The sequence below is a fragment of the Oncorhynchus kisutch genome, linkage group LG30 (assembly GCF_002021735.2).
Source record: "Oncorhynchus kisutch isolate 150728-3 linkage group LG30, Okis_V2, whole genome shotgun sequence".
Lineage (NCBI taxonomy): Eukaryota > Metazoa > Chordata > Actinopteri > Salmoniformes > Salmonidae > Oncorhynchus > Oncorhynchus kisutch.
In genome coordinates this window covers 19,015,532-19,138,669 of record NC_034203.2, presented here as the reverse complement: position 1 = coordinate 19,138,669, position 123,138 = coordinate 19,015,532, and the positions used below count along the sequence as shown (strand labels likewise).

The following is a 123,138-nucleotide window of genomic DNA, read 5'->3' as shown; positions in this document are numbered from 1 at the left end:
GCTTCTGTGTGTTTGTGTGTCTATGAGCTGAGGGTGTGGTGTTGGCAGGGGCCTGTGTGTGTCGGGAATGGTGTGGCTTTTAGGGCGCGGTTGTGTCTGTGTGTGAGTATGAGTGTGTATGACTTGCATACACTGTGTCAGACAATGACATAAGGGTGTGGCAGCCATTTGCAAACAGTACTAAACTCATAGCCCTTAGGCACCTTTTTTCACTTATCAGGAATCTACTCATCGCTGATGGATGTGTCTATTGCTGTTTGTCTGGCCACACGTCTGATACCAAGGGTGTGGCTATAGAACAATGAAAGATACATTCAATGATTCTGTACAGTATTTCAATCATGGGTAACTTATTTCCAAGGAGGCAAAATAAAAATATCAGGTCGAATGAACAGGTGACTAAAAAAGTTGCCTTGTAAATTGAACAAATATGATTAAATACTGTATACAGTATGATGTGAAATTAGTTTTGAATTTGTCTTTCAGTTCTTTCACCTGTAACTGACTCGTTCCTTTTTGTCGTGTTATTAGGCGTAATTGTTTTACAGAGTTTCCCCCAACCAAAGCCAAACAATACTGTCCATATGCTCAGACACAAAGTGGGTGAATCATTCTCATTGTGGATTGGTAAATAAACTGCCAACCATTTGAGGAGAAGGGAAAGGCTATTATTACTTCAGGGAATGTTGTCTCTCCAAAGTGCTGTTGCTCAGGAACATATTCAGGTTTCCAAATAAAACAGATTATAGACATTGGATTGAACAGTTCCCACCTCTCTGTTATAAAATAGATTTTCTGACCTCAATGGGACTTCCTGGATTTAAAAAAAACAATCAAGTTGAGCCATTTATTGAAAATCATTAAACACATTATTGAAGAAAAGTACAGGTTCAACTGTTGGTTTGTAGTAGGTGCCTCATGTTAGATTTAAGCAAAAAGGCCCAAGGGGGTGTGGTATATTGGCCATATACCACAAACTCCAGAGGTGCCGTATTGCTATTATCTACAGGTAATCAACTTAAATAAAACAGTAAACAAGTATTTTTGTGTCATATCTGTGGTATATTGCCTGATATACACATGGCTGAAATGCTCTATCAGCATCCAGGACCCAAGCAACCCGGTTTATAATGAGATATATAGCAGCTTCTACAGGTTCTTTCTCAGGATGTTCTCGGTTGTAATCATCAGCAGAACAATACCAAACACTTCATAATAATTGGCGACAATTACCTATGTCAAATATGTTGGTTTGAGATGATTAGTAATTATGCTTTGCTGAAAAGGTGAAGATACACAAAAGCATTATAAGCGTTGATTCACATTCTGACATTGTCTTACAGAGTGTCTACTGAATTGTAAAGCGGATGTAAAAATGGATTTACAAACCCTGAGTGAGTGACTGTGTCTGTTTCATGCTGCATCAAACAACGCTCCCCTTTATTCACGTCCTGACAATTTCCACAATAGCGACACAGAGCCAGCCATTTCCTGTGAGAGAGTGAGCCCAGCCAGTGTGTTGGCTCTGAATCACAAGTGAGTAACCTTCCAGCTGAGAGACTGTGCCCGACGTGTCACAGCCTGCCACAGGGGAGGTGTTAAAAGAAGCTCACCTGGGTGTCTTGGGCAGAAGCATCAGGTGTAGCCGGCCTGATAAGCCCATTAGTTGATTCTACTTACATGAGACTATTGATGTACTTAATTCCTATTAGATTTTCTGCGAGCATGAAGAGCAGCAGTTGGATATTTCTGTGTGGACTTTCTCTTTGTACCTGGTTGTCTGTCCAAGGAACCTACAGCTATGGAGGATGTGAGTGTTTACTACCTTTTTATCTTTCCTCTCTGCTGGCTTTGAATAATGTAATATTGAATTGTAAAAATAAAATAAAAACTTAAATAGGTTGTTGCTTTTGAGTTGGGGACATGCATTTAGAATTATTTGACTTCTTTCAGACTCAGACGATAGGAGGTACCCTACAAAACACTATTGTAGCTAATTGGCCTACCTGCAGCATTTGTTGTATTCCTATATACCTGTATTTGTATATTCTGCCTCTGTAACTATAGCAGTAGATATCAAAATGGCACATTTCCTCTAATGATATTTAATACAGGTAAGCATTTAGGAGAAAGGGGTTTGTGTTTATAAGAAACATGATAATACTACAGAGCCTCTATAGTCTATGAAGGTCTCAGAGTAGATCTTTATGTGAAAGTGGATATGTTTATTTGTGGTACTCTCGGCGAAGAGAGTAAATCATCAACACTTTCTGGTGTTACTTACTCTGTGGTGAGGTGATAAGGTGGGGCAGATATAGGTATTACGTCCTGGTATTAAGTCCTGGAGCTGAGTGTTGTTAACCCTCTGGGCAACCATATCGACCTGGAGGCACTGAATCACTGCATTGCTGATGACTCTGTCCCTAAAGGCATCCTATTCCCTATGTTGTGCACTACTATGGGCCCTGCCCAATAGTAGTGCACTAAATAGGAATAGGGTGCCATTTGGGATGCAGGCAATGACTCATGTGGTAATGGGTAAAGTCTGTCTCCTCTTAGGGCATGACGACTTTAGGTTCTGAGCTCTTTCTATATTACCCAATAGACAAAAACAGCTACATGCAGCAGCCTGTCATTACCACAGGAACTCCTCAAAGTTATCATTTAGTGTGTGAAATGAGAACTTGATATCCTCAGGATAGCTTATGCTCGGGAACATGGTTGTCAAATATTTGTGGCAGTATGGGTTTGCTATGATGATAAAAACCATTACCGTATCAAACAAACAGACATTTGCTTGATTGCAAACATGGTGTTGGCCACAGTGGGAGTAATCTCTCATTTCTCATCACTTGGGAATAAGGTTTTATGAGATCTGGGTCTCTGACAGTAGTTTACATCACTGTGAGAAAAGACTGAGGCTGTGCTACTGCCAACCCCTCCTTAGATTGTATAAAGATGGTGGCCTACATAATAATACAATTCCCCATTTTATGTGACTGTCAAAGTGCAATAGCTTACTCTTCACGGTGTTCAAGAGACTTTATGAGGGGGGAAACTGCTTATCCCACAGGCTGATAAATATTCTCAAATCATTGTTTTTATGATTCTATACACAGTGCTCACAAATGTCTGAACAATGTGTATGTCACCCCTGTAGCAGACATCTGTAAATGCAATGGAAAGTCACGTTATTGCCTGCCTGACTCTGGGGGCCTCCATTGTGTGGACTGCCAAGACAACACTGAGGGAAGGCATTGTGAGAGGTGCAAGGAGGGGTTCCACCACCAGAGGGCAGGAAGCAGGTGTCTGCCGTGTAACTGCAGCCGTATAGGTGAGTGAACAGAACAGGAGGGAACATGGAATGATAACAATACCTGGGCCCATGTTCAAAAGTGTCTGCTGATCTAGGAACAGTTTCGCCTTTTCGATCATAATGAGTAAGATTACATGGAACAGATCCTAGTTCGGCACTCCTACTCTGAGACTCGGCACCTGATGTTTTGTGTCTATGTGGTTTCTTCCAGGTTCTGTAGGATCACACTGTGACAGTAGAGGACATTGCAGCTGTAGAGTGGGAGCACAAGGGGATAAATGTGACCGATGCCCCAATGGAACACCTATCAGCTCAAATGGCTGTGCTAACAGGTAACATACATTTTACATTTCCTTACATTGTACTGTTTGTTAAGTACAAGAATGGAATTATAGGGGCATAAAATGAAAGGACTGAGAGGACTACTGCTATATTGCCTTGCCTTTCATTATTGAATTTTAGAATAAAGATGGACTAATTATTGACTAATTCAAATGTGTGTTCATGTTTTTCTTATGCAGTGGTCAGCTCACTGACAACTCAGTGACCGCTCAATCTCTACCTTGCTTTTGCTATGGACACTCGACCCAGTGCTCCCCAGCAAAGGGCTACTCAGTCCACACAATCACCTCAACATTCGACAATGGTAAGTTAACACCCATACTCTTGATCAGAACATAAAATAAACACCTGAAATATATTTAATTTTAAGTTATTTAAATGTGTGTGAATCTTCTGTTTTTCAGGGCCTGAGGGTTGGCGAGCGGCCACAGCTCATGGTGTGACCCCATCCCAAGTCCACTTCCGCTGGTCCCCCACTCACAAAGACGTTGAGGTCATCTCCAAAGACATCATGCCTGCTTACCTCTATGCCCCTGGTGAGTGCTGCTTTTCCTGCTCCCTGCTTTCAGCTCTTAGTCCTGACTTCTGTACCCTCTTATTTTTGGAGAAACTTTACTTTTCGTTTATATACAAAAGTATGTGGACACCCCTTCAAATTAGTGGATTCGGCTATTTCAGCCACACCTGTTGCTGATAGGTGTATAGACTTCTGTACCCTCTTATTTTTGGAGAAACTTTACCTTTCGTTTATATACAAAAGTATGTGGACACCCCTTCAAATTAGTGGATTCGGCTATTTCAGCCACACCTGTTGCTGATAGGTGTATAGACTTCTGTACCCTCTTATTTTTGGAGAAACTTTACCTTTTGTTTATATACAAAAGTATGTGGACACCCCTTCAAATTAGTGGATTCGGCTATTTCAGCCACACCTGTTGCTGATAGGTGTATAGACTTCTGTACCCTCTTTTTTTGGAGAAACTTTACCTTTCGTTTATATACAAAAGTTTGTGGACACCCATTCAAATGAGTGGATTCGGCTATTTCAGCCACACCTGTTGCTGATAGGTGTATAGAATCGAGCACACAGCCATTTAATCTCCATAGACAAACATTGGCAGTAGAATGACATTACTGAAAGAGCTCAGTGACTTTCAACATGGCACTGTCATAGGATGCCACCCTTCCAACAAGTCAATTAGGCAAATTTCTGCCATGCTAGAGCCACACTAAGGAACTATAAGTGCTGATATTGTGAATTGGAAAAGTCTAGGCGCAACAACATCTCAGCTGCGTAGTGGTAGAACACAAGCTCACAAATAGGAACCGCCATGCGCTGAAGCCAGTAGCGCGTAAAAATCTTCTGTCCTCGGTTGCAACACTACCTGCCGAGTTCTGAACTGCCTCTGGAAGCAAAGTGCCTCTGGAAGCAATGTCAGCACAAGAACTGTTCGTCAGGTTGCTTAATGAAATAGGTTTCCATGGCCGAGCAGCCTCGCTCAAGCCTAAGATCACCATGCGCAATGCCAAGCGTCGGCTGGAGTGGTGCTCGCCACCATTGGACACTGGAGCAGTGGAAATGTGTTCTCTGGAGTGATGAATCCCGCTTCATCATCTGACAGTCCGACGGACAAATCTGGGTTTGGCGTATGCCAGGAGAACGCTACCTGCCCCAATGCATAGTGCCAAATGTAAAGTTTGGTGGATGAGGAATAATAGTCTCGGGCTGTTTTTCATGGTTTGGGCTAGGCCCCTTAGTTCCAGTGAAGGGAAATCTTAACACTACAGCATCCAATTCCATTTTAGACGTTTCTGTGCTTCCAACTTTGTGGCAACAATTTGATGAAGGCCCATTCGTGTTTCAGCATGACAATGCCCCCGTGCACAGAGCGAGGTCCATACAGAAATGGTTTGTCGAGATCGGTGTTGAAGAACTTGTCTGGCCTGCACAGAGTCCTCAACCCCATCAAACACCTTTGGGATGAATTGGAACGCCGACTGCAAACCAGACCTAATCGCCCAACATCAGTGCCCAACCTCACTTATGCTCTTGTGGCTGAATGAAAGCAAGTCCCCACAGCAATGTTCCAACATCTAGTGGAAAGCCTTCCCAGAAGAGTGGAGGCTGTTATAACAGCTAAGGGGGGACCAACTCCATATTAATGATTTTTAAATGAGATGTTTTGGTCATGTAGTGTATATGTTACATCACATGCTTCCACAATAATAACCCCCTAGAGTCGATGTCTGCGCCCCCACGGAAATCAAATTAGCATAATACAAAAATCCCCATAAGAATCTGTCAATTTAAGCTAGAGATATATATTTTTTGCATTGCATGCGTCTCAATTCAACGCATCCACCAATGTCGTACTTCTGCATCTGCGGTGAAAGATGACAGAGCTAGAGCTATGTTTGTCAGACCATGAGACATCCCAAAAATGTGTCTGCTCACAAATCATCTGTAACGTTAGAACGGTTCAGCCTACAAACTATTATGACCCCTGTATAGAAAGATGAGACTCCCATGAACACGATGGTGTTCTCAGTTTTGCTAAAAAAAAAAACACAAGCATCTTGGGACTCGTGTGAAGTCGGTACAGCCGATCTGCCAATTTCTGTCTGAAAACCTACACACTAATATGACCCCTCTGTGGAAAGGTATGATTCTCACAACTACGTACATGTTGGTTGATTTGCTCTCGGAAGCCCACAGGCCTCACAAGACTCATCTGAAGTTCCCCTAGTACCAGTTTGAAACCTTTATGGAAGCATATATAGAGACTGTTTAGTGGAAACAAATAGAGGGTTAAATACAAATGTTTCCTGATCTTTCTTATATCTCTCAGTAATTGGACAGACACTTCAGAATAAACTTCGAAAGTGGACTTGGGGGGTACAATCTCTTCCATGTTCCATGTAGTGAATCTGTCATTCAATGCGTATGTATGTGCTAATAGCAGTATGTATTAGCATGTATGTGCTAATAGCAGTAAAGCCAAATAACATGTTTAATCAGATACATTTTTTATATATATTTAAGACAAGGGGTCTTAAAATTCTAAATCAAATAGCTAAATAGTCCCCCTCCAGCTTAGACAGGGCATGGACTGTAATGGGTTTTAAGTCCCCATTCATCAATTATTATGTTTCTAAAATTATCTGGATCTTGTTCTATTTTGTGATGGCTAGACTCTTACCTGGGCAACCAGGAGCTGAGCTACGGTCAGAACATATCCTTCTCCCTGAGGCTGGACCGTGGGGTTCGCCACCCGTCCACGGCTGATGTGGTGCTGGAGGGATCTGGGCTGAGAGTGGCAGCTTCCCTGGGAGACCTGAGGACCATCGTCCCCTGTGGACAGAAGATCACCTACACATTCAGGTGGGAATCAGGCAGAGCATTGCAGTAGACAGATGAATAGTTCCTTCAGAATGTATTCACCATCCCTTCACTTTTTTTCACATGTTGTTGTGTTACAAAGTGGGATTTAAAAATGGATTGAATTATCATTTGTTTTGCCCAACGATCTAATCGAAATACTCTGTAGTATCAACGTTTTTATTTAATTAATTTTTTTTTGAATTCATGGAAAATTAAACACTAATATATCTTGATTAGATAAGTATTCAAGCCCCTGAGTCAATACCATCACCTTTGGCAGCGATTACAGCTGTGAGTCTGGGAAAGTCTCTAAGAGATTTAACACCTGAACTGTACAATATTTGCACATTATTCTTTTAAAAAATTGTCAAGCTCTGTCAAGTTGGTTGTTGATCATTGCTAGACAGCCATTTTCAAGTCTTGCCATAGATTTATGTCAAAACGGTAACTACGCCACTCAGGAACATTCAATGTCATCTTGGCAAGCAACTCCAGTGTATATTTGGTCTTGTGTTTTAGGTTATTGTCCTACTGAAAGGTGAATTTGTCTCCCAGTGTCTGAACCAGGCTTTCCTCTAGGATTTTGCCTGTACTTAGCTCTTTTCTGTTTATTTTTATCAAACAAAAACTCTCTATCCCTTGCCGATGACAAGCATACCCAATACATGATACAGCCACCACCATTCTTGAAAATATGAAGAGTGGTACTCCGTGATATGTTGTGTTGGATTTGCCCCAAATATAACGCTTTATTTTCAGGACAAAAAAGTTACTTTCTTTGCCACATTTTTTGCAGTATTACTTTAGCACCTTATTGCAAACAGGACGCAGGTTTTGGAATATTTTAATTTTGTACAGGCTTCCTTCTTTTCACTCTGTCAATTTGATTAGTATTGTGGAGTAACTACAATGTTGTTAATCCATCCTCAGTTTTCTCCTATCACAGCTATTAAACTGTAACTCTTTTAAAAATCACCATTGGCCTCATGGTGAAATCACTGAGCGGCTTCCTTCCTCTCCGGCAACTGATTTAGGAAGGGCACCTGTATCTGCTTAGTGACTGTGTGCATTGATACACCATCCAAAGTGTAAAGTTAATAACTGCATCATGCTCAAAGGTATATTCAATGTCTGCTTTTTTTGTTTTATCCAACTAGGTGCCCTTCTTTGCAAACCATAGGAAAAACTCAGTTGTCTTTGTGGTTGAATCTGTGCTTGAAGTTCAATGCTTGACTTACGGACGTCACAGTTAATTGTGTGTGTGGGATACAGAGATGAGGTAGTCATTTAAAAAGAATGTTAAACACTACAGTATTAACGCACACAAGCCGAGTCCATGCATCTCATTATGTGACCTGTTAAGCATATTCTTACTCCTGCACTTATTTAGGCCATAACAAAAGTGTTGAATACTTATTGACTGAAGACATTTCAGGTCTTCATTCAAATAAATAAAAATTATAAACATAAATTTTTTTTAAAAAATCCACTTTAACATTAGGGGCTTATGTGTAGATCAGTGACACTCAAAATGTAACTGAACAAAATGTGAAACAACACACAGCTGTGGTGTTGTGTACAACACACAGCTATGGAGGTACCAAGTGTACCGACTGATAGGAAGCAGTCCATCTCAGGGCAGATACAAACATAATTTGATCTGCAGGAGATAAGAATGCAGGCGTGAATAGTGAGATGGATGCCAAAGATAACAATTGAGAAACACATTATAGACCATTTCACATTGTGAATGTGGAGTGTGAAGGGGTCAATGTTTTTCTCACACTGATTGAATGTAAAAGCTTGATAACAGCTAGTAAGCCAGAGGGTCATCTGCTTGTCTGATCCAAATGGATTACAATTAAGGGGAAATGGCTGGTTGCCAAGCAGCTCATCTCTAATTGGTCAAATCCAATCCTGTCTCACAACAAACTGCCCCATCGTGACCATAATAGTAGCCTAATACAGTAACACCACTGGTTTTTGCTTCCATTAAAATACATGTTTCCATATTTATTCTCATATTCATGATAAGCAAAATATACAGTGTAACGATGAATAATTACAATAGCTACAATGTAATTACAGCAATAACCACAGTAGTAAGGACATGGTGGTGTAAACATTGCATGCTGTGTCTTTCATTCTCAGACTGGATGAGCAACGGAGCAGTAAATGGAGGCCCCTCCTGTCATCTTTCCAGTTTCAAACACTCCTCCAGAATCTGACTGCCATCAAAATCCGTGGGACATTTGGGGAAAATGGTAAGTGTTTATTTTTGTATGACTCAGACTATGAGATTGGTTACTGTTTTGCATAAACAGATCCTTAGAGTCATTCCTTGGTCGTAAATAAGTGCTTTGGAACAGTTTTATATCGAGTTTATTTCAGTATTTGTATTTTTATTATGTAATCTTTCTAAATCAATTGTCAAAAATGACACTGGTACACATCCTCAACACATTGCCTTCTCTTCATCTCTTGTCAATCCCTCAATTAAGCTCAATTCCTTATTGTCCTTTGTAGGGCGCGGTTACCTTGACAATGTACGTATGGAGTCTGCACGTCAGGGGGCCGGTACCCCTGCTGCCTGGGTCCAGAACTGTAACTGCCCAGTGGGATACGAGGGACAGTTCTGTGAGAGGTGTGCGTCAGGGTATAAGAGAAGTTCTCCGAACAAAGGTCCATACAGCTCCTGTGAGCCCTGCAGCTGTAGAGGAGGAAGCTGTGACTCTGAAACAGGTTGGTGACGTTTTAACTTTGTCCAAGTGTTACTGTATGTTTGTGTTCATATATTTTGTATTGTCGCTATTAATGATGAGATTTGGTTGATTTTCATCAGGACAAACCTCCTTTTGCAATATGCCATTCCCTGGATAGAAGTTCAAATCAATGCTTGAAATACAATGTTCATATAAAATGAAAATAATGTAATGCAGGACAAATCATGTCTTGTTGAAAGTGTGTGTGTGTGTGTCTGATTTTGTGTTGTGCCATTCCACAGGCGATTGCTACTCTGCAGATGAGACCCCTGGTCGCCAGACCTGCCAGCTGGGGTATTATAATGACCCTGCCCAGCCACGGTCCTGTCTGAAATGTCCCTGTCCCAATGGAGCTGCCTGCTTTGTGAGCCCAGGAACCGTGAAGGTCAAGTGTGACCTCTGTCCACCTGGCACCACTGGTGAGTCACTGTCACAAATCGTCAAAGTAATGCACTATATAGGGAATTAGGATGCCATTTGGGACACAGTCACAGACCATGGCTGTTAGATGGGATAGAGTACTAGGGCATTTATCATTCAATATCAGCTATTTGCATATTTGATATTTCATATTGTACCTCTTCCTCACTCTCAATAGGCTCACTTTGCGACACCTGCCAGGATGGTTTCTATGGCAATCCCTTGGGGGAAAATGGCGTCCAGAGGCCTTGTCGGCGCTGCGAGTGCAACGGTGTCAGTAGCTGTGACCCGCAGACAGGGGAGTGCCTGAAATGTCTGAATCATACCACTGGCTTCTTCTGTGAGAGCTGTCTGGATGGATATCACCACAGCATGCCATCAGAGGCATGCAAACGTACGGACAGCACTTTGTTTGCTCCCCATATCCAGCTCGTTCACACGTAGACACGAGGCACATAGCTCCTCCTTTAGATTCTAACAGTCAAATATTGTCTGTAATTTTATATACATTTTAACAACTGTTTTTCCTTTTGCGTTCTAGCTTGTGGCTGCAATTCCCAGGGTTCTCTGTACAACAAATGCGGTGACCAGGGCCAGTGTTCATGCAGAGAAGGCTTTGAGGGTCTGAAGTGCCAGCATTCTGCGTGTCCCTCCTGCTTCAACCCTGTCAAGACCAAGGTAAAAATCCACTTGGATGATTTGATCAATGTCTTCTTTTTCCATTCAGGTCCAACATGTCATTGTGCTCTCTCCAATTATTAAATGGCAGCACAGTATGCATCCCAAATGGCACTCTATTCCCTATATACAGACCTTGATCAAAAGTAGTACACTAGGCTATACTGTATAGGGAATAGGATTCCTTTTGAGATGCGGACACAATAACTGGACCAGAAATAAGGCTACTGGCTGTGGTATTTGTTCTGGCTTCACTGTGCTCACCTTGTCGCTGATTCAACATCCTTAAAGCTTAGTGGGAAAGAACGAAAGAATAGCTGTACAAGGATTTTGTTACGAGAGGAAGAGGTTTAGAGTGTCTTCATACAAGTTGTGATCTGGCATTAGTATTTTTGCAAGAACATTTCTTCATCAGGTCCTCTCAGTAAATATACTGCCTCTACCTGGGAGGGGAAAGTACTTGACAGGTAAATGAAATATTTGTGTGGGGTGTGTTCTCTGGCATTGCCTACGCATCCTGTGAACTAAGATGAATGGCACCCAATTCCATATATTGTATAGTGCACTAATGTCCACCAGAACCCAAGGGTCCTGGTCAAAAGTAGTGCACTAAATAGGGAACAGGGTGACATTTGGGGTGCTCCCTCCCCTCAGGCTGTAGTGTGGGAGGAGGAATTGAAAGGAGAACTAGTTGAAGTATTGAAACACAACCGTTAACCTATGAAGTTATTTCTCTTTCATAATGAATACCTTTGAGGGTTTGAATCTACTGCTCCATCTCACACTTTGCCTCCAATGACATATTCTGAATGTACTATGTAGGCCTACAGTAAAGTAAGGTTTTTGTTAACCTTTAATTCATCTCGCCAATCTAGACCAAACTATTGTGTGAGTGCTGGCCTCCAGCCAGCTATCTTTTCATCTATCACCAGAGAATAACCTTTCATAAGCTCTATTTAAGCTTTCCTATCGCATTGGGTCATGTGTCACAGGTGGAGGGGTACACTCGTAAACTGCGGGAGATAGAAACTCTGTTTACGGGTACGGAGAGTGGCAGTCTCCCAGTGAACGATGCCCAGATGGAGAGAGCCATCAGAGCAGCAGAGGACATAGTCACAGACCTGCAGAGAAATGCACAGACACTCTCTGGTAAGTCTTTTATAATAGTTATACATCCTTGATACTTAAAGGATCAGAGGATCAGTCATTTTCTAATTAGTCAACATATGTCAATACCATTCGGGATGGTTACCAGGCTTCTGAAACATGGTGAAGCACCGTCCATGCACTGTGTCTCTGTCACACCCGAATGCATCTCACATTCAGTTTGTGAAGCTTTCGGTTTATATGTGAAGTGCAAAGATTTCCTGTTGGTGACTTGTCTTGTTTTGTTCTATTGAATAGAATCAGAGAAAGACTTACAGGCCCGGCTCTCAGACATCAGTACAACCCAGCTGAGTGAAGGCAGAGACATCCAGGCGATCTCCAACACCATCAACAACATAAAGCTGCAGGACCAGAGGTACCAACGACAGGTCTCTGATATCCAGACACTCATTCATGATGTGCGGCGCAAACTAGAAGAGGCCAGACTCAACATCAAACAAGCTGTGAGTTATATAGTAGTACAGTGGTATTCTACTTTTTTATCACTGATGTCATCAAATGAGGAGAGAGGAAGGAGATATGAATATGTCAATGAATGCATGTTAGGGATCTGTTTCATTCGTGTTTACCTTCCACCCCGATGTTAGGAATTCCCTTTAAGTGATGCAGAAGTGGACACAGACAGCCTCTCTACTCTGGTTCAGAGAGCAACAGGCCTGGCTGATAAGTGAGTACTGCACCCCTCCATGTCCCATTCATACAGACTGGAAAATCCCATGCCGTGCTAAGGATGGCTCTATGTTGTAACTGTTTATTAGACATCAGAGCAAAGCGGCGACAGTTGAGAAGACAGCAAACAGTGCTCTTGCAGAGTCAGAGAAGTCCCTGGCACTCATGAGAACTGTCATGACAGGGGAAAACAAGATCAGAGAGCTTATCGGTGACCTCAAAACCAAGTAAGAAACTCATGTCAATCTCCTGTGAAAATACAGTAGACGATATGTCGTCTAAGACCAGCCATGTAATGTTCTGCATAATAACATCATCGATGAACTGTTGTTGTTATATTGATATTAGTTATATTTGGTTTTCCTCTGGTCAGGTATGATAAGAACTCAGCCCAGGTGAAGGCCATGGAGAGCCTGGCCACTCGCCTAAGCAGCTCTGCCCAAGATGAGAGCAGGATGGTGGCTGACACCCTGGAGCAGATAGCCTCCCTGGAGCTGAACATCCCTGGTCCTCTCAAGGTATTGAGCAGAACAGGCCTCTCAGCAGGCTCTTTTCTCTGGTCTCTATTTAGTGACTGCTCTCAGGTCAAGTCTTCCAAGATATCTTAAAAATCATAATAGGCAAATATTGATAGATATACAGTGTCTCCATCCTGGAAATGAGGGAGAGAAGGATTCCCCCACAATGCTTGTGTCCTAGAGAGCTGAAAAAAGCATTCAATTTCAACACCGTTCACTATGAACATTATGAAATCATTGTGTCTAACCATTGGCAACTGAACCTGTCTCATGGCATGTTTGTAAAGCTTGATAATTTACATGTAAACATAACAAAGCAATTAACAATCGAGGACATGAGTCAGCAAAAAATGCAAAGAGGGGGAGGAGATCTAATTAAAACCTGACTGGTGAGGAATCTAGTGCGTATGTAATTACACTTGCACAACGCGCTGAGTCTGAATGAGCTCCTGTTTTCTGGCAAAAGGACATTGACAGTGTGGCGGCTAAATTGGATGGCCTGAGTGAACAGGTGGAGGAAAACCTCACAGAGTACCAGGCGCTACAAGAGGAGACCCAAGAGGACAAGGCTGCAGTAGAGGACCTCCTGGCCCTGGGGAAGGCAGCTCAACAGGTACACTTGAGGCCTTTCACTATTCACTCATCAGCTTTCAGAAAACGTTCTGTGTAGGATTGGTAGTATATCATATCTCATATTCCAACTTCAAAGGTTTCTGAGAAATACTTCCCTGCGACGTGTGAAATTCACTGATAGATTATCCAACTGAAGTATTTCAATAGTGTATAATTAGCTAATGACTTCACTAACCCTTATAAATGGTAATAACTGGCACGATGTTGATTGTTGGTATTTCTCTCGTACAGGAATATTACCAGCTCCTTACTAGAGCGAATGCAGCGAAGGCTGACACAGAACTGGCCCTGAAGGCCATCACAGACAACATTGATGGGGTAGATGAAGCACTGGAGATGCTCAGAGGTATAACTTTCACATTTCAATAGGTCTTATTCCAACTACAGCACAGTAGAAATATGAATAAACTACCAGCATATTATATGACAAGGCCGGCCCACATATTAGAAAGGCACAGACACACAGTAACTGTAATTATATCTGAGCTATATATTTCTCAGTTGAATCAATAATGACGTTCAACAGCACTACATGCAGTTACAGCAGGTGTAAGTTAATCAATAACATTTTATTGTGTGTCCTTTGCACCGAATAAAGCGATTCTCTCATCTAAAAAGCACATATTTATTGCGTAGTATCTAGAACATAGCAAATATATTTAAAACTGTATAACAAAAAAATATATCTCGATACTGATACACTACAGATAAACCTGCCAGAAAAGACTGATGGTTATGTCTAAATCTCTTGTATCCTACAGGGTTTGACGGCCAGATCAGCAAGAACAAGGCTTTGGCAGACGAGGCCATAAAGAGACTCCCTGGCATAAATGCCACCATTCAGCAAGCTGTTGGCAACAACTCAGAGACCTTATTCATCATAGGCAGTGTGTCTGATGACTACAATGATGCACTGGGCACATTCAGCAGGCTGGAAGCTGTGGTCTCTCGACTGGAGGTACCCTAACTACCAGACTCTTTCCTTTCAATGGGAATATCCAACTGGGGTTCATATGCTAATCCACAGCTTGTGCATTTAGCTCAAGTCTCTAGAAGGAAAATGTCTGTTGGGAAAATAATGAGGTTAATGTTTCGAGTCACTTATGCACATGAGCCCATTCAATTCCAGACATGACCTATTCACAACCAAAATACTCGCATGGAAACTTCAAAATGAGCTCATTTGACTGTTTCTTGTTGTCCACAGGGAATGTCCGGCTCTTTACCAGTAGCTCCCGCTGATCTACTGAAGGACGCCACCAAGCTGAAAGGGGACGTGCAGGACCTGAAGACCCAGGCGGTAGCCACTGTTTCCAAAGTGGCGGCGGAGAGGGCCAATGCTGAGGGACAGAGAGACAAAGCTGCAGAGGTCCGTTTTAGTGTGATGCCCTCAGATATGATATGTTATACCTTAACAAACCTGTGTCAATATAACGGATTCATGTGAAACACTCCAGTACACAACTCCAGCACACACAAATGGTTCTTAAAATAAATACATTTTTCCAAATGAAAGGTCTGTAATATTTATAATGCTTTGCAATGTTCTTTCCCTCAGGCTTTAATGGGAGGAACGGGTGCCTACGTCAACGCCAAGCACACTAGAGATGCAGTGGGAGAAACACTCCTGGTCATCAATAACCTCCTGAGCATGATCGGTAAATTCCCCCAACAACTACAATCAGCAAACTCAAACAAAACCACTTGTGTTTTGTCTAATTTCACTCACCGTCCTATCTTCATATTAATGTCATAAAAACACATATTTATGACATTATGATTTAAACTGGTGCTGACCATTGGTCTTCTCCTCTCATCTCCACCCTTCCCCCTCTTCTCCTTTCCTAACAGGTAAGCCAGGCAGTGTGGACGAGGAGAGGCTCGGTGAGTTGGAGCAGTCCATCTCCAGTGCTCGTGACCAGGTCAACCAGCAGCTCCGGCCTCGGCTTCAGGACCTGGAGGAGAAGGAGGCCGGCCAGAGGGCCAGGTTGTCTGGCCTCAACCTAGATATTGATATGATCCTGGATGACATCAGGAACCTGGAGGACATCCACGCCAACATCCCTAAGGGCTGCTTCAACACCCCACCAATTGAGAAACCTTAATCACCCCTATTCAAAGATCTAAAGATCCGTCCCAAATGGCACCCTATTTCCTATATAGTGCTTAAGGGCCCAAAGGGCTCTGGTCAAAAGGTAGTGCACTATATAGGGAGAAGGGCTCCATTTGGGATGCCTAATTGTTTGGAAAATAACTCTGAATGTGTTATGGTATTACGTGTTTTTACGTGTGAGAAAAATGTGTGTTAAACTAAATGTATTTATAACTGTCTGCAAAAAAATGTTTTCTGTGAAGTTTCAGACTCAAGAGAAGCAATATTTTCAGTGATCTAGGAAGTGTTGAAAACAATGTATTTTCTGTTGTATTCTGTCAAATAAACTGCAATATTTATTCATTTCTTAACAATACAAACCTGGTGCCACTTAATGCAACACAAACAAATTGAATGAATGTTTATTAACATGAATGTGTTCTTCTTTTGCTCTTCAACTGAGGGACTTACTAACAATGTAAGCAACTACAAAATATATATTGTTACACACTTGGTTTATTAAGGAGGTATTAATAAACTCAGAGTAGATGTTATATTGTGTCAGTCCACAGTTGAAGACGAGAAAATACAAATAATTTCTAACCCAGCACATATTACATAGGATTCCCCCAAAAATCATTTTCAGGACTCCTATCCAAATAAATCAATGGACAGAATAAAATCAAACATCTCTATCTATAAGTCATCTAAACCCACTCAGCTCGAATTAAAGCCGCAGGTTCTATGAAACCTTCTCTGAGACTATAGTATAGTAAAATCGGTCCATATTAACTTGGACCACTACAATGCTTATTTTTCATATCAGATTTCCCACCACATCTAGTTTATCTAAACCAGTCTTTGAAGAACACAAAGTAACTGATGTTGTGTATGTAAGGCGTACCCTGCTGAGATGTTTGATAGAAAGACTCAAGGGATGCATGAATAAAGACCATCGACTTGAAGGGATATTGGGACCCAGTTCAGTTTGTACATGAAGTATTACATTTGGAGCACACATAAAGAAGCAGTGTTGTGAGTCTGGAGCATCTTACACAGTGTACTACTGATAGTATGTTTTGTAATCATCTATGAAACTAGCAGATAGATTAGTCTATAAAATAACATTACTTGCATCCTTTCTATAGCCTCCTGCTGTTTGTACTGGACTCTAAGTTCATTCTCAAATCAACCAGTCCTTCTGATCTCCATTCCACCCCTCAGATGTCCACAGACTAGCCCGTCTTTCCCGGCACACTACCATTTGACTATTTCCTTTTGCAATACATCCTTCTATTTTACTGTGATGTCTTACTAAGAGTCTTGAACCTCTCTATTTGTACCATTTCTACCACGATGGCCCTCAAATTAAATACTTCAGCTAAGCATATAATCATATTTCCCATTGATTGATTGTGGTCTATCAGATCTCCGAACAGTACTGTTTGTAGGTCCATCTGAACACAGACATTATGACTCAGCAACCACTCCTGGACCTGACTCCAAAAGCGAGCCAGCGAAGCACAGCGCAAAAATAAATGATCTATTGATTCTATTTCTTGGTTGCAGTCTGCACAAGGCTGACTGTTCAATGCCCCTTATAGTGAACATTATTTTTGTGCCAAGAATTGTATATAATAGTTTAAATGGAAAAGAACACATTGTGTCAAGTGTTGTTTTATATATCAGTTCATAAACCCGATGCCGTGATATTGAAACATCAACAATCTGTTCCCAACTATCTTGAATTCTATGCGGTATAGTTGTCAAACCTCTCAAGCTTAAATAAAACGGATATACATTTTACGATTTACACTAGTCATTTTAAGCCATGCATGGTTTTTGATTGGCGGCAAACAAACTAATGTATCATTTTCTCTTATGAGTAATTGCTCCATCCATTTTTTATGTGTGAGCTGCAATTTGGTTATACTTTTATATTGCGCCCACATCTCCATAGACCTTTGTTAATTGCTTGTGTGACAACATTTGACTGTCCTTATTTACAATGTCATTCATAAACACGATACCTTCCTTGTACATTCTCTCAAAAACAATGTTCCTTTCCTCTATCAGTACATTGGAGTTTAGCCATATTATTTTCTGTAATATTTGTTACGCCTCTTCTGGAGGAGGAAATTGGAATTGTAACCAATTCTGTATGGCTTTAAACAGGGTTCCATTTACAAGCATTTCGCTACACTCGCATTAACATCTGCTAACCATGTGTATGTGACCAATAACATTTGATTTGATTGTCAAATTGTTTGTTTTAATGGCAAAGAGCCCGCTTTTGAACATTGGATGTGCCTCTCTTAGTAGCCTACTCAAAAACCATTTTGGATATAGATATAATTTTGATATAATGGAGTCTTTAAGTGAGAGGTTTAATGCCTTAATATTAAATAATTTTAACCCTCCAACTCATGTTTGTTTTATAAATATGCCCGTTTTAATGTTTTCTGGCCATTCCAGATCCAATTAAATATGACTTTCGACACGACTTGAAAATTGTCTATTGATAGTCTTGCGTCATGTCAGACTTCTATGTTCTCCACAAGGCTGGAGAACGAGATTACTACATGGACAACTAGCACTTGTATGTCTATTTCTTTAAAATCATGAACCAGGAGATCCCCGGAAATAGTGGAATGCATTTTACTTCTGCTTCATCGGCTATTAAAATGGAATAACCTAATAATCTTCGCCAAATGGACACACATAAAGCTACTGTAAATACGTATGCAAGATGCTTTGGTCACAATTAAAGACACTTATTAAACCAAAATGTGCAAATCTATTTACCCTTCCTTGCAGTAAGACTGTCTAAAGCAATGGTTACATACAATGCTCATTAAAATACCCTGTCAAAAGCGTCTTGGCCCTGACCATGAGGAGTTTCAGTAAGAAACTACTGATCAAAGGCCACGTCCTTTGCAGTACAACATTAGAACACATTTATTTCAGATTGATGTTATTATGACAGAGTGTTATGTGCAAGGAGAGTGAGAGACTTGCATATGTGAACTCATCCCCAGGGCACATATGTGAACTCATCCCCAGGGCACATATGTGAACTCATCCCCAGGGCACATGAAATGCACTTCTATACTTTGTGCTGTTGTTTTTTCCTCTATATGTAAAAGAATCTAGCTACACAGTAAGAAACAGGTTCATTGCATTTGTTTTTTGGAGGCGTGGTCATGTTCTCGGTGGCAAGCAGAAGAAACGTGTAAAAATCCTTTGCACACAAAAATAAATGAACGTTCAAATCATTCTCTTATGTGCAAACAGATGTACATCTTGCATCAATGCCCACTGAAAACCAAACATTTAGGCATTGATGCGCAGTCGCAGGTACATTAATACAGATACTGTACATAAAGTAGACTTGGAGTGAACAGAAAATGAAGTGAGAGGTGGGTACCCACTATATGTTTGTTTTTCTGCAAACACTTTCACAACATCTATCTACAAAGTGAGTAAGTACTCATGCCAAAACAGAAACATTCTAAGCATGCAGTCTAAAAACATACAGATTTTAAATCAACAGCAAAGGCCCAAATTCAATAGGTTACCATCTCTGCACCCTCTCTTAATGACACCAAGGTAGCATCCCAAATTACACCCTATTCCCTATAAAGTGCACTATTGTTGACCGGGTCAAATGTAGTGCGCAATAAGGAAAGTTATGCTATTTGGGACATGTCCCAAAAACTCCATCCCCCCTCTCTATCCCGCCCGGCCGGCGCAGCCTACACAAAGTCAGTTGTGAAGGTGGTCCACACATACACACAGCTCTCAGGCACCTCGCTGTACATCCACAGGTCAGATGAGTCACCATGATACAGTAAGAAGGGATATGGATATCTTTAAATGGAAAAGCAGTAGCTCAAGAGGAGTATACGTTTCACATGAAAGACAGACAGGGACAATATGCCAGCAGGCCAAAGCAGTAATTCCTATCCAGAAGCATTGATGTAGAGCTGACTCTGCAGGATGTAGTCGATGACTGGCTGGTTCAGGTAGTCCACTACATGGCCGTCACCATGCTGCAGGGCCAGTCTGAGGGAAGGGAACAGCCATAGAATTACAATGATTCTAATGTTCTAAGGGAACAGCTTAGTTCATCTTCTAGGGGTGGATTCTTGGACACAGACTAAGCCTAGTCCTGGACTAAAAAGCAAGCTTAATGGAGAAAGCTTTTTAGTCTAGGACTAGGCTGAATCTGTGTTTGGGAAACTGCCCCCTAATATTTAGCTAATGTTGTGGTTACACCCAAGAGACACTGAACAGCAACCAAAGTGGTACATTAAGAGACATCCATATTTGTGAAAAATAACCAAACTTTTCGAGAGTCCACAGTGAAGAATAGACAATAATAATAAAGAACAGTCCATAATTATTTCTTAAATATTCCTAATGGAGGCCCAAAGGATGGTAGATAAATTATAATTAAGCGATAAGGCTCGAGGAGGTGTGGTATATCGCCAATAAACCACAGCTGAGGGCTGTTCTTAAACGCAACGCAACACGGAGTGCCTGGATATACAGTAGCCCTTAGCTGTGGTATATTGGCCATATACCACAAACCCCCAAGGTACCTTATTGCTATTATAAACTGGTTACCAATGTAATTAGAGCAGTAAAATACATGTTTTCTCATGCCCTTGGTCAGCCAATCAGCATTCAGAGCTCGAACCACCCAGCTTATAATTCACACTAACCTGCTCTTGGTTGAACTGACAATGGACATAGGGTGGTTGGCATCATCTTTTACGACAGTGATGTTATCCTGGAAATTACAAAGAGAGCATCTTTTACACATTATACAATTAATACATTGACATTTCTAATTATCTATGGTACAGAGTTGATTATATGTTAAGACATTAACATAATAAGCTTCTTACAGATTACATTATCAAGCTTATTGGTTTCCTACTTTTCACCAAGCTCATGACTCATACGCTCACAATGTAGTTATTACCTTGTACTTGCGCAGCACAGAGGAATGGTTCATTATCCTTTCTGTATCAACTCCGTCCCGAGGCACAACAACAATCCCAAAGTCTCCCACAATCACCTCCATCTGCAAACCATTTGTATGACACATTGCAGTATTTCCTTGCAATGCTAATGAAACGGGTGACTGTAATAGTTTTGGTAAAGTATCTTGGATGCAGCATTATGCTCATTAGGGTATTACATCATTTGCATTCATGCCTCTAAGTGGACACTGGATAGATTCAAATGTCGTCCTTATTTAAAACTATTCGTCTTGCAGTGTCTCCTTTGACCTCTACAGGTCTGCCTATGTCTGCTTTAATATAACTTTAGGGCATGCCAATAGGCAAGAATGTATTCTATGTAAAGTATGAACATAATTCTTCCGTGAATGACAGTCTCACAAACAGACCTAAGAAGATGGGGAAGAGAAAGAACGAGGGGCTTACATCACTGTCTTTCCATAGGCCAGGGATGCAGAATGACTCCAGAAGATCACTGCCACATAGGAGCAAGATGCGCAACTCTGGACAATAGAGAGGAAGACAGAAATTAGACACCCAACAAACAAAGAGTTGGATAAGATAACTTCCTGTTCAATGATTTGATAATGAAGAAAGTTCTTATGGGTTGTTGAGTGAAAATTGAATGACATAAGCAAAAGCTTTTGTATTCTGACGATATACAATATTACCTATACAATATTACCTATACAATATTACCTATACAATATTACCTAATGCAACAGTATGCAATATTGGTAATACATCAATCTTATGGAGACATACAAAAGAGTGTTAACTCACCAATTTCCTCATATCGCATTGCAGTACCAAGGTTGGCATTTTCATCTTTTGACATAAAATTTAAAAGATACAAGAAAATGTTATAATTTAATTCATCAATCATTGTGAACTCACATTGTGTTTACTTGATAGCTACCTAAACAAATAGCTAGCTAGAACAAAGTGTTAAGATAAATTCATTGAAAACAAAAGTTGTCCAGTAGGCATCTACAGAGGGAGCTAAGAAATGTATGTTTTTCAGGAAGTTGCTTGTGTAGCCTACTTACCTACAAAGGTGAAACGGTCCATGTGTGGGCGAACACAGCAAATTTTACCCAAGCTCTCACTCATCTTCCCCCACAGCTTAACTGTTTAGGTATATGGAAGAAAACATCCAACATTTTCTAGCAGCAAATTACATCCATTGAAAAATATTTACAGACCAGACAATTCCTCTTTTCCATCAATCATACATTTTCAAGATATTAGACCTAGATTCTCATCCTAATCGAAATGGCATAAATGTTATCTCAAATACGTTTGTGTATGTACACCATCACTCACTGGCAGTGGGCTTGTTGTTCACTGTGTTGTGGTTCTGATAGATGGCAGTCTGAGTCTTATTCTGTGGTTGGCCGATCACTGGAGTTGTGGACGGTGTGTTCACATTGGATAGAATACACCCTGTGACTCTCTGTGGACAGGAAAACACCAGAATTTACATTTTCAGTCCCAAAGAATTGCATTTGAGCCAGCTTAGGTCAGCAGCACAAACAGATTGACTACATTCTGACGGAAGAATTGGATTTGTCACATACTACCAACATGATTGAAAAGTGTCATGTACAAACTGGTAGGTTTGTAGCAAAAAGATACACATCAAAGAAACATGACGCGTATGTGTATACATTATGTTCAATTGGGGGAAGATTAGTGTCACAATATTGATGCCTACAAACAAAGCTCTCTCTCTCGCTCACTCTCGCTCTCTCTCTCTACCTCCTCTTTATTCCCTCTCCTCTTCTCTCTCTCCCTCCCTTCTTTCAACCCTCCACCACCCCCCCCCCCTCTCTCCCTCTCTCTCCCCCACCTTTTCTCTCCCTCCTCTTCATCTCTCTTCTCTCCCCCTCCATTCTTCTCGTTCTCTTTCTCTCCCTCCCTCTATCGCTCTATCTCTCTATTCACCAACCCTCTCCATCGCTCCATCCCTCCCTCTATTTGCCTTCCTCTGTCTCTCGCTCTGTTTATCCCCTCTCTCTCTCTCTCTCTCTCTCTCTCCCTTCTCTCTTTCTCTCTCTCTCTCTCTCTCTCTCTCTCTCGTCTCTTTCCCTATCCCACGACTCTCCCCCCTCTCTCTCTCCCCCTCTCTATCTCTCACCTCTTTCCCTATCCCTCAACTCTCTCTCTCTTTCTCCCTTCTCTCTCTCTCTCTCTCTCTCTCTCTCTCTCTCTCTCTCTCTCTCACTCTCACTCTCTCTCTCCCCCGACTCGCTTTCTCCTCTCTCTCTCTCTTTCTCTCACCCCTCTCTCTCTATTCTTTAATCCCCTCTCCATCTCCCCCTTCTCTCTCTTCCTCCCTCCTACTCTTTCTCTCTATTTGCCTCCTTATCTCTCTCTACCTCTTCTTTATCCCACCTCCTTAACTTCTCTCTCCATCCCCCTTCTTTCATCCCCCTCTCTCTCTCTTTCTCTCTTCTCTCTCCCACCTCCACCTCTCGCTCCTCTCTCCCACCTCCACAGACTAGATATTGACACATAGATATTGAAACGTAAGTCAATACATTGCATTCAAGGCAAAGAAGTTGGTGATAAATTAGAAATGTGTAATTTGGTGAAAGACAGGCAGACTGACAGACAGACTTATACACTCACAGGCAGATAGACCCTCTGGTACTGCAAGACCATTGTGTCCAATGAAGGTCAAAAAAGTTGTTCTGCCCCTGAGCAAGGCAGTTAACCCACTGTTCCCCGGGTGCCGAAGATGTGGATGTCGGTTAAGGCAGCCCCCAGCACCTCTCTGATTCAGAGGGGTTGGGTTAAATGCGGAAGACACATTTCAGTTGAATACATTCAGCTGGACTGACTAGGTATCCCCTTTCCCCTTTCCCCAATTTAGTAACTTCCTATAATAGCAGGACCCTGAAATTCAATATACGGCCTCCTGGGGTCACTTGCGCCAGTTTAAATGCCCCAGTTTCAAGCTTTGACATTAAGAACTGACTGTTTTAAAGAGGACGGAATGCAGTATTTTTGTGTAACTACCGGGTGAGTATAAAGGACCATCTTGAGGATGAATTAAGCCACTCCCGTTGCCATAGGACGCTGAACCTCATCACGAGGCATCCCTGTAAGGTCGCGATCGGTTGTCTGCAAGGATGGTTAGCTAGCTCAATCACAGTCCACGGGGGCATCATGGTTATGTAATGGCTGAACGTAATGTTTTTCTATGGAAAAAAGCTGTGTTCTCTGTGGGGCGAAGCTTTCACTGTGAAGAGTTCATTTCACATGGTCAGGTGTAGGCTTGTGTTCATCAGGAGTGTCTGCTGAACTATCCCATATGTGAATTGTGTTTCTAGCCTCAATCATTCTAACAATGTCAATCAAAAGCACTTTAACTCTAGGAATTGTACACATTTGTGACCGGGCGACTGTTATGACCCGGCATATGAAATTTGAAGTAAATCGGCACAAACTTATTTTGACCTCCATTGGACACAATGTTCTTGCAATACTAGAGGAGCTCTGTCTGTCTGTCTGTCTGTGAGTGTGTCTGTCTTTCACCAAATTACACATTTTAAATTTAGCACCAACTTTCTTGCTATATAGAGGGGGGATTATAGAATAGAGATAGATAGAGTTGAAAGGAAAGCGAGAGAGAGAATGAGGGAGAATGAGAGAGATAGAAGACAAAAAGAGAGAGAGGGAGGGAAGGGGAGTGGATGGAGGGGGGAAATAAGGGGGAGGGGTGAGAAGAAAAGGAAAGGGGATAAAGATGAGGCAGAGGGAGGCAAAGAAAGGGAGGGAGGGAAACCAACAGACATGAAAGCAATTGACTTATGTGTCAACTACTTGCTTCCAATCTTATTGAAAGCAATGTATTCCCTTAGGCATCAAGACCCTGACGCTTATCTCGAGGCTTCAATATTGTGACACTAATCTTCCCCCCCATTGAATGCAATGTATTCACTTAGGCATCGTGTATATGATGCTTATCCCAAGGCATCAATACCATGACACTAATTTTCCCCCCATTAAATGCAATGTATTCACTTAGGCATCATTTATCTGATGTTTAACTCTAGGCATCAATATTGTGACACTAATTCCCCCAGTGAATGCAATGTATTCACATAAACCAGATTTACGCTTTTCTGCTGATACCAGGCTTATACTACAGTAGATGTTCGAAAATAACATAATATTTAGTTGCCTTTTAAACAATCCCAGCATACAGTAAAGGTACAGGTCATTTATAAAAGCAGTTCAAATTGCTCTTAGTCCTTATACATACTTTCACTACGCATGTCAACTAGCCAGTGGGCCGCGCATTAATTCAACATCTATGAATAAATTCCATACACAGTAGCTAAATCTGATGCATTTAGTGTAGGCTACCTTGAACTCTATTCTCTCTGAACTACCACATATTTTATCAAATTGCTCTAGATATTGTCCTTCAGTGCCAAATGTACAGCTCATGCAATACAGTGTGGTCTGAGTAACCGTAGCCAGTCATTATTCCATGGCCTGGCTTACCTTCATGAGGTCACGATGATGCTCCAGCACGCTGCACGTAGTCTGCCATGTGTCCTGGTAGCACTCCCAGGGATCCACTCTGCAGGAAAATGACACATAATAGATGAACAGCTGTGTACTCCTGGGCCTGTATTCATAAAGTGTCTCAGAGAAGAAGTCCTGATCTAGGATCAGGTCCCCCTGTCCATGCATCATACTCTAAAAGGCAAACTGATCCTAGATCAGCACTTCTACTCACGCTTTATGAATACGGGCACTGATCTCTATCCTTCTCATTAGCAGGATAATAGGACTGATGATATTGCACATCTGCTAAATACCTCACACACTGTGTTTTGTTAATGACATTGCCAGAAACACATCCTGTCTCAAGGGGCTAATAGAGGCCATTCAAGATACTTACTGCCAATCAAGATTCACTTGGACTGCATCCCAAATGGCACCCTATTCCCTAGTACACAACTTTTGTCTAGGGCCCATAGGGTTCTGGTCAAAAGTAGTGCACAATGTAGGGAATAGGGTGCCATTTGGACGCATTCTTGTTGTTCTGATCGGATATATCCACTGACTCACCTGATCCAGTCAGAGGACTGGACTGCCAGTTGACACATGGTGAGACGATGTCTGCTGGGGACCAGACCCTGTGAACACACAGGGGATCGATAAGCTGCTGACATTGTGTTCGTTGTGTGTATCCCAAATCGCACCCTATTCCCTATATAGTGCAATATTTTGGGAATAAGGTGCCATTTGTGATGCAGGCATTGTGTTCATTCTCTCTATTGTGTGCCTCTGCATGGTAATCAACTGGTTTTACATGTTTTATCTATGAGGAACATATATTTGTGTAAAATGGCTGAAGATGACATTCTATAGCTGATGTCAATCATTTGTGCAACCACAACAATGATAACATACTAATCCAATCCTCATTCGTGCTAGAGACACAATGATGAAAAAAATGTGCAGAAGATTCATGATCTGACTGAAACAGCATTTCTCTTACATTTATTATTCATGTTTTCTGTTTCTTATAGAGAGAGAAACTGGGACAAGCTTTTAATTTATTCCAGAAATGGCTAGGGAGAATAGATGACGATAGAATTAGAGGTGGCTTATATAATCTGAATGCAGCAACAACACCTACACAGGAGGACCACCCAAAGCAATCACTCATTCATAAAAATAACCCCAGTTAATTTTCTCTAAATTCCACTCCTGTCACTCATATCAGATAATTGGTTGAGGTGGTTGTTTGTTAGCTAATCAAACAAATCCACTTCGTAGATACCAAACAAAGCAGTCTGTGAATATACTGTAAGAAGTTCGTACCGGTTTGCCATAGGAGTCATGTACAGGAGAGATGATGCCCCCAATCACAATGAACTTCCCTGTTTTGTGCAGGTATTCTTTGGCTTTCTCTGTGAAGCAGATGCAGTACATACTTGTCAACATACTTATTATAGTTCATAGTGTGCACAACATTACAGTTTTAATCAGCTAACCTATGTCTTATTGTCTGCCATCAGCTAAATGTTTCCATTTCTGTCATGAGAAGTTTGGTCACTGAATTTCTGCTTATAATAAACAGTCTATAACAGTGTTGTCATTCATTCATTCATTCATAAATTGTTTTCCATAGGGTACTATTGTGAATGAACCTGATGTGTTGCTGAATATTTTGCTTAGTTACAGTACAAAAAGAAATTAACCCTGACTCGCCAGTGGATCTGTGCAAATGACAATTTTTACAGTTAATCTCCAGGGAAACAGATCAAGGAATTCCAGACGCCTTTTTCAGCCTTTTGGAAGTTGATTGATGAGGACTTTTTGTTTCGACCACAGAGTAAGCATTCATCTATTCATTATATTGTTGTTGTGGAGTTACTGCCTGCATGCCACCAATAGAGAAACTCATTGTTTCAGCCCTCTTCAAGCCTGTATGTGAATGTGGAAACCTACTGGAGCCTACGTGTTGCAAGTCATCAGCTCAGTTCAAAGTGTGTGATGTACAGTGCCTGTGTAAATTGACCAGAGCCATTATAGATGTAGAGTCATAAACATCAATATGATTAGAAAATGCATTATTTATTAAGGAAGAGAGGGTAAACTCTTAGAAAAGAAGGTGCTATTTAGAAAAGGGTAATTTGGCTGTCCCCATAGGAGAACCCTTTGAAGAACCCTTTTTGGATCCAGGAAGAAACATTGTGGTTCCCTTTACACAGAGGGTTCTACATGAAAGCCAAAAGGGTTCTACCTGGAACCCAAAATGGTTCTGCTATGGGGACAGCCAAAGAACCCTTTAGGAACCCTTTTTTTGTGTATGAGATAGAAAGTTAAGATCATGGGAACACTAGTGTATGATTTGAGGAGAGTGTTAATGAGAAAATTAAAAAATAGAATAGTTTGGGGTTGTCCATCAAAGCGGATGGTGTGGGGCAAATAATGAACGAAAGGAATGAGTTCCAAATGGCACCCTATATAGTGCATTACTTTTGAAAGTACATTCTTAGAAAAAACGATTCCAGGTAGAACCTTTTTTTGGTTGCAGGTAGAATCATTTTGGGGTCCATGTAGACCACTCCGTGAAAAGGTTTCTACATGGAACCCAAAAGTGTTCTACCTGGAAACAACAAGGGTAATTCAAAGGGTTCTCTTATGGGGACAGCCGAAGAACCCTTTTAGATTCTAGATAGAAAAAAAGGTGCTAAGAGTGTAGTGCACTATATATGGAATAGGGTGCCATTTGGAACATAGGCAAGGGTTCTACTAGTGAAGATATGCAACTTTGAATGAGGTATTAATGAGCTACATGCCCCCACCATTACCGTCTCAAGAGAAGAATCGCAATCCAATGACTTACAACATAGATGAAACTGAATCAATATCGAAAATGTATGATCATCTGACACCATCCACAAGTTTTTATATTCTGTAGTCTTAGTCCATGATACATGCATTTGTCTGCTTCTTCACTTTCTGTTGTTTCATGTAATCCCTTTATGAGTCAGAAGGGCTCACTGGGGGAGTTTTCATTCCACTCATGTGCAGCTAGAGTACTTTCTTTTTTTCTATAACAGCCACTGCAAGGCATGCAGAGAGGTGGTTTGGAAAATAGGTCATGGAAAAATGGATGCTTTTTCCCTCTGCCTCATGATATTCCAGGTTCACTCACTACTGCTGCAGCATAATCATTTCACTCACTCTATTCTAATGACTATCTCTTAGGATTTAGTCATTTTCAGGGTACTAGCCTATGGTGCACCCTCGTATTCCTGATTTTGGATGGCAGTAATTTTAACTAACTTTTATATAAATTGTTTGCCTCCGTTAGAAGTGCATTCATGTTTTATAGCATATTGACATTACTATATATTGATGGGCAAGATAGCTTATGTGTATTATAAAATAGAATACTTTACTAGTTCTACTGTGATTGTTTTCATCAATATACTGATGCATTTGGCTGACTGTTATAATGTGATCTCCCTAATTGTAGCATTGTGCCATTACTGAATTGTGTGTAGAATCAGTAATGTTTCAGGTAACAAGAAAACCATGATATTTTCCTACGTGATAAGCCATGATGAAATAGTCCACAGTTATTTAATTGATTAAATGTCCGTTGAAAACTGACAACAGTTAAGGCAAAGACAACAATGGCTTGCCTTCATTAACTATTCAAATTGTATGTCAGCAGTAAAATAACATTAAAAAGAAGGGATGTACAAGACAACAATAAAGTCAAAAAGGAGAAAATATTTAGTCATGAGATATAGATTTGCCTGTGTTTTCTTGCCATTTTGCTGCATTTCCATTAATTTGTGAATACCTGTTGTGTTTTAGCTCATTATTTCACATTTTTTGTATGCTATTGTGATTTGAGATACAATTTCTCATTCATTATGAGTGACGCAGTATCTGCTAGCAGGCAACCAACGCTCAAACATGCTGAATAGGCCCCTTGTGTCCAGTGGCTCAACATCCGTATACATGCTACATTTAAATCTCAAACTAGCCTAGCCTGCTCTTTCAAGTCCATTTGCTGTCGGTTTCAGGGCTGGTCGGCCTATGCAGCATATACCTACGTAGGGCTACACTGAAATGATACATACTGTGCGCTCAATATAGCTGTATAGGATAATATAAACCTGTAGATTTAATGGTTCTGTTGTTAATTAATGTCATTCATACGTGGTGTTCAGAAACAGAGAGTGAAATAAATACCCCCCAACTGAAATTACAATGATTACACCATTAACTTAATTCTGACATAATCACATTTCCAGCACTGAGGCCGTAGCCCATTTCAGCACCTCCCTCATGGACAGCGAATACCAATAAAAGTCTATGGCAAAACACCAACCCAACAACACCACCCAATTCTGACATTATAATGCTGATATATAGGTTAATTTCCATGCTAACCTTCTGTAGACTGCTAAACGCCTTGTCATTTTTAAACATATCTCCTACCCACAACATCTGGAGAACAAAACATATCTTTAAAATATACAGAAGAGCGCGTAGGTAATGCTTACCAAACATATGAATGTGTCCTTTAGTGATGGGGTTAAAACTTCCACATGACAGCAATATAACGTGCGTTTTAGTGTTCTCCGTCATGATATGACTAGATATTCGTTTTTTTCTGCAACTAACGATTTGTTCTCCTTTGTTTTGCTATTAGCGACCGCAGAGAGAGAGGCAAGGTTCATTGGGATGCGGCAGTATCCCAGTCTCCTCGCAGGATACAGAGCGTCACTGCCCTCTATATTAAAGGCACAGGATCAAAGGCACTCACAGTACAGGAAATACAATTTAAACAATAGATAGGCCACATACGTTGGCTTTTATTATACACTTCGTGCGGCAAATAAATCAGAATGAAAAATATATACAAATATTGGTAATAAAACTTTTAAAGTATTTACAAGAAAAACCAGACAAGATTACCAGCACTTTCTGGCCTGAGCTCTTCCAAATGTATCACTGTTTCTATTGTCATCTACACGTCTAGATGAAGGAGATGTGTCACCGCCTACTGAATGTGCTGAACTAAAATTCTCTTCGCTTTTGTCAGAATATTTGTATTACTAATTGAGTTATGTTAATGGTGGTTATATACTGAAATCATACTTTTTTGATCTCATAGTCGCAGTTTAGCCTCCCTGTGTGTGAGCGTAGGCTACCGTTTTCTCTGTAAAGAGGTCTGGTCTTGGGCGCCCTGGTGGTGTGCTTGGCTCATAACAGCAGTGTAGCTGGTTCAAACCCAATTCTGGCTATTCCGAATTCTATTTGCCCCTTAATTGCTACACTAGTGGCGAAGGTGGGGGATAATCCCGCTGCCTTTGTTGGAAGTAGCCCTGTTTGTATTGGCGTTGGATTGTGCAGTATTGCAAACCCCCTGTTGTAAACGAGCATAGCTATATTTGCTAAGAGGTCTGGATCTTTAATGCAGTGATACATAAAAAAATGGGCTCAGCTTGTGGAATGGAACTGTACATTGTCTGGGTGATTCCATTCTAGTAGCAAATTAATTTGAATAATTGTTCTTAACCTGACCAAAGCAATGAGGTCAGACTGTATATACTATTATAAACTGGGTGGTTTGAGCCCTGAATGCTGATTGGCTGACAGCCGTGGTATATCAGAATGTATACCAGGAGTATGACTAAACATGTATTTTTACTGCTCTAAAGACGTTGGTAACCAGTTTATAGTAGCTATAAGGCACCTCGGGGGTTTGTGGTATATGGCGAACGGCTGTATCCAGGAACTCCGCATTGCTTGATGTGTAAGAACAGCCCTTAGCCGTGGTATATTCGCCATCTACCACGCCCCTTCGGACCTCGTTGCTTAATTGAAGATCAGAGTGTGTGGATGAGAAAGTGAGACATCCCACTCGCTTGTGTTCTCTGGTTCAAATAGAGACAATGAACTAAGCAGATCAGACACAGCTGCCACCACGTAAGCAGACCCAAACTATGATAACTTTTTCTATGGTAAAACGCGTGAGTGGGACATTTTAATTGATCCTCTATCTTTGCTATGGCACCCTCTATCTTCGTGTGTACACAGGGCCGGTGGCTCTGCTAGTGACGAACAATATGGCGCCGGGAGTAGCTCTTGCTTCTGGACCAATCGTTGTCTAAAGTCCCTTATCGGGCAGGATGAACCTATGCGGCCAATATTTAAGGTGAATGTGAAATTGGTTATTTATTAATTAATTAAATGGTGTTGTTTCTTACCTACCGGGTCAAATCGTATTTGTGCTATCTCCGTAATTTTGCATGCTAGCTTAGTTAGCTAGCAACGCACAACAAGAAGCCAAGCATGTTCGAAAAGTGTGACTGAGTAGGGCCAGTTATTTAGCTAGGTATCTAACTGTAGATATAGCTATGGCTGTTTGTTACCGCTGGCCACTGTATACAGTTAACGTTAGTTAGCTTGGATGGCTAGCTAACTTTAAATTACAAGCTAAACTAGTTTGATACGTTAACAGGTTTGCGAACCATAATAACCACCGTGGGCATTTTCCTAGCGAAATAAAAAGCTAACGTTTGTCATGTGTCGTGAACAAAATGAATACGTAGATAATTAATTTACTGGTTAACTACGTAACTAGCTAGTTCTTGATCGCGTTAACTAACTCGCCTAATAATGTCAAACTGGTTTAACCATAACATTGCATTACACAGCGCCCCTGCCCTTTTTGGTAGATAGCATTAGCTAGTTAGCCTACCGTGCTGGCCATGTCTTTTCTAGTTTGGTTTATAATGTAGGTCTGACTGAGTCCGGATATCTACCATTAGCTAAATTGGATAACAAACAGATTCTGAGGTTTCGACCATTCGCGATTTTTGGAACCAAGCTACTGTTTCCATCAAGCCACTGCAGTGAACCTCTCTGTCCACATTAACGTTACTTGCTAACAATATTCAAAACATGTCTAGCTAAATGGGCCTTATCATTTGTGTTTTACAAAACGCTAGGTGACGTTAGCTACCTTCCCATCTGAGTGTTATTGGATTAACCATACAGATGATTTAAATCAAAGAAGTAAAGGCAGCAAGCCAAATATGCCCCTTCTCTAGTTCATGGTATAGCTAACGTAGCCACAATCGTTGGCTGTCGCAAGATGACATTTGGTAAACATACATTCCAGTTAGGCCTGTTTGAGCGCGAGCTTGCTAGATTGACACTTCACTGTGCATGTCTAACGAAATGAAACTAATAATTTTCTGTTTTAATGAACATATGCAGCTACTTTATTTCCGAGGGAAATAGAGAATATTTGGTTGCTCATATTGGGATGTCATAACAAATCGTGCTTTGGCAAGCAAACCAACAGAAACACTGCACCTGCTACACTGGTAGCGCGAGCCCTGTCTATTATTTTTTTCGTAGTCCAATCAATGAGCTACATGGTGGAAGACATCAGGCTAACAACGACAGTAACGTCAATATATGGCCAATTTGGATTATTTTACGAAATACCAATTTATCATTTGAAAGCTTAGCAATCAATAAAGCTGTGTTTGAGTCTATTGGCACAATGGAATTCGCAATAGTGAGAGGTAGGCTATTGCATAAATTGTCCTTTTATGTTTCCGAGCAAATAGTGCTGTTACCATTTGCACTCAGTGGCTAAAAACTACAGCAAAACTCTTTCCAAGCATGTCAAAAGAATACAATCTCCTGTTGCATGTTTTGATTACATTGAGCAGTCAGTGGCAGCGGACACACTTTAATCCCCTTTAGTTTTGAATTGTTATTTCATATGGTGTATGCTATGCATAAAGGTAGGGTGTGGGTCTGTATTGATTGACTTAGCTTCTTCTGTTTGTTTATACCCAAGCAGGCAGGCAGAGGCCCTGAAGGCTGACATGACAGGTATGTTTCACACCTCACCTTTGTGGTTCCTTCTTTGTTTTAACCCACAACCCCTTATTACTAGACACTATGCATTGTGGACGATCTTGTTTTTGCTGATATTATGGTCTCTTATTAATTTTGATCTTGAAAGATTTTCCTTTTCTTTTTAATGTTTTGGAAGTTGATAATCCCCAGACCTGGGACAGACACTGCATATTCCTTTATCATATAAAAAAAGATGTGTCCATATATATTTTACCAGGTAAGTTGACTAAGAACATTCTCATTTACAGCAATGACCCAGGGAATAGTTCAAGGGGATGAAAGAGCCAATTGAACCTGGGGATGATTAGATGGCCATGTTGGTTTGAGGGCCAGATTGGGAATTTAGCCAGGACACGGGTTAACACTCCTACTCTTACGATAAGTGCCATGTGATCTTTAATGACCACAGAGTCAGGACACCTGTTTAATGTCCCATCCGAAAGACTGCACCATACACAGGGCAATGTCCCCAATTACTGCCCTGGGGCATTGGTATATTTTATTTTAAATCAGAGGAGAGTGCCTCCTCCAACACCACTTCCAGCCTTCTTTTCCTAGACCATGTTGCTTTGTGCATAATAGATAAGTTAACCAGTATATTGGTGTTGAGATCAATGCTGTAGAGGCAGCAGTGGACTTAGGAGATGAGAAAAAAGCCCTTGCCTTATTTGTCTAGGAAAAGTGAGGAGCTGGGAAACACCAACTTATTTAGGTCTATAATCAATAGCCTAACTGTTAAATGTGCCTGGCTTTCATAAGTCATCCATATATATCTACAGAAATAAGACAGATCATGCTTCTGTTGTCTTTTAAGAGTTGCTTTTTTAGTAGCCTACTTATTCCGTGAGCACCAAGCCTCACGCAACTACAGGTGGGATAAACAATTTCATAAATTTGCCTGTTTTTAGTCTTTGCTATGCTGTATTATTTAGTGTTTACACCAAACCCTCCTTTTTCTTGATACCCTCATTGTTTATAATAATAAACAAGTAATGTCATAATCATTAATAGGCTTAGTATAGCAGCCTTGTATAACCACCATCAAGGTTATAGGCTATAGGCCTAAGAGCGCGGCCTGTTTAGTCTTAATACCGTAACTTACTTAGGCCTATATCTTCATAGTTATGTAGGTTACTGTATCAATCATTTGTTCATGTCATCACACAGCATATGAGTCATTCATGATTTGAAATGCAACTAAGCATTTTAGTTTTAAAATAAAATGACAAAGGCACACTTGAATAATTAGTATAAACAATAAATAAACCGTTCCATTTCGGAAATTGCATTCACAAATGCATGTGACTGCTTTTAGTCTTTGTTGTAATAAAGGCTTAAAAAATGTCTCTGTCAAACGGACAAAAATGATATTGTAGTCTAACAGCACCGGTTTGGCACACATAATATGCATGCAGCGTTTGCTCCTTACCTTTCTTGATCTCCAGTATTTTCCACAATTTGTCAAATTTATGCCACACATCAGACTTCGCCTTTACCTCCTAAGCAACCAGTAATCGTTCCCCCGTTTTGAGTTTATTTGTTACGTCCTCTGCATACATTTTGCTTTCATGTGTGTTCGGAGTTTGTTATAACCTATTTATTGATGTGATTATGATATGCTATAGGTCAGGCCCTATTGGTGACGTGCATGCGATGTGTCATGTAAAGAGTGCAAGGGTTGAGGGAATAGGGAATGTCATTCCTTAACAAATTAGGGATTTCGGTAACAGATGGCTTTAATTATGTTCCATCATTAGCAACACGGACAGTGCAAGAAAAACTGTTGATGTTCTGTGATGTCACTGCAGCAGGGAGGAGAGTGAGAACGGGTGCTAGACACAGTCACTCGTTGTAATTTTTTTTTTTAGAAGGTGCAGTAAAACAGGCACAATCAATCAATCAATTGGAACTCATCTGATGGCATCGGCGTTTACCCCAGCCGTCACCGGTTTCATTAATATGTGCAAGAAGTCATCCCCACACTGACCGTACATACATAAGCCAACATCCGCACTGAGCTAAAGGCTACAGCTGCCACTTTCAAGGATCGTGCCACTAACCCGGACAGGTATAAGAAATCCCGCTATGTCCCCTCAAACAGGCAAAGTATCAATATAGGACTAAGATCGAATCCTTCTACACCAACCCTGGCACTCGTCAAATGTGGCAGGGCTTGCAAACTATCATGGGGAAAAATCATGGGAGCCGCTAGCTGCCCAGTGACGCGGCTCTGCCAGACGAGCTAAATGCCTTCTATGCAGGCTTCGAGGCAAGCAACACTACACCATGCCTGAGCGCACCAGCTGTTACGGACGAGTGGGATCACGCTCTTCGTAGCTGACGTGAGAAAGACCGTTTTTAAACAGGTTAACATTCACAAGGCTGCAGGGCCAGAAGGATTACCAGGACACATACTTGGAGAATGCGCTGACCAGCTGGCAAATGTCTTCATGGACATTTTAAACCTCTTCCTGACCCAGTCTGTAATACCTGTTTCAAGCTGATCACCATACTGCCTGTGCCCAAGAATGTTCAGGCAACCTGTCTAATTGACTATTGTCCCATAGCACTCACCTTCTGAAACATTCAGAATATTTTCATTTATATATTAACCTACCTAAAGGTTTCTGGCAAGGAACACAAGCATGTTCACCTTTTCTGGCTTTAATAGACTGCGGAGTGGGGTAACAATATTGCCTACTGTAGGCCTATTGAAGACACGTTCACACGGAACACTTTTTGCACAAATGCAGAGGTATTTGACGGTAAAGTTGGCCAAGAGTGGAATGCAACCCTCATTCCCTCTCCACCATGCCAGTGGGTCATCGTCTCCTGATTTACATGTGTTTACATACAATGTGAGCTCTGCTTTGGCAGGCTGTTGCACACCGAGTGTGACTGTTTGCTTTGCTCTCCCAAGAAGACTGCAGTGATGTCTTCTATGGTGAACATGCACACTCGATCTCAGTTGAAATTGTCCAAAATCACCATTGAAAGAGTCTCGTATCACACTGTAGGCCTACAATGTTTGGTTCCAATCGGTACCAGATATCACCATATGATAGGTTTATATTTATTTCCGCACAAGAAAATACAATATTGTTAAGATTTCCATTGTACTCTAGTGATTACTCTTTTCAGATTGTTTACTGCATTGGTAACACTCCAGCCCCGGATGCAAAAAGGAAAAGTCTCTGGTATTAAGTTTAATTCAATCAGAGAAAAGCTGTGAAATTGGGAGTTGAAAATGGAGAAGAGGGTCAGAAAAGTAATGTTTGGTGAAGTGGTAAAAGAGGATGATAGCAGTGCCGGTTATGTGTGATGGTTGTGGGGCGCTATACAAATTCGACAGTCACAAAACAGGGACTTCAAATAGATATATGGCACGTCAAGGGAACTCTTGCCTACTGTTCAGATGGTTAATTGGAAACTGAAGGTTTAACTCCTGCAGAATTAAGCATTTATTTCAGTAAAGTTATAAATCATACTGTATGTAGGCACAATTTTGACTTGTGTAGAAATATGGTTTCTTTCAGCATCTTGAGAGAATGCAAATGCAATTAGATACTGTCTTTATCAGCATCAAAAGCTGCTTTTTGCAATCAGATGAAATATGCAGCCAAACTGAAATCTTATCAGAAACATGTCTCATTTTCACTGCTTTCTATTTCTTTACAAAGGGTCAAACAAATTTTGCACAGAATTGTAATTTTTTGTTATTGCATTTTATCCCCGGTCCCTAAATGTCTTTGCTCCGCGAAGAAGCAGAGATGATGGAGAGAACTTTACAGCTGTTAACTGCATTAATTCTATTGATTTGAGTTTCTAGTTAGCAAGGGTTTATATAGTTTTCGAAATCTTGAGCAACATATGACCGAAGAGAAGCTGCATGTATCTAATTATAGACAAGTTGACTAACAGCTTACCAAAATGTCAGAAATTATAAGCAGAAATATACTGTATCTAAATTAGGAAAAAATAAAACTGCACCTATGGTCAAAATCGTTTTGCTGTTTCTGACTGTAGCCTACAGTGTATTTTCTACATTAGCAGGTTAGGCTCTAGTGCAGGCCTCAGGTACAGGATGGCAACAACAACTGCCCGAGTTACACCAGGAACGCACAATCCCTCCATCAGTGCTCACTGTCCACAATAGGCTGGACTGAGGGCTTGTTGTAAGGGAGGTCCTCACCAGACATCACCGTCAGCAACATCGCCTATGGGCACAAACCCACCGTTGTTGGACCAGACAGGGATTGATGTGGTGGGTCCGTCATGGTCTGGGGCGGTGTGACACAGCATCATTGGCCTGACCTTGTTGTCATTGCAGGCAATCTCAATGCTGTGCGCCACAGGGAAGACATCCTCCTCCCTCATGTGGTACTCTTCCTGCAGGCTCATCCTGACATGACCCTCCAGCATGACAATGCCACCAGCCATACTGCTCTTTCTGTGTGTGATTTCCTGCAAGACAGGAATGTCAGTGATCTGCCATGGCCAGCGAAGGGCCCGGATCTCAATCCCATTGAGCATGTCTGGGACCTGTTGGATCAGAGGGTGAGGGCTAGGGCCAATCCCCCCCCCCCCCCCCCCTCCCCCAGAAATGTCCAGGAACTTGCAGGTGCCTTGGAAGAATGGGGTAACATCTCACAGCCAGAACTGGCAAATCTGGTGCAGTCCATGAGGAGGAGATGCACTGCAGTACTTAATGCAGCTGGTGGCCACACCAGATACTGACTGACTTTTGATTTTGACCCCCCCCCCCCTTTTGTTCAGGGACACATTATTCCATTTCTGTTTGTCACATGTCTGTGGAACTTGTTCAGTTTGTCTCAGTTGTTGAATCTTATGTTAATAGAAATATTTACACATGTTAAGTTTGCTGAAAATAAACGCAGTTGACTGTGAGGACGTTTATTTTTTTGCTGAATTTAGTTTGTCGGGGTAGCTTTTTAGTTAACTATCTGCATTGACCCTTTTTGTGCTAACTTTTTTTTAAATCATCACATGCGCTGCTACTGTTTACTGTCTGTCATGTTATTCCTATTTATGTGTACATACTGTCTACCTCAATTACTTCGTACCCCTGCACATATTCTTGTTACTGGTATCCCTTTTATATAGCCATAGCCACAATTCTGTATACTTCTGGCCCTGTGTTAACAACCCTCCAGACGAGCTTCAATGTCATACAACTCTCTTTCCGTGGCCTCCAATTGCTCTTAAATACAAGTAAATCTAAATGCATGCTCTTCAACCGATCGCTACCTGCCCGGCCAACGTCACTACTCTGGACGGTTCTGACTTGTGGACAACTACAAATACCTAGGTGTCTGGTTAGACTGTAAACTCTCCTTCCAGACTCATATCAAACATCTTCAATCCAAAGTTACATTTAGAATTGGCTTCCTATTTCGCAACAAAGCATCCTTCACTCATGCTGCCAAACATACCCTTGTAAAACTCACCATCCTACCGATCCTCGACTTCGGCGATGTCATTTACAAAATAGCCTCCAATACCCTACTCAATAAATTGGATGCAGTCTATCACAGTGCCATCCGTTTTGTCACCAAAGCCCCATACACTACCCACCATTGTGACCTGTACGCTCTCGTTGCCTGGCCCTCGCTTCATACTCATCACCAAACCCACTGGCTCCAGGTCATCTACAAGACCCTGCTAGGTAAAGTCCCCCCTTACCTCAGCTTGCTGGTCACCATAGCAGCACCCACCTGTAGCACGCGCTCCAGCAGGTATATCTCTCTGGTCACCCCCAAAACCATTTCTTCCTTTGGCCGCCTCCCCTTCCAGTTCTCTGCTGCCAGTGACTGGAACGAACTACAAAAATCTCTGAAACTGGAACCGCTTATCTCCCTCACTAGCTTTAAGCACCAGCTGTCAGAGCAGCTCACAGATTACTGCACCTGTACATGTCTGGGCTAAATTATAGATCGGCTAACTACCTCTTTCCCAACTGTATTTATTTTATTTATTTATTTTGCTCCTTTGCACCCCATTTTTATTTCTACTTTGCACATTCTTGCACTGCAAATCAACCATTCCAGTGTTTTACTTGCTATATTGTATTTGCTTTACCACCATGGCCTTTTTTGCCTTTACATCCCTTATCTCACCTCACTTGCTCTTGACTGAATGTTTGTTTTACTCCATGTGTTGATGTATGTGTCGAACTGCTTTGATTTATCTTGGCCAGGTCGCAATTGTAAATGAGAACTTGTTCTCAACTTGCCTACCTGGTTAAATAAAGGTGAAATAAAATAAATAAATTGCCAAGTTAGCGTTATTCATTGTATCTATTGTTATGTGTTTTACTTTTCTATTTTATTTCTCTGCATTGTTGGGAAGGACTTGTAATTAAGCATTTCACTACTAGTCCACACCTGTTTTATGAAGAACGTGATGAATAAAATTTGATTTAATCCACCAGAAGGAGTGCCCATAATGTCCTCCTTTCCCCTAGATTCTAAGCTTGGTGCAGCAGAGGTCTGGACTTCAAGGCAGGCTCTTCAGGACTTGTACCAGAAGATGCTGGTGACTGACCTGGAGTATGCTTTGGACAAGAAAGTGGAGCAAGATCTGTAAGTCCCAGTCTACATTAAATTGGTTATGTAATTAAACATATTAGGCAGCCTACTACTCTTGCTAGGTCTAGGGATCTTCGCCTCACTTCGTAACAATAAGATGGTCCTAATTTTATAATGGGAAACAATGTTTTGCTGTCTTTCTGAAGGTCACAGAATTATGTTATGTATTCCTGTTTCATTGAGTCATTTGACCTTATATCAACATACTCTTTAGTCCAATAGTTATCACTCTAGTTGTTGTTGTTATCACATTCCAGGCTGTATCACATCCGGCCGTTATTGGGAGTCCCAAAGGGCATTGTCCGGGTTTGGCTGGCGTAGGCGATCATTGTAAATAAAAATTTGTTCCTGACTTGCCTAATTAAATAAAAGAAAGTTGTTGAATGACCTTAACTGGATTTTACATTTGTAAGATTGCAAGACAACTGTAAAGAAAGTAGATTAGTAATAACCAGAAGTGTGGACTCAAGTCACTTGACTTTGACTCGAGTCACAAATTTGATGACGTGAGACTATTTGATAGAAAATAAAATAACTTGGTACACAACATTGACTTGAGACCAATGTTCCCTCTAAACTGCGCGCTGCTCACCCAGGGCTGCTGTGCAGAAGAAATATCAGCCCCCGCAGAGGAGCACTGTCAGCGTTGGAATTGTGATCGGATCAATGCAATATTAGCCACTTTCAATGCAACATAAAGAAACTATGAAATACTTAGTATGCAAAACGTAACTATGCAAGATATTTTTGTCGTAGACTGAACACATCGGAGAAGGAATCTATTGATTTGACAGGCATGACTCGGGGCCTGTACTCTACGCAGACCGGTGCGCCATAACCAATCAGAGCTGCAGTAGGCCAGGCGTCACGTCTGGAGGAAACCTGGCACCATCCCTACGGTGAAGCATGGTGGTGGCAGCATCAGGATCGAGGGAAAGATGAACAGAGCATAGTACAGAGATCCTTGACACAAACCTGCTCCAGAGCGCTCAGGATCTCAGACTGGGGGCGACGGTTCAACTTCCAACAAGACTACGACCCTAAGCACACAGCCAAGACAATGCAGGAGTGGCTTCAGGACAAGTCTCTGAATGTCCTTGAGTGGCCCAGCCAGAGCCCGGACTTGAACCCAAACGAACATCTCTGGAGAGACCTGAAAATAGCTGTGCAGCAACGCTCCCCATTCAACTTGACAGAGCTTGAGAGGATCTGCAGAGAAGAATGGGAGTAACTCCCCAAATACAGGTGTGCTAGGCGTGTAGCGTCATACCCAAGAAGACTCGAGGCTGTAATCGCTGCCAAAGGTGCTTCAACGAAGTACTGAGTAAAGGGTTTGAATACTTATGTTAATGTGATTTCTGTATTTATACATTTCCAAAAATTAATTAATTAGTTTTTGCTTTGTTGTATGGGCTATTGTGTGTAGATTGATGGGAAAAAATCTAATCCATTTTAGAAGAAGGCTGTAACATAACTTTGGAAAAAGTCGGGGTCTGAGTACTTTGCAAAATGCACTGTACATACAATTTTTTTTATATACCTTTTGTTTTTTATCAGGTTTCTAGCATAGGCCTACGGTATTGCACAAATTATTGTTTAAAAAAACATATTTTTGTTTCTGAAGATTGTAAGTCTGTTTGTTGACCAATGACCATTCATCAGCGTGAGCGCAAATCCATAAAACCCAGTAGGATTATGTTTTATATTATCCATATAAACATTATGTAAAAGATAAGAAATCTACTACGGACACTTATTTGCCAGAACAGTGACGCTAAGTTACCTGCCAATTTCATTGATCATTTTCATATAGCCTGGTGGCTACTGGTTATGTCTGAAGATAGTTGTAACATTGCACTGCCTTCAATATTATGTGATGAATGTTACATTCTGGAGAAATTAAGATATTGTTGATGATGATAGGGGCTACCCGGGGGAGGTGTCAAAAAGTTTGAGGATCACGGAGCTAGCGACTGGATTGCTGCACAGCTATAGCATTGGATGTAACTGCATTATGAGATTGTAGGGAGAGAGGATTGCCACAAATATGCAGCTCCAAAAATGTTTTGCTAATCAAGAATGTGAACCGTTTACTTTGCAGGCTCTCCAGCAATGGGTCATCGAGCAACAATTACTACTAGAATAGGCGTACTGGTCTTTTGTTTTGAAATTGCTTATTTACTTAACCATTTGGAATTTGTTGTTAAAATTAATTATTACTTGATCAAAATATTTTGTAGATAATGAAAAGGGCTGTCTGGTAGTCTCAGTAGACAAAGATTGTTTTATTGACAGGACTTGGAAAAACGTGTGACTTGACTTGCTCTTAGAATGCTCGACATGGACTTGACTCGAGACTTGACCCGGTCTACTTAAGACTTGGTCCTTGTGGCTTAAGACTTGCTTGTGACTCGAAAAGTAGTGACTTGGTCCCACCTCTGGTAATAACTGTGAAGGGAGTCAATTTGCTCTCAAGCACAATACAACTATTGTGCTGTTGGAAGTAGATGTATTATCATCAGCTGTTTGACTCTGAAACAAAGTATACTTTGATTTTCTCACCTCATTTTTCAGCTGGAATCATGCTTTTAAGAATCAAATAACAACACTACAGAGTCAAGCCAAGAACAGAGCCAACCCCAATAGAAGTGAGGTGCAGGCCAATCTGTCCTTGTTTCTCGAGGCAGCTAGTGGATTTTACACACAAGTAAGTTGCAACTAGAATGTAGGTTAACGTTTTTGAAGAATCTTACGTTTTGGCCGAACCTTATTTGCCAGCTCTGCAGATATACAGTTGAAGTCGGAAGTTTACATACTTAGGTTGGAGTCATTTAAAACTAGTTTTTTTTTAAACCACACCACAAACTTCTTGTTAACCGACTTGCCAAAGCTATAGTTTGTTAGGACATCTACTTTGTGCATGACACAAGTCATTTTCCCAACAATTGTTTACAGAGATTATTTCACATAACTCACTGTATCACAATTCCATTAGGTCAGAAGTTTACATATACTAAGTTGACTGTGCCTTTAAACAGCTTGCAATATTCCAGAAAATGATGTCATGGTTTTAAAGCTTCTGATAGGCTAATTGACATAATTTGAGTCAATAGGAAGTGTACCTGTGGATGTATTTCAAGGCCTACCTTCAAACTCTGTGCCTCTTTGCTTGACATCATGAGAAAATCAAAAGAAAGCAGCCAAGAACTTGTAGACCTCCAAGTCTGGTTCATCCTTGGGAGCAATTTCCAAACGCCTGAAGGTACCACGTTCATCTGTACAAACAATAGTATGCAAGTATGAACACCATGTGACCACGCAGCCATCATACTGCTCAGGAAGGAGACGTGTTCTGTCTCTTAGAGATGAACGTACTTTGGTGCGAAAAGTGCTAATCAATCCCAAAACAACAACAAAGGACCTTGTGAAGATGTTGGTGGAAACGGGTACAAAAGTATCTACAGTGCCTTGCGAAAGTATTCGGCCCCCTTGAACTTTGCGACCTTTTGCCACATTTCAGGCTTCAAACATAAAGATATAAAACTGTATTTTTTTTGTGAAGAATCAACAACAAGTGGGACACAATCATGAAGTGGAACGACATTTATTGGATATTTCAAACTTTTTTAACAAATCAAAAACGGAAAAATTGGGCGTGCAAAATTATTCAGCCCCTTTACTTTCAGTGCAGCAAACTCTCTCCAGAAGTTCAGTGAGGATCTCTGAATGATCCAATGTTGACCTAAATGACTAATGATGATAAATACAATCCACCTGTGTGTAATCAAGTCTCCGTATAAATGCACCTGCACTGTGATAGTCTCAGAGGTCCATTAAAAGCACAGAGAGCATCATGAAGAACAAGGAACACACCAGGCCTTGACCTTGTGAAGATGTTGGTGGAAACGGGTACAAAAGTATCTACAGTGCCTTGCGAAAGTATTCGGCCCCCTTGAACTTTGCGACCTTTTGCCACATTTCAGGCTTCAAACATAAAGATATAAAACTGTATTTTTTTTGTGAAGAATCAACAACAAGTGGGACAATAATAATTTTGCACGCCCAATTTTTCCGTTTTTGATTTGTTAAAAAAGTTTGAAATATCCAATAAATGTCGTTCCACTTCATGATTGTGTCCCACTTGTTGTTGATTCTTCACAAAAACATACAGTTTTATATCTTTATGTTTGAAGCCTGAAATGTGGCAAAAGGTCGCAAAGTTCAAGGGGGCCGAATACTTTCGCAAGGCACTGTATATCCACAGTACGTGTCCTATATCGACATAACCCGAAAGGCCGCTCAGCAAGGGAGAAACCACTGCTCCAAAACCTCCATAAAAAGCCAGACTACGGTTTGCAACTGCACTCATCTAGTCTGATGAAACAAAAATAGAACTGTTTGGCCATAATGACCATTGTTATGTTTGGAGGAAAAAGGGGGAGGCTTGCAAGCCGAAGAACACCATCCCAACCGTGAAGCGGCATCATGTTGTGGGGGTTCTTTGCTGCAGGAGTGACTTGTGCACTTCACAAAATAGATAGCATCATGAGGTAGGAAAATTGTGGATATATTGGAGCAACATCTCAAGACATCAGTCAGGAAGTTGAAGCTTGGTCGCAAATGGGTCTTCCAAATGGACAATGACCCCAAGCATACTTCCAAAGTTGTGGCAAAATGGCTTAAGGACAACAAAGTCATGGTATTGGAGTGGCCATCACAAACCCTGACCTCAATCCCATAGAAAATGTGTGGGCAGAACTGAAAAAGCGCGTGCGAGCAAGGAGGCCTACAAACCTGACTCAGTTACACCAGCTCTGTCGGGAGGAATGGGCCAGAATTCACGCAACTTATTGTGGGAAGCTTGTGGAAGTCTACCCAAAACGTTTGACCCAAGATAAAGAATTTAAAGGCAATGCTACCAAATACTAATTGAGTGTATGTAAACTTCTGACCCACTGGGAATGTGATGAAAGAAATCAAATCTGAAATAAATTCTCTATTATTCTGACATTTCACATTCTTAAAATAAAGTGGTGATACTAACTGACCTAAAACAGGGCATTTTTACTAGGATTAATTGTTATGAATTATAAAACGGAGTGTATTTGGCTTAGGTGTATGTAAACTTCCAACTTCAACTGTATGTCTAGAATTTATTAAGTAAGCAGTTCATCATATTGACATAAATATGTTAATCAGAATACAAATTATGCTGGATATTTTTGAATCTCAATGTCGAAATGACAGAAGCAAAACCCGTCAACTCTTAGTAACTTGACCCTTTCCTCTAACAGTTACTACAGGAGCTGTGTACCGTGTTCAACGTGGATTTGCCGTGTCGTGTGAAATCATCTCAGCTTGGAATAATCAGCAATAAACTGACCAACCCCAGCACCATTGTAAAACCCCAACCTAGCTCTTGCTCTTATATCTGCCAGCATTGTCTTGTCCACCTTGGCGACATTGGTGAGTCTTCACATTACAAAATAATATCACTGGGCAGATCATTTTGAGGTCAATATTTTATCAGGCTCCCAATCAGTGCTTTGAGCAGTTTTTCTTATCTCCTTTCCCCACCTTCAAGCACGATATCGCAACCAAACCAGCCAGGCAGAGTCCTATTACAGACATGCAGCTCAACTTGTCCCCTCAAATGGTAAGTACTTACAAAGGTTATAATGTACATTATTTGTTTACTGGTACACAGAGCATCAATGTACTTCTTTGCAACTTCCAAAATTTCACCTGATAAGAAAATCATTTCAGCATATGAAATCTTTTGTTAACCTGATAATTTCACTGATGTCCCAATGTCTTTCTCCTTCAACAGGTCAGCCTTACAATCAGCTGGCCATCCTGGCCTCCTCTAAAGGGGACCACCTCACAACGATATTCTACTACTGCAGGAGCATCGCCGTCAAGTTCCCTTTCCCTGCAGCCTCCACCAACCTGCAGAAAGCTCTCACTAAAGCTATTGAAAGGTATCATTGAGTGTTTTTATTGTAGCCTCATTTCAACCACTCTTTTCACAAGGTGTTATGCTTAGCTGTGTTTATTTTCCCACCTTTATCAACCATCATTTGGGAAGGGACTAATGAGTGTGATGTCCTTAACAGGTGTTTATCAGCCAGCTGGTTTACAGTAGGGATGGGCATTGGGACTTTTTTGACTGTTTTGAGTATTCACAGAATGTTTTTCTGAGCACTCGAATGAAAATAAGTCTAATTTTAGAACACAAGGCCTGCACTGGAAAATATTTGGTGTAGTTATCTATATTCCAACAGTGTGCAACAATGCCGAATTTATCGTAACATTACAGAAAATAAATCCTAATAGCTACATTTCCATATATATTTAATAAACTATTGCCATTTTAAAGAAACTCCACCCACAAACAATATTTGGCATTTGTTTTATTAGTCCATTGTTGATATAGTCCCAAAATGTTTTGCATGTCAGTCACGTTTTCAATATATGTAACTTTCCAAATGCAGGAAGTAGCATATCTTGAAGATGTGATTGGGGACATGCAAAACATATCCTTTTTAAGATTAGTTCATTGAAACCAACTGGTTATATTATATCACAGAACACAATCTTCAAAAAGGCATTAACCTCCGCAGTGGTGCTTGCTTGTAGAAGCTGATGGCTGTGGAATGGCATAACCTTGTTGTGTTAATTTAGCAGACAAGACGCTCTTATTTCCCGAGCCCTTATCACAGTCAAGACACACCTGTTATAGTAAAAATACATGATGTAATATAACTGAATATTTTTCCAAGTGAAAAAAGTTGCCAGTGCGTAGTGATGCGCATCTCGTGTCTGGAACACTTCTTAAGAGTCATCATTTGAAATGGAGTTGATATACTCCATTGATATACAAAGCCTTGGCTAACCAATTCTAAATGGCACTGCCAGTTAGCAAAGTAGCCTAAGCAGAAAAAAGACAGAACAATTATTCCAAAACTGCATCTTGTTGTTGGAACATATTTCCCTACTTTAATCAACAAGTCCATTTAGAATTTCTGAAACTGTCATTTGGCAAGAGATCTAGCTTGTGCGCGACGTTTTCTTAGGCATTTATTACTGTAGGACTAACTGGAGCTTGTGCGTGGACTTTGCACGCGTGTGTAGAGGGAGCGGTCGGAACGCTATTGAGTGAGCGACATGGAGGGGAAAGGGCATTTAGCGAGAATGGTGTGGTGCTTTGTTTTTGTTGTGCCACGCAAATGTAACACTGAAGTCAAAGCAAATGAACGTGTTCTTCAAGACATTTGGCCACAGCACATTCCAAATAGTTTTGTAGTATTTTTTTAATATTTTTTTTCTCTGGTTAAAGACCGAGTTTTGACGTCTGTTCAAATACTCGATTACTCAAGTCCATCCCTAGTTTACAGTGTGTGGACTTGAGAGAGGAGTTGAACTTGTTGTATACATGCTTAATCCCAGTCTTATCTTCAGCCACGATGAGGTCAAAACAAAGTGGAGTATGTCAGATTTCATCAAGGCCTTCATCAAGTTCCACGGTCACGTTTACCTGAGCAAGAGTTTGGAGAAGCTCAACAACCTGAGGGAGAAGCTGGAAGAGCAGTTTCAGGTAAAGATTTCAACTTAAAAGTAAAGTTTTAAATCCTTTGACGGTGAACTAAGGATAGAGCGATCTTGGATATGTACTTCTCTATGAAAGTCTTTGCATTACTGCACTTAACAAGCTATGGGCTGGTTTTCCAGACACTGATTAAGCCTGTACTGGACCGAAAAGCTTTCTCAATGGAGATTCTCCACTGAAATAGCTTTTTAGTCCAGGACTTGGCTTAATCTGTGTCTGAAGCTACCCCAATTCCATATATTTAAAATAGCTTAAACATGGTTTATTTTATTTTTTTGCAGAGGCTGATTCGACACAAAGCCTTCAGCTCCCAGCAGCTGGTCCACATCACGATTATCAACCTGTTTGAGCTGCACCATCTGAGGGACTTTGGCAACGAAGCAGATGACCAGAGCTTCAGCTCCGATGAGCAAATTGGCTGGTTCCAACTTCTCGGCCTCTTTAGTATGTCCCCAACTCCAATTGTTTCTCAATATGCATGAGACGATTCACCTTGTGGTTGACATGCCTGTTTGTGGTTATGCAGTTTTTAGTTTGTTACTTTCTATGTTTAAAAATCTGGAAGTACTGACAATGGATTTGATAACATGCATCTTAGATGTAATTGTATTAACTGCAAGGCCCAGCTAGCAGATTGTCTCAAACGCTTTTCTCAACCTCATAGTCTATCAGATGTCACCACTCTTTGTCGAATTAGAATGACAGAATTGGATTTACTTGTGGTGGTATTTTATTGCCCTCTTCCTTTCAGTGTCATTTCTGGGTATCATGTGTAGCCAAGCATTACTGAATAAGAACCGAGGAGAGGAGATCATGGGAGAATGTCCACTGCCGGCCATCAAGGTGTCTCTGGACTGGCTCAAACTGCGATCCACTGTTTTTCAGGACAGTGCTGTGAACAAACGACAGTAGTATGTTTTTCACTTTCTATGTCAACATTTGCCCTCCATGTGTCATATTTTAGTTTGATACGTTCTGCTTCTATGGTGTTGTAGCGTATTCTATTGTTTACAAATTTTTGGACCCTTTCTTTTAGATCTTAGCAATAGCAGGAATACTTGTTTTTGTATTATCTGCGTTTTAGTTAAAAGATTTTGCTCTTATTTCACCTCAGTGTTTGGCCTTGGCTGGTGTCCATTCTGAACAGTTTCCAACCGAAGGAAGATGATGTTTCCTGTGCATCAGGTAATGCCCATTTGAAATCTCTGCTTTGATACTCATTCTTGGTTAGAGCTCTAATTTAGTTGATTGTCTCTAATGTCCCTTATCTGTTTTCCAGTGACTCCACTTCCAGAGGAGTTTGAACTGCAGGGGTTTCTGGCTCTCCGGCCAGCTCTACGGTACTTGCATTACTTACCCTTTTGTCTCAGCCTGTCCTCCATATAGACTGTGTGGTTGTGTGCATAGGATGTTCCATGTTCTCTTGTATTATTTATTTTATTTATTTATTTTACCTTTATTTAACCAGGTAGGCAAGTTGAGAACAAGTTCTCATTTACAATTGCGACCTGGCCAAGATAAAGCAAAGCAGTTCGACAGATAGAACGACACAGAGTTACACATGGAGTAAAAACAAACATACAGTCAATAATGCAGTATAAACAAGTCTATATACAATGTGAGCAAATGAGGTGAGAAGGGAGGTAAAGGCAAAAAAGGCCAAGATGGCAAAGTAAATACAATATAGCAAGTAAAATACTGGAATGGTAGTTTTGCAATGGAAGAATGTGCAAAGTAGAAATAAAAGAAATAATGGGGTGCAAAGGAGCAAAATAAATAAATAAATTAAAATTAAATACAGTTGGGAAAGAGGTAGTTGTTTGGGCTAAATTATAGGTGGGCTATGTACAGGTGCAGTAATCTGTGAGCTGCTCTGACAGTTGGTGCTTAAAGCTAGTGAGGGAGATAAGTGTTTCCAGTTTCAGAGATTTTTGTAGTTCGTTCCAGTCATTGGCAGCAGAGAACTGGAAGGAGAGGCGGCCAAAGAAAGAATTGGTTTTGGGGGTGACTAGAGAGATATACCTGCTGGAGCGTGTGCTACAGGTGGGAGATGCTATGGTGACCAGCGAGCTGAGATAAGGGGGGACTTTACCTAGCAGGGTCTTGTAGATTAACCCTGGTCTGTTTTGGTATACCCCTTTCCCAGGATCCTTGACTTCACTAAAGGCCACCAGGGCGTTGCTGTGGACAAGGAGGGTCTGCCAGTCCGTGCCCGTCACCAGAGGCTCATCAGTCTAGGGAAATGGGTGGCAGACAACCAACCAGGGTGAGTCTTCAACTCTCTACCCACTACTGTTTAAAAGACTTATTATGAACTACCACATCATACCGCCAAAATAAAAATAAAATAATCTTTGAATAATGGCCTGCTTTTCAAAGATGCAACAGTCTCTCTTTACCTTCGCACTACTGACTTATTAGGCATTTTCACACTGCCCCTTAGCCCTGGGCTAAGGAAGATTTTAGCCCCAAGGCCAAGTGAGTGTCCACACTTGCTCATTCTAAAATGAGCTAGCACCAACCTTAGCCCAGGGCTAGCTGGCCCTGCTCTGGAGCAGGGTGAGCATTGACTTTTTGGGGCTAGCCCCAGAAACATGGTGCCAAAATAGCCCGTGTGAAACAGGGTCAAGAACAACGCATAGAATTTTCACTGTCCAATCACAAAAGCTGCACTTTCATAGAATTTGCATATGCCTGTGATGCGTTCTGCACAGTATTTTAATAAGTACATGTATACTATTTCATCCTCATGTGGATAAAAACCTGTCAATTAAAAAAATAAAATAATAATAATTAGTGAAAGAACATTGGTTACTATGGCTAACAAAAATGGTTGCTATCCAGGCTGGCTAACTGCAGGATTTTTGGAGTCTACTTCGCCTCCTGTGGTTCGACTCTGAAACGGCTGCGTACACACCACCTCGTTATTTGAGTCCTACTAGGAAGACATTTGCATTCAGGAGGACTGACATGAGTATGATCTTGCCCTATTGCTCAGCAACTTAGCCCATAAAAAGCCTATTTTGTTTGAATATAGGTGATGTGTAGGAACTAGAATATTTAAGTGATATTTTGTCATTATTATCCAAACGTGTGTTGTTCCAGAGGAGTAATCACACAGGATCTGTTTTTCCAAACAGAAAAAAAAAAGATTGACTTTTTATTGTTGCCGTGAATACATTTCAACGTCATGTCTTGACTACATAATATGATACACTGGTAACTTGTGCTTGGCTGCCAAAGGTGTCCCCATAATATTTAAATTGATGAAGTGTGATCCTAATAATTATTTTAGGGATCCATGGTAGACGTCCTTCCTGCTGAATCATATTTGCACTTGACTGTTTATGAATGAGAAAATAAACTGGCCATTTCCAAGAAGTTTAGCTGGGATTCCCTGCTTTGCGATCTATTGCCTAGGACGGTGATCTAAAACCGACTACGGCCAATCATTTCCTCCGTTGCAAAAATACAAAATCTTTGGAGACGAGCAGTCGATTCCTAGCAGAATCGATGCTTGACACCCAGAAATGGGAGTCGACACCGGGAGTGGATGGGTTGAATGTCAACTCCCCACCACTACACTTAGCTAGCCAACTGAAGGCAGTCGAACTCTACAGCTGGAAGGGCAGCAAAGCAAACACCCTATTTTCGTCTCTTATCATAACTTTTCTATTGACATTTAATTGGATATAGTTATCCATGATGATAATATTGTTGCATGATTTGATTTGGATGAGAAAAGTTGATGTCTCATCCATGCACAGCATTCGCTGTACATGGGCGATATCGCATGTCAAAAGTGACAGATTATTTCCCGAGGTCGGACAGGCAGATTATCATGAAATGATTGGCTAGAAGCAAAATAATGAGGAAGTAATGTGTTTAATAAATACCTTATTAACATTGGTCACGTGTTTGTTCGTAAGCCCATGGCTTTGGAATACAAGTGTGACTCCTCAGCCCATGGATGAAGCTTAGCCCAGGGTTAATAATAGTGGTGCACGACTCCATGATTTTTGGAAGTCGATTCTGACTCCTGTGGTTAGTCGACCGAGTGAACTCTTGCTCGACTCCCAAAACGCATGCGCACTCACCACCTCATTCTTCCCGGAAGGTAGCCTGGAGGTAGCCTAGTGGTTAGAGCGTTGGACTAGTAACCGGAAGGTTGCAAGATCGAATCCCTGAGCTGACAAGGACAAAATCTGTCGTTTTGCCGCTGAACAAGGCAATTAACCCACTGGTCCTAGGCCGTCATTGAAAATAAGAATGTGTTCTTAACTGACTTGCCTAGTTAAATAAGAAAAGTAAATAAAATTGCCGAGTCCTACTAGGAAGACAACATTTGCGTTCTAGAGGACTGACATGAGTATGATCTTGCCCTATTGCTCATCAACTTAGCCTATAAAAGGCCAACTTTGTTTGAATATAGGTGATGTGTAGGAATTGGTATACTTTAATATACTTTTGGTTAATTTACAATGCTTTGCTAGGCAAGACATTGCGAGATGCAGATAACCAAGATATACGCACGGTTTCGTCTGTCTGTCTGTCTACCTGCCCCGATCCTCTCTCCCTCGCTGGCTCGCCTGCTCTTTCTCCTTGCTATGCAAAACGCTAGTGTGTGTTCGGTCTGTTGCGTGTAGAATAGTTCAGCCTACTTTAGTTAACTTTCCCGAGACATTGCCTACATCTTTTGATTATCAATGCACAGTTCTGTCTGCATGGTGGCCTGGCTGTGCCCCTCCCATTTCTATCTCTCCCTCGCTCTTTCTTTTCTGTGAAAGATGCGAGAGTTCTCGAAGTAGACTATGACAACTAGTTTCCTCCATTGAAGAAAATACAGAATCTTAAGAGTCAATTCCTAGTGGATTGACGCTTGACAACTAGAAATGGGAGTCGACGGGCAAGGAATTGATTATTTTGGAGTCGACTCCCCACCTCTAGTTAACAAATGCTTGTGTAAACACAGGTTGTGCTAGCCCAGGGACAGTCTTAGCCTGGGTCTAAGATAGCCCAAAACTAAGAACAATGCAGTGTGAAAAGACCTATTATGAACTAAACTACCACATGCACCAATATGTCAGTAGTTTCCATCTTACTTGAATAGCCTACAAGATTCAACAGTATGTGACAATGCCTGTGGCTGTGTATTCCAGGTTGATTCAGTACAAGTTCAGCGACAGTCTGCTGTTGTTCATCACTGACATTGAGGAGCTGACAATTGAGGAGCCCCAGGAGAAGGATGCCCCTGTGCTCCAGGAGTCCTCCAATGGAGAGCAGACTCCCAACGAGGGCAACATGGGTCTGAAGTCAGTCCTATCCATGGGCAAGACCCAGAACAGTGTGTTGGAGATCGGCGAGAGACCCGTAGTGACTTTCAAGGAGAACATCAAGCCCCAGGAGCAGAGCAGGGAGCCCAGCCGCAACCAGCACCATAAGGATGCAGGGAAGGAACGGAGGGACTGCGGCAAAGGTAACGGAGTGCTGGGAAAAGGAGAGCAGAAGAGGGATGGCAAGAGGAAGAGTGAGGTGAAGAAGAACAGCCATGAGAAGGCTGCAGATGCAGGGAAACAGGTAGAACGAATGCATTGTTTTTCTTTCTATAGGTGGGATTTATTCTGTGCTTGTATGTATGCATCCCAAATGACACCCTATTCCCTATATCGTACTTTACTTTTGACCAGAGCCCTATGGGATCTATTTAGGACGTAGACAGGTTTACTGGAGTTTTTACTACCTACTGACCCATAGTTTGTTTGTCTCGGTGCAGGTGAAAGCCCAGCCGGAGATGAGGACACCCGTGTCTGAGGCCCGGAAGACTCCAGTCACTCAGACCCAGACTACCTGCTCCTCCCAGTTCATCCCCATCCACCACCCGGGAGCCTTCCCTCCCCTGCCCAGCCGACCAGGTACCAGCACCACCGTTCACAGTGATCACATACCTAGATTAAACAGTTTTACACTTAAAAGATTTTTAGATCTAAGAATAGCGAATAACCCTCTCTATTTTATGTGTAAACTGTTTGCAGTTCAATTGTATTCTGCCATTTAAATTCATTAACTTGATGTTGAACTTTTCAGGTTTCCCTTCTCCGTCTTATATGATCCCTCCTCCTGTGGCGTTCTCCATGAACCCTGGCTTCACCTTCTCTACAGGCATGTCTGTCTCCGGGCCATTCCTACAGCCGGTCTCCCACCCTCAGCAGCCTGGCGCCCAGCAGGTAAAGGGAGAGATTCTGCTCAACTCTAAGGGCAAGATTCCCAGACACAGATTAATCCTAATCCTGGACTCAAAAGCATTTTCATTGGAGAATCTGTAGGCTGAATTTGTCTGGGAAACCAGTCCTATATCCTATTATGTAAGCAAATGAAAGTGCTTGGAACCAAAAAACAATCACACAAAAAAATTAATGACAACTTTTTATTTATTTTTATGGGACTTACCAGGTCCAGGCTGGGAAGCCGTCGCACATTCCATACAGCCAGCAGAGGCCAGCAGGGCCGGGGGCCATGAACCAGGGTCCCCCCCAGGGCCAACAGGGTCCTCCCCAGCAGCAGCCCTCCCAGGCCCAGCAGTCCATGCAGCAGTCGGTGCAGCTTCAGGCTCTGGCCCAACAACAACAGCAGCAGTCGCCCACTAAGCCTGTGCAGCCAGTACAGCTGGGCAAAAGCCCACCTCACCATCCAGGGATGCATCAGGTAAATTATAAATCACAGTTGTTCTGGACTGGAATGATACAGCGTCATTCAGGAAAATGTGATATTTACTGGAGTGCTATTGTTCTACTGTAAAGTGTGTTGTGATTTATAAATGCACTTCAAAGAAATGCACGAGCTTGTCTATTATAGAGGTGTCCTGTTTTCCTCCTAACCAGCAGTACATGCAGGTTGACCAGGCTGGCCAGATGTGGGGCCAGCACCAGGGGCAGCCCACCATGCAGAAGATGCAGGCCATGCAGGTGCCTGTCAAGCAGCCCTACTATGGCATGCCACCCCAGGACTCCCTGAAGCTTTTCGAGCAACACCCTGTGCAAACTGCTGGGCAAATGCCCATGCAGCCACAGCAGCAGAACAGCATGGACAAAAAGATGAAGTACCCGGATGTGAAAATGCAGGATTTTTACTGGGAGCTTCCCTACCGCATGGGGGATAACAGACAGACGGTGGGGGAGAGGATGGGCAAGCGGCCGCCCCCAGGGGTCTTCCACCCAGACCAGGACAACGCACCCAGAGGACCTCCCTTTGAGGTGAGTGGTTGAACTCCTCAACCATAGATATAGAACACAAGATATAATATCAGCCTAGTATATAATCTATGTCATTAACCACCTAGAACTAACAATGTGAATTGGGGAGTTAGAGAAAGAGTCCTATCTTGTTCTTCCTAACACTTCTTTAGCGTGTTTGGATATGGATGGTATTTAATTGTCACATGTTATTGGAATGTTTGTAGGTAACTTGACTCTAAATTTAAGCAAACCAATTGGATGGGAGTCCGTTGGGTCTGTGGCTTCCTCCCTCAGAGAAACGGATAAAAATGTGGTTTGAAGTCCTGGGGTTTGTGGCAGATACTGTCAGTCTAACGGTATGTAGGCTTTGGCAAGTCCAGCTGTAAGTCTAAGATTCTACCATTCCTGTCTGGAACCCATGATAGAGGAGGTTCACTATGTAGGATTATATGATCTGTTATTGGACTGAGCAGACTTGTTGTTAGAGTAGCCAATTGGGAGCCATGTTATGCAATACATAATGCTCTGCCATCACATTGATTTTGGTATTAGAGCAGGCTCCTCCCACCTTCTGTTTTGGCCTCATTTGCTCATTTTCATGGTGATTGTATAGGAAGGAATTTGAATGTTGAAATAATATATGGTTGTATGATCAGTCACCAGACTGCTATATTAGTTTCAAATATTGTTATGATTGTAACAACTCAAATTGGAATGTATGGGCTTATATGGCACAATCATTCCTTTGGTAACCTCGCTTGAGGACAGAGCTTGGTTTAACGTTGTCTATATCTTTGGAAAGCTAGGCCTATCTTTTTACTACCTTTACTGGCTCCTCTTTGCCTCCTTTGAGCTTTATCTTTGAAAAAAGTATCCCTTTGCCAACCTATTTCTTACTGGCTTACCTATGTTTCTTTTCCCCCCCATCCTTTTTGCTTCATTCTCTCACTAGGACAACAAGAGCTCCCCTCTTCTGCCTCCAGACCTTTTAAAAAGTCTATCAAATTTTGAGGAGGAAGAGCTGGTCTTTACTAAGCCTCATGGTTTCTACCAGGCCTTGGCGAGTCCTCTTAGCACTGCTCCAGGAAGAAACCTATTTGTATGTAGTCTACTTCGCTTAACGTAATCCTCCTGGTTTAACCAGCATGTTAAACATCAGGGACCGTATTCAGAAAGTGTGCTGATCAGTTATGAGTAAGATTACATGGACAGGGGTGGACCTGATCCTAGATCAGCCGTCGTACTCTGAGACACTTTCTGAATGCAGGCCCTGATTCACCTTCACAAAGTATGTGATGTGAGTAGAATAATTGAGTTGCAGGGAGATAAGGCTCATACTTTGTTTAAGAGGGAACTATATGTAAATATGGTTGCCAGGCTAGTGTTGATATAATTGGTTGGTTTTGTTCCCTCTTCTATGTTAACAGAAGTCAACCCAATATTTGTTTGACTTGTCAGAACAGTCATTGTGCTTTTGGAAGATGAGGCTAAATGTTTGTTGCATGACTCCTGTAAAATGTTGTAGGCTAAGCCTACAATGTACACTAAGATACGTTGTTGTACATGATCAGGTTGAACATATACTGTAACTGGGATTAAATTAGACATTATCCAACATATTGCATACATTCCATCCCTATCAGTATTCATAGCAAACATACGAACACCTGAGGAGTCGACTAGGAAAATATGCTGATGGAATAAATGACATTTATCAGAAGGCTAAACACAACATTCTATCTGATAACGTTTTCCCAATCTTCTCCTGTATTTGTCAAATTAGTCCAGAATGGAGAGTGGTGCTGAGGTGATGGGCCAGTCGTCTTCTCTCATGCCCTTATCTGGGTTTCCAATTCAGGTCAGTATGCATGCATGGGAGAATCTCTGCTCTTCAAAGGCCTGCCGCCAGACGTATTTTGACTGCTTTGTGCAGGAAAGAATGTAGACTGCATCTCGCAGGCAGTGGTTTGATTAAGGTCTCACAGAGGTTCTGTAATGATGTTTGCTCTTAAATCCCAGTTGCTTTTGAAATACCACATTTCTAATGTAAACCGAAGGCGAGTGATTGACATTTGGTATGACTGAAAGCTATGTTTTTTTGTTTAGGAGAGTTCCTATCAAAACAGCATTTTCAGCCAGGCGTATGGGAAAAACATGTCTCCCAACCCCAAGCCTGATGCTCCCATGCTGCACCAGGAACCTTCTCTGTACTCCCTGTTTGAAGGAACTCCATGGTCCCCGTCCCTTCCCGCCAGCTCAGGTACTTGCCTCCATAAACATCACAACAGCCCCCCTGTTAATGTTAAATCACACGCTTAGCATCTGAAAGGGTCGCTATTTCAATATAATCCTATTGAAAAGCATTTAATAATTGATATGTATTGATATTTCTCCATAACAGATCACTCTACACCAGCAAGCCAGTCTCCTCACTCTTCCAACCCAAGCAGTTTACCATCTTCCCCACCCACACACAACCATGGCTCCATCCCCTTCTCTAACTTCGGCCCCATAGGAACGCCCGACAGCCGAGACAGGAGGATGGTCGACCGCTGGAAGTTGGAAAAGACTGGTCAGTCAACTTATTTATTTATTTATTTATATATATATATATTATATTTCTAGCCCTCCCCTCAATCACTTACACCCACTGAAGTATTTAAATGTCATTTTTAATGTTAGCATTGATTTATTTTCACTTTTGTATAATGACGGACTTACACTACACTTTTTGAAGTAATTGTTAAGTCATGGTATTTTATATAATGAAAACCTCTGTTTTTGTCCAGGAGCTGTGAGTGGGTTTGGTTTGGACTACCTGCCTGCTGTGTCATCCTCTACAGATCACCGAGCCCCCGAGAACAGCTGGCACCAGGGAAACGCCCCCAGCAGCTCCTGGGCGGCCCAGGAGTCGCCCATGGAAGACTCCTCCACTGTGCTCCTTGACAGTCTGAAGGTACCATACGATACACGCAAACAGAATGGCATGCAATGTCCCTTTTGATTGCCACTAATATTACAATACTATTGTAGCTAGTTGATACTAGTTTAGATGTGTAAGGTTTAGCTACTGTTAGTTACTCTAGACTAGTTGAATAGATGTGTCATACGATATTCTTCTATCTCTGTTCTCCCCAGTCCATCTGGTCCAGCTCGATGATGCAGCCGGGGCCGTCGGCTTTGGAGCAGCTCCTCATGCAGCAGAAGCAGCAGAGGGGCCACGGCACCATGAACCCTCCACACTGAAGGGCCTGCAGTCAGAAGCACTTGTGTGATGAAGTAAAAAAATAAAAAACACGCTCCAAATCGGAATTACCGGCATATGGAGGCTGGGGAAGGTGAAACGATTTCCCAACAGGCTCAAAACACCCCTCGGCTGACAAGGAGGAACGGTACAAGTCTTCTCTCGCGCTCTGTGCCTCGCATGGCAACGAGGGCGTGCAAGCACCACCTACTCCACCTCGCTGCTGAGCACGAAGCTACTGCGGGGTCCAATTTGTAGGATTCTTATGTTGAGGAAACTGAACCTCTGACAGCCAGTCACCATGCTCAACACCTGCATTCCTCTGGAGAGTGTGGGAATAAATTACCATCCTTCAGTCCATTTCTCTTGGATTCCATGCATCTGGTCTCCTCTGAAAGCTCCTTGTGCTGCTTTTGGTGTGGATTTACTACTACTCTGTCTTGACTTACCTACTGTACAAGAGAGGAGAATGAAGATTGGTGCAGGGTGTTTTTGGGAAGGCAAGGTGGGCCTAAAACGGTAGACGTGGTGGGGGAAAAAAAACTGAAATCTTACTGGATTCTTGACTAAATTGTATTTCTTGGACTAAGAAACAGGATGAAGATGGACTATGTAGCTGGGGAATGAATGAATGGAGTTGTTCTAGCTATATTCCCGCAGATGGTAAGATGTGGGGGTAAAAGCGTGCCTGTCTTTCTGTGCACAGAATCGTTTGAAAATACTGAAGCAGGTTATGCTGTAGATGCGAATTTTCCAGTTTGCTAATTGGACTGCAGATTGTTGCTTTCTGTAAATGTTTTCTAAGGAGGGAGGTGCATCTCCAGGTCAGTTGAGGATGATGGGAATGCTTTAAAAGCTCACCACAATGTTAGCTCAACAACAAACGGAGGAAGGGATGAGAAAATAGATGTAGGGATAGTATTATTAGCTCTAATAGATTGCAATTATTAGAAATACTGTATTTTGTGATTTGTTCGTAACAGTTTTAGCTTTATGAAATATTGGGTAACTGTCCAATAGTTTACTGCTTATGGGGGAAGTCTATATTTATATGTTCCTCGTTCCCCTTGCTTCTTTCCCTTCACTCAACTTTCTTTGAGGTGTTATGTAACTCTAGCTTACCTGCGTAGTTTTCGTTTGTTCATGTTCTGCCTTTTTAATAGTTTTAAGCATCTTTATTGGCTCTCATTGTGCCTGATAAGTTTTTTTTACTCTTATTACTATCATGGTTGGAACTGTCTTGTAATTGAAACAAGCAAACGGGTCCAGCAAAGCTGCTGGTTCAGCAATATGGTGCACAAGCCGAGCCAGGTGGACAGACAGTGGGCTGGGCTAAGGCTGGAGGGCAGGACAGGCGAAGAAGTCCCTGACTCCCCTACATGGCTCAGAATAGGGGAGAAAGATTGATTTATGGTAACCTCTTTGCAACCACTACTATTATCACAAAAGTAATTGCTTCATCCTCTAGGAAAGTGGTAATCGTCATATTATACCCCGGAGACTGACTCGCATGGTTTTCTTGTCTAAAGTCGTAGGTCAGCTTTTTACATAGCTATTGTGTAACTAACTGAACTAGTTGTTTGGGTATTAAGTTCATGTCACTTGGGGGTAAGCCAGTGTGAATCTGTTATTGGCTAAGTTCCTCTGATGTCATGACAAACGCCGTAGCCAGATAATGACTGTTTCCTCCCAAATAATGGAATCCCTGAAGCACTGAGCGACAATCAGCAGACTCCAGAGGTTCTCCAGGGGCCAGTCTTTGGGGCATAGCTCTAAATTGTCAGTTGAGTCTAGGGGTCACTGTTGGATAAGATTAGAAATTTGATGACTATATGCAGTGGTTCCCTCTATGGTTTAGGCAGCATAAAGCATTTTGTTTTTAAAAGGTATACGAAGACTGAATCTTTTATGGGGGGGGTGTGTTTTTATTTTCATGTAGAGAACATTTTATTAAAGCCAACTTTAAATGTGTCTATTTTCTGTGCTTTTCCTGTTGCATTAAAATTGTATTTAAAAAAAAAAATAGACTGAATCTTGGGACAAATATGTCCTGAAATGCTTACAACAACAAAAAACGTATTTAGCACATCAAACCAAGAGTGGAACTGTGGCCCTGTTTTCTCTCCTTTATCTGCTCATTCTAAGTGGTTCTGATTTTAAATGTGTGGTTGGATCATCATGAATGGTGTTTGTCAGTGGTGTTGAGCTTAACCAGTTCTTGCTGTCTAGATGGGCGGTAGAGGGAGTAACGGGTAGAATGTTGGAAACGCCCTGCTCTGGGCATTCTGCCATTTACTACATTGCTAATGTGGACTCTCATCTCTGCCCCATCCTTAATACATTGGTTTCACCGCAGCAAGATGTGTGGAAGAGAACCCTGCACTTTGGGCAGGTGTAACATTCCATACTACAACAGTCCTGTGGGACATTACAGGCACTGAAAAATGACCAACCAACAACATTAAGCACTGTGTCCCAGTTTAAGTTAATTGCCTAGGAGAGAATCACTGATACTGCATGAGGATTTGGAATTCAGAATGCTTCACTTGTTATGGGGAGGGAAGGGGGGTTCATTCAGAAATAGGCTTGTGTTCTAGGTTTTTTGTCTTTCTGTAGACATTCAGAAACGGTAGAAGCAGCTATGTCTTGAAATAAAGTAAACCATGTTCTCCCTATCTATTCACTGAACTATTTTGTTGTTGACTATCGTAGGCCTACTCAAAGTATGGTTTCTCAAAGTATTATGATATTTTGTGTACCCTTTTTTTTTTTTCCTACAGCTCGCAATTCCGCACAAATAGTTTAGCATTGAGAGATTTAAATAGCAAAAATGACTGGTGTTTTGTATCATTTTTGTCAATGCTATCAAAAGGATCTGAGAGAGCCTGTGTGAAAAGGTTCTGTCTCCCTCCCCACCACTCTCAGGAAACCCCAGTGGTTTCAGGTTAGCTTGCCACATGCACAAGTCACCTGTTAGTCTCTCTCATCAATACAACAAATGATTGAAGAGTTTTTGCTGAGGGGTATTTCAGTGTGTGGACTACCACATTGATTCAAACTAGTTATGTTCCTGAACAAAAACCAATACAACTGGTCAGCAGGGCCGGTCCTAGCCACATGCACATGTATTCAAGCATAAATAATGTGCTATTCACCTGAGGTAATTCCCCTCCCCCCGCACCCCTTTACTTGGTGGAAACTGTGAATAAGATGAAGTGAACATGCAATTTCCACTTGGAACTGATATCTACTTGGTTTTTTTCTGTGCTGTAAATTACAACTTGATAAGAGCTAGGTAAATGAGTAATGATTTTGGATAAGGAAATAGTATATATAAATTACACTTATTTTACCTTATCATTGGAGACGTGAAACCAGTCATACAGTATGGCAGCAAACCGAAGCAAATAGACAATGTTCCCACCGTAAATTTAATGAAATGCTGTGCCATTATGCATAATTTAAATTGTACAGCCTTTTAACTTGCAGAGATGGGCACTCTCAAATGTCTTAATTATAGGCTACCCTGACTTTCTCTTTCCTATTTCTATCATGTTAAATATTAGCCACTATCAGTATCAACAGTCAGTAGGCCTAATAACCACACACATCTAACGGCCAATTTACTGTTAGTTTGCTTCAGTTGGTATAGCTTACATTGTAATTAAATGGAATGACATTTTCGCTTACCTTTTGCGTCCTCTGTAAAAACTCACAGCCATGTGGTTGCTGCTGAGGCTCATTGGTAACAGTTGATAATATAAAAAGAAAATACATGTAGGCTAATTAAGCCGTTAGTTTGAACCCAATGCATGATGCAGTACTTAGCCATGTCATTGCACAGTTCCATAGTTGGTGCAAGCGATATACAGTTGAAGTCGGAAGTTTACATACACCTTAGCCAAATACATTTAAACTCAGTTTTTCCCAATTCCTGACGTTTAATCCTAGTAAAAACTCCCTGTCTTAGGTCAGTTAGGATCACCACTTTATTTTAAGAATGTGAAATGTCAGAATAATAGTAGAGAATTTATGTCAGATTTGATTTCTTTCATCACATTCCCAGTGGGTCAGAAGTTAACATACACTCAATTAGTATTTGGTAGAATTGCCTTTAAATTCTTTATCTTGGGTCAAACGTTTCGGGTAGCCTTCCACAAGCTTCCCACTAAGTTGGGTGACTTTTGGACCAATTTTCCTGACAGAGCTGGTGTAACTGAGTCAGGTTTGTAGGCCTCCTTGCTCGCACACACTTTTTCAGTTCTGCCCACAAATGTTCTATGGGATTGAGGTCAGGGCTTTGTGACGGCCACTCCAATACCTTGACTTTGTTGTCCTTAAGCCATTTTTCCAAAATATTGGAAGTATGCTTGGGGTCATTGTCCATTTGGAAGACCCATTTGTGACCAAGCTTTAACTTCCTGACTGATGTCTTGATGTTTCTTCAATATATCCACATTTTCCTACCTCATGATGCCATCTATTTTGTGAGGTGCACCAGTCCCTCCTGCAGGAAAGCACCCCCACAACGTGATGCTGCCACCCCTGTGCTTCACTGTTGGGATGGTGTTCTTCGGCTTGCAAGCTTCCACCTTTTTCCACCAAACATAACAATGGTCATTATGGCCAAACAGTTCTATTTTTTTTTCATCAGACCATCTTTCCAAAAAGTATGATCTTTGTCCATGTGCAGTTGCAAACTGTCGTCTGGCTTTTTTATGGCAGTTTTGGAGCAGTGGCTGCTTCCTTGCTGAGCGGCCTTTCAGGTTATGTTGATATAGGACATGTTTTACTGTTGATATAGATACTGTAGTACCGGTTTCCTCCAGCATCTTCACAAGGTCCTTTGCTGTTGTCCTGGGATTGATTTGCACTTTTCGCACAAGTCGTCTTTGTGAGCGGTATGACTGCTGTGTGGTCCCATGGTGTTCATACTTGCGTACCATTGTTTGTACAGATGAACGTGGTACCTTCAGGCATTTGGAAATTGCTCCCAAGGATGAACCAGATTTGTGGAGGTCTACAATTTCTTTTCTGAGGTCTTGGCTGATTTTCTTTTGATTTTTGCCATGATATCAAGCAGAGAGGCACTGAGTTTGAAGGTAAGCCTTGAAATACATCCACAGGTACACCTCCAATTCACTCAAATGATGTCAATTAGCCTATCAGAAGCTTCTAAAGCCATGACATTTTCTGGAATTTTCTAAGCTGTTTAAAGGCACAGTCAACTTAGTGTATGTAATCTTCTGACCGACTGTAATTGTGATTAAGTGAAATAATCTGTCTGTTAACATTGCAAGTAATGTCCTAACTGACCTGCCAAAACTATACTTTGTTAATTAACAAGAAATGTGTGGAGTGGTTGAAACACTTAGGTTGCAGTCATTAAAACTCATTTATGTAAACTTCCGACTTCAATTGTATGAAGGTGTATAGCCTACTATTGTACACTATTCTCCCTATAGTTCTATAAACACTAATCTTCCAACATTAGGGATGGGTCGACATTGACATCATGGGTATCTGGAGTAAAATGGGGTAGGGTCATGCTTTTTCTTTTCAATTTCAGTCAAGGGAGGCTTTAGTATTTTCTTTTTATTTTTTTATGTAGTCCATGGGAGGGTGATGTCCTTTGTAATTGAGGAAATTGATTATATTTCTCAGTTTTAGAATGAGTTAACCTTCATCTCTGATTCTCCGCTGGGAGCGCAATATCAAGTGCGCCTTTAGGCTATGGACCATTTGATTGAGACCACACTATCTACAGTGCATTCGGTAAGTATTTAGAACCCTTCACTTTTTCTACCTTTTATGTTAGAGCCTTGTTCTAAAATCGATTTTAAGTAGTTTTCCCCCTCAATTTCACCTACACTCAATTCCCCATAATGACAAAGCAAAAACTGGTTTTGAGAAGGTTTTCATCAAGGATCTCGCAACTCTCTCTCATCTTTCCCTCGATCCTGACTAGTCTCACAGTCCTTGCCGCAGAAAAACATCCCTGCTGCATGATGCTACCTCCACCATGCTTCACCGTAGGGAGGGTGTCAAGTTTCCTTCAGACGTGATAATTGGCATTCATGCCAAAGAGTTAAATCTTGATTTCATCAGACCAGAGAATCTTGTTTCATGGTCTGAGTTCTTTAGGTGACTTTTGGTGAACTCCAAGCAGGCTGTCATATGTCTTTTACTGAGGAGTGAGTGGCTTCCATCTGGCCACTATGACATAGAGGCCTGATTGGTGGAGTGCTGCAGAGATGTTTGTCCTTCTGCAAGGTTCTCCCATCTCCACAGAGGAACTCTGGGGCTCATTTAGTTTATTAATTCAACCATTAAAAAAAACAAGCACACATAACTTAAAAGCCATACATGCACATGTATAAAATCATTGAGGATAACACAGTCTGAGACTTATTTCCATTGTGGTCCTCTTGAGACAAGATGGCTTGATAAGATCAAACACAGCATGGCAGTGATATAATAAAACAAAAACATAGAAGAACATCTATCTCATCATAGGGTTTATTCAAATGGGCACAGAAGACATCAAACATATTTTTAAAGCTGTCCAGAGAGGACATTGTTTTTATAGGCAGAGGCAACTCATTCCTTTCTGAGGCTCCAGTATTCAAGGAAGTACCTTTCCCAGCATTACTCCTGAACCTGTATAAGCACACAGTAGCAACACCTGATCTGGTGCTGTGATTGTGTGCATACCTAACACGAGGAAAGTAATCACTTAGATATCTGTGCGCAGGACCATAAATACTCCTGTAAACCAAACCTAGTCTAATCTTGGACACACTAGCCTCAACAGGCAGCCAGTTTAGTTCCTGAAAGCAGCTCCTGCCTATGTGAGTAAGTGGACTAACCTTCAATACTACCCTGATCAGCTTATTCTGGGACATCTGGAGCTTCCCCTTCATACGTTTTAGATAAGCCCCCAAACCAGGAAGTACTAGCATAGTCAAAATGGCATTGAATGAGGGCTGTAACTAGCACTTTCATGGAGTCCTTATCAAGCAGCTTGGATTTTCTAGCCAAAAAGTTAGTCTTGGCATTAACCTTCCCTAGTACCTTATTGGCCATGCTCACACCTCCCAAGCTTCCATCAAGGATACATCCCAAGTAGCTAACAGAGGTTTTAGTAGTCAGCACCTCACTCCTCTGATTTCAGACAACCTACACAATTTAGGTCTGGATCCCAAAATAATTGTTTCAGTTTTCCCTAAGTGCAGAGATAGCACAGAGCTTACTAACATTAGCAAATGGCTTGGAGATAAGCTAAGTATGCTCTCCAACATAGTTTTACTTTTATGAGACAACTTCTTCCATTTACTAATGATGGAAGCCACTCTGTTCTTGGGGACTTTCAATGCTGCAGACATTTTTTGTTACCCTTCCCCAGATTTGTGCCTCAACACAATCCTGTCTCTAACAATTCCTTCGACCTCATGGCTTGGTTTTTTGCTCTGACATGCACTGTCAACTGTGGGACCTTGTATAGACAGGTGTGTGCCTTTCCAAATCATGTCCAGTCAATTGAATTTACCACAGGTGGACTCCAATCAAGTTGTAGAGAGATCTCAAGGCTGGTCAGTGGAAAGAGGATGTACCTGAGCTCAATTTCGAGTCTCATAGCAAAGTATCTGAATACTTATGTAAATAAGGCATTTCTGTTTTTAATTTTTTATAAATTTGCTAAAATTTCTAAACCTGTTTTCGCTATTTCATTATGGGGTATTGTGTGTAGAATAAGGCTGTAACGTGACAATGTGGAAAAAGTAAAAGGGTCTGATTGCTTTCTGAATGCATTGTAAATGTACTAAAATGTGAATCAAGTTGAAATTAAAACTTGAAAATTTGATTGGGAATATCCATTGTTATAAATTATTCTGTCAATCCTTCACAGCTTTCTGGTAGTAATTGGAGGTTAAATGTAATTTGAATGTCTATGGTGTACCAGCTAAATTGCAGGGGTCAATTATTTGAATACGTTCTATGAATTCTATATCTATGATTGAAATGACGCCCATGTCTCAACCGATGGTGGGCACAACAAACAGTTCAGATGATGTAAAATAGGGTCTAAGCTACAACATTTTTTTTTTCAATAAATCATTAAACAGTTTGACAAATGGGTCAAGTTGAGCACCTCTAGCTTCTGAATGTTTTGGCATTCAGGTCCAAAAATCATATGGAATGACCTGACTCACATACTGTATGTATGGTTTCTCAAAGTATTTTGTGCACCACGTTTACTTTCACCACCTCTCGCTATTCAGGACAAAAGCATGTACAATACATTTGTGTATGGTCTCCATTCATGCTGTGCTGGTTTAGAATTTGTATAGAAAGTAACTAAAATTAACTATCCATACAATGGATAATTTTGACTTATGTAGGCTTATTGCTATCAAGAAGAACTGAGCAAGAACTTTACAGTTTCACACAGACTTGTCACCCTCCCTCCCCACCACACACACACACACACACACACAGGAAACCCTAGCTTTCCACACGCGCAAGTCACCTGTTAATATCTCAAATGATTGAAGAGTTTTTGCTGAGGGGTATTTCAGTGTGTGGATTGGGATACCACATTGATTCAAACTAGGTCTGAACCTGAACAAAAACCAAAACAAATACAACTGATCACCCGGGCTGGCCTTAGCCACTACCGCTTACGGGGCCCGCGACCAAAAACAAGCACACTGTTGAGCGTTAGAATATAAGAATACACAAGGTGCAATTTCGACATTTGGTTGTGCATCAGTTGTTCCCTTATGTCAGTCGCAAACCACGTTTCCATCCACAGTTTTTATGCGAATAAAGTCATGCCGCATAAAAAAAATGTGGCAAGTGTGATGGAAACACGAAGTGTCGGTACAATTTTATAAATGGTGACCGACAATTTGTTCGTTCGACATGGTGGGATCTCTTAGTGTCGGTACAAAGTATTATGTGATGAATTGCGCTCAAAACAAGCGATGCTATGAAAAGATGCACAGTTTAGGCTACAGGGTGATGAAAGTGCACGGTTATTAGCTTGATGCTCCTTTCCAATAAATACAGAGGGACTTTGTTTGTATGCTAGTGACATGATGATCGGTGCTTAGATGCCAATTAACAAATAAAATTGATCTTTCTCTTCTCAATTTCATCATTTAACCTAACCTGTCCAGCAGTGTTGTAGTACTCTCGAGACCACGTATTGAGTGTCTTGGTCTTGTCTGTGTCTCGAATACATTTTGATTGGCTCTTGACTTTGTCTCGAACAATGAGGATTGGACCATGAGGACTAGTAATTTCTCCCTGAGACCAGCGGAGGAGAAAACTCATACTTATTAACCCCTGTTCAGTCAAACACATAAAACTGCTTTGCCAGGCCAAATACACGCTTCTTTCATGACACATTTATAAAGTATGGTTCATACTTTACTCATAACATTCCTGTACTTTATTTGTTGAAAGATACCTTGCCAACCTTGCCACCCTTGTGGAAATTGTCTTACTCCACTAGTATGAGAGACTGAACAAAACATTTTTTTTCATGCACTCGCTAAGGGGAGACCGGAGGTTGCTTAGTGACAATTTGTTGAGTGGCTCTCTATTTCTCAGCATGCATTTTTTTAAACCAATTTGAATGCCTAAAGAATCCATATCTACATTTTATTTTATTGTGGTGGCGATCTGACTTAATTACAATCATGGTCTTGACTGTCTCGCTTTAGGTGGTCTCAAACTCAACACTGCTGTCCAGTGTCCACTTGATAAGCGAACTGTTGTATAGAGTGCATGCGCAAACCAGCAAATTAGCCTTTTATTGCAACAGTTTGTGTGACAAAATTATCGGCAGTGGAAAATGCAATGTACACAGAATTTTATTCGCAACAGTCAGCCAGATGGAAACACATCTCTAGTGGGGAAATGCTCATATATCTATGCAGGTTTTATAATATTCTCATGAAAATCTGTCGCGAATTGGATGGAAACCTAGGTAGAAATAGTCACTCAATTAGTTTACAGTATGTAAAAAAAATGGTTGGTAGGTTAGTTTAACCAACCATCTAAACTTCGAATTACCGACCGGACATCCTTTTTAACAGGTTGTAATGACCTGACTAGATCATAAAGGAACAATTGTCCAGACAGAGGCTTGAGTTTACGAATTAACGGTTTATTAAATCAACTTTACACAGGCTACTGTTTGGCCGTAGCCCACGCCAAATAAATGAAAGATAACCCACAAGCTAATCGTGACCTTATCTTGTGAAGCGTAAGAGAGAGAACAAAGGCTAAACCTGGTCTTAACTTCCAATGCTCCATCCCCTGCCCAACCCACCTCCACGCCACTCCGCCAACCGCCAGGATGCCTGGCATCAGAACATTCCAGGCATTCCCGTGATTGGCAGATAGCAGGTTGATTGGCATGTCGGACCCTGCGAACACTGGGTACTGGTAAGTACAACACGATCACCTACTAGCCTAACACATAACACACAGCTGTCTGTGCGGGTCGCTTTGTATAATTGCAGGAATGGGAATAATTGCAGGAAATTTGCTGTAGAACTGCATGATATTTGTTATAAAATGCACAATCTTCTCTCCGCCCCATGGAAAAATATGTATAATTGCAGCAAACTTGCTTTAAAACAGAACATGTGGTCTCAACCGTCAAGTGTGATGGAAACAATTTTATAAATGGTGAAAGACCATTTATTCCTTCGACAAGGACCACTAAAATGGTTTACCCAAAAGGTTAGGGCTGCATCATTTGACCATTTACACCTACAGTAAATGTACATAAGGAAGTATAGTTAAACTTTGTTAGATGACACTTGCATTTGCTGCATACATTTTGGGACTATTAATGATAAGTAGGCTGGCTGCCCATTGATTCTTGAAGAATATAACTTAAAAATACCTCATGAGCTCATGAGCAATTGTCATACACCAACAGAACCCAAATTATAAGCTGGTTTTACTCCAATGTTTGTAAACAGATGTAATATAAACAAACACTATATAGCCTCAAAACATGGTTAAAATTTAAATGTCATGGATGGCCAGTCCTTGCATCCATAGCTCTGTCTATGAATTTGAGAGTGGTTACATTTCTCTAGCACCATCCCTCAGCTTTCTACCGAAACAGTGACTGGGAATGGCTTTGTTATTGTTTCAACTGCTGATTGACGCTTTAAAGGGGGTTCAGACAATGGGCCTGATTCACAAACAGAAAAGAAACGTAGAAAAACGTTTTAACATATTTTTTTATCATTGACTTTCTAAACTTTTCAGAATGCTAAGGAAATGCTACCTGTCTATCAAGAAACATTGTCATTCTATGACTCCTATCCAAAGGTTGATGAAATCAATGTGTATGGGTTTTTGTGCTACGTTTTCTCACAGTGTGGGTTGGGAGGCCACAGTGACTGAATATTCATGTCACGTTGTACAAAAACCCTCAACATAATTTCTATGTTCAGAACCTTAAAAGTAAACAAGGCAACCTGACTCTACTGGGCAAACAAATTGCGCTACAGTTTTGGTAAGTAGTTAGTTCATTATCTTTGCAAACATGGCAATATATCTAGTTATTTGTTCAATTTGGTCTTAGCCTTAGTTTTACAACTTTGATTATGAAAGTGTGAAAATGTATTTTTAAAGCTTAAACATGTTCTAGGTTGCCTTCTTGACTCTGCAATTAGTCCCAAACTGTACTTGGAAGTGACATAACGCTGTAATTATACAAACCAGATGTAAGAGGTTTTTGTACGGACATGTTCCACAGTGCATATAAACTGACATTTGGAAAAGCCATCAATCTCATTGTTGAACCCAGTAAGTAAATTCTCAATTTGCAATAATGAACATGTTAATTAGGTAATTTGTGAAAATCTAAAATATCTAGGGGATGAAAGTGTGTTAATTTGATACAAGTAGCCTATGTTACAAATGTTTTGGGAGAAAGCCTTATATTTGAGATGAGATTTGCAAACAGACTGTGAATGTGCAACAAAAGTTTTAGTTTTGGACCAAGCTCTCAGTTATCACACTATACGTTTTTGAATATTTCAAATGATTTATAACATTGCTGTGCTATTGCTGTCTCGTACCATGTCTCATGTCAAATATATTTATCTCAATGAGCCTGCGCTGGATAGATAATGGTAATGATAATCATTCAGTATTTCAGTATATTAACCACCTACATCTACCACAAATGGTTTTATCTTACAGAAAATACATAATGCTTGAAGTTACAAGTTGATTTGTGATGTGGGGACAGGTCAAATTTTTTTGTCTGATCATTTAAGTTACTGAAATACTTCAAGCAAACTGTCCATCAGATTATACAGAATTTAAAAAAAATCTGGATATTAAAATAAATATCAGTTAGACTATTACTGGACTATTTAGATCAGGGAAGGACAACTGGCGGGCCCCCCTTTTGAAGGCTAAAAAAAAGAGTTACATTAGTAGAATACACAAAGTGCAATTTCTAAATGTGGCTGTGAATCAGCAGTTTTTCTCTTATTATGTCAGTCACTGATAGTCAGTCAATTAGCCCATGTCCGCAAAATTTTTTTAGATTGTTAAATTAGTTTCGTGGCCACCTATCTAAACTTTTTATCATGGTCGAATCACTGGCTGTGGGACCCTCATTGATTTTGTTACTCAGTCTCACATAGACATCAATCATATTAAAAACGGCAAATATTTCTCTACACCTTATGGCAAATGTGTAGATTTGCGGAAAATCGGCTGTAAAACATTTTATTTTCCTATTTCACCCCATGGCAAAATGAGTAGAATAACATGACATTTGTTATAAAATTGCTAAATCATTTCTCCACCACATGGAAAAATGTGTTAAATTGCAGCCACTTGCTTTAAAACTGCAACATTTTCTCTACACCACATGACAAAATGTGTAGAATTGCACAAACTGTACTCTAAAACTTGGAAAATGTATCTTTGCTGTCACAAAGATTGTTTTGCTTGCAATGTGGGTACGCAGACCCACAAGCAACTGCGGTGCCATTATGATGAGTCCAGATTTTATGTGGCCCCCATCAAAGTTGCCCATCTCTGATTTATATCATATATTTGTACCTGTTTTCTTAATATATTGTGTGACGTAACATTTTTTTTGTGTTTTTGCATATTTACCAAGATGTTTAAATCAACCTAAACCTATTGTATTTTCCAGATGGAACTCCTGTCCGCCCAACACTGTCCATCCTCACCCCACTACACAAGATAGAGAATGATGACCAGCCTGAGGTGTGCCTGGCTACAGGCTTCTTTCCTAGGATTGAAAACATGAATCTCACCCTGGGGAATAATGTTACTGTCCCACGCAAAACAACCAAGGCAGCTTTATCTTCCACACGTACCTACTTCTTTGCCGGATTCTCCAAAGAGAATATCAAGCGTTGTGAGATGGATGGCGTCGTCAAGAAGCGCGTTGATGATGGTGGTTTTCCAGATGTGTCTAACGGTAATAATTTATATACAATAATATCTCACATTATTACTGTGGCTTTGAACAATGAATTAAATAAGTATATTCACATCTCAATCATTGAACATCTCAATCATTCATCGAGAATGGTAAAGATAGCTGTAAATGACACGACGAGAAATAACTTTTAATAATCACTTACTGGCTTTCAGATAAGACCACGGCTACAACTGCTTCTGACAATTGCGAACATGAACGCCTCAACAATGCTACTGCCACCAACTATACCGGTTGGTGATATTTTGCTACACTAAATAAAAACATGGTGTAAAGTCAATTGTACTGCATGATGCACACATGTTTAAATTTCAGCATGTCTAAGTGTGCAAAACACTGAAATGACGCAACATTTGTTTTTTACAGATTATACCAAGATGAACTTCACATCCTTGGTTGTGTATGGTTTGAGAGTGCTGTTTGCCAAAGCCGTGGCATTTAATGTGCTATTTACTGTCAAGGCCCTGGTGTTCTAGGTAAGTGAAATGAACTCTGTTTTAGTTCAGATTTTTGACATAAATTGATTAAATGACAGCTGTAAAGAAAAAATATAATATATAATAATTTGCTTAATTGCATTACAGAATCATTCGCAATTCTATTTACAGACCTATTTTCACTTGGACTCCTACTATTCAGTTCTGCTTTGCATCCAGTTTGTGAAACCTGCCTTGTGGTTTTATCGAGAGCTTCAACAGTATTAGTATCTGACTTTTTCAGGGTTGAATGCTGCAATTCCTCTGCTTACACTTTGGAAATACTAGATACTAAATACACATGTTATGCATGTGATTGTTCGGTATTAAACATTAGGTTACATTTTATATTCTATATCATTTTATATTGTGTTATGTTATTTCTATTGACTTGTATTATATCTTTAACTGCAAGTTGTCATCAAAAGTGTATAAAGACGTCAAAAATGATTTCAAACAATAATGTAATTGTACATTGATCAAGTTGTGTACGTGGATACTTTGCAGTTGTTTCTAAATGCACAAAACCTGTCAATAGAGAATTTAAACCACATTTTCACCAGTACATTGAAACCATATGAACAGCCAAACCAAATGAACAGATAAAGATCTATAAGACACCTTGACTTCCAAGAAATGGCTCCATCAGTTACTTTATTTGCATGCGTGCTCAAGAAGTAACAATAGCGAGAAACACGCATGATAGTGGGAAACACACACTTTATAATGGTTGATGAATTGTATTATGAAAATGATTTGCAATTACATGTGTGTCTGATATCAGTCAAACATTTTATAATCGTATATGGGAGCTGTAAATGTATTGAAATAAACGACACAGCTTTTTTATTCTAATCTAAACCATTATGAACTTGAAAAGGTGGATGTCTATCAAATTACTAAAATGGTCGGAAAGTAGTAGTCAGACTCCGGTTTACCAGAAACATTTGCTTTGGACTAATCATTAGGCCTTCAGATTTAGTAGAGAAGTTCACATTTTAGAATATGAGATGATGTTGCCCTCTGCTGGTTGTAAATGTGTTTTTCTCCGTTGACATTGTGACCACTAAATCACCTGGGCTCAGTTTTTCAAAAGTTATCTGTCTGGATTTCGCCTATTGGATAGGATTAAATGCATAGAAATAGACTGACAGGAACGGGAATCCCCATTCAAGTCAACGATTTGTCCGTTCTATTCATTCTATTTCTATGCACTTAATCCTATCCGATAGGCCAAATCCAGAAAACTTTTGAAAAACTGGGCCCTGAGTATTGCTTCACTGCGTGTATCTTAATTGTATTTTCTTGATTCTTCATGTCCTCCCTCCTTGTCTCCTTCTGGTTCCTTCTCCTCTAATGCGTTTTGAGAAGGAGGCATAGAGAGATGATGTGAGAAAAAATGTCATGCAGTATTGTGTTTTCAGTTGTGTATCTTCTATATATGATCAATTGAACCACCGTAATACATTTTGCTTGTGAATTTGAGCTTTTTGGTGTTCAAGTGTTTTATTAAATTAATAAATCCATCATATTTTTCATGTTATTGGTACATTTTGGTGGAGATGCACATGTAGTACACATCTAGATGCCCTATGAGCCCTGGTCAAAAGTACTTCACTATATAGGGAATAGGGTTCCATTTGGGACTCAGCCTGATCTTTTCTCCACCCACATGGTCGAGTAGCCAATAACTGGTCCTCAAAACTATGGCGTTGAATGTCTCAACCTTTCCTAGGTCTACCTGATCTCTTTCAACACTGAGACTGGCACACAAGACTAAGGTCTACCTCATGTAGGCCACAGGTGAGGCTTGGAATTTGTGGTCTCTTCTGTGGAGCAATGTAGGCCAGTAGGTCAAAAGTATGTACATTATATACCTGATATCCTGATCATTTCCTGCAAGACAAAGAAGTATGATAAAGAGAAGTATAAATGAGTCCTGAATGGAAGAACATGCCGGTATTCAGCAGAGAGCACACCAAGACTTAAAGGTACTTTATTTAATTACAGTTATCCAAAGATCATATAGCAAATATTACACATTCATTTGAAACACAGTTTAGAGGTGCAAGTGTATGTATGTAAGGCGATGTAAAACAATCAAATAATGGTGGATTGGTGACACTAACAGTATTTTTTTTTTTAGAGTTTTGCAGTGTGAGAGCTTTTCCTCAGCCAAGGACTTCATTTCTCAAAGGAACAGAAGAGCTGCAGTCATGTAAGTGCAACAAGAGATTTATGTAGTTATGTAGAGTTCTTGTAGGTGGAATATATGAAAATCACTAAGTGGATATTTACGCTATCTTATACTTACATGTGCACATTGCAAGATATAATACTATAAATGATGCATTGAAAAAAAGTGATGCATTGTGAAGTATTGTACCATATGTTATGAACCACATTGATATTGCTCTGATTATCTGAAGTTTTTAAGTTTTTGTTTTTCAATTCTTGTATGTGACTATAATACTGACTGAGATTGCTTGGTATATCTTGAATAATGTCTTTGACTTGACCCTAAAACTGTTTTGTTGACCCTGTAGTGAAGAAGAGGATTTGTGTACAGGAGTGTAGCACTGTGGTTGGCTGGCTCTAACAATAAGCTGATTTTTGGATCTGGAGTGAATGTCATTGTGCAATCCCGTAAGTATTACTTATTGTTTTCAATATTGTGTAATTTCTCAGCTATGTGTTGCAACAGTGGAGAATATAGCTCTCTCTGAAATTCATTTTACGTTATTGGGAATAAACTGTTTGTTCAAATCTGCTCTTCTGCTCAATGCTTAATACTTACTACTTTTCAGTTTTAATTTCATAACACATTTAGATTTTCCTTTTCCATGAGACTTTTCTTTTCTAAGCGGATTTGGAAATGGACCATTGTCAGTACAGAGTAATTGTCATGGTCTGTATCTCAGTGTGAATGCTCAGGGGGCAGGAAAGATACATTTTGGGAATGGAATCAAAATGATTGTGGAAACACGTAAGTTTCATATTTTTTTGCTTAATCCTAAAAAGTCAACAAAACTGTGTGTGTTCATACATTTTTCATATATATTTGTTTTAAATATATTTTCCCGTTGGTTAAGATGAACTTAATAGTGAAAAGTGAATTCAAATAGTGACTAAAAATATGTAGTCAGGAAGTCAAGGCAAATCAGGTTATTAGTGAGCAAAAATATGCTGTGTCACAAGTGAAAAAAATGTATTTTGCACATGGGACTCAACTGTTTGTAGAGAAAGCTGAGATTGTTTAACATCACTGGGACACTTGTTTTAAACAAATACCGTAGATAAATAAATAGTGAGATACACATATCAGGTAACCAGTAGCCTAAGCTAACTACAGTGTTGGCTTTTGTGGATAAAGGGCAGAATATCTATATTAAATATTCAAATAACAACCTAAAGTTGGTTTGTGGAGGTGTTTCAAGATATATCTGAGAATGAGTTAAAAAATGCATTGTCTCATGAAGTATTACAATATTGAATAGGTGCACAACAAACTGCTGTAATTGTACTGCAGTTTAACACTGTGTGTCTACTGGATCAACAGGAAAATTTATATTTGGTAGTGGAACCAAACTGTTCATAAATACTGGTAGGTGATATATCCATCATCATAATTTAAACGTATTTGTATCTTTTTAGCATTGATTTAATACCGATTCAACTATTCATTGTGTCAGGCTGTGTGAATGATACTATTGTTTTTGAGAGAAGCACAAGGCTACTGGCACGAAAAGGTAAACCCAGTTTGCTTTAGAAAGAAGGTCAAACTGCCTTTTTGAATAATCTCATGCAGTCCTTGTTCAGTATTTTCATGGTTTTGCATGTCTATAGGCACGTAAGAATGGAAAAGAGGCTTTCATATGGTGTTGCTCAGAGGTTTGTGTGGAGTTCTACATAGATATAAGGACAGATATTAAGGTTTCATCATGGCATTATGAAATAAGTATGTGTGTTGTAGCTTCATGATGATCGTAGGCTTAGATGATAAAAGTATGTAAATTGATACAGAGGAATGTAGCAAAATGCATAATAATATGAGTTCATATTTAAAGATCTTCATTTTTCAATTAATATTTAGCATTTTATCTATGAAAAGCTGATTTGGAAATGGTCATTTTTTAGTGCAGAGTAATTGCCATGGTCTGTATCTCAGTGTGAATGCCCAGGTGGGAGGAAAGCTTATTTTTGGGAGTGGAACAAAAATGATTGTGGAAACACGTAAGTTTAATATATTTATTGCTTAAATACTGAATGAAATGCATTTTGAACAGCAGAAATATGGTATTATTTGGATTTAACCCCAAAAACTCAGAGTTAATATATTCTTAAAAAGTTTACAGAACATTCTCTGTTCATACAATGTTTTTTTTATTTGAGTTACTTAAAATAGTGACTTAAAAATGTCTACTCAGGAAGTCAGGGCAAATCAGATTTTTAGTGAGCAAGAATACACTGTGAGACAAAATTACTTTTGCACGTGGGACTCAACTGTTTGTCGAGAAAGGTGAGATTATTTCAAGTATAACATCACTGGGATTTGTCTTTAACAACTACCGTAATTAAATACATAGTTTAGCTACTGTTACCTGATTTGTGTATCTCACTAACTACAGTGTTGCCATTGTGTGGATAAAGGGCAGAACATCTATTCAAATAACAACCTAAAGTTTGCTTGAGTGATTTCAAGATATATCTGAGAATGAGTTAAAAATGCATTGTCTCGTCTGAAGACTTACAGTATTATATAAGTGCACAACAAACTGCTGTAATAGTACTGCAGTTTAATGCTGTGTGACTAACTTGTGTTTGGTAGGGGAACCAAACCTTTCATAAATACTGGTAGGTGATGAATCCATCATCATAATGTAAACTTATTTTTATATTTTTAGCATTGATTTAATACAGAATCAGTTTGGACAGGTTCAGATTGTAACTTTCAACTGTTTTATGCTGAGATGAGGTGACCTATGCATTTGGAGTTTTTATACTGGTGTGTCAGGCTGTGTGAATGATGCCGGTACAAAGATCATTTTTGGGAGAGGCACAAGGCTACTAGTATTAAGTGGTAAGTACAGTTTGCTTTAGAAAGAAGGTCAAACTGCCTTTTTGAATAATATTATGCAGTCCTTGTTCAGTATTTTCATGGTTTTGCATGTCTATAGGCACGTAAGAATGGAAAAGAGGCTTTCATATGGTGTTGCTCAGAGGTTTGTGTGGAGTTCTACATAGATATAAGGACAGATATTAAGGTTTCATCATGGCATTATGAAATAAGTTTGTGTGTGGTAACTTCATTGGGCTTAGCTGATAAAGAATGCCAATTCATACAGTAGAATGTAGCAAAAAGCATTATAATATTACTGAAAAGCTGATTTGGAAATGGTCCATTTTTAGTACAGAGTAATTGCCATGGTCTGTATCTCAGTGTGAATTCCCAGGGGGGAGTAAAACTTATTTTTGGGAGTGGAACAAAAATGATTGTGGAGACACGTAAGTTTAATATATTTCTCGCTAAAATACTGAATTAAATGTATTCCCAACGGTAAAATATATGGTATTATTTGGATTTAACCCCAAAAACTCAGTTAGTTAATGTTCTCTTAAAAAGTTAACAAAACTCTGTGTTCCTATGTTTTACTTTTTTGGATGTTGTTTCCATTGGGTAACCAGAACTTAATAGTGAGAAGTTACTTAAAATAGTGACTTAAAATGTCTAGTCAGGAAGTCTGGGGAAATCAGGTTTTTAGTGAGCAAGAATACACTGTGTGACAAGAACAAGTGACAAAATTACTTTTGCACGTGGGACTCAACTGTTTGTCGAGAAAGGTGAGATTATTTAAAGTATAACGTCACTGGGACTTTTCCTTAACAACTACCGTAATTAAATACATAGTGAGATACACAAATCAGGTAACAGTAGCCTAAACTAACTACAGTGTTGGCTTTGTGTGGATAAAGGGCAGAACATCTATTCAAAAAACAACCTAAAGTTTGTTTGTTGAGTGATTTCAAGATATATCTGAGAATGAGATAAAAATGCATTGTCTCGTCTGAAGACTTACAATATTATATAAGTGCACAACAAACTGCTGTAATTGTACTGCAGTTTAATGCTGTGTGACTACTGGGGCAGCAGGAAAACTTGTGTTTGGTAGTGGAGCCAAACTTTTCATAAATACTGGTAGGTGATGTATCCATGATTCAACTTATTTTTATATATTTTTGTACTGATTTTATACTGAATCAGTTTGGACAGGTTCAGATTGTATTTTTTAACTGTTTTCTGCTGAGATGAGGTGACCTGTGCATTGGGAGTTTATATACTGGTGTGTCAGGCTGTGTGAATGATGGCAGTACAAAGATAATTTTTGGGAGAGGAACAAGGCTACTAGTACTAAGCAGTAAGTACAGTTTGCTTTAGAAAGAAAGTCAAAGTGCTTTTTTGAGTAAAATGTTCAGGATTTTCATGGTTTTGCATGTCTATAAGCATGTGAAAAAAAGAAGCTTTGATATGGTGTTGCTCAGAGGTTTGTGTGAAGTTCTATGCAGGAATAAGGACAGAAATGAAGGTTTAATTATGGCATTATGAAATAAGTGTGTGTGGTGTAGCTTCATGATGACTGTAGGCTTACATGATCAAGTATGCTAATTGATACAGAGTAATGTGACAAAATGCATTACAATATTGGTGGTACGAGTAGATTATTTACCATTTACTGTAATTTACCTTGTTAGAATGATTACATATTGGCAATTGGTCTACCCTCTAACACACTTACATGTTAGAGTATTTGGTAAGGTGTGTAGCTCAGTGTGACTGCCCAGGGGGGATACAAGCTTATTTTTGGAAGTGGAACTAAAGTGATTGTAGAGACACGTAAGTAAAATCTGTAATTCACTGTAAATATACTGTACATGAAGTAGAGGGAGTTAATATAAAAAAACATCACACTATTTTAAAGCACTATTCCATTATTTTGTCTTGTTCGAATTTGGCATCTGGTTTTTAGCTGGTAACAAAATACTGTGTGACAAGAGGGAATAGTGACAGGCTTATCTTTGGAAACGGAACCCAACTGTTAGTTGAATCTGGTTAGTAAAACAAAATACTGTGCATTTTTATAACGTCCTAATAAGTTGTTGATGAGAAATAAGGACATTTAGAAAATGAAAAGAAGACCATCTAGTAAAGCATGTTGTAAATGTATTGCAATCTACCACTGTGTGTCTAACTCTGGAGGGAAGCTTACATTTGGAACAGGAACAAAGCTAATAATTGAGACAAGTAAGAACCTATATTCATTAATTGATTTTTTTGATATCTTTAAATGTCCGTTGGATTTTAAACTAGAAACAAATATCTCCCTATAATGAGTTTATAACTGAATCAAAAAGTCTTCTTGGTAAGGGGTTATGCCTGTATTCATTCCAATCATTTGATGAATTGATATACAGAGCATCAATTGAATTGTTTATTTTGTTCAAAGTGGGTGCTGTAACTACTGAGCTCTGGTGTCAACCCCAGCAATTCAGATTTTAGGGGTGCAGTTGAGCTATTTGTAATCAATTGTAAGGAATTGACCTACAACAGGCTAAAATAAACTTAAAATATCGCTATTAGTGAATATCATGAAATCAATATTATTTGTTATATTCTTCATTCAATCTCAATTTCTTGAATACAAACTATGAGCAGCTTTTCAGCGTAGACAGTGTACAGTTTATGTTGTGTGGATTCATGTTGTGTGACAACTGGAGGTGGTTTTGGCAAATTTATCTTTGGGACAGGCACCAGATTACTTATTGAATCCAGTAAGTTCATACATTTTCCCCCTTCACTCAGTCATCAGTAATAAAATGCATTTAATATTTGAAAATTGTAGTGAAATATTAGTTTATACTAGGCCTATATAAAAGAGGCTGAAATAGATTTGAATATACTGAAAGACAGAGGTAGCTATTGCAAAGATCAATAAGCAACGATCAATAAGCAAAATCCCTTCCCAACTGGCACACATGAAATAGATTCAATTGAATTTTTATGAAAGCAAATTGTGCCCGGGATATTTTTCAAAACAAAATAACTACCCCAAAAACATAGATTATGTCAAAATATGCTTCAATATGTTGTGCTTCAATTAGAATCAGATAGTCAGTCAATCAAAACGGTGTGTTTAAAAATCACTCCATGATTAATTGCTATGGTATATACCACTGTGTGTCATATGGGAATAAATTCATACTTGGTCAAGGAACAAAGCTGATCATTCACTCAAGTAAGTGAAAATTCATTAATAATATGACATTAATCATTGTGTCATTTAAGAATACAATAACATAAGCAAAATACAAAAACTAACCATATAACAGTGTATTCACTGTATGTGAATATTGATTATGATGCGTTAGAAGCTCTGCTGTTGGGGGTCTGCTGTTTTTGTTAAGCCTTTAGTTAGTGTGTGAATACTGGAACACAAAAGCTGATCTTTGGAAGTGGAACAACAGTTTTTGTGCAATCAAGTAAGATTTAAAACAGATATTAATACTGTAGCTCATATTTATACCAATCCTTCACCTTAAAATGATGTTCCAGTCTGACCACATATATGTGTTGTAAAATGATAGTATTACTCCCAAAGAATTCTAAAAGCAATATCTTACATTTTCCCTTGAGATAGTTATAGAAATAAGCTTCCCAAATGTTCTCCAAAGAGGACCTCTACAAGTGGCATTGATCATTATCCTGATGAAATACTGTAGAATATGGTTTAATAGATATGTTACGTCATTGAAATAAGATCACAGATCCACAATTCAGATAAAGACAAAATAATCACATTTTTTAAAACTATTTTCAAGGTATTATTTCAGTGAATCGTCCACTTATTAGAAGACATTCTAGGTTTATGCTATGTGGGTTCATGATGTGTGACTAGTGGAGCCTACAAAATCATATTTGGGACAGGCACAAAAGTAATAGTTAACTCAAGTAAGTTCATTTTCAATATTGTGCTAAAGATTATTTGGACAATTCACACCATGAGGTAATTAATTGAAATGCAAAACAGACATTTAGACCTTAAAAGTTATCCAAAAAGTGCCAAATTAGTCTTTAAGTTGTCTTTCTGTTGAGTGTTTCACACAGTTACAATTGACTATATACAAGGTATTGTTTCAGTGACAAACAAATCAATTCAATAGCAGATGAGAACAATATTTTGCTAAGTGGTTTATGTAATGTGGGTTCTTGTTGTGTGAATACGGGTGGATTCAAAATCATCTTTGGGACAGGCACAAAATTAATAGTGAACTCAAGTAAGTGATATATTTTTTTATCAGTCCATAGTTTTGTGAACTAATGCATAACAAGTTAGTGTATGCAAACTGATAGAATTATTCAACCAAAATGTAAAGACCATTTGTGTCCGAAGTTGTGACCATGAGTAATTGCTAAGGAATATAACACTGTGTGACAAGCACCAACAAGGTCATATTCGGTCAAGGAATAAAGCTGACTATTAACTCACGTAAGTGCAAATCAAATTAAAGGACTGGATTAATCATGGTTGTGCAACCTTTCACATTATAAAAACAATATAATGTTAGTATTTATTAGTGGTATTTGGAAGTAGAACAACAGTGTTACGGATAACCAGATTCTCAACTTCAGAAAGACAAAATAATCAGGCAAAATCATTATTGGGGGGAAAAAAATCTAAACTGTGTAAGAGTTTCTGTGTATTTTCCAGTGAATGCTCTTAGCCTTAGAAAAAGAACTTGTAGTTTGCTAAAAGGTTTATGTAATGTGGGTTCATGTTGTGTGACTACTGGTGGAGTCAACAAGATCATCTTTGGGAAAGGCACAAAATTAAAAGTTGATTCAAGTAAGTTCATTAAATTAATCACATTAGTGACTAAATCCTTAAAGTGGCCTATTTACATAGATTTACACATGCAGACACCAATTACAGTACAGTAACATGTTACATAGTACTACAGATTTTATACCTGTTCGTTTTTTGTGCTAATTATTATTGTGCTATTTGTTTTTATTCCAACTATCAGTAGTCAGTCAGAGTTGGGGGCTGATTACACTTCATTCCAGTCAATTCAGGTGGTAAAATAAAATGTCAGATCAATAATTTAAAAATCATATTTGAAAATAAATATCCCTTTTAATTTATTGAATTGTAATTTACATTAATTTCCTTAATTGACTGAATTGACCTCATTCTTGTAAGCAAACCCCCTGTACAGTTTATGTCATATGGATTCATACTGTGTGACTACTGGAGGTGGTAACAAGATTGTCTTTGGGACAGGCACAAGATTAATAATTGAATCCAGTAAGTGAATTCTTTTTGGTGTCATTGTGCCAATAATCACTGTCTAAAAGTTGTACAAGATTCAACAGATTTAACACAAGTTAGGATAAATACCTGGCTATTGCATCATCGAGGTTAATAAAACATTTAAAAATCCATAATGTTGTAAACTAATGTAAAACAAGTCCATGTATGTAAACTGAGAGATTTAATCAACCAAAATCTAAAGACCATTTGTGTCCAAAGTTGTGTTGTGTCCATGAGTAATTGCTAAGATGTCTAACACTGTGTGACAAATGCGAACAAACTCATATTCGGTCAAGGAATAAAGTTGACTATTGACTCACGTAAGTGCAAATGCAATTTAGTAAAATATTGGATTAATCATGGCAACCTTTCACATCATTAAAACTATTTTATATGAATATTTATTAGTGATATTTGGAAGTAGAACAACACTGTTACGGATAACCAGATTCTCAACTTCAGATAAAGACAAAATAATCACCCAAATAGTATTTGAATGTAACAAAAGCACTCTAGTTCCAGCTTGGTTTAGTTATATATTGTTGCAGCTCACTAAGATCTGTCTTGTTATTGTGTAAGAAAAGGTCCTTCATAGATATTGTTCAAGGCAGATGCATTGTGTGACTCTGTCAAGCAGTAAAGTTATCTTTGGAACAGGGACCAAACTAGTTATTGAAACCAGTAAGTATTACACCATTTGTCTAGTTCCCCAAACATGCAGAAAATAAGTAGTCCAATTAACCAAGTCATTGTTTAATCTGAAAACAACATCATATGAGTGATTAGTAACATTAAGGCTCATATTATGAAGTAGTTACTGGGAAATACTGTGATTACAAGTCAGATGTTAAGTTTAAGGAGCTGTAAATCAAAGTACTTTTGCTTTATAGTTTATGTGCTGTTGGTTCATGTTGTGTGACTACTGGAGGTGGCACTGGTAAAATGATCTTTGGGACAGGCACACAATTAATAGTTGACTCAAGTAAGTTCATTTTTAAAATCGTTTTAATATTGGGGAAAACAATTCAAATTCATGAAAAAGATGAGTCTGAGTTGATATACCATAAAATAGCCTACTCTATGGTATCGCATCCACATAGCATATTGATTGAATGTCCAATATTACTCATATACTGTAATTGGAACAAAAGTTACTTGTATTTCTAGATTTGTTTTTAAAATGACATATTGGTGAAGCTGACTAAGATCTGGGCTGTTGCTGTGTCCGAGTCCGAAAATTTGGATCAGTGACCAAACTGACTATTAAACCAGTTACATTGAGAATAGCTTTTGACCACAAAACATGTAGAAAGAAAATAGTTTGTGTCTTATCCCTTTGGTCCAACAAGCCAGATCATTGTTTAATCGTATTGATATTGTTGCATAGTTTCTCATATAATGAGTCAGTTTATGGTAAATAATGTGATTACACAGAAACAGACAAACAATGTTGGCAATAAAGATGAATAATTGATATCATATCCATATCTTAAAAGAGACATTTTCAAAGTGATCCAAATGTGTATGAAATCAAAAAGAAATCCAAGTCCATCGTACTTATGTTAAACTGATCCGCACAGTATTTGTCCTAATGTTTTCAGTCTGATTCACAGTGAAATAATTTCCCACTATTTAGAAGATGAATTAGTCTTATGCTAAATGTATTGTGAGTTCATGTTGTGTGACTAGTGGTGGATTCAACCAAATCATCTTTGGAACAGGCACAAAACTCATAGTTGATTCGAGTAAGTTTGTATTTCAATTATTATTTTTCTGGGGGGGGGGGCAAAAAATCTAAACTGTGTAAGAGTTTCAGTGTATTTTCCAGTTAAATGCTCTTAGCCTTAGAAGATGAACTAGTCTCTTGTTAAAGGTTTATGTAATGTGGGTTCATGTTGTGTGACTACTAGTGGAGTCAACAAAATCATCTTTGGGAAAGGCACAAAATTAATAATTGACTCAAGTAAGTTCATTAAATTAATCACATTAAACCTTAAAAGGCTTAAGTGGTCTATTTACATTGTACTACAGGTGTTATACCTGTTGGTTTTTTGTGCTAATTGATCGTGTGCTATGATGTTTTTATTCCAACTACGAGTAGTTAAAGTCAGAGTTGGGGGCCGATTTCATTATAGTCAATTCAGGAAGTAAAACTACATTTCAGATCAAGAGTTCAAAAATCATACTTTTATGATTTAAATTATTAAATGGTCATTTACTGTCATTTCCTGAATTGAATGAATTGACCCAATTCTTGTAAGCATAAACCCTGTACAGTTTATGTCATGTGGAATCATGCTGTGTGACTACTGGAGTTGGTGACAAGATTATCTTTGGGACAGGCACAAGATTAATAATTCAATCCAGTAAGTTAATACGTTTTTTTTGTGCATTGTGCCAATAATCACAGTCTGAATGTTAGACTAGATTCAATAGATTTAACAGAATATTTTAACTTCTTCTCTATTGAATGATTACTTAGATTTTTTTTAGTGAGTTTGTAGTCTTGAAAACTAAAGTAAAAAAAGTTCATGCATACAAACTGATAGATTTAGTCAACCAAAATGTAAAGACCATTTATGTACATGAGTAATTGTTAAGGTGTCAAGCACTGTGTGACAAGTGGGAGCAAAGTCATATTCGGTCAAGGAACAAAGCTGACCATTGACACACGTAAGTGCAAATGCAATGTAAAAGATTGGATTAATCATGGTTGTGCAATTTAACAAGTGTGTAACCCTTCACATTATGAAAATGATATTATATGAACAGGTATTAGTGATATTTGGAAGTAGAACAACAGTGTTTACAGATTCTCAACGTATCTATTGATGCAGCTCACTAAGATCTGTCTTGTTATTGTGTAAGAAAAGGTCCTTCATAGATATTGTTCAAGGCAGAAGCATTGTCTGAGTTAAACAAGCAGAAAGGTAATCTTTGGAACAGGGACCAAACTAGTTATTGAAACCAGTAAGTATTACATCAATAGCTCCCCAAACATGCAGAAAAATAGTATTTAGTGACATTGCCATGTCTCTTTGGTACAACAAAGAAAGTCATTGTCTCATCTTACTGATATGGTAACAGAGGCTCACAACAAGAAGTACTTACTGGAATGAAGAATATTACAAAAAATCTGACTTAAAGAATCCAGAGATCAAAGTAGTTTATGTAATGTAGGTTCGTGTTGTGTGACTACTGGTGGACTCAATAAAATCGTCTTTGGGACAGGCACAAAATTAATCGTTGACTCAAGTAAGTTCGTTTTTTATATCAATTTAATGTTGAGGTAAAAAATAATCTAAACTGTGTACAAGTTCAGTATATTTGTCAGTGTAGTATTTTCACCATTATTAACATTTGAACTAGAGTAGTCTTTTGTCAAAAGGTTTATGTAATGTGGGTTCTAGTTGTGTGACTACTGATGGCCGAAAAATCATCTTTGGATCAGGCACAAAATTAATAGTTGACTCAAGTAAGTTCATTAAATTCATTATTCATGTAATGTAAGGGGAATGGGTCAAAGTTGAGTGTCAACTCAAATATATTAACTTTACTGCACATACATTGTCAATTATTTTAGGATCGCTGTCAATTTATAATATTTGTAAATATTACTGGGATATAATGTACAAATAAATGTTGAGTTGAAGGATCCATAAATCAAGGTACTTTTGCTTCATAGTTTATGTGCTGTTGGTTCATGTTGTGTGACTACTGGTGGTGGCAACGGTAAAATCATCTTTGGGACAGGCACACAATTAATAGTTGACTCAAGTAAGTCCATTTAATTCAATATTTATGTAATGTTGGTAGAATGGAACAAAGTTTAATGTCAATTTAAGCAAGTGCATAAACAAGATAGTGGTGTTAATCGTCATAAATGTAGTGTGTTTTATGAAACAAATAATATTAAATATTGCTTTAGGTAAGGTTGAGAATTAGTTAACTAGGTTGATCTCGTCAACTCTTGAAAAATACATTTTCTGTAGATCAATCAAAAAAACAATATTTGAATTGTCAATCTTCTAAACTAATATTGGATGTAGATGGAAGAGTGATTCAAAATCAAATTGGTTTAATCCGGAGACTTCATTTTTATATACCTAACATTATTTAAACAATTGAATCTTTATTACAGTATCCATGCTGCCATACAATTACTTTTTGGTTAAGGCACTAGCATTGTGTGACTGACTCTGGACTGAAGAAGGTCATTTTTGGAACAGGAATTGAATTGATCATTGAAACCAGTGAGTAATTCCTGACCTTGGTCGATTCTGTCAATCACAGATGACATAATACTTCAGGCTAATGATTTATGGCAATGTTAAGTGGACTCAATGTGTTTTAAAGGGAAATGATCAACAACCTAAATTAGTTTGATTGAAAAACAGTAGCCTACTTCACAAACATTTTAAAGTAAGATATTTATGAGTGGTCCCAATCCCAGTGTTTCTGTTATGTAAAATGTTACTGTATGAATGTTGGGACACGAAGACTGATCTTTGGCAGTGGAACAACACTGTCAATGCAATCTAGGAAGGAACTAAATTTCACTCACCAAATTTCTGAAAATACTTTTACATTACAGAAATAAATAGTTGAATCTGATCTGATTCTTACAATAAGAATGAAATACTATCACACTTTCTAAATCCTTGTCTGTGACAAGCCCTGGATTTTAAACTTATTACACTAAATTGGTGAAAATGGTTATTGGTCAGGCTTGTTGTATTGTGTGACTGCATCTGGAATCCAGAAAATCCTATTTGGATCTGGAACTAAACTGATAATTGAGACAAGTGAGTGTTTCTAGCTGATTATACACGGGAGACACTGTATACACTTTCTATTATAAAAAATAACACAAGTTATACCCCACTACTATAATATGTTATAATACTGTATATTTACAGTGCAGACACCTAAATAATCAATGTAATCCAACCAAGCCACCATGATTATGTTGTCTCCTTTGTAATACAATTTTGTTTAAATAAGATAGTACCAGTAATTGCTAAGATATGCAACAATGTGTGACTTATGGAGACAACAAAGTTATATTTGGACTTGGCACAAAGATTGTGTTTTTTTCCCAGTAAGTATTCCAAATATATTCCAAGTACATAACATTTTCAAAAAGGATTGCAAAAAAACCTCAAAGTTGCCAGTGTTTTTTGATCGGCCATGTGTGAATGATGGAATATGGAATCTGATCTTTGGAAGTGGAACACTATATATAGAATCTAGTAAGACTATCTTTTACCATTTCCATCAAAATAATATCAATTTGTTTAAAGTCTTGTTTGTTACACAAACATTCAATATGATTTAGATATGTTAATGTAAATGTCCTCATAGACACTAGAAAGCATGCAATCCTCAAATGCAAAACAATCAACTCTCAACATTCCTTGCTTTCTAATGTAATATGATGTACGATGTCTGTTAAGACATTTTTTTCATGCATGAAATGTTTCTAAACAAATTGACAAACAAAATAGTATAGTGATATATTTACCCACTGTCCAAACATATTCATAATAAAACGATGTAGTAACAAATGATATGGAAATGATTCTGTAGATGCATTTATGGATGTTTTAGAAACTATCACACAATTCTAATCTGAAGTAGATTATGAAGCAGGTTATTGTTGAGGTCTAATTCAATGTGTGATTACTAACAACCAGAAAGTCATATTTGGAGCAGGAACTAAATTGGTAATTGAAACAAGTGAGTATTTATATATATATATATATACACACATTAATTTGACAGCAGAAACAAACCTTTATTGGGTTTATTTGTAATGATGCAGTGGGTATTGAACATTTCAAATGATGTGAATGATGGATAGAACTAAATCTACTTTGGGCAGGTTACTAAAGTTATTGTTCAGCCAGGTTGAAATGATATTATCCTAATCAGAAATTAGTGAGAGTATTGACAATCTTGATAAAATATATATGGAAAATAAATCTTATTGTAGGCCTATAATCAAATGGTCAGTCAAATCATGTCAACAGGTAGGGTTCTTGTAATGAGACCATTGGCTGTGTGAATACTGGATATAAGATAACATTTGGAGTTGGAACCCAACTAATTATACAATCAAGTAAGTTCATGAAAATGTATCAAACAATCAATGAACTTTTATTACATTCAATAAATTGATTTACAGATCATTAAATTGTTAATGTTGTTCGAAAGTGGTGCTGTAACTACTGAGCTCTGGTGTCAACCCCAGCATTTTCAGATGTTACAATTCTGGGGGTGCAGTTGAGCTAAAATCTACACTATGTGTACTTCAGCCAGTAAAATAAGTCAAACAAGCTTTGTTACTTCATATAATACAATCAAAGAGAAACATCTATATTTTTACCAGGAGAAAACATGTCAATATGGCATTCTCGATTAAGTAATATTTTTTTGTTATGAATTTGCCTAAAACAGGCTGTAATAGACTCAGAACATAGCTGGTAGTGAATATCATTACATCTATATTAGTTATTATATTCTTCATTCAACCTCAATTTGTTGAATACAAACTATGAGCAGCTTTTCAACATAGACAGTGTACAGTTTATGTTGTGTGGATTCATGTTGTGTGACAACTGGAGGTAGTTATGGCAAGGTTATCTTTGGGACAGGCACCAGATTACTTATTGAATCCAGTAAGTTCATACATTTTTCCCCCTTCACTCAATTATCAGTATCAATTATTATTTAGTGAAATATTAGGTTATTGGAATTAATATATTATGCTAAAGAGTGAGAAATATATTTGAGTATATAATGAAAGACAGAGGTAGCTTTGCAAAAAATCAATAAGTCCACCATCTTCACCATAGTTAGCTGTGGTAGGCTATGGATATATAACAGTGTGTGACTGTGGGACAGAAGTTGGTGTTTGGAAAAGGAATAAAGTAAAACTGTATCAACAGGTAAGCAAAATCCCTTCCCAACTGGCACACATTAAATAGATTCAATTACATTTTTATGATAGTAAATTGTGCCTGGGATATTTTTTTAAACCAATAAACGACCACAAAAACATATATTTTGTCAAAATGTGTTTCAATATGTTGCTTTAATAAGAGTCAGATAGTCAGTCAAAAGTATGTGTTTTAAAGTTCTCCATGAGCAATTGCTAGGGTATCTAACACTGTGTGTAATACGGGAATAAATTCATACTTGGTCAAGGAACAAAGCTGATCATTGACTCAAGTAAGTGAAATACATGTTAAAAGATGAATAATTCTGTAGTTGGATCATTTAATTAAGAATACAATAACATAGAATAATACAATAACAAATCATATAACAGTGTATTCACTGTATGTGAATATTGATTAGAAGCTCTGCTGTTGGGGCTCTGCTGTTTCTGTTAAGCCTTTAGTTAGTGTGTGAATGCTGGAACACAAAAGCTGATCTTTGGAAGTGGAACAACAGTTTTTGTGCAATCAAGTAAGATTTAAAACAGATATTAATACTGTTGCTCATATTTGACTAATCCTTCAATTTAAAATGATATCTCAGTCTGACCTCGTACCTGTATGTGTTGTGAACTGGTATTATTACCCCCAAATAATTCTAATTGCAAAATATTACATTTTCCGTTGTAAGAACGATCTGAATAAGCTTTCCAAATAGTATCCAAAAAGGATCTCTGGAAGTGGCATTGGTTATTATTCTGTGGACATTAATCCATTGATAATTATCTTGATATAATGCTGCAGAATATGGTTTAATAGATATCTTACATCATTAGAAGTAGATAACAGATCTGCAATTCAGATAAAGACAAAATAATCATGCATTGGACTATTTTCAAGGTATTACTTCAGTGAATCGTCCACTTATTAGACGACATTCTAGGTTTATGCTATGTGGGTTCTTGATGTGTGACTGGTGCAGGCAACAAGATCATCTTTGGGACAGGCACAAAAGTAATAGTTAACTCAAGTAAGTTCATTTTCAATAATGTGTTAAATAACTTTAGGACAACTCACACCATGAGGTAGTTTGAATTGAAATGAAATGTTTTAAACAGACATTTATGTTTAAAAAGTGATTTGAAAAAGTGCAAAATGAGTCTTTATAAATCAACTGTATTTCTGTTGAATGATCCACACAGTTTTAATTGATTATATTCAAGGTATTATTTCAGTGAAGAAATTAAGTCTCTAGCAGATGAGAACATTATTTTTGCTAAGCGATTTATGTAATGCACATTCAACATTACTTAGATGGAAAGAAAGTTACTTGTAGTTTTTGCTTTGTATATAAAATGACATGTTGTTGAAGCTGACTAAGATCTGGGCTGTTGCTGTGTCAGGAAAGGTCCTTCATAGTTTTTGTTCAAGTAAAAAAGGAGGCAAATATGAGGCAATAAGGATGGATATACAATTTATTTTAGATCCATATCTTAAAAGAGCAATTTTCAAAGTAACCCAAATGTGTACAATATCTACCAAATATACATGACAAAGACCAGAAGAGTAATAAACAAGAACAACATAAGATATTATATTAAATTCAAGATACAAATAAAATAGGAGTTATACATAGGAATGACACTATTTACACACTTCATATATACACCCAAATAGTATTTGAATGTAACAAAAGCACTGTAGTTCCAGCTTGGTTTAGTTATATATTGTTGCAGCTCACTAAGATCTGTCTTGTTATTGTGTAAGAAAAGGTCCTTCATAGATATTGTTCAAGGCAGATGCATTGTGTGACTCAAGCAAGTGGGAAAGTCATCTTTGGAACAGGGACCAAACTAGTTATTGAAACCAGTAAGTATTACATCAATAATTTGTCTTTAGCGCCCAAAACATGCTGAAAATTAGTAGTTAGTGACATTGCCATGTCCCTTCGGTCCAATACACCAAGTCATTTTGTCATCTTATTGATATGGTAATATAAAGGCTCACAACAAGATGTACCTACTGGGAAATAATGTGATTCCAAATCAAATGTTGAGTTAAAGGATCCATAAATCAAAGTATTTTATAGTTAATGTACTGTGGGTTCATGTTGTGTGACTACTGGTAGCAATGATAAAATCATCTTTGGGAGAGGCACAAAATTAATAGTTGACTCAAGTAAGTTCACTTTTTATATCTATTTCACTTTGAGGGAAAAAATCTAAACTGTGTACAAGTTCAGTATGTTTTTCAGTGTAGTATTTTCACCATTATTAAAATAGGAACTACAGTAGTCTTTTGACTGATGGCTAAAAAAATCATCTTTGGATCAGGCACAACATTTATAGTTGACTCAAGTAAGTTCATTGAATTCAATATTTATGTCATGTAAGGGGAATGGAACAAAGTTGAGTGTGAACTCAAATAAATTCACATTACTGCACATACATTGTCAATTATTTTAGGATCGCTGCCAATTTATAATATTTGTAAATATTACTGGGAAATAATGTACAAATCAAATGTTGAGTTGAAGGATCCATAAATCAAGGTACTTTTGCTTTATAGTTTATGTGCTGTTGGTTCATGTTGTGTGACTACTGGTGGTGGCCAAAGTAAAATCATCTTTGGGACAGGCACACAACTAATAGTTGACTCAAGTAAGTCCATTTTTAATATCGTTTTAATATGGTTTTATATAGTTTCAGTGTGTTTTTCCAGCTAAATTTCACCATTATTAGAGGATGAACTAGTCTTTTGCCAAAAGGTTCATGTAATGTGAGTTCTAGTTGTGTGACTGATGGCCTAAAAATAATGTTTGGATCAGGTACAAAATTAATTGTTGACTCAAGTAAGTCCATTTAATTCAAGTATTTAAGTAATGTTGGGAAAATGGAACAAAGTTTAATGTCAATTTAAGCAAGTGCAGAAATAAGGTAGTGGTGTTAATCGTCATAAATGTAGTGCATGTTATGAATGTCTGACAGTAATTGCAAAAACATAACACAATTAAGAGTGGCGAACATGGTCTCTCTGTGCTCGTTTTTGTTGAGCCTCTTTTTAGTGTGTGAATGATGGAGTGGGAAAGCTCATCTTTGGCAGTGGAACATCACTATCTGTAGAGACAAGTAAGAAACAAAACATATTATATCTTACCTCACGTGGGGTTGAAATGTATTTATTTCCTCAACTCTTGAAAAATACATATACTGTAGATCAATCAGTCAGAGGAGACTGAAGAGTGATTCAATATCTAATTGGTTTAATCAAGTTACATTTTTATATACCTAAGATTCTTGAAACAATTGAAGCATTACTACAGTATGTATGCTGCAAACAAGTCATTTTTGGTTAAGGCCCAAGCATTGTGTGACTGACTCTGGAATAAGGAAGGTCATTTTTGGAACAGGAATTGAATTGATCATTGAAACCAGTGAGTAATTCCTGACCTTGGTTGATTCACAAAAGATTTATGGCAATGTTAAGTGAATTCAATGTGTCTGAAAGAAAAATATCAACAACCCAAATGATTTTGACTTAAAAACAGTATGCTACTTCACAAATATGTTCAGGTTAAACATTGATGAGTGGCCCCAACCCAGTATAGTGAAAAAGGGTTTCTGTTGTGTCATATATTACTGTGTGAATGATGGGACTCAAAGACTGATCTTTGGAAGTGGAACCACACTGTCAATACAATCTAGTAAGGAACCTAATTTCACTCAACATTTACAATTTCTGAATTATCTTTACTTAACAGAAGTCATATTTTTCTTATAACAGCAATCAAATACAACCATGGTTTCCAAATCAATTATCAAATCTAAGATTTAGATTATGTGAAAAGACGTTCATTTTAAACTGATTACACTAAATTGGTGGAAATTGTTATTGGTCACACAATATCATAGTGTGACTCCATCGGGAATCCAGAAAGTCCCACTTGGATCTGGAACTAAACTGTTAATTGAGATACGTTCATTAAAACAATCAGCACTCAATTCCTTGTTTTCTAATGTAATACGATGTCTGTTAAGAAATATTTTCTTGCGTTGAATGTTTCTAAACAAATTGACCAACTAAATAGTATAGTGATACATTTACCCACGGTCCAAACATATTTATAGTAATACATCTAGTGACCATTTATACGGACATTATTCTGTTGATGCATTTATGGATGTTCTATAAGCTATCACACAATTACAACCTGGAGTAGCTTGTGGAGTAGGTTATTGTTGAGTAATAATTCAATGTGTGAATGCTAACAACCAGAAGGTCATATTTGGAGAAGGAAGTAAATTGATAATTGAAACAAGTGAGTATTTAAAAAAGGTACGTATGTAAATGAATTTGACAGCAGCCACAAACCTTTATTTGGTTGATTTGGTATGATGTAGTGGGTATTCAAACGTCCACATTATGTGACTGATGGACGGAACTAAATCTACTTTGGTTTGGGCTCAAAAGTTATTGTTCAGCCAGGTTGAAATGATATTATCTTTATCACAAATTAGTCAAGCATTGAAAGTATTAACAATCTTGACAAAATGTATATGGAAAATAAATCTTATTGTAGGCCTATAATCAAATGGTCAGTCAAATCATGTTAACGGGTAGGGTTCTTGTAATGAGGCCATTGGCTGTGTGAATACTGGATATAAGATAACATTTGGAGTTGGAACCCATCTAATTGTACAAGCAAGTAAGTTGATGAAAATGTACAAAAAAATACTTTATTACATTCAACAAATTGATATACAGAGCTTCAAATTGTCCATTTTGTTCGAAGTGGGTGCTGTAAACCAAAGCATTTTCAGATGCATTTCAATTTTGGGGGTGCAGTTGAGCTAATTATACAGTATGTGTACTTCAGCCAGTAAAATATATCATTCAAGCTTTGTTACTTCATATAATACAATCAAATAGAAAGGTATATTGTTTTGTCATGAGAAAACAATATTTCAATATTGCATTCCTGATTATGTAGTGATTATATTTTTATGAATTTGCCTAAAACAGGCTGTAATAGACTCAGAACATAGCTGGCAGTGAATATCATTACATCTATATTAGTTATTCTATTCTTCATTCAACCTCAATTTGTTGAATACAAACAATGAACAGCTTTTCAACATAGACAATGTACAGTTTATGTTGTGTGGATTCATGTTGTGTGACAACTGGAGTTGGTTCTAGCAAGCTTATCTTTGGGACAGGCACCAGATTACTTATTGAATCCAGTAAGTTCATACATTTTCCCCCGTCTCTCAATTATCAGTGTCAAAATACATTTAATATTCGGTGGATTTAACATGTTAGTGAAATATTAGGTTATTGCAATTAATATATTATGCAAACGAGGGAGAAATGCACTTTTGTATATGCTGAAAGACAGAGGTAGCTTTGCAATGATCAATAAGTCCACCATGAACACCATAGTTAGCTGTGGTAGGCTGTTTCTGTATGGATATATAACAGTGTGTGACTGTGGGACAGAAGTTAGTGTTTGGAAAAGGAATAAAGTTAACTGTATCAACAGGTAAGCTATATTCCTTCCCAACTTGTACACATTAAAAATATTAAATTACATTTTTATGATAGTAAATTGTGCCCGAGATAAAAACATATATTATGTCAAAATGTGTTTCAATATGTTGTGCTTTAATAAGAGTCAGATAGTCAATCAAAAGTATGTGTTTTCTCCATGAGCAATTGCTAGGGTATCTAACACTGTGTGTCATATGGGAATAAATTCATACTTGGTCAAGGAACAAAGCTGATCATTCACTCAAGTAAGTGAAAAAACATTTAAATATTACTCATAGTTGGATCATTTAGTTAAGAATACAATAACATAGAAGAATACAATAACAAACTATATAACAGTGTATTCACTGTATGTGAATGTTGATTAGGATGAGTTAGAAGCTCTGCTGTTGGCGGTCTGCTGTTTCTGTTAAGCCTTTAGTTAGTGTGTGAATGCTGGCGGACAAAAGCTGATCTTTGGAAGTGGAACAACAGTTTTTGTGCAATCAAGTAAGATTTAAAACAGATATTAATACTGTAGCTCATACTTATACCAATCCTTCACCTTAAAATGATGTCTCAGTCTGACCACTTACCTGTATGTGTTGTAAACTGGTATTGTTACTTCTAAAGTATTCTAATTGCATTATCATACATTTTCCCTTGTAAGAATGAGATGAACAAGCCTTCCAAATGTTCTCCAAAGAGGATCTCTAGAAGTGGCATTGGTTATTATTCTATGGAACTTAATCCATTGATAATTATCTTGATAGAATGCTGTAGAATATGGTTTAATAGATATCTTACATCATTAGAAGTAGATAACAGATCCACAAATCAGATAAAGACAAAATAATCATGCATTGGACTATTTTCAAGGTATTACTTCAGTGAATCGTCCACTTATTAGAAGACATTCTAGGTTTATGCTATGTGGGTTCTTGATGTGTGACTAGTGGAGCCAACAAAATCATATTTGGGACAGGCACAAAAGTAATAGTTAACTCAAGTAAGTTCATTTTCAATAATGTGTTAAAGAACTTTAGGACAACTCACACCATGAGGTAGTTTGAATTGAAATGAAATGTTTTAAACAGACATTTATGTTTAAAAAGTGATTTGAAAAAGTGCAAAATTAGTCTTTATAAATCAACAGTATTTCTGTTGAATGATCCACACAGTTTTAATTGATTATATTCAAGGTATTATTTCAGTGAAGAAATTAAGTCTCTAGCAGATGAGAACATTATTTTTGCTAAGCGATTTATGTAATGCACATTCAACATTACTTAGATGGAAAGAAAGCTACTTGTAGTTTTTGCTTTGTATATAAAATGACATATTGTTGAAGCTGACTAAGATCTGGGCTGTTGCTCTGTCAGGAAAGGTCCTTCATAGTTTTTGTTCAAGTCAAAAAGGAGGCAAATATGAGGCAATAAGGATGGATATACAATTTATTTTAGATTCATATCTTAAAAGAGCAATTTTCAAAGTGACCCAAATGTGTACAATATCTACCAAATCCAAATATACATGACAAAGACCAGAACAGTAATAAACAAGAACAAGATAAGATATTATATTCAATAAAAAAAATAAAAAAAATAAGAGTTTTTATATAGGAAAGACACCAAGAGACAACAAAAACACAATTTACAATTTCATATTCTTATATACAGTACAGTTCAAATAGATCTTTAGAAAGATGAGAGGCACTGTGATACAAGATTTGGTGTTACAGTACTTTACTGTAATACCTGTTTTCTGTGCCAATTAACTCTGAGATATTTGTTTTTATTCCAACAAGGATGAATCAAAATCGGAGTTGTGGCTGAATACATTTCATGATAATCAATTCAGGGAAAACAGTTTAGTTTATGTAATGTGAATTCATACTGTGTGACTGTTGGAGGTGGTTCCAAGATTACCTTTGGGACAGGCACAAGATTAATACTCAAATCCAGTAAGTAAATTATTTTCTGTGCATTGTGCCAATATTCACAGTTTAAATGTACTAGATTGAACAGATTTAAGTTAGGATAAATACATGGGTATTGAATGATCGAGGTAAATTAGGGTTTTAATGAGTCTGTAGTGCTCTGCACTAATGTAAAACAAGTGAATCTAAGCAAACTGATAGAATTCGTCAACCAAATACAAGCTGGTTCTTCATGAGTAATTGATAAGTGATCTAACAATGTGTGACAAGTGCGAAAAAAAAACGTATATTCGGTCAAGGAATAAAGGTGACTATTGACTCACGTAAGTGTGCAACATAACATTATAAAAACATAAACAGGACTACTAATGTTGATCATACTGGAATTGGAACAACAGTATTTACGTATAACCAGTTCTTCAACTTCAGATAAAGAAAAAATAATCACCCAAATAGTATTTGAATGTAACAAAAGCACTGTAGTTCCAGCTTGGTTTAGTTATATATTGTTGCAGCTCACTAAGATCTGTCTTGTTATTGTGTAAGAAAAGGTCCTTCATAGATATTGTTCAAGGCAGATGCATTGTGTGACTCAAACAAGTAGCAAAGTCATCTTTGGAACAGGGACCAAACTAATTATTGAAACCAGTAAGTATTACATCAATAATTTGTCTTTAATTTGTCCCTTCGGTCCAATACACTAAGTCATTTTGTCATCTTATTGATATGGTAATATAAAGGCTCACAACAAGATGTACTTACTGGGAAATAATGTGATTCCAAATCAAATGTTGAGTTAAAGGATCCATAAATCAAAGTATTTTATAGTTAATGTACTGTGGGTTCATGTTGTGTGACTACTGGTAGCAATGTTAAACTTATCTTTGGGAGAGGCACACAATTAATAGTTGACTCAAGTAAGTTCATTTTTTATCTTGCTCTAATATTGTTGAAATCAATTACTGTGTACAAGTTTCAGTGTGTTTTTCCGTTGAAGTTGAGCATTATTAGAGGATGAACTAGTCTATTGCCAGAAGGTTCATGTAATGTGAGTTCTAGTCGTGTGACTGCTGCTGGCCTAAAAATGGTCTTTGGATCAGGCTCAACATTGATAGTCAACTCAAGTTCATTAAATAAAACATATACGGAATGTTGGGGAAATGGAACAAAGTTGAAATGTCAACTCAAGTTAATGCACAAACTGCACGTACAAATGCACAAGCTACACATACACATACATTGTCAATCCTTTTTAGGATAGCTACCAATTGATAGTATTTGCAAACATTACTGCATCAGTTATCCATAACACCACAGACTATGTAGTAGCTAGTAATCTACATGAGAAAAACTGCATAGGTTTAATATAGAAACAGAAGCTACTCTGCTGACTTACATTTCTAAGTTATGGTAACTCAGATAATCAATTTGAGTTGAGAAAAACAAAGCAATTTATACTTTCAACATTAAATATACGAAACATGACAGTGATAGTTCTTGCTCAGCCTGTTTTTAGTGTGTGTATGCTGGAGGAGGAAAGTTCATCTTTGGCAGTGGAACATCACTGTTTGTAAAAACAAGTAAGAACCCATGTTGAAATGTCTTTATTTAGGCTTTGATTGATTATACCTACAGTAGGGTTGCAGAAGACAACTAAAGCAGCAATTTATTCTTAGCATTAAATACGCAAATACAAAAGAGTGGACGTTAAAATGATGTCTGAGAAAAATAGTTTTTCTATTCCAACAAGTTCAGTGTAATTTGAAATATATTCTTAATTCACAAATCCTGACAATCCATATTCCTAATCATGTATTTGCTTACTGGTACATATCAAACATTGTGTGACTTTGGAGTCAACAGAGTTGTGTTTGGGCAGGGGACAATGTTGACGGTCAATTCATGCAAGTGCATAAATAAGTTAGTGGTGTGGATCATCATAAATGTATTGCGTTTTAAGAATGGCTTTCATGTTTTCACACAAAAAAATACACTATGAAATAGCAATAACACAATTAAGAGTAGTTGCTACTTGGTAACTCTGGTCTCTGTGATCATTTTTGTTGAGCCTGTTTTTAGTGTGTGAATGATGGAGTGAGAAAGCTCATCTTTGGGAGAGGAACATCACTATCTGTAGAGACAAGTAAGACAAAAAATATGAAATCAATCAAAAGTTATATTTTTGTTGTTGTTGTCCTATTTGCCTCCTTTTTGCCTTGATAAATAATTATGAAGGACCTTCACTGACAGAGCAACAGCCCAGATCTTAGTCAGCTTCAACAACATGTCATTTTATATACAAAGCAAGAACTACAAGTAACTTTCATCTCATCTTATTCATGTTGAACTTTCAATCAATAGGCTATGTTGATGCGATACCAATGAGTAGGCTATTATACACATTGGACATAGGCTGAAGAGTGATTATATATGCAATTGGTTTGATTCAGATATTTCATTTTGATATACTTAACGTTATTACAGTATACAGGCTGCAAACAATGCATTTTTAGTTAAGCCCCAATCATTGTGTGACTGACTCAGGACTGGGGAAGGTCATTTTTGGAGCAGGAATTGAATTGATCATTGAAACCAGTGAGTAATTCCTGACGTTGGTAGATTCTGTCAATCACAGATGACATAATATTTTAGGCTGATGATTTATGGCAATGATAATTGAACTCAATGTGTTGGAAGGGAAAATATCAATAACCCCAAAACAGTATCCCACTTCACAACCATCTTTAAGTTAAATATTTATGAGTGGTCCTAACCCCTTTAGTGAAACAGTGTTTATGTTATGTCATATGTTACTGTGTGAATGATGGGACGGGAAGACTGATCTTTGGAAGGGGAACCACACTGTCAATACAATCTAGTAAGGAACTTAATTTAACTAACTATTTCAATTTTCTGAAATCTTTACTTAGAAGAAGCACATTGTTGAATCTGATACTTACATTTTTTAAAACCTTTATTTAACTAACTGCCTTGGCCAGGAGCAGAACGATAGATTTTTACCTTGTCAGCTCAGGAATTCGATCTTGCAACATTTTGGTTACTAGCCCAACACTCTATGGTTCTATTTGATTCCTATTAGGCTACCTGGGGAAACCTGGGGTGGCATGTAGCCTAATAGGAATCAAATAGAACCATAGATTCTAGATTCTGTGAAAAACTCATTTCAGATTAAAAAACATTTTAATCTGAATTAATAGTTACTAAATTGGTGAAAATTGTTATTGGTCAGGCTTGTTGTATAGTGTGGAACCCAGAAATTCCTATTTTGATCTGGAACTTAACTATTCATTGAGACAAGTGAATGCTTCTAGCTGATTATACACGGATTATGTATAATTATACAGCTGATTATACATTATATACTGTATATACTTTCTATTGTAAAAATAACACAAATTATACCCCACTACTATAATATGTGTTTATACTGTATATTTACAGTGCAGACACCCAAATAATCAATGTAATCCAAGCAAACTGCCATAATTTTGTGTTATAAACTGTAGATCAGTTATATTATCTCCTTTGTAATACATTGTTGTTAAAATGGCAGAATAACTTCTACCAGTCATTTCTAAGAGGTGCAACACTGTGACTTGTGGAGACAAACACATATATTTTGACTTGGCACAAAGATGATATGTACAAAAAAGGAATGCAAAAACTATCTTTCACTTCTTCCAACAAGAGAAAGTCAATACTTTAAAATGCTTGTTTGATACACAATCCGTCAACAGTATTTAGATATGGTTGATGTAAATGTCCCCGTGGGCTCAATTCCTTTGCTTTCTAAAGCAATTCAGTGTTTTCATTAAAAGTTTCAAGAAATGTTCAAACTAAATAGGCCTCTGATCTGATATATTTACCCACTGTCTAAACACTTATAACAATACATTTAGTAACCATTTATATGGAAATGATGCTGCAGATGCATTTATGGATGCTCTTTGAACCATCACACAATTACAACCTGGAGTAGGTTCTTGGTGAGTACTATTTCAATGTGTGAATGATAACAACTGGAAAGTCATATTTGGAGCAGGAACTAAATTGATCATCGAAAAAAGTGAGTTTTTTTTTAAATTAAACATTCATTTGACAGCAGCAACAAACCTTTTGTTTGTTTATTACTTAATGAAACATAAGTATTACAACTTTTTCAATGTGTGAATGATAGATGGGTCAAAATCTACTTTGGGATGGGCTGATTGTAATATACAGTTGTATTATAATTTTAGTTGTTGTATTAGAACTTTTATCATAATTTGGTAAAGCAATGAGCATGTCAACTTGACTAAACAGATATTGAAAATGCATCTTTAATGATGAAATGTCCAATCATGTCATGTTAACAGATTAGGTTTTTGTAATGAGGCCATTGTCTGTGTGAATGCTGGATATAAGATCATATTTGGAGTTGGAACCCAACTAATTGTACAAGCAAGTAAGTTGAAATAAAATGAATTGATGCTAGTACCTTCACTAATTTCATTTGTCGAAAAGGGTTTTCACATGAGCATTTTTTAAAAACGTTTAATTGATTTGTGATAAGTTAAAAGGATACTGAAAAAAGAAAATAAGATACAGGTCAAAACTTTTATCAAGTATAATGACAATATATGATGTACAATTATGTACAATTAATATCTATTATGTACGATTAATAACGTTGAAACTTTAATTGTAGGCGAGAACAAAGCCTTTAAGCCTTTGAGTGTAAACTGAAATATTCAACCCTTGACCGATTAATGAATCAATTAGTGAAGAACCTCATCCAAATATATGCATTTTTGAGAATGGCAGAGCACAGGAGTGCTTTAATGGGAAAAGCTGTTCCATTCACATTGTACAAGAGGGTTTATGTACTGGAGAAAAGTATTGTGTGAATTCTGTAAATGACAAAATAACCTTTGGGAGCGGCACAAAATTGATTATTGATTCAAGTAAGTTAGTTTATTTTACTAGTAATACTTTTATAGTACTTGGTATTTCAAAATTTCAACATTATTTTAATTGTCAATCTTCTAAACAAATATTGGATGCAGACTAAAGATTGATTCAATATCGAATTGGTTTAATATAGTCAAGGAATAAAGCTGATCATTAACTCAAGTAAGTAAAAACACATTTTACATGGTAAGATCAATCATAGTTGAGTCATTTAAGAATACAATAAGAAGAATACAACAACAAATGATACATGATACTGTATGTGAATATTGATTATGATGTGTTAGAAGCTCTGCTGTTGGGGGTCTCCTGTTTTTGTTAAGCCTTTAGTTAGTGTGTGAATACTGGTGGACAAAAGCTGATCTTTGGAAGTGGAACAACAGTTTTTGTGGAATCAAGTAAGATTTAAAAGAATATATTAATACTGTTGCTCATACTTATACCAATCCTTCAATTTAAAATTGTCTCAGTCTGACTACTTACAGTACATATATGTGTTGTAAACTGGTATAATTAAGCCCAAGGAGTTCTAAATGCTATGTCTTACAGCTTCCTAAATGTTCTCCAATGAGGACCTCTGGAAGTGGCATTGATTATTTTTCTGTGAACATTAATCCAAATCAAATCAAATGTTATTGGTCGCATACACATATTTAGCAGATGTTATTGTGGGTGTAATGAAAGGCTTGTCCTAGCTCCAACAGTGACTTAATATCTAACAATACACTCACAAAAATTTAATAATGGAATTAATAAATATGTAAATAATGTGTCATCATTATGATAGAATGCTGTAGAATATGGTTTAATAGATATGTTACATCATTGCAAGTAGATTACAGATCTACAATTTAGATAAAGACAAAATAATCATGCATTGGACTATTTTCAAGGTATTACTTCAGTGACTCGTCCACTTATTAGAAGACATTCTAGGTTTATGCTATGTGGGTTCTTGATGTGTGACTCTTGGAGCCAACAAAATCATCTTTGGAACAGGCACAAAAGTAATAGTTAACTCAAGTAAGTTCATTTTCAATATTGTGTTAAAGATCGTTTGGACAAATTAAATCATTAGGTAATTAATTGAAATGCAAAAGGATTCAGATTTGAAAAGTGATCCAAAAGTGTAAAATTAGTCTTTAAAAATGGTACCAACATCAAACTTTCTGTTGAGTGTCCACATAGTTGTAACTGACTATATACAAGGTATTGTTTCAGCGAAGAAATCAATTCAATAGCAGATGAGGACATTATTTTGCTAAGAGGTTTATGTAATGTGGGTTCTTGTTGTGTGAATACGAATGGATTCAAAATCATCTTTGGGACAGGCACAAAATTAATAGTTAACTCAAGTAAGTTCATTTTCAATTCAAATCCATTTAGGAGGGTAGTCTGAACTGAGGTGAAGTACCCTAAAATAGCCTACTCTATGGTATCGCATCAACATAAACCTTCAATCAATAGGCTAACATGACTTAGATGAGATGACAGTTACTTGTAGTTCTAGCTTTATACTTAAAATTACATGTGGTTGAAGCTGACAGAAAAGATCTGTGTCAGAAAAGGTAGTTATTCATAGTTATTGTTCAAGGCGAAAAGGAGGCAACTAGGACAAATATGAGGCAATATGGATGAATATACAATTGATGTCAAATCCATATATTAAAGAGCCATTTAAAAGTGACCCAAATGTGTATACAATCATGTCAAACTGATCCACACAGTGTTACCATTTACAGTCTGTTTCGCAGTGATTCAACAAAATCCTTTTTGGAACAGGCACTAAATTTACCCCTGATTAGAGTAAGTTCATAAAAAATTTATCTAAACTGTCTAAAGAGTTTCAGTGTTTTTTTTCAGTGAAATGCTCTTAGCCTTAGAAGATGAACTAGTCTCTTGTTAAAGGTTTATGTAATGTGGGTTCATGTTGTGTGACAGCTGATGGATTCAACAAAATCATCTTTGGGACAGGCGCAAAATTAATAGTTTACTCAAGTAAGTTCATAAATTTAAAAAATAAATTATATATATATATATATATATTAAAGGTGGCCTGTTTACATAGTATTTACACAGGCAGACACCAATTACAGTGTAGTAACATGTTGTTGCATGATACTTCAGCTGTTACACCTGTTATTTGTTTGAGCCAATTGATACTGTGCTATCATCTGTTATTTAAACTATGAGTAGCCAGAATCAGATGTGGGGCCCATTTCATTTCGGGTTGAGGTACTAAAATAAAATTCCATATCAAGAGTTGAAAAATCGTAAATTGAAAACTAATGTCCCTTTTAAAAGATTGGATTGTAACTTACTTACATCTCCTGAATTGGTCAAATTGACTCTAACTTGTCAACATAGAGCCTGTACAGTTTATGTAATGTGAATTCATACTGTGTGACTACTGGAGGTGGTTACAAGATTGTCTTTGGGACAGGCACAAGATTAATAATTAAATCCAGTAAGTAAAAAAAAAAGTTATAAATATTGTACTAGATTCAACAGATCACAAGATGTTAAGTTAAGATAAATACATGGCTATTGAATGATCCAGGTAATGCAATTTTTGAATGAGTCCTATAGTGTTGTGCACTAACGTAAACCAAGTCAATGTATGCAATCTGATTTATTTATATAAGTAGTACTCTATGAGTAATTGCTAAAGGATCTAACACTGTGTGACAAGTGCGAACAAACTCATATTCGGTCAAGGAATAAAGCTGACTGTTGACACACGTAAGTGCAAATGCAATTTAAAAGATTAGATTAATCATGATTCTGCAACATAACATTATGAAAATGTATGAATATTGGAATGAACGGAGCAACAGTATATAAAACAAGATTAACTAGTCTTTTGTCACAAGGCTTATGTAATGTGGGTTCTAGTTGTGTGGCTACTGATGGCCTAAAAATCATCTTTGGATCAGGCACAAAATTAATTGTTGACTCAAGTTAGTTCAATTATTTCAATATTAATGTAGTGTTGGAGAAATGAAACAAACTTGACTGACGATTAACATACAAATGCACAGACTACACATTGTCACATATTTTAGCTGCCAATTTATAATATGTGCCAAAAACAGATAGTAATACTGTATCTCATATATCCATAACCCCACTAACTACTCATATGTAGCATCTGGTAATCTGCACTGTAAAAACTGCATTGCTTCAACGTAAAAACAGAAGTTACCTGGCTGTCTAAATGTTTAAGTTGTCAATTCGGGGAACCAAATTAAGTTGACAAAACTAGGTCATAAAATACTAGCGACATTATAATATACAAGTTCATCCAACTTAACATTAAGTCAAGTTCAACTAGCTAAAACATTTACAGTGATAGTTTTTGCTCAGCCTGTTTTTAGTGTGTGTATGTTGGAGTAGAAAAGATCATCTTTGGCAGTGGAACATCGCTGTTTGTAGAAAGAAGTAAGGAACCATGTTGAAATGCAATTTAGTTGATGTGGCTTTGATTTGAAAGACTTACCGTAGGATTGCGTAAGACAACTGAAGCATTAAATAGGCAATTACAAGTTGAGTGTCATTTGAAATATAGACTTAATTCTCACATCGTGACACTCCAAATTCCTAATCATGTATTTGCTTAGATAACAAACACTGTGTGACTGTTGGGGTCAGAGTTGTTTTTGGGCATGGAACAAAGTTGACGGTCAATCCAAGTAAGTGCATAAAAAAGATAGTGATGTGGATGATCATAAACGTATTGCATTTTATGAATGACTGTCAGTATTTGCACACAAAAAATAAGCTATCAATTATCGATAACTCCATTAAGAGTAGTCGCTCCATGGTCGCTCTGTGATTGTTTTTGTTGAACTATTTTTAGAGTGGGAATGTTGGAGTGGGAAAGCTCGTCTTTGGGAGTGGAACATGACTATTTGTAGAGACAAGTAAAGGCATCAAATCTAGGCTTAAGTATTAGGATTAATTGATTTACTAGCTTGATCGCATTGACCGTGGCGCAACTGTAGATAGTGGAGGTCAACATCCTGTTGACTGTCATAATGCATGTCTGGTGCCAACAATTGCTGAGACACCAAATGTACTTTAATCAAGAGTGAGCAAAGTCATCAAATTAGTTTGTTTTAAAAAATCCATAAAAAAATGACTGCATTATCTTACAATTAAAACATTGATGAGTGTACCAACCCCAAACATTGTGAAATGGTGTCTCTGTTATGCCATATGTTACTGTGTGAATGATGGAACTCGAGGATTGAACTTTGGAACTGGAACAACACTGTCAATACAATCTAGTAAGGAGACAAATGTCATATATTTCACATTTATGGAAACGTTCATTTAGAAGAAACACTGGCTCGAAGTCCATGTACATCTATATTTAGTGGAATTTGACATTTTCCTTGAAATAGGAATCTAATACAACCATGCTTCCCAAATCCATGTCCATCTCAAAAATGTTGATTCTGTGACAAGCCATGTGTTTTTAACTGATTACTAAATTGGGGAAGATGGTTATTGGTCAGGCTTGATGTATTGTGTGACTGCGTCTGGAACCCAGAAATTCCTATTTGGATCTGGAACTAAACTGATCATTGAGACAAGTGAGTGCTTCTAGCTGATTATACACATAATATATTTGATATGCTTTGTCTTGTCAAAAATATCACCAATTATAGTATCCCACTACGAACATGTATGTTTTACATGTTTAAAGTCTAGACACCCAAAGATGAATCAATGTACTCTTAATTGGACAATATTCCAAACAAACTACTATAATTAGTAAGTCACTAATCCTTTGTGATACAGTTTGTTTAAATGACATAATAACCAGTAATTGCTAAGAGATGCAACATTGTGACTTATGAAGCCAACTAATTTATATTTGGACTTGGCACAAAGATGACTGTTTATTTCAGTAAGTATTCCAAACAGAATCAACTGAACCTCAAAAATATATACAAAAATAGAATGTAAAAATGCACAAAGGTGATCAGTGTTTTTTTGATTGGCCATACTTACTGTGTGAATGATGGAACGTGGAAGCTGATCTTTGGAGGTGGAACACATCTAAATGTAGAATCTAGTAAGACTATCTTTCACCTCTTTCGCAAAGAGGCTGATGATTCTTAAAAGCCATGTTTGTTACGTAAACATTTAGGATAATAGTATTGCACATGGTTGACGTAAATGTCTTCATAGACACTCTAGAAAGCGTGCAATCTCAAAATCTTGTAAAGGAGATATATAAACAGGGAAAAGTAAGAATCAAAACAATCAACACTCAATTCGTTGCTCTCTAAAGCGATACAAAGAATGATATCTGTTAAGAAATACAACTTTTCATTAAATATGTTTTAAAAAATTGTCAAACAAAATAGAATAGTGATCTGAACTATCACACAATTATAACCTGGAATAGATTGTGGAGTAGGTTATTGTTGGGTACTAATACAATGTGTGAATGGTAACAACCGTAAAGTAATATTTGGAGCAGGAACAAAATTGATAATTGAAACAAGTGAGTATTTTTTCTAATAATATGAATTTGGCAGCAGCAACAAACCTTTTGTTGGTTCATTTGTTGTGATGCAGCTGGCATGTAGTAAACTTTCAAATTATGTGAACAATGGATGGAATAAAATCTACTTTGGTGCGGGCATAAAAGTTATTATTCAGCCAGGTTGTAACTGACAAACAAAATAGGATAGTGATCTGATATTTTTACCCACTGTCCAAGCAAATTTAGTATAATACTTTTAGTAGCCATTTATCTGGACATGATTCTATAGATGCATTTATTGATGTTCGATAAACTATCATACAATTATAACCTGGAGTAAACTGTGGAGTAAGTTATTGTTGAATACTAATTCAATGTGTGAATGTTAATAACTGGAAAGTAATATTTGGAGCAGGAACTAAACTGATAATTGAATCAAGTGAGTATTTTTCAAATAAGTATAATTTGACAGCAGCAACAAACAATTTGTTGGTTTATTTGTAATGATTCATTTAGTTTTCACATTTTCAAATTATGTGAATGATATATGGAACAAAGTCTACTTTGGGCTGGGAACTTGTTCAGCCAGGTTAAAATTGTATGACATTTATCAGAAATAAATGAAGCAGTGAGAGTATTGACAATCTTGATAAAATATATATGGAAAATAAATCTTACTGTATATGGAAAATAAATCTTACTGCCTATGATCAAATGGTTAGTCAAATCATGTCAACAGGTAAGGTTTTTGTCATGAGGCCATTGCCTGTGTGAATACTGGAAATAAGATCATATTTGGAGTCGGAACCCAACTAATTATACAAGCAAGTAAGTTGATGAAAAGTATGCAAAATTACTTGTTTCAAACATTTTATAAGGTTCAATAAATAGTGATTTAGGATTTTCACATGAACTGTTTCTCTTAATTAATGCATTAGGTTAAAGGGATAGGGAAAATAGAGATCTCCAAATCATAAGAAAAAAACATGTTAAAATGACAAAGTAAAACATATCATGGAATTAGCCTTTTTGTCTTTGAGTATGAACACAAATATTCAATACTACTTTTAAGTGTAAAACACAGCTTACTAAGTTAGTGAACCACCTCATACAGCATTTCTACATGTTTGAGAATGTGTTTTTATGGGAAACATTATCCCGTTGGTGTTGTTAAGGAAGGTTTATGCAATGGGGCAAAGTGTTGTGTGAATTCTGGATATGGCAAAATAACATTTGGGAGCGGCACAAAATTGATAATAGATTCAAGTAAGTTAATTGACTAGAAATACTATTATTTTATATTTCAAGATGCGATATTTCAATAAAGGCAGTTCCTTATTGTGGGATAACTGTGTTACTCTTACTATGCAATTATAAAGTAATCACTAAATTACTATTTAACAACATGTTCATGATATGATATGCTGTTACTAGTGCACTTACATTGTTACTACAGAAGTGTTACCAAATCCAGTTGAAAAAACTATTAGAAGATTAATCATAACTATTGATCGAATGAGGTTTCTTGTTCACATCTCTAAACTACTAGATCTTTAAATCATCAATTTTCAGTTTGGAATTTCCGTTAAACAGCTATCATTGTTGGGTTGTTTTTGCAACCAGAGATATCATTGTGTGAATAACAACTTAAACAAAATAACATTCGGATCTGGAACAAAAGTTGTCGTCTTGTCGAGTAAGTACAATATCAACATAGCAATAAGTAATACTAGCTACTGTATATTTGTACTGTCTAAACCCATTCATATTTAATATTATATCACTAGATATCAGTAGACTAAACACTGCACAGCATTGTAAGCAACAAATGTATATATCAATGAATAATTTAACTATTCATGTAGACCTCCAACCATTAACCAATACGCATCAGACCCAAATCAATATTATCATATTCCTGATAGTAATACCTTGAAGTCACAGAGAAAGTATACATGAAAAGTATACATGAAGTCTGAGTTATTTTGACAAATACTAATGCTAAATCTCTCTGAACTTTACAAATACTATAATACAATTATTATATGAATTGTGTAATTTGCAAATTTTCTTCTGTAGGGCATATCTTATAAGTAGATCTTTAAAATATTAAGTTGCAGTTAAGTATTTAAGTTTTTGCAAACTGACATATCATTGTGTGAATACCAACAATATCAAAATCATATTTGGATTTGGTACAAAACTTGTTGTGCTGTCAAGTAAGTGTATATTAAAATAAGTATAGCATTTTAAGCAATAAACCTTAATATGTTTAGTTTTATATGACATTTCATCAGACTACAGTGTCGTTGTCAATAGATTTAAACATTGAAATAAATATAGTCGTTTTGCAATCGCACCACTTCAAAATATGATACTTTTTTAGATACAAAACTATTTTTATATGTTAAATCTTTGAAAATCTCTTTATTACATTTTACTACAGTTTTCTTTGATGAAGCTAGACAAAGAAACGATTATTGCTCACAGTTAATGCACTGTGTGACTGGAACAGGAATCAATAAACATATTTTTGGAACTGGAGTAAAGATCCCTATTGAGGCCAGTACTACATTTCAAACATCCTATGTAAAACCTTACTCTTAGGTGATAATGTTGGGGAAATGGAACAAAGTTGAATGTCAACTCAAGTAAATGCACAAACTACACATGCACATACTTTAGGCAATTATTTTAGGATAGCTGCCAATGTATGTTATTTGCAAACATTGCTGCATCAAATAGCCATTACACCACAGACTATGTAGTATCTAATAATCTGCACCGTAAAAACTGAATTGGTTCAAAATAAAAATAGAAGTTATACAGAAGTTATATGTGTTTAAGTCATGGCAACTCAGAGAATAAAGTTGAGTTGGAAAAACTAGATAATTCATGTTTTTAAGTTGAAATATACATAAAAATAACAGTCATAGTTTTGCCCCACCTATTTGCTCAGCCTCCTCTGGGAGGAGGAAACTATTTGGCAGTGGAACATCTCTGTTTGTAGAAAGAAATAAGTAATCATGTTGAAATGTATTTAATTAGTTGATGTGGCTTTGGTTTGAAAGACCATACAGTAGGGTTGCAGAAGACAACTAAAGCAACATTGTATACCTGGCATAAAATAGGCAATTGCAAAGGGTGGATGTTAAAATTATATCTGAGAAACCAGTTGATACTAGTTTTTATATTCTGAGAAGTTTAGTGTCATTTAAAATATATACTGAATTCACCAATCCTGACAGTCTAAAATCCTAATCATGTATTTGCTTACATATCTAACACTGTGTGACTGTCGGAGTCAACAGAGTTGTGTTTGAGTTGTGTTGACGGTCAATTCAAGTAAGTGCATAAACAAGATAGTGGTGTAGATCATCATAAATGTATTGCATTTTAAGAATGGCTGTCAGTATCAATTACATCATTAAAAGTGATCACTCCATGGTAACTCTGGTCTCTCTGTGATCGTTTTTGCTGAGACAGTTTTTAGTGTGTGAATGTTGGAGTGGGAAAGCTCATCTTTGGGAGTGGAACATCACTATTTGTAGAGACAAGTAAGAAACATTGTGGGGTTCAGATTTGTTGATTTAATAGGTTGGTCTCAAGTTTTGAAAAATAATTATACTGCAGCTCAATCAATCAACAATATTTTAATTGTCAACCTTCGAAACAAATATTGGACGTAGACTGAAGTGATTCAATATCTAATTGGTTTAACCCAGAGACTTCATTTTTATATACCTAACTTTACTGAAACAATTGAAGCTTTATTACAGTATGCATGCTGCAAAAAAAATCATTTTTGGTTAAGGCCCAAGCAATGTGGGACTGACTCTGGACTGAGGAAGGTCATTTTTGGAAAAGGAATTCAATTGATCATTGAAACCAGTGAGTAATTCCTGACCTTTTGTTGATTCTGTTAATCACAGATGACATAATACTTCAGGGGGAGGATTTATGGCAATGTTAAGTGGACTCATTGTGTTGGAAGGGAAAATATCAATGATCCAAATTAGTTTGATTAAAAGCAGTATCCCACATGACAAACGTGTTTTAAAGTTAGACATTGATGAGTGGTCCCATCCCCTACATTGAATCAGTGTTTCTGTTATGTCATATGTTACTGTGTGAATGATGGGACACGAAGACTGATCTTTGGAAGGGGAACTACTCTGTCAGTACAATCTAGTAAGGAACGAAATTTCACTCACCATTTCACATTTCGGAAAATTGGAATCAAATACAACCGTTGTTTCCAAATCAATGTCCAAGTCAAAGATTTTGATTCTGTGGAAAGTCCTGCATTTGAAACTGATTACACTAAATTGGGGGAGATGGTTATATTTACCTTGTCTTGTCAAAAATAACATAAATTATTCTATCCCACTAGTATAACACATGTTGATAGCATTTGCCTCCACTCAAAAATGAATATAATATTTGAAAATAATCCAACCAAACTACTATTATTTTGTACTATAATTTGTAAATCACTAATGTGAACTCATTTGTAGTACATTTTGTTTAAATGAGAAAATACACTAACTTGCGGCAGTAATTGCTAAGAGATGCAACACAGTGTGACTTACGGAACCAACAAACTTATATTTGGACTTGGCACAAAGATGACAGTTTATTCCAGTAAGTATTCAAAATAAATTCCAAGTACATAAAAAAATGCATTCAAAATGTCTTGTTTGTTAGAAAAACATTCAACATGATTTAGATATGGTTACCGTAAATGTCCTCATAGACACTCTATAAAACAGGCCATCTTTAAAATCAAAACAATGGAAACTTCAATTATTGTTTTCTAATGTAATACGGTGGATGATGTCTGTTAAGAAATTATTTCTTGAATTAATATTTCTAAACAAATTGACAAACAAAATATGATAGTGATCAAATATATTTACTCTATTGTCCAAACACATTTAAAAAATACATTTAGTACCCATTTACATGGACATTATTCTGTAGATGCATTTATGGATGTTCTATAAGCTATCACACAATTTTAACCTGGAATAGGTTGTGGGGTACGTTATTGCTGAGTACTAATACAATGTGTGAATGCTAACAACCGGAAAGTCATATTTGGAGTAGGAACTAAATTGATAATTGAAATAAGTGAGTATTTTATATATATATATATATATTGATTTGACGGCAGCAACAAACCTTTATAAGGTTTACTTGTTAAGATGCATTGGGTCTTCACATTTTCAAATTATGGATGAATGATGGATGGAACAAAGTCTACTTTCGGCAGGACACACCATTTATTTTCCAGCCAGGTTAAAATGTAATTACCTTTATCAGAAATAAGTTAAGCAGTGAGAGTTTTGACAATCTTGCCAAACTTGATATGGAAAATAAATCTTATTGTAGGCCTATAATCAAATGGTCAGTCAAATCATGTTAACAGGTAGGGTTCTTGTAATGAGGCCATTGTCTGTGTGAATACTGGATATAAGATAACATTTGGAGTTGGAACCCAACTAATTATACAATCAAGTAAGTTGATTAAAAATTTAAAAAAAACAACAAACTTTGTTGAAACATTTTATTAGGTTCAATAGATTGTGGGTTAGGATTTTCACGTTAGCGGTTTGACTCTTAATTGATACATTAGGTTAAAATGATAGTGAATATAGAGATTTCCAAATTTTAATAAAATACATGTTGAAATTATGAAGTAAAACATATAATGGAATATTTTGACAAAATAACAACTGTTAGTTACACTTGACAGGTTTAAAACTTCAATTGTATGTTAGGACCACGCCTTTACTTATTTTAGTATTAACACAAATCTTCAATACTACTTCAAAGTGCTAAATATTGCTTAACAATTTTGAGAACTACCTCGTACAACTACCTCGTACATTTGTGAACTATATCGTACATTTTGAGAATGTGAGAACTCATGTTTTCATGGGGAAAGTTATCCCATTGGATATGGCATAATAACCTTTGTCAGTGTCACAAAATTGATAATAGAACAAAACTTGCTCTCTAGAACAAAACTGGTTGTCTTTTCGATTAAGCTCTATATCTACATAGTAGTAACTAATACTAGATACGTTTGTACTGTATTGTTTGACCAGATTCATATTTAATACTATATCACTAGATATCAGTATCACACATCATTGTTACCAACACATTTCTATAACTGAATCTATTGCCATTCAACTATTCATGTTGGCCACCTACCATTCACCAATACATATCTGACCCAAATCAATGTTATCATGTTGCTGATAATGAAATGTGAAATCTCTTTTAAAATTGCTAATTCTAATGTAATGATATATTAATATACTTTTAATTGTACTATGTTCTTCTCCAGAGCATATCTAATAAGTAGATCTTCAAAACATTCGATTTCTAATCAATTCCTTGCCGGGCTTTTTGGGGTCAGGTTTTTATAACCTGACCTATCATTGTGTGAATAACAACAACTTCAAAATCATATTTGGATCTGGAACAAAAGTTGTTGTCCTGTCACGTAAGTGTTTATTAAAATAAGAATGACATTTGAAATAATATAACTTTACATGTTTTGTTATGACAGTGTCATTGTCAAAAGATTTAAGCTTGCAAATAGATATTCTCGATCTCAATCGCACCAGTTAAAAATATATATTTCTTTTACAACTATTTTATATGTAAAATCTGTGAAAGTCTATATTCTATTTCTACTACAGTTTTCATTTGATGTAGTTAGCTAAAGAAATGGTTATTGCTCACAGTTAATGCACTGTGTTAGTGGAACAGGAATAAATCAACTTTATTTTTGGAGCAGGAATAAAGATCACTATTTTTTAAATATATTTTTATTTTATTTAACCTTTATTTAACCAGGTAGGCAAGTTGAGAACAAGTTTTCATTTACAATTGCGACCTGGCCAAGATAAAGCAAAGCAGTTCGACACATACAACGACACAGAGTTACACATGGAGTAAAACAAGCATACAGTCAATAAAACAGTAGAAAAACAAGTCTATATACAATGTGAGCAAGTGAGGTGAGATAAGGGAGGTAAAGGCAAAAAAAAAGGCCATGGTGGCGAAATAAATACAATATAGCAAGTTAAACACTGGAATGGTTGATTTGCAGTGGAAGAATGTGCAAATGAGAAAAATAAATAAATACATTAGGGAAAAAGGTAGTTGTTTGGGCTAAATTATAGATTGGCTATGTACAGGTGCAGTAATCTGTGAGCTGCTCTGACAGCTGATGCTTAAAGCTAGTGAGGGAGATGAGTGTTTCCAGTTTCAGAAATTATTGAAGTTCGTTCCAGTCATTGGCAGCAGAGAACTGGAAGGAGAGGCGCCAGTATGTACTATATTTGAAACATCCTATGTAAAGCCTTAATTTTAGGTGATTTTACTGGCCCAGTATTATTACAAATGGCAATCAAAGTACTCCTTGCATAGAATTCCAAAGTTTTGTATTTCCAATATCAGAGGAACAAGTTGTAGTTCACTGAAGGCCGAATTGTATAATGAGATCATGGTGAATTACTTGAATGTTCATTCAAATTTCCATTAAACCAATGCATGATTAACACAATATCCTATGTATGTGCTTGTATCTATAAGTTAATGATGCAGTCATATAGGAACAGATAGTGAATAGTAACACCTGCCAAAGAGGTCAGGTGTTAAAGCAATACACCTGACACTGACCTTGCTAATGATTTATGAGGTGTTTGTAAATTGTTGTTCGGGGTATATAATTTGCCAAAATATTTGGTTGTTTTTCGTGGGAAGGTCTATGTCTGTGTGACTAGTAGTATTACACTCTTTCTTCAAACAAACAAATCACAAAGAAACGTCATCATTATAGAGCACATTGGAATTGTCAAATGTGACAGCTAGCTTGATAACTGTCCCATTATGGAGTGGAACTACAGGTGGTTCAATTAAATGCATGTTCACAGCGTAAAGCTAAAATTGTTCTTCTAGCTATTTGTCTGGACCTACACATTCTTGCAAACTAGAAATGGTTTTTAGTTGTAGAGTAAGAACTTGGTTGACTAGCCAGCTACCACTATTTTGCCAATATCAGGCTGTCCATGTTGTATTTAAAAAAAAAGATTATATCAGTTAATGTTTGAAAGCGCTTATATATAGGTAAAGGCCCAGTGCAGTCAAAAACTCGATTTCCCTAGGTTTTATATATCTTTCCACACTATGAGGTTGGAATAATACTGTGAAATTGTGAAAATTATGATAATGCCCTTTTAGTGTAAGTGCAGTTTGAAAAGACCGCCTGAAATTCCAGCCTGTTTTGGTGGGATGTAGTTTTGGCCTGACTGGTGACATCACCAGGCGGTAAATTAGTTAAAAGACCAATAAGAAAGAGAGTTCCAAACCTCTCCACCAATAACAGACAGTTTTCAGTTTTCCCCTCCCGACTCAGAACACTCCCAGATAGTCCTAGCTAGATTCTTGCTTGAGAAACTGCACTTTGCTAAGAAACTATTTATGTTTCTTTTTGACCACTTTAACATTCTTGATTGTTACCCAGAAGTGATTTGATATCGAGATAAAAACGGCTGCATTGGACCTTTAATTGATGTAACATAATTCTTTATTTGAAATGCTCTGCATTTAATTGATTCTTTATAGGTTAAATGAATAGTAAGATAGAAAATAAGATAAAGATCAAAACTTGTTAAAATGACCAAATGAAACTAGTAGACTATAATGACATTATAAGAAGTTAAGAACTATTGCGTACAGTTCATGAGTTCAAAAATGTAGTTGTGGGTGAGAACAAAGCCATTAAGTCTTTGATTGTGAGCAGAAGTATTCAAACCATGAACGATTAATGAATCAAATAGTCAACAACTTCATTAGAAATTATGAGAATGGCAGAGCCCAGGAGTTATTTCATGGGAAAAGCTATTTAATTCACATGTTAGAGGGGGGTTTATGTAATGGGGAAAAGTGTTGTGTGAATTCTGGATATAAGAAAGTAACCTTTGGGAGCGGAACAAAATTAAGAATTGATTCAAGTAAGTTCATTTACTAGTAATACTTTATTATTATTTGGTATTTCAATATTTGGTATTTCAATATTCGGTATTTGAATATTTGGTATTTCAATAAAGGCAGTTCCTTGTTGTGGGGTAAAAAAAATATTGTTGGGTTGTTTCTGCAATCGGACATATCAGTGTGTGAATAACAACTTCAACAAAATAATTTTTGGTCGTGGAACAAAATGTGTTGTTCTGTCGAGTAAGTGCAGTACTATTTACATTTGTACTACGTTGTTTAAACAATTCATATTTGATAATTTAACGGAGACTATACACTATACAACATTGCAAGCAACACATTTCTATAACTCCATTAACAATTCAGCTATTCATGTAGGCCGCTTATCATTAACCAACATGCATCCGACTCAGATTAATTTTTATCATGTTATTTGATAGCCAATTAAGGATGTGTGAAACTATACATGAAGTCTGAGCAGATCTAAACTTATTTTGACCGATACTCAATCAGTAATGTGAGAACCTCGGTCTTGAAATGCTAAATCTCTGAACTTTGCAAATTCTAAGAGGAAACTGTACATACAATTTTAAGTAAAATCGAGTTGTTTGTTTTTGTAATGAGGCCAATGTCTGTGTGTCAAGTTGATTCAAAATATCATTTGGAAATGGCATCCAACTAATTTTGCATTCAAGTAAGTTTATAATGTGTCTACGATAGTAGTAGCAGCTGTAGCTGTAGTAGTAGCAGCAATAAATATTATAGAAAATATATCTTAAAAATGATGTATTGGTAACTTGGTAACATTTTACATTTAACTTGCTACTATATCTGTGAAGTAGGGCTGTAGTACCTATAATGATTATTGGTAGACATTTACACCTCATCGTTATTATAAGAATTACAAGACATATAATTACAAAACACACCATATTAACAAATTGGTTTCACCTTCCATTGTTATGTTTTTGTATGAGAATAAGTTATTGTGTGAATGAGTATCAGAAGATCACATTTGGTTCAGGAACCAAAATGTTAACTATGACAAGTATGTGTCAAAATGCCAGATCTTATCCAATTTGTAAGCTATTAGTTTTGGGTAAAAAGTATTTATAAGAAAATGAAAAAATCATCTGAAAATGGTGTAACAGTAGATCACAGTACAGTACTTTAGATAAACATTATAAACATATTGCTCACTAGCTAAAATGACAAATAAATATTGTCAATTGCAATCTTGCCACAAAAAATAGCCATTACTTGAAATACTAAACTACTTCGTATGTACATTCAGTGAATTGAACATATTTACATATAATTTAGAATTGATCAAAAATGGAATGTATATATTAATCTTTATTTAAATTACGCTACAGATTTAATTTGATGTAGCTAGGTAATGATAAATGGTATTGCTCACAGCTAATGCACTGTGAGTGACTGGAACAGGAATCAATAAACTTGTTTTTGGAACTGCGGTAAAGATCACTATTGAGGCCAGTAAGTACTACATTTGAAAGATCCTATGTAAAATCTTACTCTTACGTGATTTAAATGATTCAGTATTATTACAAACAAAGTATTTCTGCTTAGGTCACCAACGGTTTGTAATGTCTGTCTGAATCCTAATTTGAAATCATGGGGCATGACATGAATTTTCAGTAAGTTCTCCCATTAAATCAATGCACGATTAATTCAATATCCTAACTTTTGTGCGTTTATCTAACTCCTAACTTTTGTGCGTTTAAGTTAAGATGCAGCCCCTAGTGGTCATATAGGAACAGATAAAGTATAAAAACTGGAGATAGCTACCTTGAATGCCACTTCATAAAGAAACCTGACAACTAGGCCAGGAGTTAAAGACATAAATCTGACACTGACCTTGTTAAGGGTGTACAGTATATGTTTGATATAAATGATGTTCGGGGTATATAATTCGCCAACATGATTTGGTTATTTTCCCGTAAGAAATCTGTTACAGAATCGAAAACAGGTTTTTGTGGGTAGGTCCATGTCTGGGACAATCTTTGGGTAAGGGATTACACTTTTTCTTTAAAAAAACGAATGAAAAGGATAATGTAGTGTACATTAGAACAGCCAATGTGACAGCTAGCTTGATAACTGTCTCATTACGGAGTGGAACTACAGGTGGTTCAATTAAATGTGGAATCAGCATATTCACAGCATAAGGCTAAAGTAGTTATTCTAAACATTCTTGCAAATGAGAGATAATGGTTTTGAGTTGTATAATCGGAACTTGGTTGACTGGCCAACTACCACCATTTTGCCAATATCAGTGTCCATGTTGTATTTTTTGAAAAATTGTTAGATCAGTTCATTTTTTAAATGCTTAGACATAGTTAACCGATGTAACATCATTCTTTATTCGACATGCTTTGCATTGTCATGATGCCACTATTTTGAATCCAACCAAGGTATTAGAAATGGAGGCCCAAGATCTTAAATGTTTATTTTTATGTTTTACAGGAGAGAAACATGACCCATCTTACTACAGCTTGAAGTCAAGTAATACCACAGCTTGCCTGGCTACAGATTTCAGCACACACAATGCTACTACGCACTTGGAATTCTTCAACAAGACAGAGGCCACCAGAGTGAAGGGGGACAGCTACTACAGCCAGGTTGCCCTTGTAGAAAATTGCCCTGAAGGTACGTTTCAGATGATGCCAAATCACAGCATATTACCGTATGTATGTGCACTCATTGTGAACATCTCTTGTGTAGATTAATATGACAATTACAAATGTTGCCACTAACCATACTGTATGATATACTTAACGATTTATTTTCTCTATTTGCCAGGAGGTGGTTCAGAGAAATGTGAAGCAAACTGGTATTTTGACACAGGTACATATCAGAGCATTTACTCTCTTCATTTGTGATATGATCAAACGTCTCAAAAAAAATATCGCCCTATTTGGCACTTGTTACTTATAATATAAGATATTGATCACTATGGTATTTCCATTTCTAGATGCAAAGATCAACTTCCTATCCCTGACCATTCTGGGCCTGAGAATTCTGTTCCTGAAGACCATCGTTTTCAACGTGCTGATGACTCTTCGACTGTGGATGAGTTAGAGTGAGTTCATAGTTGCACAGTTTCTCTTTACAACTCAATCTGCAAGGCATAACATGGTTTTGTGATTTAATATTTTTATGGAAAGGTATATTGGGAACAAGACAATGCCTTGTTTTCCAAAACTGATATTTAGCATGACACTTAACTCTGACCATGTGTATGTGTATATCATGCACTCAGTTGTTTGTTTTATTTACATATTTTCAGAAGATGTCCATCAGTCCCTCAAAGACAACACAAGAAATCCTTCCCAGAAGAACTATTGAATTGAATTGTAATTACATTCTCATTGTAGGAAGTAGATTGCACTCATTGGAATCTCTTGATTGTCTGGAATGTCAAATACATCACTATCCTCCCAGACAGACATTGGTTCAAATTAAGAATCCAGCATTGATTTGCAGAAATTATGTCTGTTGAAGGATTTGTAAACATGTTCTTCAAGTCATAAATATGATGTATTATAATTTGCTTATCTGTATATATATATTTCTCTCCAACTGTTGTGACTTGTGATAGTACATCAAAATGTTTTTGATTCTGCTCTCTCTTTGCTTGAAATGTCATGAACCTCAATTTGTATTATTCTTTAGAGTAAAAATATATACCTAAATGTAACGGAAATATATAAGAAACTGTTCCTTTTTGTATATTGATTTATTAAAAAACAGTATTTGTAAAGTGTTTTGTTTTGATGAAAATATTAATTAAATAAATACATTATATGGAGTTATTTGTTTTGCCTAAAGTTTGTAATGTATATTCAAAGTTGATTACATTTATATTAGTTGATTACATTTATATTACATTTATAACATACTATATTAGTTATATTATTACTATATTAGTATTCACAAAATTTCTCCAAGTCATTTCCTTCATTCCTTCATGATGAGTATACCTCCTAATTCCTATTAATCAGGCAACACATGTCTGAATGTGTTAGAGACCCACCTAATGTTCATTGATAAGCTATTATAAATTCTTTATAAATAAGCTTTTATTGCTTTCAACATGTTACTCTAGTCTAGATGTTTATAAATGCAAGAATACCCATTTATTAACAGCACATACACTACGTATTTATATTGACAAATGTGTATATAATAAACAAGTTATTTTGCAATTATAGGATTATAATAACATTTAGATACTTTTATGAATCAAATGGTTTTATTGTTGAATTTGTAGACTAAGAACTAAACCCCATGTTGATTTGATCATTATACAGTATGTGTCAGGTTTTCCAGGGTATACCAACAAAGGCGGTATGAATGGAAAGTTAAACACATTGCTGGCAGCTTCCTCTGCTAAGCCTGTAAGCTTAATAAATATATCCACAACCCAAATCCCCACCACCTGTTTTCCATAAAAAAAAACACCCACATTCCCTTTGTTTTGTTTTACATTGTCAAATCACATTTAATTTTATTAGTCACATGCGCTGAATGCAACAGGTGTAGACCTTACAGTGAAATGCTTACTTACTAGCCCCTAACTAACAATGCAGTTTAAAAAAAACGGTTAAGAATAAGAATTAAAAGTAACAAGTAATTAAAGTTCAGCAGTAAAATAACAACAGCAAGACTATATACAGGGGGGTACCGGTACAGAGTCAATGTGCTGGGGCACCGGTTAGTTGAGGTAATATGTACATGTAGGTAGGGTTATTAAAGTGACTATGCATAGATGATAACAACAGAGAGTAGCAGTGGTGTAAAAGAGGGGGGGCGGGGGGTCAATGCAAAAAGTCTGGGTAGCCATTTGATTAGATGTTCAGGAGTCTTATGGTTTGGGGGTAGAAGCTGTTCAGGAGCCTCTTGGACCTAGACTTGGTGCTCCAGTACCGCTTGCTGTGCGGTAGCAGAGAGAACAGTCTATGACTAGGCTGGTTGGAGTCTTTGACCATTTTTAGAGCCTTCCTCTGACACCGCCTGGTATAGAGGTCCTGGATGGCAGGAAGCTTGGCCCCAGTGATGTACTGGGCCATTCGCACTACCCTTTGTAGTGCCAAACTGTGCCAAAATGTTCTCGTGCCAAAGTGCCAAAATGTTCTCGATAGTACAGCTGTAGAACCTTTTGAGGATATGAGGACCCATGCCAAATCTTTTCAGTCTCCTGAGGGGGAATAGGTTTTGTCGTGCCCTCTTCACGACTGTCTTGGTGTGCTTGGACCATGTTGGTGATGTGGACAGCTTGAAGCTCTCAACCTGCTTCACTGCAGCCCCGTCGATGAGAATGGGGGCGTGCTCGGTTCTCTTTTTCATGTAGTCCACAATCATCTCACGTTGAGGGAGAGGTGGTTGTCCTGGCACCACATGGCCAGGTCTCTGACCTCCTCTATATAGGCTGTCTAGTAGTTGTCGGTGATCAGGCCTAAAACTGTTGTGTCAACGGCAAACTTAATGATCGTGTTGTAGTCGTGCCTGGCCATGCAGTCATGAGTGAACAGGGAGTACAGGAGGGGACTGAGCACACACCCCTGAGGGGCCCCTGTATTGAGGATCAGCGTGGTGGATGTGTTGTTACCTACCCTTACCACCTGGGGGTGGCCCGTCAAGGATCCAGTTGCAGAGGGAGGTGTTTAGTCCCAGGGTCCTTAGCTTATTGATGAGCCTTGAGGGCACTATGGTGTTGAACGCTGAGCTGTAGTCAATGAACAGCATTCTCACATACAGTTGAAGTCGGAAGTTTACATACAGCTTAGCCAAATACATTTAAACTCAGTTTTCACAATTCCTGACACTTAATCCTAGTAAAAATTCCCCGTCTTAGGTCAGTTAGGATCACTACTTTATTTTAAGAATGTGAAATGTCAGATTAATAGTAGAGAGAATTATTTATTTCAGCTTTAATTTCTTTCATCACATTCCCAGTGGGTCAGAAGTTTACATACACTCAAGGTTTGTAGGCCTCCTTGCTCGCACATGCTTTTTCAGTTCTGCCCACAGATTTTCTATAGGATTGAGGTCAGGACTTTGTGATGGCCACTCCAATACCTTGACTTTGTTGTCCTTAAGCCATTTTGCCACAACTTTGGAAGTATGCTTGTGGTCATTGTCCATTTGGAAGACCCATTTGTGACCAATCTTTAACTTCCTGACTGATGTCTTGAGATGTTGCTGTAATATATCCACATAATTTTCCTCTCTCATGTAGCCATCTATTTTATGAAGTGCACCAGTCCATCCTGCAGCAAAGCACCCATACAACATGATGCTGCCACCCCCGTGCTTCACGGTTGGGATTTTGTACCTGTTTCCTCCAGCATCTTCACAAGGTCCTTTGCTGCTGTTCTGAGATTGATTTGCACTTTTCACACCAAAGTACGTTCATCTCTAGAAGACAGAATGCGTCTCCTTCCTGAGTGGTATGACGACTGCGTGGTCCCATGGTGTTTATACTTGCGTACTATTGTTTGTACAGATGATACCTTCAGGCATTTTGAAATTGCTCCCAAGGATGAACCAGACTTGTGGAGGTCCACAATTTTTTTTCTGTGGTCTTGGCTGATTTCTTTTGATTTTGCCATGATATCAAGCAGAGAGGCACTGAGTTTGAAGGTAGGCCTTGAAATACATCCACAGGTACACCTCCAATTGACTCAAATTATGTCAATTAGCCTA

At 37.9% G+C, this 123,138-nt stretch overlaps 3 protein-coding genes and 1 gene segment (V, D, J or C); 3 read left to right on the top strand and 1 right to left on the bottom strand.

The window, feature by feature from the left end:
- The first annotated feature begins 1,510 nt into the window (after positions 1-1,510).
- On the top strand, positions 1,511-17,827 carry LOC109875043 (laminin subunit gamma-2). Its single transcript, XM_020467189.2, has 22 exons — positions 1,511-1,810; positions 3,161-3,334; positions 3,528-3,648; positions 3,838-3,962; positions 4,063-4,194; positions 6,851-7,040; positions 9,192-9,304; positions 9,567-9,782; positions 10,045-10,221; positions 10,401-10,616; positions 10,764-10,900; positions 11,893-12,049; positions 12,305-12,510; positions 12,655-12,734; positions 12,826-12,963; positions 13,110-13,254; positions 13,721-13,867; positions 14,119-14,233; positions 14,649-14,845; positions 15,095-15,256; positions 15,446-15,545; positions 15,739-17,827. The coding sequence occupies exons 1-22, from the start codon at positions 1,681-1,683 to the stop codon at positions 15,990-15,992; spliced, it is 3,432 nt and encodes a 1,143-aa protein (XP_020322778.1). The 5' UTR covers positions 1,511-1,680; the 3' UTR covers positions 15,993-17,827.
- LOC109875045 (nicotinamide/nicotinic acid mononucleotide adenylyltransferase 2) lies at positions 16,478-30,540 on the bottom strand. Its single transcript, XM_020467190.2, has 12 exons — positions 30,484-30,540; positions 30,069-30,298; positions 26,860-26,948; positions 26,101-26,168; positions 25,528-25,606; positions 22,336-22,465; positions 22,059-22,139; positions 21,793-21,837; positions 21,436-21,512; positions 20,970-21,071; positions 20,707-20,774; positions 16,478-20,044 (listed from the first exon to the last, which is right to left on the bottom strand). The coding sequence occupies exons 2-12, from the start codon at positions 30,151-30,153 to the stop codon at positions 19,942-19,944; spliced, it is 927 nt and encodes a 308-aa protein (XP_020322779.1). The 5' UTR covers positions 30,154-30,298; positions 30,484-30,540; the 3' UTR covers positions 16,478-19,941.
- Positions 30,541-31,369: 829 nt separating this feature from the next.
- On the top strand, positions 31,370-60,822 carry LOC109874530 (protein SMG7). 10 transcript variants are annotated; one of them, XM_031810700.1, is made up of 25 exons: positions 31,370-31,497; positions 31,609-31,726; positions 33,392-33,423; positions 39,935-40,052; positions 42,633-42,765; positions 45,353-45,524; positions 45,643-45,714; positions 45,889-46,039; positions 47,508-47,655; positions 47,949-48,111; positions 48,419-48,578; positions 48,782-48,852; positions 48,947-49,007; positions 49,814-49,933; positions 52,827-53,244; positions 53,441-53,579; positions 53,752-53,891; positions 54,118-54,369; positions 54,546-54,917; positions 55,852-55,998; positions 56,683-56,757; positions 57,006-57,159; positions 57,301-57,471; positions 57,689-57,855; positions 58,038-60,822. In XM_031810700.1, exons 2-25 carry the CDS (start codon positions 31,701-31,703, stop codon positions 58,143-58,145), a joined length of 3,570 nt encoding a protein of 1,189 aa, XP_031666560.1. In that variant the 5' UTR covers positions 31,370-31,497; positions 31,609-31,700; the 3' UTR covers positions 58,146-60,822. The 10 variants fall into 10 exon arrangements, with proteins under 10 accessions (XP_031666560.1, XP_031666561.1, XP_031666559.1 ...); XM_031810701.1 differs by having other exon boundaries at positions 33,389-33,423; positions 54,549-54,917; XM_031810699.1 differs by having other exon boundaries at positions 33,389-33,423.
- A 16,769-nt stretch (positions 60,823-77,591) lies between these two features.
- On the top strand, positions 77,592-120,241 carry LOC109874561 (T-cell receptor alpha chain C region-like). The segment is given in 5 exon segments: positions 77,592-77,649; positions 118,897-119,079; positions 119,233-119,277; positions 119,405-119,512; positions 119,720-120,241. Coding segments are annotated over 4 exon segments (351 nt in total).
- The last annotated feature ends 2,897 nt before the right edge of the window (positions 120,242-123,138 follow it).

What these genes read in the sequence shown, in the direction of transcription:
- LOC109875045 (XM_020467190.2), bottom strand. Translation starts at nt 30,153, where the DNA reads ATGACGGAGAACACTAAAACGCACGTTATATTGCTGTCATGTGGAAGT. An exon ending in GAACAACAAGCCCACTGCCA is followed by an intron (nt 22,140 to 22,335) that starts GTGAGTGATGGT and finishes ATACCTAAACAG; the next exon opens with TTAAGCTGTGGGGGAAGATG. An exon ending in GCCTATGGAAAGACAGTGAT is followed by an intron (nt 21,072 to 21,435) that starts GTAAGCCCCTCG and finishes AATGGTTTGCAG; the next exon opens with ATGGAGGTGATTGTGGGAGA.
- LOC109874530 (XM_031810699.1), top strand. Translation starts at nt 31,701, where the DNA reads ATGAACCTATGCGGCCAATATTTAAG. An exon ending in CCTGAAGGCTGACATGACAG is followed by an intron (nt 33,424 to 39,934) that starts GTATGTTTCACA and finishes CCTTTCCCCTAG; the next exon opens with ATTCTAAGCTTGGTGCAGCA. An exon ending in CTGCAGATGCAGGGAAACAG is followed by an intron (nt 53,245 to 53,440) that starts GTAGAACGAATG and finishes GTCTCGGTGCAG; the next exon opens with GTGAAAGCCCAGCCGGAGAT.
- LOC109875043 (XM_020467189.2), top strand. Translation starts at nt 1,681, where the DNA reads ATGAGACTATTGATGTACTTAATTCCTATTAGATTTTCTGCGAGCATG. An exon ending in CTGTCCACCTGGCACCACTG is followed by an intron (nt 10,222 to 10,400) that starts GTGAGTCACTGT and finishes CACTCTCAATAG; the next exon opens with GCTCACTTTGCGACACCTGC. An exon ending in AGCACTGGAGATGCTCAGAG is followed by an intron (nt 14,234 to 14,648) that starts GTATAACTTTCA and finishes TGTATCCTACAG; the next exon opens with GGTTTGACGGCCAGATCAGC.